The sequence below is a fragment of the Micrasema longulum genome, unplaced genomic scaffold (genome assembly GCF_059751315.1).
Source record: "Micrasema longulum isolate JH-2025_06_02 unplaced genomic scaffold, ASM5975131v1 h1tg000309l, whole genome shotgun sequence".
Taxonomy (NCBI): Eukaryota; Metazoa; Arthropoda; class Insecta; order Trichoptera; family Brachycentridae; genus Micrasema; species Micrasema longulum.
Genome location: NW_028277513.1, coordinates 209,969 through 318,306, shown reverse-complemented (window position 1 = coordinate 318,306; position 108,338 = coordinate 209,969). Strand labels below are relative to the sequence as shown.

General features: G+C 34.1%; 4 protein-coding genes across 4 annotated transcripts; 1 reads left to right on the top strand and 3 right to left on the bottom strand.

The window, feature by feature from the left end:
* Positions 1-14,493: 14,493 nt before the first annotated feature.
* On the bottom strand, positions 14,494-25,429 carry LOC148282622 (CLIP domain-containing serine protease B4-like). The gene is made up of 6 exons (XM_088224796.1): positions 25,260-25,429; positions 23,982-24,155; positions 20,949-21,048; positions 20,159-20,340; positions 18,947-19,212; positions 14,494-14,846 (listed from the first exon to the last, which is right to left on the bottom strand). Exons 1-6 carry the CDS (start codon positions 25,327-25,329, stop codon positions 14,703-14,705), a joined length of 936 nt encoding a protein of 311 aa, XP_088080922.1. The 5' UTR covers positions 25,330-25,429; the 3' UTR covers positions 14,494-14,702.
* Positions 25,430-31,602: 6,173 nt separating this feature from the next.
* LOC148282621 (CLIP domain-containing serine protease HP8-like) lies at positions 31,603-45,480 on the bottom strand. Its single transcript, XM_088224795.1, has 7 exons — positions 45,361-45,480; positions 43,612-43,757; positions 40,512-40,653; positions 38,348-38,453; positions 37,516-37,703; positions 34,457-34,561; positions 31,603-32,001 (listed from the first exon to the last, which is right to left on the bottom strand). The coding sequence occupies exons 1-7, from the start codon at positions 45,467-45,469 to the stop codon at positions 31,685-31,687; spliced, it is 1,113 nt and encodes a 370-aa protein (XP_088080921.1). The 5' UTR covers positions 45,470-45,480; the 3' UTR covers positions 31,603-31,684.
* Positions 45,481-68,864: 23,384 nt separating this feature from the next.
* On the top strand, positions 68,865-79,663 carry LOC148282620 (CLIP domain-containing serine protease HP8-like). Its single transcript, XM_088224794.1, has 7 exons — positions 68,865-69,021; positions 71,948-72,111; positions 73,432-73,609; positions 75,503-75,608; positions 76,319-76,506; positions 77,659-77,763; positions 79,065-79,663. Exons 1-7 carry the CDS (start codon positions 68,952-68,954, stop codon positions 79,367-79,369), a joined length of 1,116 nt encoding a protein of 371 aa, XP_088080920.1. The 5' UTR covers positions 68,865-68,951; the 3' UTR covers positions 79,370-79,663.
* A 9,409-nt stretch (positions 79,664-89,072) lies between these two features.
* Positions 89,073-104,892, bottom strand: LOC148282619 (melanization protease 1-like). The gene is made up of 6 exons (XM_088224793.1): positions 104,680-104,892; positions 98,330-98,487; positions 96,149-96,323; positions 93,812-94,120; positions 92,699-92,918; positions 89,073-91,053 (listed from the first exon to the last, which is right to left on the bottom strand). The coding sequence occupies exons 1-6, from the start codon at positions 104,744-104,746 to the stop codon at positions 90,810-90,812; spliced, it is 1,173 nt and encodes a 390-aa protein (XP_088080919.1). The 5' UTR covers positions 104,747-104,892; the 3' UTR covers positions 89,073-90,809.
* Between the last annotated feature and the right edge of the window lie 3,446 nt (positions 104,893-108,338).

The following is a 108,338-nucleotide window of genomic DNA, read 5'->3' as shown; positions in this document are numbered from 1 at the left end:
TATAACTTCAATAAGTTTTTTACTAAACCATTGAGGAAAATGACTTGGTATGAATTTAGTTTTAGGCACAGATGACTCAATGGCAGTATCAAGGATATGATAAAATTGTGCAATTATATCGTCTACATTTAAATTTTGATTTAAAAAGTTCCAATCACTGCTAAGGATAAATGAGTTAATGGCAGGAAAATCTGCTTTAAAAAAATTTAATCTAACATCAGAGGTTTTGTACTTTGCTAAAAAAAGGGTTCCAAAATTAATGCATAAAGGTGGATGGTATCTATCAATTGGTAAAATATTTTCATTTGCAAGTTGCATCTGAATTAGAAAAAACAAGATCCAAGAGACGAGTAAAGACAATTATAAACAAAATTTGCTTGACGGAGATTTAAAAACATTGACATTTCAATTATCTCACTTGACCCATGGTCTATGCCATCACTAGATTTAGTGTTGATACCATCTGGATCCCACTGTATATTGGGTAAGTTGTAGTCACCCGTCAAAACCATAGTGGCCTCAGGATACCGCCTTCGTAGACATTCCACTTCCAAATAATGATCTTTGTAGGTTTGCGTATCAGACGAAGGGGGAATATACCAGTAGCGAGCGGTGAGTTTTAAATTGGTAAGCTATGAAAATTCTGATAAAATGTCCATAGCGGTAGTATGGCATATAAAAAACAAGTCTATTTTATATTTAATCAATAATTCCTAACAAATGGCTCCAGCGGCTTATAGTTTCAGTAAAAATATTTTTAATGTAGCACAAACATTTGATTTAAAAAATACAATTTTAAAAAACATAATTGCAAAAAAAAAAATGGAACCCTCGAATCGAGGACTCGAATCCCCGCCTTCATCGTTAGAAAGCAACGACCCAACCGCGCGGCCATTTCGCGTTTTGGGCTAAGTGTCGAAAAAGTAATTAATAAACTAAATAATTCATTAGCGCACCAGCGCATCTTCGGTTAAATCAGACTATTATAACTTGTCTTGAAATAAAACACTATTTCTTAATAAATGATAATAATTAAATAATTTTAAAGTATTCCTTACCGAGTACGATAGTTCACCAAACAAAACATAAATTACGTTTTAAGAATCATTGTTTCATCGACTTTTAAATCACATTATTATTCACAAAACGACATAAGTTATATATTTTATAATTCTTCATATATATTTATTTTTAACACTTTACACTAGTAACGTTTTTATCATAACTCTAACTAAATTTTAAAAGTTTGAATGGATACTGAAGAATAACCTACAATATTCAACTGTCATCGTATGTACAAAAACGTATTACAATCAAAAAACAATTAGCGAATCTTTGTTTTTTTTTAAACCCACTAAAGGATTTATACTATATTATGGATTAAAATATCAATTCGTTTCGATTAAAATATCAATATATTCATTTATTTTAAAGCAAATTTACTTTCAAACCAACGAAACATAAGTATGATCAATTACTGTCAATTACTTACTTATTATTGTAACTTTCGTGTTAAGACGAACAAAATATATTCGTTATCTCTTTCTCACGTTATGTAACGAGTGCGTATATTGTCACCTCCCTTAGACTGTCGTAAGTCAAATTGATGTATTTTAAAGAATACTAGCCCTTATGAAAAAGTATTGAAAGACTAAATTGCATTAATGAAAGCTGCAAGATTTTACTGTAATCGCAAGTGTATTTTTTCGAACGAGATTCTAAAGTTTTAGGTTAAAGACGTATTTGAATTAATGATTTTAAAGTGAGCAGAGTAATCTCGTGTAATCCAGTAGTAATAATTTTGGCCAATAGAGGCGCAACTGGTCGCTGTGTGGAATAAAGGAATATATAAATTTACTTACCCAAGAAAAGTAATATATTTTTTTGGTGATGTGTTTTTTCCTAATAATACTTCAGTATTATAAAACATTACTTACGATGTCAAAAAAATATGGTAAGCTGCATGTAATCGATTATAAGGAGCATTCGGCCCTGGAATATACACACAGCCTATTATTATTTTTTCTCGTTTTGATGAAATCATTACAAAAATTTGTTCGAAATTTTGTTTTTTACATTTAAGCATTCGTGATGAGAACTTAGTCGATACTGCAATCAAAACTCCTCCTCCACGAGATCTGTTAGAAGCAAGTTTATCCCGATCATTTCTATATATCAGGTGGTTGCTAAAACCAAGTTCGGTATTGTCGATGTTGTTGTTCAACCATGTTTCTGTGAATGAGTAAATGTCAAAATCCGTAGTTGGTAATGCAGTTTTAAGTGTCTGTAGTTTTGTTCTCACCCCCCTTACATTTTGATAGTAGAGTTTGATGGATTGTCGTTTTTTGTAAACATCTTTACTATTTTAGGATTGTTATTTATGTATTTTATTGTGATATCAGTCTCGCCGTTTGCTTTCCTACTATCAAGTTCATTACGAAGTTGGATAAGCTGTTTCCTTTGCAATGAAGACTGATCCTGGTACATGCGAATATTATTTTTTATAAGGTGCTTCCTACTCAGTAGTAGTCGTGACCATTTGGCCTCCAAAAATTTAACTTTAATTGCTCGAGGCCTCTCTCCAGTATTTCTTCCAAGTCGGTATATTTTTATTTCTTGACTTTGAACAGAGGAATCAAGCTCAGACAGTATTTTCTTGACAGCAGAATAATCCTCCTTAATAGCTGTGGCTCGGGTCGGTAGATTGACTCTCAGGTAAGTTACATAAAACATAAATGTATATGTATAGATGTGTGCGCATAGAGTTAATGAGGTAACCAGTTATCATATCAGTCCAAGATCCACATTTCAAATGCTTCAAGGTGGTTCTATTATACAATAGAACCGCCTTATATGCATGTTTCATATCAAATAGTTATCAGATCAGTGGAAGATATTCTTAACGAATGTTAAGAATATCTTCTACGTAGAATTACGGTGGATCTACATTTCAAATGCTTCAAGGCGGTTCTATTAGTTCTTCAAGGCGCCTTATATACATGTTCCATATCAAATAGAACTTAATATTCTGTTCATATTGTATTTTATAACATTATATACCTAGCTGCTTCAAACCTTTAACTGCATTTCTTTGGTTTTTTTTTTTTTTTTTAAACCAACTTAACTTCTAAACACAGTTTTATATTTTATCACTTTATATTGTATTTTTTTAAATTTAATGTTGTTTAGATACTCATATTTAACTTTCATGTATGTAAAATCCTTATAGGCGTGAAAAATTAATAAAATAAAATAAATAAAATAATATTCACTTTAAGAGTCCACGCTTCTACACCGCATAGTAAAAATATAAAAAAAACACTTCCTCATTCAAACCCATGGCTTCGCGCTCAGCCACCGTACGGGCTGGGCGTGAAATATAGTTCCTCCCCAACCGTAGCTTATAATCTTATAATAAATCTGAAAATAAGTTGTTATATGTTAGAAAACAATGAGTTAATGTTTATAAATCATTAGTGTGTTCTAAATTTATATGTCAATTTTTAAAATGTGTAAATGGGGGCTAAATTTCTAACTGTCTATGCGCTCTGTAGCTGCAAGACGTCCTGTAATCTAGCTCCTATCTATTATAATTTTTGATTGATCTTAATTGAAAACGAGGAACTAGAATCCCAACCGTCCATGCGCTCTGTAGCTGCAAGACGTACTGGGATATTTATTAATTGTACAGCGCCCTTGAGGTGATTTTCACAAAAATGGCGCTTTATAAATTATCCAACTATATATATATATATATGGACTTTCAGGGTAAACCCTGAGGGGTGGCAGCCCTGCACGCAGTCCCGTGTTCCCTTACAATGCGTTCGTATTGTTGATTTAAAAAACATTCAAATGTAATAAAGCTCTCGCCTTTCTTGCTTCTGTAAATTAAATTCGTATAGTTGAAAAAAGAAAATGTTCTTACAGACGTGTAAGATCGTTCTTTATTTAATATGTTTAATTCCCCTAAATGGTAAGATTTTAAATATTTACCAAATTTTAAATTAGAAAAATGTAAACACGTTTACTATTTAATATTTTATCGGTGTCCGTGTGATGAAGAATACAGTTCTGTATGTGAATTTAGCCAGAAACCTGGACGCATTAATTCAACACTCGGGTAAAAGTGGATTACATCCGCTTCGTAATGTTGTTTTTGGCGCATTTGCGTACTGATTGAATTTAAACAACTTTAAGAACTAAATCATTTGAATAAATCCTTAGCATGTGATGACCAAAGTGCATTGTTTTTCTTAAATTACAAATTTAAAAAGTTATAAACAATCACTTTGTAAAGCGTCCTTGAGGTATTATATTACAAAAATAGCACCATATAAGTTATCCATAATAATAATAAAAACAATGTTTTGAGTATGTCCAAATGCTTTCAGACTGGCTGGATTTCTTCCCTAGAGAGTTATTCATATTTAAATTTGTAGCAACCGAGAGGAAAAACTTTTTCGAGAAGGGAATATGGAAGTTTAGGCATTTACAGGGCTTATGACCTGTCATTGGATGGTTTAAGTTGCCGCTTTATACACTGTGTAATATTCACCATGTTGCCAATGTTTAAACATTCACCTCAATCCTTTAATCTATCTCAAAAATGTTTTTTTCCTATCTGTTACAGCAAATTTAAAATAAACAACTCCCGTAGGATGTTCTAGGGAATACATTAAATATAACTTAAATATAATATGTTCCCTAGAACATAGGCAGAGTGGAGAATGTTAAACAATGTGTAAATCGGGTTTTGGTGACGTGGAGTGTCGTAGACTCATGGATCAAAAGTCCGAGGTTCGCATACCACCACCACAACTTGATTTCCATTTTCTGAAAGTGAGTTATTTACAACTCGTTGAAAATTGCCACCAAAATTGAAATACTTGGGAAAATCATAACAACGCAAGATTTCTTTTTACTAAAAAAAAGGGATGCCACTTAAACTAGCCAATGACGGGTCAGAAGCCCTATAAATGCCTAGACATCTGCATCCTTCTCTAAAAATTTTCAATTACTTTTGAATTAATATGCAATTTATTTTATCGTCTTCGGAATTATTTTCTTACGATGATTTGTTTTTAGAAGTTTTATGGCTACACATGTTTCGCAATATTTTATATCGTATAATGCCATTAAAAAGTAATATTTCATCAAATAAATCCACAATAATATTAAAACACGGTTTCATAATTCTAATCCATACGGTTTACACATACACACATATATAAGAAGGGGAATTAAGAGTCGCAAAATTGTTTGATGTATAAGGGTTTAAAAATGTATGATGAGATGCCTGAATGTATGAAGAATGAAAAGTGTCTGAAAAAATAAAAAAGTAAATGTATAAGTTACTGTAAGGAAATGTAAATATATATAGATGATGTAAATGTACATAATAGTTTATATTAGTTTTAATATAAGCTAACTTAAGAAATAAATAAAAAAATATTGCCTTAAGGAAATTTCTTCCAATCTTCACAAACTGTTTGATTTGAGAAAATAATTAGTATGTGAGAATTTTAAAAGTATTTTTAAATATTTTCATTGAAACATGGTTTTTTTCTTTTTAAAAAAAAATCAAAATTGACGAAATAACTACACTATACTATGAAGATAGAAGGGGGAAAGAGGGTAGGAAAAAGGGACGATAGTGACATTTCAATCTGAATCATAGCTATGGTTATTAGTTACCTAGTTTCATAACATATAGTTTACCAGTGGTGCAATCACAAATGATTATCGACGTGCCTTAAAACATGCTAAGCATTTGAGCGATCATAATGAACAATAATGAATATGCTTAAGTTATCGCGGTCATAAGTCAACGCGCGTGTAATCTCTAAGTCAACTTTCGTGTCGGTTTGTTTTTTATTTTCCAAGTATACGTGTTAAAGAAAAAAATTCAAAGCGCGATAAATCGCGTAAATCGCTCGGGTAAACCCGAGCATTCTAAAATTATGACACTGAACTCATGCTCAACGCGAATTTAGTCATTATCAACCACCAGCCGTGTTTTAACGTGAGCTTGACATTTAATTCGAAACCAAAATAAATTAAAAGAAAAATGCCTGATTGTGTCGTGAAAGCGTGCTAAAACTGTTCGGATAAAAGCAAAAAGACTTTTCATCGATAAATAGGTACCGATGTACTTGTTTATGATTGAATTCCAAAAGTTAAAGTTATTGATTTTCCCGAACGTTCGCTTGCCTGCTATAAGCTGGTTCAGCAAACGTAAATACAGTTTATTGTCGAAAAATCGGTGTTTATTTTTTTTTAAATACAATATATTACATTTTTGCCAAGTAGTAAGGAGTATCTATACTATGGCAACTGCTTTTTTTGACAAATTGTAAACGAACGAGTAAACCTTTTTAAAGTAAATTATTTTACTTTACTTACAATTTTGAAATATTTTCCATATTCACCCCGGTGAAATTCAAATATGTGATTGATTATGCGTCGCGAAGCGTATATATTTTGACATTTAATATTAGGTGTTGCTAAGCACCATTTTGAAGTGTGACAATATTAAAAGATAGTAATCCCGATCGATAACTTTTACGAATGTTCCATTGTGATCACGAATACGACAAACAACCATGGTGAGAAATTGTTATCACGTCGCTTATTAGCACGTCGATAGTCATTTGTGATTGAGTTACAGGAGTATAAAAAAATGAAAATGGAAAATAGAGAAGGAGAAAAGATGGGGAAAATCAAAAAGAGGAAGCAAATAAAAAACATACAAAAAACTAATAATATAATGAGTGAGAAAACTAATAATCATAAATTTCGCTCTTCTTACTTCTTTGTCGCAATTTTCACTTGTTAAAGATACTCGTATATTTAGTTTCACTGAAAAGGTATTTCAAACCGAGATTCCTTGAATGAAAACGGTGTTATCAACACCATTTAACACCGTTTTTCTAGGAAACCACTCTCTAATCACTTTTACGATGGCTGTCCACTGCATCACCGTTCACTACGGCCGTTAAAATACGGGCACCGCTGTCCTAGGAAACCCTAGCTTTACGGGTTGCGGGCCAAAACGGTGTTCGGCCCTGTCAACTTTGATGATGATGACCTCGACAGTACTAAGAAGCTTCGGGATTTATTAGTTAAGGTATCCCGATACTTAAGTATTTGCCTCATCCGCGGTTTTATCCCTTCAAACAGATAGCTTGTAGAAGAGTACATAAAAAAAATAACCAAGGTGACCAAAAGAGTGACGCGCGCTGGTGAGTAATGCGAAGATTATTTAAAATATTCTGAAGGTTCACAGACAAATAAAGGTATTTATGCAGAAAACACCCAGTCCACAATTTTGGAAAAATGAGATATCGGTGTTATCGGGCGCAGTAAGGTCAATTCTACGTTCTGCTGAAATCAGCCAGTAACTCAATCACAAATAACTATCGATGTGCTTAAAAACATGCTAAGCATTTGAGCGATTACAATAAACAATAGTGTTATCGCAGTCATAAGTTAAACGCGTGTGTAATCTCTAAGTCAACGCTCGTGTCGGTTTGTTTTTTTGTTTTCCTCGTAAATAAATACAGTTCATTGGAAAAAAAATCGGTGTTTGCTCTAAAAAATAATACAATATATTGCATTTGCAAAATAGTTTGGTATTGTACTTTTATGTAGGCACCTAGTTGGTGGCCTAATTTTGTGATGTACAAAGTTATGTGGGTGCACAGAATGAGAGCAAGTAAAACAGGGTACTTACGTTTTACACAAAGATTTATTCACGAAACTAAACTACTGAAGCTAACACATTGAAAGAAGGATTCTAATAACTATATTAGGCAAAATAAAATGAAGTTGGTAAATCTAAATTGGCGGTAATTTTGTGCCTCGAAGACGCGTGCGGTGAGGTCGGAATCCGGTAGTATTCTCGAAGCCGGTTTGGCCCGTTCGTACGCTCTACGTCGGCGTTCGGCAATGTTCGGCTCGTGCCGTCGTTGTCGACCCGCCACACAGCCCCCTTCCAAGTTTTGAAATCTGTTTTTCAAAACTGACGCTGTATCACCCTCCTGCCGCTACGCGTTGTGTATGCCGGTTGTTCTGTTGGTGTTTCCGTTTCTGCTGGACTGGCTCGTTCTTCCGCTGTCTGGAACGCCGGCTTGCACCTGTCCAGCGAAACCTTTTTATGTTCGCCATCCACGTCCAGTGTTACCGTCTTTTCCGCCCTGGTGATGACCTTGTAGGGCCCCTTGTAGTTCGGCATCAGGGGTTTGTACACTCTGTCGTCCCTCAGAAACAAGTGTGTGGCTCTCTTTAGTTCCGGGTGGATGAAAACGTTACCTTTATTGTGGTGCTCGACTGGCCTTGGTTTGACGTTTTGCATGAAATTTACCAGTTGCCTAGTGTAGGAGTCCGGGTCAATGTAGTCGTTCGTCTGCTCCAGGATGTCTGCTGGTAACTTTAGTTTGCACCCATACAGCATCTCTGCTACTGAGTGCTCTGCATTCGTGCGCAGTGTGGCCCTCAGTCCGAGTAGTATGGTGCTGATCGATTTTGTCCACGGAACAGGGTGGTGAGCTTTAATGGCCGTCTTCAGCGTTCTATGAAATCGCTCGATCATGCCATTACTTTGTGGATGGTAAGGCGTCGTGTTGGAGTGTGCTATGCCTGATCTGGAACAAAACAAGTTAAAGTCCGTAGACATGAATTGCCTACCCTGATCAGTTATAATTTTCTCCGGTACGCCGTATCTCGCAATCCAGTTGTCCCAGATGGCTCTGATGATTGTGTGGGTCTGGATATCTGCGATAGGGATTACTTCCGCCCATCGAGTGTATCGGTCGATACATGTGAGGCAGTACCTCAGTCCCTCTGATGGTGGAAAAGGTCCGATGAGGTCGACATGGACCACGCAGAATTTCTGTCTCGGCATGTCGATCTTGATGATCGGTGTCCTCGTGTGTTTGTTGACTTTGCTCTTCTGACAGGGTATGCAGGCCTTCGTCCAAGCTGCGCAGTCTGCTTTCATATTTTTCCAGACGCCTCTTTGACTGATGGTCTTGGTCGTGGCGTCGGCTCCTGCATGGTTGAGGTTATGCACTTGGTTGAAGAACGATCTCTGTAGCGTTTTTGGGATGTACGGTCGCATGTTGCCTTTGTTGAGATCGAAGACGATTTCTTGTCCCTGCATGTTGGTTTTGATCAGGTTCAGAGCAGTGTTCTTGTCGTCCAAGAGTGCGAGTAGTTCGTTGTCCTGCCTTTGTTCTTTATGGATCTTTTCGAACGATATGTTTGCCTCTTGTTCGATCATGTCGATTCTTGATAAGGTATCGGCGACGACGTTGTCTTCTCCTTTTATGTATTTGATGTCCGTGCTGAACTGTGAGATGTAGTCTAGATATCTGAGTTGTCTGGGGCTTTCTTTGTCGTGACTTTTCCTTCTAAACACGAATTGTAGTGGTTTATGGTCCGTGTATATACAGAATTCTCTGCCCTCCAGATAATGTTGAAAGTACCTTACAGTCTCAAAAATGGCTAGTAGTTCCCTGTCGTACGTACTATATGAACACTGAGCCTTGTTCAACTTTTTTGAGAAGAAACTTATCGGTTTGTAGTTGATGCCGTCTGTGGTTTGTTGTAGCACGCCTCCGATTGCGTAATCTGAGGCGTCTGTCCACACTGACATCTTGCTGCTTTCCTCTGGGTAGCTAAGCTTAGTGGCGTTGATCAGCGAGTTCTTGACCTCTTCGAAATCGTGTGTAGTGACTTCGTTCCACTCTACTTTTCTGTTGTCATTCTTTTTTGCTCCCTTGAGGTAATCGTGTAGTCGTATCAATTTGTGTGCTGCTCGTGGTATGAATCTTCGGTAGAAGTTTCCCATGGCCAAGAATCTTCTCAACTGCTTAATGGTTTCTGGCTTGTTGAGGTTCGTGATGGCTTCCACTTTTGTTGGCGAGGGTCCGATGCCTTCAGCCGAAATTTCATAACCAAGAAATAACAGTGTTTTCTTGGCAAACTCGCATTTAGATGGGTTTACCACCATTCCATGATCTTGAAGTCGCTGGAACAAAGCTTTTAAGTGTTCCACATGTGTTTCTTCGTTTGGTGAAGCGATCAATATATCGTCGATATATGCGTGTACTCCTTCTAGACCTCTTGTGACTTCGTTGATGTGCCGTTGGAATGTTTGTGCAGCGCATGATAGTCCGAATGGCATTCTTACAAATTCAAATAACCCGAATGGTGTGGTTATAGCTGTCTTTTTAATGTCAGTTTCATTAATTGGAATTTGGTGATATGCTCGTTGTAAGTCAATTTTGGAAAAAATTTTACAGTTAAATAAGTCATTGCATATATCGTGGATATGTGGCAAGGAATAACGATCAGGTACCGTCTGTGCGTTTAAGCTACGGTAATCGCCACAAGGGCGATAAGTACCATCGCTCTTCTTCACCATATGCAATGGAGAGGCCCACTCACTCTTGGAGGGTCTACAAATACCTTGAGCCACCATGTGATCGAACTCTTGCTTCGCCTGCCTCAGTAGTTCTGGGGACAGCCGACGAGTCTTACACATAACGGGTTTGCCACGGGTATCTATATGGTGGGTTGTGTTGTGTTTATCCAGCCCTGCGTATGGTTTATTGATATCTACTAGTTGTGGATACTTCAATATGAGTGAGTGGTAAATGTTGGTTTTGTCTGTTAATGATATGGAACATGTTATGTTGTTGTTTGTGGAGATGTCAAATGCTCTGACTATCTTGCCGTTTGTATTGTCTACTAACCGTTTGTTCCTAACATCTACTAACAGGTGGAAGTTGTGGAGAAAATCTGCTCCTATAATAGGGCGTGTCGTATCCGCTATTATAAACTTCCATGTAAACATTTGTTTACATCCCAGATTCAGTGTTACCGTGGTAACTCCGAAATTCTGGATCGTAGTCCCGTTCGCTGCATAGAGAATTAGCTTAGACTTTTCTCCATGGCGTTTGTGTAAAGATCTAGGAATTAATGATATTTCCGATCCGGAGTCAACGAGGTATGACACACCGGTATCACGATCTTTAACAAAGAGACGTGTTGTGTTGGTTGAATCAGCCGCCTCCGCTATGATTCGACCATCTAGTTTTTTGAAGCTAGATGCGGTTTAAATTCACATGGTGTGACGCATTTCTTAGCTTGATCGCCAAATTTTGTGTGGAAGTAACAAAGAATAGTTTTCTTGTTATTTCCGTTGGCCCTATAGCTTGTTTTGTTGAAATTGTTGTTGTATTTGTTGTTATTGAAATTGTTACTGCTGTTACTTGTTGTGTGTTTGAATCTATTGTTATTGTTGTTGTGACTATGCTGTTTGTTGATTGTGTGAAATAAACTCTCTACCTTATGGGTTAGAGCTTGTACGGACTGTTCTAAACTACAAATGTTATTTTTATTGTTGGTACCTACTACCGCTACATTATCCTGTGTGTACACCTGTATTAGGCGATCTGCTATCGTCGCTTGCCTATCCCAGTCATCTTCGCTTATGGCTAAATGCGCTTGGATCGTCTTGGGCAGTTGTTGTATCCACAAGTATTGCAACGTCGTTTCGTCTATTTGTAAACCTATTGCTAGCGTCCGCATCTCTCTAAGTAGGCTGGATGGGTTTCGATCCCCAAGCTGTAAGGAAGAAAACAGTTTTTCTCTCCTTCTGTCCTGTGGACAGCCCATGCGTTGGATTATAGCTTCCTTCAGCCTCGTATATTTTGCTCGGTTCGGTTCCATGAGTAAAATATCTGAAACTTGTTCTATGTGCGTTTGTTCAAGTTTTGACACTAAGTGACTATAACGTGCGTCTTCTGAAACTATGTTTGCCAACTCGAATTGTGCTTCTATCTGTTTAAACCAAAGTTCGATGTTGTTCACCCATAGCTGTGGTAGTTTAACGCTAATCCTATCCGTGTGGAACATGTTGTTTGCTGTGTTGATATTTGTCAAGTCAGTGTTGTCCTTGTTAGCCATTGTTTACAGTTTAAAAATATTCGTTTTTAAAAAAAAAAATTCAGAAAAATGTATGTAATAATGATTACAGTATAAGTTAAAATATTGAAATAAAAGTATTCAATAATGAGTGTAGTTGTATTAAAAAGTTAAGTTTAAATTATTAGATTTAAATTTAAATTTAAATTTAAATTTCAAACAAAAATATTTATTTTTTAAATGTCAGAGTCACTATTTGTTATGTATGTACTGTGCAAGTTATAGAAAAGAAAATTAAAAACAGAAAATTTAAATAATTATTTTACCATACGGCGGAACACATTTTCCAACTATTAGGTATTTGTATTCTCCAAGCCTGAGTGGTCCCCTCAATATTAATATTCCTTTTGATTGTCCGTTGTACAATATATCAAGTTTAAAAATGTTTATGGTAAAACTTCAAATCTGTAACACATAATAACATGCATAGCCTAGGTTAAAAATATAAACATATATAGTACAGTCACACGATATAATGTATATAGAAAAAAAGTATGGATACTAATGTCCACGTACTAAGTTAAACATTCGTCGGCTTAGCCGCCCGAATATCTGTTTGTTTGATAGTTTCAAGTTGTTTACAAAAATAAAATTTTACAAATTGCAAGTATTGTGAACGACTGCGCCAGCTGAAAAATATTTCCGATAGATTTCGCTGGTAAAAAAAAACTTACTCCCGCAGTGCGTTCACAAGGAGAAAACATTCGGATGCCTACGTCACGCTTGTCTCGCCATATAATATTTGTCAAAAATAATTATGTACCGGATTTTTGAAAAAAAAAAAAAAAAAAAAAAAAAAAAAAACAAAATTTAAGAACTATAAATAACAATTATTTTCCGGTACCCTGTAAGTACCTCTACTCAATCTGGCACCCTATGTAAATGTTCGTGTGAATTGTTTGTGTGTTCGACTCAAGAAAAATAAAAAAAATAAAATTTATATGTGTTGTAGGAATGTATTACTCGGCGTGCGATTTTTGGTGAGCGAGTCGCTCGAACGTATTATATTATGTTTGTTTATAATAATTTTAGTTAAATTATGAATCACCTGTTTGAATTAATCCCGGCCGAGTAATATTGTTAAGAAATTAATCACAGTTTAATCAATTCACTAGTTACATTAATTACATTTACATTAGTTACATTTACATTGAAGATTGTTACCGACAGAAAAATTCACTCGATTCGCTCGGTCTTTGAAAAATCTAATTCTATTATATATTATAATTATTATAATATAATTCTATTATACTAAATTAATTAACCTTACAATAAGTTAACCTTGAAATAGATTAACCTTGATTAATTACAAATAAATTAAAAGTGCAATCAAATTAAAAATGAAATTTTAAATTTTTCATGTACCGACCGAAAAAAGTAATTGTTGTACAATTTTGTCAAGCGAAGATATTTCTGTCTGAAATTTTGCGCAATTTTTATGGAATTTGAATGGGGTCACCGTGATTGATTGTTTAATGTTGTGTTTTCGTGTTCAAACGTCGGGGTCACCACTTTGGTATTGTACTTTTATGTAGGCACCTAGTTGGTGGCCTAATTTTGTGATGTACAAAGTTATGTGGGTGCACAGAATGAGAGCAAGTAAAACAGGGTACTTACGTTTTACACAAAGATTTATTCACGAAACTAAACTACTGAAGCTAACACATTGAAAGAAGGATTCTAATAACTATATTAGGCAAAATAAAATGAAGTTGGTAAATCTAAATTGGCGGTAATTTTGTGCCTCGAAGACGCGTGCGGTGAGGTCGGAATCCGGTAGTATTCTCGAAGCCGGTTTGGCCCGTTCGTACGCTCTACGTCGGCGTTCGGCAATGTTCGGCTCGTGCCGTCGTTGTCGACCCGCCACAATAGTAAGGAGTATCTAATACAAAAGAGTGAAAATTAAATTACAATTACTATGGAGACTGCTTTTCTTGACATTTGGCTTGCCAACCACTGGCTAAATGCAATGAATAGCATGATAAATAATAAATGAATAAAATAAAATAGCACTTTTGGAATATTTTTCATAAATACATACATCGGTGAAATTCAAATACGTGATTGCGCAGTAGGATTACACGTCACGGCACGTCGCTTATTAGCACGTCGATAGTTATTGAGTGAATACATGAGTGAATCAACCTATGATCTGAGAGCTATGGAAGATTTCCGGTCTGTTTGTCGATTCTGGACCAATAGGAAGAACTGAATGAAAATAAGCGTAAATGAACCTCTGACGTTACACGTGGAGTTATTTGAGAAATACAAAACTTTAAAAAAACGTAGCGCTGATAATACGATATATAAAAATTTTTAAAAAAAATTGACTTAGTTTAATAATCTATTGACAAATAATAAAAGACCACTGAACTTCCTCATTGTAACGTAGTGTAAAATAAAAATCTGTAATATAAAATTCTTCAAAAACATCAGGGTGGACTCGACGGCGTATTTTATTATGATGGAAAATATTTTTGGCTGGCTATTTAGATTCTTCATGAGCAAAAAGTAACGTATACTGTTTTTTTTAAAACTTTAATAAAAACATTAATAAATACTACTGGCGTTAATTATAAACAAAAAAATATGTTGTACATACAAATTTAGACAGGGAAAAATACGGCTTGACTCAAAAGGAAGATTATTGTAGCTGTTACATAATATAAGGTAATATAATTTAGTGGACATTTTCCGTGTATCTTGTACCATCAAGGTTTGATATTGTCCAATATCCATTTAAGATGATGTGTCGTATTAGCGAATACTCCCGGGGGCTTTCCTCCACACACAGAGGGCCCCAGGGACACTACTCCGATGAGAAAGTACTGAGGAAACTCGTAGCCCACGTCCACCTGCAATAATACAAATAACGCTGTATTAGCGAATACCGTTAGTTGAAAGATAAATAGTATGAATAAATGTAAATAAATATAAGAATATGATACAATAATGCGGCAAATTGTAAAAAAAATATGAAGATGAATACTTTGTGCCTATAAATAAAATCGAGAAACGAAAAACATGTTAACACTTTGTATCCCGGAGCCGTGTAAACACGTGATTATATAACCATGCGTTGTGTCCCGGTCCCGTGTTTTCGCGTGGTTTACCAGCTGTCTAAAAAAGTGCATTTTATTGACATCTAGTGACTTTTATTAGTACTTTTTCTCTGCTGGTAAACAAAGTGAAAACACGGGATCGAGACACGACGCGTGGTTATTATAATCACGTGTTTACACGACTCCGGGATACAAAAAGCACAAAAAAAGGAGTGAGACCCTTCACCCTGTATATGTGCGAACATTGCAATGTGGCTCTCCATAAAGGCCAATGTTGGCGAAACTAGTATACAAAAAAGACTTCGTAAATTTGAAAAGTTTCAATTGATTTAACCCAGTATTTTTGTAATCATGACACTTTTAAGAAACCCTTCGCAAAGCATGAAATTTTACAAAAATGGGCCGGGCACACGGTAAATTCTATGTGTATTCGGCCGGTCCTCAAAGTGTTAATAAAACAATTTGGAACAGTATTGAATGATATAAAAATACTGCTATTAACTACAATTATTACTCACCAGTGGCGAGCAGTGGTTTATTTTATAGGTAATCTACAAAAAAATCATTAATTTGTACCTTCATACATATAAGTATGTAATATAAAAGTCATATAATATAAATGGCTATTTTTTCTGTGATTCTGTGAAAACTAACTCAAACAACAATTATGATTGACTTCGCGATATAAGTAGCTTTATTCTACAGTGTTTTAAGTATGTCCAAATGCTTGCAGACTCGCTGGATTTCCTCCCTAGGAAGATATTCATATTTAAATGTGTGACAACAGAAAGGGAAAACATTATTGAAAAGGGAATATGGAAGTCTAAGATCATAAGCCCAATAAATGCCTAGACTTCCATATTCCCTTCTCAAAAATATTTTTTCTCTCTGTTGTCACAAATTTACTACACCATTTAAATGTAACGATTGTACAAAACTTATGAATAAAATACCAAAATAACAAATGGCAGATATTTCATAATAACATTTCATGTCAACACTGAGCACTAGCCGATTCCCACTTCGAACGCCACATGTCCTATTTGATACATAATATGTCTATAAAATTCTGTTAAAGAAAAATAATCCTTCGGAATTAGTCTTCAAAATACTACTTTAATAATAACCTGCAAGCTTGTTTTAGTACTAAAAAACCTGACTGGGTTAAAAATGTAAAATATGGTGTACTTTTTTGTATGGAGTAATAAGCTGAGGTAATCGGCTAGTTTCATCGTTAACGGGCTGGACGCTGAGTGCATTTTATAGATATTTTTTTGTGGAATATATAAACGGTAGTGGTTATTATGAGGAAGATGGGATTACTTAAATTTGCTCGTTATAAGCGTTTCTCGTTATACCAGAGAAAGGTTTTATTTTTTACAACCGCTATTGCACATTGTCACTAAATAAACAAGTAAATACATACGTGTACATATTATTCAATCTGAAAATTTTTACAGGGGTTAGGTTTTAACTGATCTGGCCTAGAACTCATTTGATATCACCCATTTGTAATGTTTATTGTGTATTGAAATAAGCCTAGAATATTAAAAAATATTTTTAAAAAACTCCGCAAAATCCCCGAAATAAGCATGTCATTCATAAACTACAAAAGCAGCTGTAAATTGTAACAATGTGCCGAACCGGCACTTACTAAGTTCACAAAGCTTGGATTTTTTAAAAATCATGTGTGTTCATTTTTCAATATTGTCGGCGAAAAATCCAATAAGGTACTTAGACACTTACATAGCTATCATAAACATAATCCGATCCCAACGCCCGGCGGTATTTATCCTTTACCTTATAGATTTTATTACTTAGATTCTAATTTCGAGAATTATGTTTTTAACAGTTGAAGATTTTTTGTATAATTTTTGACAATATTTTTGTTCGGTTTGTCCGAGAAGTAGCTCGCTATTACAGTGAATAATTGTGTGGAGAAAACCATGAACTAAAATGTCAACTAATGTTTCCTCGTTACATCCGAGATCTCGCTATTTCCGTGATCGTTATAACCGAATTCGACAGTATTTTATTCATTTTCCCATAAACGTAGTTACCACTAAACATTAATATCGAATGTCAAATAGGGCAGCCTCCGTGGTGTAGAGGTCAAGACGCTTGACTTACAAACGGAAGGTTCCGGGTTCGATTCCCAGTGAGAACACAAAAAAAAATTCATGTGATTTTTCTCAAGCCTGGGTGTTCTGTGCTGTAATTCACCACTGTAATTGGGCTTTCTGGCCTGTTGTGGTGCAAAAAAATAAACAAAAATAACGACATGCTGTGCACAATACAAACAATTTCATTTTGAAATCCCGAATTGATTTTAACTCAAGGAAGTCTATCCCGCATTGTTTTTCTTTGTATATTTTTACACGGTACTGTGTGGAACCTGTCCCCTGTGTAAAAGTAGGTTCCGGTGTACTTTAATATATATACATCAGTAAATAAAATATGAATATAAAGAACTGGGACTACGGTTAGGAGTAGCAGGCGCCACATTCAACTGTGTGAACGCCTTCACGCTTTTCTCAATCCAATGAAGTACATATTATGTTCTTCTGGATTACTTTCTTTCAGCACAAATATGCTAAGGCTACCAGATTTCAGAGAGCTTCTTCGGGCAGCTTTTCTAGTTTGACAACAAGCAAATTTACAAAACAAACGAGCCAAGGAGACTTTTGTCCTCAGATGCGGTGTGCGGTATGTGGTGGGCAAGCTTTTTTTTTTGGGCAGCGTTCATACACGCTGTTTGGAGATCGGATATTTACTCAGTGAAAACCAAATGCCGACTATAAAACGCCTACATAACACATAATCTCCTATACGGGTGCGAATCGTGGCACCTTACTAGGGCCCAAAACCGCAAAATACTGAGTTTTGAGAATAGGTGTCTCAGAAGAATCTTCGGTATGCGGTGATTTAACTTTGTCCTGAATGAAGTAATAAGAGAACGGACGCAGCAAACTCCGGTGACAAACAAATAGCACAAAAAACTTTAATAAAAATTATCTTAAGAGGCCCAATCAGAACTAGCTCCCTCGGTATATTCATAAATCTTTATGTAACATCTATAAAACGACTTTATGTAAAAGCTCTGTTACTATACGCACACAAACATTATTCTCTACCTTCCTTAATTTCTTTCACAAATACAAGAGTTACTAGATGCTCCCACCCTAATGATGCTAAAACAATTAAAAATGGATACAACCTTCGGTCAAAGAGGATTGGCCTACTACTCGGTTAAAGTGTACAATCTACTTCCATTATCCATAAGGACAATTTTAGTAAGTACTCACAATATAAAATAGCTATTAAGAAATGGATAGTGGAGGTGGGTTGCGCACGGATCGATGAGTGGATCAAGCCAAATAGGTAATATTTGTGTATTGTATATGAAATTTGGTCTACTGGTCTATATAAATTGGTTTATTATTATTTTAGTTTGTATTGCTTATTATGTTAATGATAATTGGGTTTAATAGATTAATTACGTTTTTTTTATTATTGTGTTAACTTTGTTAAATAACTAATTTAAGGCATGTTTCACTTTTTGAAAAATGTTTCCCTCGGCACTGGACACCCCAGTGAGGGAACATTATTCTGTATAAAAAAAAGAATACAAACATAGTAAAAGTATTAATAAATAAACACTCATCAAGCGGATGCCCCCTGAGTGCCTTATCAACGCTTGCCTATTTTACAAGTCATCAGGTTCTCGACGTCCTGGACGCCCACTGCTGACTGTTCGTCGGCAGTTTATGTCAGAACTTTGGGACGAGAACATGACTTGAAAGGACGCAAAGGAGTTGGCAGCCGATAGAGAAGCATGGAGGCTTTTTGTGAATACCATGATGATGAATGTGAATGTGAAATGAATGATTGACCTGCATGAGGGGTCCGCCGGAGTCGCCTCCGCAGGCGTCGTGGTTGACGTTCCCCCCCGCGCACAGCTGCTCCACCGTCAGCTTCACGACGCGGCGGTAGAAGGGCGCGCAGGTGGCCAGCGGGACCAAGGGGACCTTCAGGGTCTGCAGCACGGCAGCCGTCTCCATGGTGTCCATGTCCACGATCCCCCAGCCGGCCGTCTCGGCGGTCCCGGCCGCCATCAGCCCCGCGTCGGGGCTGGGCAGACATATGTGGCCGACCCACCCTGGGGAGACATTTAATTTTTTTTTTTTTTATGTTTGGCTAATATTTTTTTTATTATTTATTTCTAAAGTCAGCTTATATTACAAGTAGCATTTTAACTAACATTTACACCTACTTTAATAACATATCTATTTATATCATCTTGCAGTAATCATTACAAAAAAACTTAAAAAACCACACCACAAATTGTAGTAAACACGGACACAATACGAGAACAATATCAGAACAATATCACATACAACATTTCAAAACGAGACAAGGATAGCCGAGACTAAATAAATCATGGACTGAAATCATACAATAAACAACCAGACAAAACTAAACAATAGACTCAGACAACCTTTACAAAAGAAGTTAAAAATATTATTAATAAATTACAACAGGGATGGAGAATACCTTAAAGAAGGGAATATGGAAGTATAGGCATTTACAGGGCTTATGACCTGTCATTGGCATGTTTATGTGGCCACTTTACACACTGTGTAACATTTACCATTTTGCCTAAGTTCAAACATCCATATTTCTTCAATTCTTCTATTTGTTGGTTTTAGTGAAGTTAAAAAGAGCTGAAACCTTAATTGTTGTGAAGAGATTCATCTGACTGATTTATTTGACATATTAGGTTCCACAGTGTGTAAAGTGGCTACTTAAACCAGCCAATGACAAGTCATAAGTTCTGTAAATGCCTAGACTTCCATATTCCCTTCTTTAAGGTATTCTACATCTCTGTTGTAATTTGTTAATCTTAATGACTCCTGAGGAGGTGAAATCAAGTCTTTTGTCTACAAACATTTTGACAAACTCAATTATTGTTATAAATATACTATCATTAATAATAGAATATGAAGAAAAAAATGTTTTTGTAGAATAATTTGTTTAAAAAATATCTTAAATAAATAATTTTAAAAAAAGACTGGAAGGTTTTGTAACAATTTTAATATAATTACCATTATAAATCGCTGGACGGTCAAGCCTGATAAGACCAATGTCATGAGAAAATTTAGGTTTGTTATATTGGTCGTGGATAAGTAACTGTTTGGAAGTAAAATCTTGGGGGAGTTCAGCGCAAACACTGTTGGAACAGTCGATTGTGGTTCTCGAATTGTATTCTCCTAATCTTATCCTTGCCCTGGAAAAAGAAACATTTTACCATTTAGGCTAGAGCAATTGGAGCAAAAATGGGGGGGGATCGAAGTTATTCTGGTGGTTCCAATGTGAATACAGTAGAACTCCAACTATCCAACTCCGGCTATCCGAATCGCTTTCGGAATTTCAGAGGAAAAAAATGGAGACAGAAACGAACCGCGATTTGCAAAATATTGACTTGGCTGCCAAACACCCTACCAAAGTAAAGTCGGTCAAAACCGAGATGTTCAGCAAACGATGACTTTCATTTACAGTACGGTACGTACATACTGTACTTATAATGTACAGTAGAGTGGGCAGATGATGTATGAAGTTTTTGTTTTTTTAAGCCACCAAAGTTCAAGGGGTCTAAAAAGTTGCATTTTGGATCACTATGAACGTGGATATATATTTTTTTTAATCCATACTACTTTTGGCCTTAAACCGAGAGTTGAAGTTTATAACTGTCTGAACTTGTTAATTATCTACATTGATGATGACATGATAATACTATGTCAAAAAGTCAATAATCTCAATTTCGTCATTTTTTCAAATGGTCACTTTTACTTGTATAACCACGAAATAGATTTAATTTACAAATTTACTACTTACGGAACTAGAGGTTTTAGGCAATGAGCTGCAGTGAGGACATACAATGTGTTGATTAAAGACCCCCCACACCTGTAATCAACTTTCCTTTCACTTTCTTCTGCTGTAAAAAATGAAAATAATTTGAAATCTAAATAAACCAAAAAGGAAAAAAAAGCATTTTTTCCCGCAATTTATTTTACCTACATCAAAGAAGCGAAATATTATATTTTTTGTGTTGTACCCGAGGGCATGGTAAATACATATTCGTAGCAAACAAAACAACACTAACATATTGGGCTCTAAAAATGGTAATATCGAAATAAAATGTTAGGCTCTTACAATTATAGATAACCTCGTCTTCTGAAAGTACTGTCCAAAAACAGCATCTTAGTCTCATATCTTTATCAGCAAATGACAATTGTGTCGATTTTTTTTTATTAAATTTTTTTATTGATAAACCCTTACGGGCTACATACATTTAACAAAATATTTTTACTTTTAAAATTCACATTCTACTGTTAATAATAATATTTTTAACACATTTTGTAAAGGTTGTCTGAGTTTTTTGTTTAGTTTTGTCTCGTAGTTTATTGTATAATTTCAGTCCATGGTTTATTAGTCTCGATTGTCCTTTTCTCGTTTTAGAAGCTTGGATTTGATATTTTTTCTGGTACACAAGTTCAATTCAATTCTTCGTCTACAATTACATCACTGGCTAATTTATGAATAAATATTATGGATTGTAGTTTAAAGAGTTCAGTTACATTTAATTGTTTAGTTTCTTTAAAAAGTTATTTCGTTGCTGTTAGATAGGGTAGGTCATATACTAACTTTAATATTTTATTTTGCTTTCTTTGTAGTCTGTTTATGTCATTTTGATTTCCTGTTCCCCAAAGTAGTTGCATATAATGTTTTTGCACTTACATTCATAGCTAGTTTTGTATCCTGGCTATTCACGGGTCTATGGATACAACCAAGAACAGCTTCTTGGCCCCCTATACCAATGTTTTTATTTATTGATTCATACAACGATACAAATTGAATAAAAATAATAACGGATCCCCAACTCTACGAGTCCAAGAGCCCTACGTTGAGTTGGGATACAACATAATGGAAAACGGAAGCATGCACGTTATTGAAGAATACAAAAATCTATCTATATGGCAACCGTCCGTCTTCGAAAGACGATGGTGATGTGTAATTAATTTGAAGACTGGAAAAAACAGTTTTTCCGGTGACTGTATAGTCCTATACGGGACCAGCACAGTCGGCCACATTTCTCACACTTCCAGGTTGTGGGGCGGGCTCCAGAAGGTAGCTGCCTTACTCGCAGTCTTTTAAGCCTCAGACTTTCCAGCCAGAGGTCGTCGTGTGCCGCTTTTCCCTTCTTTACGGCTCCTCTCCACACATCTCTGTTCCTGGCGAGATTTTCTCAATGAACAGCGTCAATGCAAAAAGTCTTCATGTCACGTTTACAGACATCTTTAAATCGCAATCGCTGACCACCGTGGGATCGTTTAGCATCACAAAGCTCTCCATACAAAATATCTTTCGGTATTTGGCCATCCTCCATTCGACTAACGTGACCGAGCCATCGCAGGCGTCTTTCTTTTAAGATCACCATCGCCGAAGACATCTAAGTAGGGGTTAGTATATCTGCATTTGTCACTTTTTTCTGCCACGTCACGCCAAGAATACGCCGCAAACATCGCAAATGAAAAGTAATGATAGTAATAAAATATTATTACATAAACATCTGGGGAACCGATTATTGGCATGTAAATCTATGCTCTGGGCTCTTCCCTTAGATAAAATCTAAACTTGTATACTTCTCTCGAAAATGACATCTGTTTTGGAGAACTTAATATATTCTTCCAGCATGATAAACACTCTTGGGGCCACAAAATATCAATTTCTCTATGCGAAAGTCGTACGCGTTTTGGGTATTAAATAATTAAAATTACGGGAAAACCTCGTACGAGCATTCTGCTAGGATCTCCTCTTGTAACCGCATGACCAGAAATGTGTCAATGACTCTTTTAAAATAATTGTCTAATGCCCAGTACCTTTATTAATTGAAACAATGCCTCAGATAGGAAAGTCGGGGGACATCGAAGCATCACTATAATTATCAATAATCATCGAAGATAACAAATCATCTAGAAATGAAACCTTCGGCACTAACATTAGTAACCCACCCTCGCATCTATGGATACTGCCCAACAGCCAGTATTTTACATATGTACATTAGGGTGGGCAGATAATTTTTTTCTATCCGAATTTTAAAATGAAAGTAGTCTAAAAAGTTGCCTTTTAGATTACTCGGAATGCAAAAAATATCAAAAAATATATTTGATACTACTTTTGGTCCTCAACTAGAGCTTGAAGATTTCGAAAAAGCCAATTTTCGCCCTAAACCGGCTGTCATTTTGAATTCAAGTAAGAAAATCAGTCCAAGTAAATGTTAAAATGTGCATTAAACCTTATTAAATAAGCATCTAAAGGCGTGGGATGCACTTTGTTTTGTAATAAATGGGTAGCATTGTTTTCGTCAATATTAGCCAGGCGCTCAGCGGAATCTGTTCCGCGGAGTGTAAACTTTTAGCATTTCGTTAGTTTTAAAACGTGTTTGAATTTTTAATTATATCTTTACTAACAAAAAATTATTTTATCAATGTAGATAATTAACAAAATATTCAGACTGTTATAAACTTCAAACCTCGGTTGAGGGATAAAAGTAGTATGAAATATTTTTAAAAAATTGTTTACGTTCAAGATGATCCAAAGTGCAACATTTTAGACCCCTTTTACTTGTTACTGATGTCTAAAAAATAAAAAAAACTTCATAAATCATCGGCCCATTCTAATGTACATACATCTTCAGCCTTACAACTCTTGGTGGGTCTTATCTTTCTCCAAGAAACATCTCCACCCAGTCCAAGTGTCCAGCCCCCTACAATTCGCCAACAAAGGGAACAGAACAAAAACAGCATCTTGTTCTCCCAAATCGCAATCAGCGAAGAAGAAAATTAGTAATTAATTTTAAGCACTTACATTTATAGCCTATCCTCGCCATCCAAGGGTACTGCCCGAGAGCAGCGTCTTGGCCCCCGATAACTCTATCTGCAAAGCTCTCTCCGCATTGTACCTCGTCGTGCTGAAGGAGGTCCCAGGATTGATGAAATTCCACAGCGTTCTTTTCAGCCGCAGTTGCTTCGTGAGCTGCAGCTGTGGGCATAAAACTGAGTAATTATAACATCAAAAAGTCATGGAACTCTGCACCTCTTTTTACAACTGTTGTTTTGAAATAAAAATAAAATAAATATGTAAAAAAAACATTTTAAACTACAAATGTTGACCAACTTTTCTTTTGAGCAGTCTGTTTTTTGGTTGGCTGGAAGATATTGCTTTTAACCCGCCAAAGTGTACACATTTTTGTACTTGAAGATTAAAATAAACAAATACGATAAAATTTTACTTTTTTAAATTAATAATATATAAAAGTAATATTTTAGTAATATTTTCAAACTTTAATAACAAATGCCTTCAACACCTTCTGATAAGAAGCCAAGGTACGTTGATTTTTAATAGGCTACGGTTGTTTCGATTAAGACGAGAAAAACGTCGATAAACTTAGTCCACCTTTACATACGGAAAAATGATTTGATTTCAAGTATAAGCTGTTTACATTAACATATGATAACAGATGAAAAAAATAAAGGAATATAGATGTTCAAATATAGGCAGAATAGTTAATGTTATACAGTGCTTAAAGTGGCCACTTAAACCAGCCAATGACAGGTCATAGACCCTGTAGATGCCTAGACTTCTATATCACCTTCTCTAAAGTGTTCTTCATCTCTGTTGTAATATGTTAATGTTGACAGCTCCCCAGGGAGTTGAATCCAGTCCCCGTCTACAAAAATTTGGATTTTACACAATCAATGAAAACTTTTTTAGTTTTTTTACGTATGAAAATTTTTGTTTTTAATACTTATTTTGTATGACTGAAAGTTTTTTAATAAAATAAAATTTAAAAAAAAATTATAAATGAATAATATATTTTTTATTTTTTTGCACCACAACAGGCCAGGAGGCCCAATAACAGTAGTGAATTACATCACAGAACACCCAGGTTTAAGAAAAATCACATATAATTTTTGTGTTCTCACCGGGAATCGAACCCGGAACCTTCCAAGTGTGAGTCAAGCGTCTTGACCACTACCCCAGTTCTCCCAGTTTTGAGCACGGGGCGAGTATGATCGAAGCAAACGAAAAATCCTCTGTCAAGCTCCCTGCAGTGAGAGGCAATAAATGTAGCATTTGACTTACCTCTTGATGTAAAAGTTGAGGCGATCGTGAAGAGGAATAAAAACTTGCGAAGGAATAGTCCACCCATCATGGATTAATCCAGAAAAAACGTTAGCACTATTGAATATGAACTTGTGACGTATAATGCATTATTCACACAGTGCTCTGGAGCAGAACGGCAGATGTGAATATTGCGCATATACAAATTGTACTAATTTCTAAATCGTCGAAATCTTGATGTGTGTTTTGATTTATTCTGTACACAGCGTGCTTTTATTATCACCTGCAAAAACTTTTGTGTCCCTAGGCCCGATGAGAAGCAAACATTTATTTTTGACAATATTTTGAGTTAGTCCAAATTTTTGTAGACAAGGACTGGATTCAACTCCCCGGGGAGCTGTTTATATTAACATATTACAACAGAGATGTAGAATATTTCAGAGAAGGCAATATTTATTTATTTATTAACGGACATTGTCCATGTAAACAATTTATAAGGTTTAAATATTACAATAAAATAATAGTTCAAAACATTTAAAAAAAAGAAAGAAGCATTGACAAACATAAGGGACATCGAGACAAGATCTGGACTATTTATTTAGTGCTCGTTTAAATCGTTGTAAACTTAAACCAAAAAAGTCCAGATCTTGTCTTGAGTTAACAATACGACAAAGACGGGTCATTGGAGAATTTAGGCCATAGTTTGTTCTATGCTGATCGATCAACAGTACTTCATTGTTTCTCAATCTACGAGTCGGAATATTGAATTTTACTTGTCCCAGTAATGATGGAACATCGATTATACCATATTGTTGGAAGTAATATAATATTGAAGGTAATATTATCGGGTTGTGGTCCTGTACCTAGTCTCGGACTCACGGATCAAAGGTCCATGGTTCGAATCCTACTCTACCCCAACTCGATTACCATTTTCTAATAGTGAGTTATTTACAACTCGTTGAAAATGGCCCTTAAAATTAAATATTTGGGTAAATCATAAGAACGCAAATATTTATTTTATGCACAATTTTTTTATAGAAGTCTAGGCATCTACAAGGCTTATGATCTATCATTGGCTGGTATAACAGGTGTAACATTCACCATGCTGCCCATATTTGGACATCTATATTCCTTAAATTCTTTCATCTTTTGATGTTTGCGAAGTTAAAGAGCTGAAAGAGAGAAAATTTGCTAATTAAATTGTCGATACGAATAGTCCATGTCAATTGTCTGTCCATTGTTAGTCCTAAGCACTGATTAGATAATACACGTCCTAAGTATTTAACATGTTCAATTTCAGTTAGTCGTTAGGTGAGGTTTCGCTATCGCAAAACAATATATTATTTTCTCAAGCAACCTGTATTGATAGAAGCATACAAAACTAAACGTAATTCAGCATAAATAATTTAGATATGCAACTGCTTATCAGAAAGTATTGGAGTATTTTTATTTTGAATGATTTCATTGCTCAATACAAACGTTAACGCTCAAATAATATCCACTCGTATGTAGGTACCGATCAGCGATCTGTTCGACTAACACGTAGATAAATAGGAGGTATTCTGAAAATCTTAATTTTTTTTTTACTAATATCACAACAAAAAGTAAATAAATGTTTGATGAGGAAGTACGGCAATTGAAAAAAAAATATTGTTACTTATCGTGTTATCAGCGCTACGTTGTATCAATGTTTTGTAATTTTAAAATTACTCCGCCTGTGACGTCACAAGTTCTAGTCGGAGAGTTCTGCAGATTGGAAAGTTGGCTTTCTGAAAATCGGAAATCTATCAGAACAGTATATCATTGGTTGGTATATATCTTAAGGACTTGTGACTTAGTTTAAAGTAGCTCATTTTTATTAAAATATTTTTTATTAAATTTTTCCCAAGTTTTCAAAAAAGTTTCATTTTTTTAACATATTATATTTGAACATCTATGTTCCTTAAATTCTTTCATTTTTCACGTTCGCGAAGTGAAAGGGCCGAATCCTTTATTGTTGCGGGTGAGATTCTTTCACACGATTTCTTTTTTCTTTGTTGCACCACAACAGGCCAGGAGGCCCAATTACAGTGGTGAATACCCAGGCTTGAGAAAAATCACATTTAATTTTTATGTTCCCACCGGGAATCGAACCCGGAACCTTCGTGGTGTGAGTCAAGCGTCTTGACAACTACACCACGGAGGCTGCCACATTTCACTCAATCTAACCCGCAACAATAAAGGTTTTAGCCCTTAAACTTCACAAACATCAACAGATGGAAGAATTGAAGGAATATAGATGTTCAAATATAGGCTGAATAGTAAATGTTACACAGTGTGTTAAGTGACCACTTAAACCAGGCAATGACAGCTCATAAGCCCTGTAGATGCCTAGACTTCTATATAACCTTCTCTAAAATGTTCTTCATCTCTGTTGTAATATGTATTAGCTTGGGTATCAATCCAATATATATACATATTTTGGTTAGTAAATAACTAACCCCTTTCCAACAATAGATGACGCTAGTTTTTTCGACACTTTTATTCTCTTTAGTGGGCCAACACGCATGCGAATGTAATATTCTAACCAAGCATATGTAGAGAATAGAAAAATTACATACGTGAACATGAAAGTCTGCTTACCTATAGGCAGAACGGTAAAGTGATCATGGGCTCCTCGAATAATATTTTTAACAGCTTCAATTCTGTTGCAGTGAAATCACTCCCTCCACATACACGAAAACGGTTTTAAAGCAGAGGATCTTCCTATTCGACTCGTTCATACTAAAGAACTTTTTTTTTACAATATGCTAGATATTAAGTGTTAACGTGAATTGAGTCTGTTTTTTACCATATTTAAAAAAAAATGAACACCAAAATTATAAAAAAATAGTAAAGGTTAATACGTTATTCGAATCAAAATTTTTTGCTCTACAAGATACATATGTTTGTTTTTACATTACATATATTATTTTTTGTCGGCCTCGTGGTGTAATGGTCAGTGCATTTGCCTACCATGCAAGAGGTCTCGGGTTCGATTCCCGACATGGTTGATATGATATATTATTTAAAAAGGTGTTTTTACACTAGAATATTTCATATTCTCAGGACTGGCACCTGAAGCGTAAGTCTGATAATCTTACCTTCATTTCACAAAAATGATTAAGATACACTGCGATTGGTGTACCAATGCAGTGCCCTATGCACCATCAGGTGCGGAAAGGGGATGATGATGATGATAATATTATTTTATTCGATTACAAGCCTTCGAATTGCAATGTCAAGTAGAGACGATAGTAAGCATTTTCAAATAAAGCTGCCAAAGTTGCTCGTGATATTTGCGCAGTGTACGGTGAAGACGTTATGAACTATTGACTAATTATTTTCCATCTTTTTATTTCATTCGTAAAAAATGGACGCCACTTGTGTTAACAGGAGGAACTCCAGCCTGCCTAAACACATTTGGGCATTGTTAAAACATTGTCGATATTGATTTTAATTTATTTATTTTCATACGGCATTTCTGCCATTTACATATATGTGGTATAAAGAGTGCGATAAAAATATGTTGGTCACTTTATTTTTTAAGTTAGGCAGAGATAAACTAAATATATCAAAGTGTGATGCATATTCATTCCCGGTATTCTGTAATCTAACAATAGGTGAGTTATATTGAGCTACCGAGCTAATTTTGACAATAAAATATTGTAGATGTTCTGCTTAATCTAGGTGGTTCATAGAATGAAATCAATTTCAGTAGATCAGGGGTATCAAACATTGGTTTTATTATTTATATAAAGTCGTAAGATCGGTCGATGTTCTTCGTTCTTGCAATTTAGTTAATTTAAGAGAGTCTAAAATTTGTCCTTTCTATGTTTATTTTGATGATTATTTTAATATGTCGGCTTTTTGCTTACCATGCAAGAGGTCACGGGTTTGATTCCCAACATGGTTGCATGAAATATTAATTTAAAAAGGTGTTTTACATTATAACTTTTCATAGTCTCTAAACTGTTACCTAAAGCGTAAGACTGATCATCTTACCTTTATTTAACAAGAATTATAAAGATATACTGTGATTGGTATCCAATGCAATGCCCTATGCACCATTAGGTGCGGAAACGGAATGATGATGATTTTAAATACATAAGTGTATTTTAAACACCAAAATTCTTAGTTTTGAGAGTAGTTGCTTGAGAAGAATATTAGGTATAAGGTGGTTCGATTTTATAACTAACATTGAAATCTGAGAACGAACACACCAGCCTCCTATAACGAGCGTCTCGAAGATGCGGTGGTGGATCTTGCTTGGATACGTGCTGCGCATGCCTCAAGAGAACCTAAACCCAAGTTACCTCTTCTTTAAATCTGCGGTCTCACGTCGTCCTGGAAGGCCGTCGATGACGATCTTTTGACTTTTTTCGGCGGAACTAAGGGGCGCTGGATTGAAGTGGGAGGAGGCGAAAACGCTGGCTGGCGATAGGGTTTCCTGGAGGCAACTGGTCATGTCAACAAAAGAAGAAGGCATACTGTGTTTTTGACTAATGAAGGAATATAATTTGATTGTCTTAGAGCGAGGCTATTTACCCTAATTAGACAGTCAAAGCAACTACCTACATATTAATGTTATGATGTTTTCAACAATGTTTGATTATGTCCAAATGCTTGCAGACTGGCTGGATTTCCTCCCTAGGGAGTTGTTCAAATTTAAATTTATTTCAACAGAGAAGGAAAAAATTTTTGAGAAGGGAATATGGAAGTCTAGGCATTTACAGGGCTTATGACCTGTCATTGGCTGGTTTAAGTGGCCACTTTACACACTGTGTAACATTCACCATTCTGCCTATGTTTGAACATCCACATTTCCTCAACTCTTCCATCTGTTGACTTTTGTGAAGTAAAAGAGCTGAAACCTTTATCACGTGGGTGAGATTCATCCGGCTGAACCAAATCACCTTTTTTGAAAAAAAAAATCCCTCTCTGTTGAAATAAATTTAAATTTGAACAACTCCCTAAGGAGGAAATCCAGCCAGTCTGCAAGCATTTGGACATAATCAAACATTGTTGAATTACTACCTGGTAAAAGAAGAAGTATAAAAATGGAAAAAATGTTTTCAGGCGTTGCCTAGTAGGTGATTTGGGTAAGCCAGATGAATCTCACCCACGTGATGAAGGTTTCAGCTCTTTTACTTCACAAAAGTCAACAGATGGAAGAGCTGAGGAAATGTGGAAGTTCAAACATGGGCAGAATGGTGAATGTTACACAGTGTGTAAAGTGGCCACTTAAACCAGCCAATGACAGGTCATAAGCCCTGTAAATGCCTAGACTTCCATATTCCCTTCTCAAAAATTTTTCCCTCTCTGTTGAAATAAATTTAAATTATGATGTTTTTTTTTTTTTTTTAGTATACGGCACAAGTGCATTTTACAATATAAAATATAACAATATAATGAGTTAGTTAGATATACAAAAAATTCAAAACAATAACAAAACATGGGTATAAAAAGAAAAGAAAAATAACAAGAAATATATATATGTATGTATGTCGGCATACAAAAGATATAAAAAATAAATAAACACAAGATTATTAGCATAAGTAGCCATTGCAAATAATTCGTTAATCGTTACTATAGAACATCATAAAATATTTATAAAGAGATGATTTGAATTTACAGTCTCGAGTTAAAAATGCCGATATGAGAAGTACATTCGTTTTTTTTAATTTAGCTTGATTAAAATGACAGCTGCTAAACTAGTGTCAATAGTGATAGAAATTACTGATCACTGATCATGTACCGATCAAATCGATTTTATCAGATTTTTCATGCAAACATGAAACTCTGTTTCCGAAAATTGATATAAAGACGCAAAAACAAGCCTGTTATAGTGTGTTTAACACAATTATTCACCAAAAAATAAGACATTTATACTTTTTTTCATGAACAACATCACATGAATCATTTTTTTATTCGATCAATTTACATTGATCGATTTGTCCCATCTCTAACGTTTTTGCAGTAACTTTGTAGGAACGACGTTAATAATTAGGTTTATTTGATTTTTTTTAGTTTTAAAGCTGATTTTATATATTTATGTTCATTTATATGTCAAGCATTGTACAAAAAAAATACCATGCCAGAAACGAATGATTTTTCGTGTGTCAATATAAATGACTCCTTAGACGTCACTACAACGTTATGTCGTCACTTTTGCTAACAACTGTTATTCCAAGCTATAGTTTTAAGGACTATAGTCTGTGTATACGCGGTATTGCTGAGTGACAAAGATAGGTGGTTTGATTATAATCATAATATATCACTGATTATAATATATATTATGATAAATAAATAATAAAAAATAAGCGGGAAACAAAACTTGATCATATGTATATAATATAAACTGTTTATTGTTGAGTCATATTACAAGATAAAAGATATCATCAAGTCGTTGGAACAAAGTTCTGTTTTCAGGGTTTCACATTTTCGTTGATCCATGCGCTGTAGGAGGCGATCCTCGTGTATATGCCGGGCCAGTTGGCGGATCCGCACGGGGTCGGGCCGAAGCTGGACACGCCGTCCAGGAACCAGTTCTGGTTATCCCCTTCCTCGTGCAGGGACATCAGCGGGCCCCCCGAGTCGCCCCGACAGGAGTCGCGGCCCTTCTGGCCGCCCGCGCAGAGCTGCGTCCTGGCCAGCGTCACCCCGAACGTGCTGTAGGTTTCGCTGCACCGCGCGAAGTCCACGCCGGGGACGACCACCTTCAGCTTCACTTTGGAATCTGATGCTGTGAAAGAAGCGTAACAAGAGTACCAACATGAAATAACATATCTGGGAATACCAAAATAACATCGAAAAACTATGCAAACTATCATATTGTAATTTAGCTTGGGGAGGTTGCTCTCGTTCAATCCTTGAACCAGTAAAAATAGCACAAAAATGGATCATGAAGATCATTCTCAAAAAACCCTTGAGGTATTCAACGGAAGGTCTATTCGCTGAGTTAAAGATATTGGATGTAAGACAATTGTTTGTGAGGTTCTTACTACTTAAATTTTATGATAAATTAAGTGAGGTCAAAAGAACCCAACAAAATATAAACACTCGTTCAGCAACACAAATGATCTGTATTGTCCCATTTGTATCAACCGACTTTGGCAAAAAGCAATACAATGTAATTGCTCCAAAAATATTTAATGATTTATTGCCAAATATAAAAGACTCAAAATGTAAAACAAATTTTAAAATAAAAATAACTGCACGTATGAATAGTGTAGCGACAGATTTTTTTGAAAAATATTTGTAAATCAAAAAATGTAGTACTTTATACAATTGGTACACATATTATTTATATTTTTATGTATTTCATTACTTTATATTTGTTTTATTATATACTATACTATATTATTTATGTTTAAGTAACATGTATTCTTGGCACATATATATGTATACTTTATATTTGTATTATAACGATTTTTAATTTCTTACATTTGATTAGCTAGGCATTTATAATTAAGTGGTTTTAGTTTTTCATTTTTATGTTATTGTTTTATTAGTATAGGACTTCTTATGCTCTAAAGATAGAAAATCTCCATCTTAGAACAGGCTGTGCCATGTTAGATGGAGACTATCATAAACAGAGAACACTCCGTTTTCATTTTACACTAATTGGTTTTATATAGATTCCCTGTTATTAAGTATGTATATATATTTTTTTGCAATAAATTTATAAATACATAATAAATAATAATAAAAGGAATCTTTGAGCGATGGCTCGATATTATGAAGGTACAATTCACTCCCATACCGATAGTATTTGCCTCTTAAACATCGTTACACTGATCTGTAAGATATTGATCTTCAAAGTGATCTTGTTCAGCTGCCTAACTGCTTTTTCAATTGGCATAAGCAGAGGCACGCTGGTTCTGGAAGCTGTCAGATAAAACAGTATGTGCTGATGATGTCAGAGATATCCATCGATGACATAAAGGATTATTCTCTCCAAAATGGCGGAGATCTCGATATAACATCCTATCAGCCTAAAAAAGTTGCAAACTGTTCCCCAGCATGCCCGAGAGGAATGCTGTGGTGCTATGTGCCATGTAGAGGTACCTCAGAATTTTATTCTGATCCTTCTCCAGCATGAGATAATATCTCGCCTCGTGTGAGCTGAATATCACGGAAGCACTCTCATTTTCCAAATTTTACATATGAGTGGTCATTGTTTGGATAATTTTGAAAGATTCAAAATCATTGAAGCTACCCATAATAAATAAATCAAATTTCACCTTCTAAAAATATTTATCTAATCTGATTCATGTCCCGTCTGATTCATATTATATTCTTTCTTTTACTTATTTTCATTTTTCTGTTAATTTCTTTAAAAAAATATATAATATAAGTCCGCGGTTTCGAATCTTCATGCTCGATCCTTCGACCACCCTGAAATTTTGTTTTCTGCGCCATTCTGAAAAAATAAAAATTCCCCGCCTCACAACTGTTTATTTTTAAAAATATAAACAATAATATAGACTAGAGATGGGCATTTCAGTTATTCAAAATAAGTAGCAGTAACAGTAACCGATCACAAATAAAATTGTTTCTAAATGACAGTTGAGATGTAGGCAAAAAATCTGGTACAAGTAACTGTTATTTTAGTAGAGGAGAGGGGAGGGGATATGGCTACGATTTTGCCCAAGCACATTTAAACTGCTTTTTTCTAACAGGTCATTTAATATCCTGACATTATTCAATACGTAACAGTTTCTTTTTTTATAAAGCTGTTACAGCTGTTTTCGAAAAATAAATGTTGCTGTTTAACTGTTTTTTTTAGTAACAATTATTTTTTTTGTAAAACGGTTTCAGCTTAAAATTCTTTTATCACTCCTAATGCAGATACGTTTTAAATAATGAAAAAATTGTATTTTTCAGTAGGAAAAACCAAAAAATAAACGTTCAATCGCCGAATTTTCACTATTACGTTACGATATAAAATAAAAATATATGTTGATAGTATGGTATGTTTTTTAAAATTTTTTAAACTGGTGCCTTAGTCTACGCCTGCCAGGTTGGAAACTGCTAATATACGCAGTAACGCGAGTGATTCTAAGTTAGTATGAGTCGTAATGGTGAGTTAGTAGCCTCCCAACCGGTTTGCGAATAATAATTGGGGTGGTTAATACGAATTGGAGATATTAATAACGCAAAAGGAAATGTTTTAATTATAAAATAAATAGTCTCACCGGTTTCTGTCTGGCCCCATCCGGCCACAGTCAAGTTCTGTCCAACTTGAGGTCTCAAAGCAGCATTTAGGCTAATCAGAGGAAGACATACTGGACTTATGTAGTCTGAAAGAAAATGGGCAATGGATGGCTTTTTTTTTTGGTGTTTCAAAACCTAAAAGGACCAAACAAACAAATATTCATGTAGACCTTGGCATGGCAGGCAAACGCACGAACCAGTACCTAAATACACTTTGAAGTGGACCAATCTTCAGGTTTTTTTTTTATCAAAGTCAAGTCATCAGGTTGAAAATACTCGTTGAGGGTTTCTGTTCTGTTTGACATACATACTGTTTAATTTTACCACGGCTTGACAAGGGAAAAATAATTAATATTTTACCAAATGTTTTTATCTCTTATATAAAGTCATCTTGGCTGATAAGATAGCTGACCTTTATTAAGATAAATGATGAAGGAGAGGAATTGGGCTTAAGCATAAACATTAAAAAGTCAAAGTGGATGGAATTTGGCAGAGCAGACTACTGAAGCATTACTTTACGGTTAGGAAATTAACTGTTGGAGATGGTGGACCAATTCAAATACCTCGGCAGTACTATTACAAAGTTAGTAGACAAAGATGTGCAGGCAAAATGCAGGATCAAAATAGCCCGTAGCACATTCAACAACATGAGAACAATGTTCTGCCATGATAAGTTAATTTAAAAACTCAGACAGAGAATGGTGAAGGGATATCTTTGGTATGTTCTGTTGTATGGCTCAGAAACCTGGACTTTGAAAGCACACACTATAAACCAGTCAAGGTCATTCGAGATGTGGTTTTACAGAAGAATGCTTCGTATACCGTGGACAGATTTGGTCAGCAATGTAGAGGTCCTGAGGAGAGCTCATTACAACAGACAATTGTTTAAATGTATATAAGTCCGCAAGCTCTCCTATCTGGGTCACATCCTGCGTTGAGGCAAGTATAAAATCCTTCATCTCGTACTAATGGCCAAGATTGAGGAACAACGTGAACCTGGCAGAAGGCAAACGTCTTGGCTGCGCAGCATAAGAGACTGGACCGGAATGAGATGCGTGGAAGAGTTATTCCGGGCAGCGCAAGACAGAGAGGCCCTTTAAGAAGTGATTGTCACAACGGGGTCACCTGATATGACACAAGACAAAAAAGATACCAAAGTCTCTTCATTATTACAATAATTTCCAAATAAACAAACCAGCCGCATGATACCCGACGGAGAATAGCTTATTTCACACATATCATCTTGATTTTAACCGGCACGATAAAATTATAGTGTACTGACATTTAGTAGATTCGTTTGTACCTATTTAAATTTGATAAATATTTATATCAAATTTAAATAGATACAAACGAATCTATTTTGTGTTTTTTTTTAAATATAAAACTCCATAGTTAGTGACTTTGATAAAAATATCAATAAAAACGCCTCGATTAATATATTATTTAAAAAAAAAAAAAAAAAATAGGTTTTAGCGTTTTTATAATTTACCCAAATATTTTAATTTTCGTGACTATTTTTAACGAGTTCTGAATAAATCACTATTAGAACACGGAAATCAAGTTGGGGTAGAGTGGGGTTCGAACCTTGGACCTCTGATCCGTGAGTCCACAACAATAGCCATGGGACCACAACCCGATTCAAATAATATAGTAAAACTTAACAAAGGAGATTTTAATGATAATTTTATCAAAATCATTTTTTAAATTGAGCGAGTACTCTCAGGTAAAAATCCTGGAAAAGGAAATTGACTGGAGATTAGTCGGTCTCATAGTGTACTGGTTATTGCGTTTGCCGGGCTTAACTAAATAAATAATTGTAAAATAATAAATATCGATCCCCGCATTGTATTTTATTATGCCGGGTAGATTTTTGCCGTGGTGTGCAATGGGCCAATCATGCGATATCACGCAGTGGGCTCGTGGTTTGCACGTGCACAGCGCCGGCGGTCCAGTCTCCGTGAACGTTCGGTAAAGCTAGGGTTTCCTAGGACAGCGGTGCCCGTATCTTAACGGCCGTAGTGAACGGTGATGCGGTGGACAGCCGTCGTAGTGGTGACTAGAGAGTGATTTTATTTTTTAACGGTGTTATCAACACCATTTTTATAGGAAACCACTCTCTAGTCACCGTTACGACGGCTGTCAATCGCATTAATGTTCACTACGGCCGTTAAAATACGGGCACCGCTGTCCTAGGAAACTCGAGCTTAAGTGAGGCTATACTGAAAGAGACGCATTGTTTGAAAACAAAGTAATCATGATTTTAAAATTTAAAAAAATAATCCCAATTCAGAATACATGCATAAGGTACATTTTTGGTCTTAGGAAATATGACCACATTTCTGATTATCGTAGGCAACTGAAAGGGCTAAAAAAATTAGGCAGTGGAGAGACTATCACTCCCTCTCACTTCTGTTCAATGTACTTCATAGTTCTAACGCTCCTATATACCTGCTTTAATATTTTCAACGCTTATCGGTTCATGGTTAACCTCTTCGTTCTAATTCTCAAGGCACTCTCTTAATACCCATCCACAATTTCTCTTTCTTCTCTAACTCATATAGTGTCCATGCGGCTCGACTGGGGAATCATCTCCCATCCACCATCAAAGATGTTACTACATTATCTCTGTTTAAATCACGTCTGAAGAAACATTTCCTTTCTCTTCCTTAATCTCTCCTCTTTTCCTCTTTCCTCTTTTTTCCTTTTCCCCATTGAGTAATAGTTTTGATTTAAGGTTTATAAACAAATACGTTTATTTCTATTTTTATATATCTTTGGCTTTTTAATATTTTTTTCTATTGAATATGTTCTGTAACTTGAATTATAAAAATAAAACTTTTATTTTATTGGTTGGTTGGAAGAAATTGCCATTTGGCAATAAGCCCGCCAATGTACAAATAACATTATGTACAAAAAGTTAAATAAATAATTAAACTTATATTTGGCAGATAACTGAACTCCATTTTTTCATTTACTTTTTTCCTAATATTGACTGTATTTTATATTCCGCCGGGAAACGAGAAACATTTGCTTCATTTACCTGTCATTGTCACAGGCTGGGACAACCTCACGAGAGCGATGTCATTGGGCTGCGAAGGGTTGCTGCTGTCGTATCCTTCGTGTACCGTGGCGGACTCTACGGGAACATTCACCGGGGGGTTGGAGCATATGCCCTCGTTGCAGTCGTTTTCAGAATCTATATCCCACTCCCCTAATCGCACACTAGTCCTGAAATTTTAATATGTTACTTGGGGTGCGTCGATTTCTCAGACACTAGAGGTGGGTATGACCCTACTATATTTACTATATTTTTAACATCTTAAACCCAGTGGCGAGATTTTTCACCAAGAGTAAACTTGCAAATTACACAAATTCCTTGAAGACTCTCGATTTGAAAAACAGTATTTCAAACATGGACTATTTTTCTTTGAGATGATACTTTTGACATATGACTCGCAACTCATGTGGCGCTCGACGCGGCCATTTTTGGCATTATTCATTGCTAGAACAAATCGGACAGTTGACATTTCAATCCTTATGAGAATATCTGCTTAAAACTGACTGAATTCATTGTGCTATTTTTTACAAACGTTTATATAAGTTATGTGTTAAATTAATGGATAACAAAGATACACAATATAATATATCACAAAATTACGTCATTTGAGTTGATTTCATATATAATAGTATTTGTATCACACAAAATTACAGAATAAATCGCAATTTATAGTATATAATATATACCTCATATTATGTACCTACTATGTAGGTTACAAATAAATCTTTTTTTTATAGCTTACCTGTAAATAAAATCACCGTTCGCCACTGGTACTGATTATGGAAATGATTATGATAATATAAAGGATTCTTACAGTGTGATGCCAGGGGTGATAGAAGCTCCTTGGATGCAGTGGGCGGCTGTAATGACGTATCGAGCTGATATCAGGGACCCTCCACAGTGGAAGCCCTTTCCGTTTGCTAAACAAAACCAAAAAAACATTTTAAACTTTTTCGTTTCACAGCTTTACTTTTTTTAACTACCAGGAGCTCAATCATAAATAACTGCGCAATCACATATTTCAATTTCACCGGTGTAATAATGTTAAATATTCCAAAATTGCTATTTTTAATTATTTATTAATTATTTATTATGCTATTCATTACATTTAGCCGGCGGCGGCGGTTGTCAAGCCAAATGTTAAGAAAAAAAGTCTCCATGTTAATTATAATTTAATTTTCACTTTTATGCATTAGATTTTTTTTTTTAAAGAAATATTAGCGTTCTTATCATTTCCCCAAATATTTCAATTTTGGCGGCCATTTTCGACGAGTTTTAAATAACTCACTATTAGAAAATGGAAACCAAGTTGGGGTAGAGTGGGGTTCGAACCTCGGTCCTCTGATACGTGAGTCCGCAACACTAGCCACGGGACCACAACCCGATTCAAATAACTAATCAATTACCGATCAGATACTCCTTACTATTTTGCAAATGCTATATATTGTATTATTTTTTTTAGTAAACGCCGATTTTTCGCCAGTGAACTGTATTTATTTACGAGGAAAACAAAAAACAAACCGACACGGGCGTTGACTTAGAGATTACACACGCGTTGACTTATGACTGCGATAACTTAAGCATGTTCTTACATTATTGTTCATTGTGATCGCTCAAATGCTTAGCATGATTTTTACCACCAGGGCGATAGTCAGAGAGATGGAAAGAAAATTGGATGTCGGAATCACAGGTCCAAGATTGATATCCTGTATAAACAGATTGCATGATCATGAGCATGATGAGGAAGAGGAAGAAGAAGGAACATTATATTTCTGAGAGTACCACAACAAGGTATCGTTACTTTTAAGGTGGGAATTTGAACTTAGTATTATAGGGCAACACATGGACCGCCAAGACTTTTTTCTCATTTTCTCTAATTCGTATAATTTTGTAACACCTCCATTTGTAGAGGTTTTAATTGAATAATATTCTTTTTTTTTTTTGAAGAATAACAAAGTTGTCGGCCTCGTGCTGTAGTGGTCAGCGCGTTTGCCTACCATGCAAGAGGTCCTGGGTTCAGGACATATTTGATATAAAATATATGGTTGATATGAAATATTTACTATAAAGGTCCCCGGACTGGTCCCTGAAGCGTAAGACTGAGCATCTTACCTTCATGTAACAAAAATGATCTAGATACTTTATTTTATTTTATTTATTTTTGCACCACAACAGGCCAGGAGGCCCATTTACAGAGGTGAATTACATCACAGAACACCCAGGCTTGAGAAAAATCACATTTTTTAATTTTTGTGTTCTCACCGGGAAACGAACCCGGAACCTTCCGTGTGTGAGTCAAGCGTCTTAACCACTACACCACGGAGGCTACGATTGGCGTACCAATGCAGTGCCCTATGCACCATTAGGTGCGGAAAGGGAATGATGATGAATAACAAAAAATCCAGATTTCGTCCAAATCGAAATATTACATTTAAATTTGTTGCAACGTAGAGGGAAAACATTTTTGAGAAGGGAATATGGAAGTCTAGGCATTTACAGGCATATGACCTGTCATTGGCTGGTTTAAGTGGCCACTTTACAAACTGTGTAACATTCACCATTCTGTCTATGTTTGAACATCCACATTTCCTCAACTCTTCTGCCTGTCGACTTTTGTGAAGTAAACCAGCCAACGACAGGTCGTAAGCCCTGTAAATGCCTGGACTCCAATATTCTCTTCTCAAAAATGATTTTCCTCTCCGTTGCAACAAATTTAAATATGAACAACTCCCTAGGGAGAAAATCCAGCCAGTCTGGAAAATTACATGTTTGAACAATCAGACTTCTTTGACTCTTACATCTGACGATTTTTCCGGAGTATTTTATGATCTCTACGTATTTAAAAAAAATGTTTTTTACTAACAAAAAGTTTAATACGTTAGTACTGGTGTAGTTTTTCCATTATAAGGAATCGGTTCACACGCTGATGCATCTAAATATTGCACATACATTAAAAATAATTGCCATTAATCTCTTACGCTTGGTGTACTCGAGGAGAGCGGTCCAGGGGAAATCGGTAATATCTGTCGCCAACCCACCGACAATTTTATCCTCCACATTCTGTCCGCATTCTGCTCTGGTCGGCAATAGCGGGTTGGTTATTGTCTTCACACAGCAAACCTGGCCGTCACAAAATAATGAAAACGTTTTGTAGAATACATTCTTGAAAATAGCTAGTTGAAATTGGGATTCACTTTTTACTATCAGGGCCTCGATTATGATAGGAAGAAAAAGACGTCATACCTTCACCTTGATGGTATAGTTGAAGATAAATTCCCTCTAGCAATTATAAAGATATACTACCTTCCCTTTAACTTTAAGTTTTGGGTAGGTACATCGATATGAATCAAGGGGAAACGTACGTCACGGTACACATATCTACGCTCTAAAATGACATAGCTTCAGTATGACGTCATAGTTAAAGATAAAAGTGACCATCAAGTTTTGATGTAAGTACATCATTTTATACCGACGGGTCTAGAACTCCTCGATACGTTTATCTACGCATTAAAAGTGTCAACAATTTTGTTCCATCGAGCAATTTTTCTTTTAATCATGATTTATTAAAATTTTTAATCGTTTTCAGGTTGATATATTTTTTCTTAATAGCCTATTAAAAATATGAGAGAGAAATAAGTAAGTTTTGAAGTCGAATTTAATTCCTACATAACTGTCACTTTAATAAAACAAACGCCTAGATGTGAAAATAATGTCGCTAGATTCTCTCCTATTAACAAATAAGAGTATCTAGGCGTCAAACACAGATTATATGCGTCAGAAAGTTACCTCTCTAAAAAAATAATTTAGTTATTATATTTTTACTATATTTCCAAGTGTATATATCGAGATGTTAAAGGAGCCGGCATTGTAGTCGATCGGTAGATACATACAGACAATCGTTAAGTGTACCGTCTTGGTGATTTCCAAAAGTCATGCAAAATTCGTGTTCAAGCGAGCATTTTTGCTTGAATTAGGATTCATTGGAGTTTATAATCGCTTTGAAGTGAGCGCGTTTTATTATGGAAGCCTATTTAAAATTTAAATAAGAACTATTTTAAATGTTAATGACGGTCATCCATTGGCTTGTTTCAAGCATATGATGTCGATATGACAAGTAGGTAGAACATACCGAGGTAAGATACAGATAGTACAGAAGTTAAGTATACCGTCTCGATATATACTGATGAAGATAACGTTCATAATCGAGGCACTGAGATGGACAAAGCATGTCATCGAGTGAAAAGATCGAGAATTACAAAGCCTCAAGGTCGGGACCTGCCAGCGGATGACGGGATGAGGATGATGTCTTTCAGTGGATGATGGTGGTGATACAAACAAACAAACAAAAAAAACGTGTAAAAGGGTTTTCTTCACGGAAAACTCCCCATATCTCTAAGCCTTCACAGCTGTGGATGGGTTTTGATTGTAAATCATGATTGTCTTAATGATGTTCTAAACAAAAAATTGACGTCTCGTCAGTAAGAACAGTGATCTTTGTCAATGAATCTGTTTGTAGGTACCGTGACAAGAAAATCGGCTCACCAATTCGATAGATTAAGTAATGTATTTTCATGGCAAAATCAAATCTTGTGTGGCTGTGATGTCACACTAGTCGACATAACAACACGAGACTCTTTATGTCTCTCTTATTTTTTGAAGTGATGAAATCGTATTTTTGTAATCTTCAAATGGACAATTTACACCGGATTTGGAAAGTAAAAATTTTATGACTGTACAAAAAATATTTATCCTTGGTACGCCAAGAATGGATGTCCGCTAATTCAGCAACACATCTGCATAAGAGAGAGCATGAAGATAGAACTCAAAACAAAAAAGACAAAGATGCTGTTTTTTGGCGGATGTTGTGTAAAACCTATTAAGTCTTCAGTCGGTTGATGACAGTGATAGGGGACGCACGTGCGTAATATGAGCGGCGTATTTATGATTTAAAATTTATTTTGGGATTTTAAATTTATTTATTAATTTATTAATAACAGGGCTACATTATATGTTTATTTAAGTCTGAACTTTAAATATTCCATATTTTACTAGTGGTAACACGATGTTACATCACCACGAGCGAAGGGATTATTTACCACAGCCTTTTAAGAGTTAAACAAGGAATCACGATTAAATCTATTGCTAGCATTTAACGCAAACCTTTTTTAGTTTTTGTGCTGTCATTTTTTGCATTATCATCTCTTCTGCTCTCTTTGAGGCATTCTGGATATTGTGATTCTTAGTTTCTTTTTTTTAATGAAATATAAATAATGAAATATATATATCGGGTAAACCCGATAAGCTTTTTTAGGTTATTATGCCGTGGGTCGTTCGTTTTCTTTACCGATATTTCGGATCGTATTACAGCGTCCATCAGTGTCAATGTTGGAAGAAATATTAAGGTTCTTATGATTTAACCAAATATATCAATTTTGGGGGCCACTTTTAACGAGTCGTAAATAATTCTCTATTAGAACATGAGAATAAATTTGTGGTAGAGTGGGGTTCGAACCTCGAGCCTTTGTTCTGTGCGTCCGCGATACTAGCCACGAGACCACGACCCGGTTCAACTTACTGCGTACTTTGGTCTGTTTCAATCCAATGCAACCTATAAAATAGTTGGCTGGGTAGTTCTGGGGCATCTATTTTAAAACCTCTCTCTTAAATTATTTTTTAACCGCTAAACTTCCTTATTTCTTAATACGTAAAACCAGCAGGAATTTTGCTCAGAGGCGTTTCTTTTTCAATGCACAGCCTCCAATATTTTGGAGAAGCGTGTTAAGCTCTTCATAATGAACAAATCAATTTTGGATTCTGGACTCGATTTTCCTTAGACGGGAGGATTTTAATTGGAAACTCTATGGTGATTTTTCAATTATTTAACATATTAAATCAATTTTTTTTTGGTCATTGTTTGATCTTTTTATATTACTGTGCTGTAGAGATGGTTCGTTTGAATAAAAATAATCGAATGCATTCGATTACTAAAATCATTCATCCGAATGAATTAGTAATCGGATGAGAATAAAGAATGATAGAAGGAGCAATTATTAGCAACCAATAAATGGTTTAACTTACTTTCGGGTCCTTCCCTTCAAACCCACAGTGTGTTTGTCGTAGGAAGCTTGCAATATTTGGAGGAATGGGCCTCGTTTTAATAAGGGGTTGAAATATTCCACAGTTTGCCAAAAGTATACATTTCTTTGGGTCACACTTGGCGTTCTCTGAAAAAGCAACAAAGTATTAGCAATAGATCACAATTATGGGGTCAAAACCTGGTGATCGATGACAAATACACATGCCAAACGATTTTATCAGAAATCAGAACAACGACCTAAGAAGCAACTCAGTATTTGGTATTGAATACAATGCATCGTATTATATATATTCAAAGCATTAACTTTGTGGTCAAAGAATAATCTTTGACCACAAAGTTAGTTAATAACATTAAGTTTAAACTAAATGTTATTTACTATTTGTATACAACCACTTACCAACTTTTTCTTGTCTACCGGTTTCGAGACATACTAGTCTCCTCGTCAGGACACCAGTTAAACCAACAGTTTTACTTTAATATAGATACAGGAGTTAAAATCTTACATATAAATAATAACGGGTTAAAAGCAAATAATTCGTAAATATTTCACATTAGGAAAGCTTTAAAAAATTGTGTTACATTGATCAATAATCAAATAACATTTTAATACAGCTCATTATACGATGTTCCATTGTAATGGATACCCTATACCTATTAAACTCATGCCCCTCCCTTTATCAACTCCCTCTTTTTTAAACTATTTCTCCCACAACATAAAATATTTTCTTAACCTAATCAGTGCATGTTTGTCCTAATCAGTGCACGTGCTTATAAAAATGCATGTCATGTTGGTTTTATATTTTTGTGCAACAACTATGGTGAAGGTGTATAGTGGGTTTTGCATGTTGATTTAATTGGTGTTCTGACGAAGAGACGGGTATGTCTTGAAACCGGTAGACATAGAAAAGTCGTTAAGTGGTTTAATAAAAATGCTTAATAACATTTAGTACAATACATCGTATTCTGAAAGAGCAACGGTATTACACATAAAACCAACGTCCTGGAGGACACAAATTCCATTCCCACCATGGAGACATGGAGAATAAAGGAATGGGGTTAATAAAGGTACTACAAGGCATGGTAACGTCAGTCAGCCCAATCTGGTCAGTTCAATTCATCATCGCAGTTACGCTCATTACGCGGATAACATCCGCCCTCCCTCGTGTAGAGAAAACGAAGAAATTTCTTCTGAACCCTCTCCACCATAAGAAAGTACTTCAACTCATACGGTCCCCAAATCGTCGAGCCACTCTCAAGTCTACTTCGCAATAATCTAATGTATGTAAATAGTTGAATAAAATTAAGTAAATAAATAGCGCTAGTCGATAGAGCAAGCTATTTTTAATCCCGATTAAATAGATACTTCCATCCCAAAAATTTTTTTTGATAAACAAAACATCTTATTGATAAACGACACGACTAATTAATTACTTAAATGATTTCTCCCTAATACAACGTGAGCGAACTGGCGCCGGCGGGCGCCGACGAGTAAAAGCAAGGATCTATAACAATACATTAAAAATGGATTTTAATATATATGTAAACGTAATTGAAATGTTTCGTTTTGTAAACCATCGCGTTCTACCACCTTGTGTACAAGATAATACAATCGTAAACAAGATGGTGGCATTATTTGTTTATTTCACCGATGATCCTTTTCGCCAGCGGGCATCGTCGGACTCGTGGAGACTACGGCGGAGAAGTATATTAGGTAAGTTTTTAGTACTCACGGGCAGATATTTCTGCAACCAGCAGGAGTATGAGGGAAACGGAAATTGGCCATGTTTTGTTACATTCAGTCGGAACGCGCCGTCTCTTCACCTCGCTCAATATAAACATGGTTGGGTACTGAATATCGCCTACTCGGAGAATGAAGACATTGCGACGCTCAATAATGATACCATGTGCATGAAAAACATTTACGTTTTCCCTATTTTTCTTAACATAAATATTTTCAAACTTTATATAAATTTTGAAAATCGCTGCCTTAGTTCTTTTATGTTCAATCGACCATTTTGCAGATTGTACAAAAGACATTTTATTTATTTTTAAATTCAAATAAGTCAAATCAGTGAGGAGATTAGCAATAAAATAATTCTGAACACACTATTTAATAACGGAAAAAATAACAATTCTTTGGCTACATGAACGCGTAATAAGATAATGAACATGTTGGCATTCATAACTCAATTTTTTTAAATGGTCTATTGAACATACAAGAACTAGGGCAGCGAAATGATTATGTTAGGATAATATAATTATGTCGAAAGTAATGTTGATATTGATGTCATAAACGATACTTCTAATAATTATAGGAGGACTTTTACTTAATTCATAAAATGAAATAGTTCCACACCAAAGTTATTTATGTAGGCAAATTTTTTATAACTTGTAGGGTCATGGTGCTGACCGTGGTTCAGATGGGTACAGTTGATCAAGTGCCCTGCACGTAAAAGTAAAGGCACTAGAATTGCGTCCAGCTAACACGAAGAAGGTCTCATAAGGCAAACATGTCTGGTGGCGGTGACAGAGCTTACACGCGGTGCATCCATTTTATTTTCAGTGGATTTTTCTGCAATTGTTTTACTTTAAATTTAGCTAAACTGTTGGTATCAGGAAGGATATACTAAAGTGGGTCAATCAGGAACTTCTCAACATTTGCTCATGTGGAAAGGAAACCACTCAAAACTTTTCAGAAGAAGCCGGCTTGTTGACAGAAGTCAAAAAGTCTTCCGTTCCACTAGAAGAGTGTTCGGCATTTCGTTCCCTACTTTGGTTTATCCTGCCGATTGCCTGCACTATTTTGACCATGTATGAAATAACCTCTCGTGTGAGTTCTTTATAACCTATCACCGATGGGATGTCGCATAATTCTTCACCAAGGCTTCTGCATCTCGCCTTCGGTGGCTGTCTCTGAGAGTTAAAAGGAGGAATGCATCAACAGGTGAGGGACATCTTGAGGAGTCTCACCGTCGCATGGGCAGCTGTTGATCTCGGAGATCTTGAAGCGATTCAGGTAGCTCATGAACCCACCATGACCCGTGAGAATCTGGGTGAGTTCGTAGCTAGCTTTCTGCATTTTCCTGAAATCATAGGCATGGAAGATGGTAGGGAAAAACATTTAAGTTATGCGTTCGGTTCTTTCACTCAACGTGTATTCTGTTTAAATTTAATAGTATCACTATCATGAACGAACTAAGCTTTTTGTGTTTGTTTGATTAGAAAATCGAAATGGCCGCATAGAGCCAGTGGATCAAACATCCGTAGTATACGGGGAATTTAGTCCACAGTATATCTAAGATATTAGAAGTATGTCTTATGCTATCCACATATTCACCAACGTCGTATTAACTTAAACATATTTATTTTAATTGCACCAAACAGCAACTCAATGAAAGAAGTGCTCAAATGTTTTAATTAAAGCCGAAAAGATCAGGAAAGTAGCTCGTAAAATGAGCAGAATAATAGAAAAGAGACAAATTTAAAAAAATATATTTTAACAAATATTGCAAAGCGATACAGAGGATGAAATCGAAGAAATAGAACTTACACTTATATTCGTGATCTACGGTATCTAACAAAGAGTACACAGTAGATAGTTTATCATAAATCTTAAAAAAATGCAATGAAGTCCAAAAATCTAATAACTAAACTATGGAGACCCCAAATTTTAGCTTTCGTGTATAAACCATTACATAATTATAGCCCTTTGTTAAATTTTTTTTAAACACTTTTAATTACGTACGTACCGACCTTTATGAAGTATTTAATTTTTATTTATGTTTATCCATAAAATGTAATTAAATACTTAACTAATATCGGTTTATTAGATAAATTTGACATATTGACTTGCTATACCATGAAACGCTTGAATTAAATTTTTTTGCCTGTCATGTAAAAGCCCTTAGGACGTATACAATATATTAGATACAATTTTAAAAATATGCACAAAAAGAAGAGGTGAAACGCATTTTCTAAAAAGTTCCCTATGTTAATCGCAATTTTTAACTATTGCCACACTGAAATTGACACTAGCTGGTTCTTGTTTTATATTCAATTTATGTAGGTACTGGTTGTCCTCAGATCTGAGATGAAGATTTTCATGTCTTGAAGATAGTTGGCAAACACAAATATTACCTATTTCAATAAATATTCATTTGATCGAAAGTAAATATTGTGTTTTACTGGTAAATCTAAATCTATTGAACCACGAAAAAAGATATGACTGAGTCACTTTAGACTAAAATTTGTTTAAAAATATTGTAAAAAAAACAGGACTTGGTATAAACACCTGGCATTCTACTGGCAAATAGTCATACTTCTAGCGATGGTGATAGTTCTAAAAATGTATTTTTTAATGTTTAAATCAAATAATAAGCGCAATATTTAGAAATAACGGTATATTTACCTCTATGATATTTTTGGAAAAGTAAAAATTCGATGGCAACATTCAGTTATTTAATAAAAAGATTTTTTTTTTAATTACTACATTTCATAAATGGTACATGTTTTTTGAATGTTTACAAATCTACATTTATACATCTAGTAAATGTTATAACTGTAACTCTCCAAAAAAAGATACTCTCTTGTGCTTTGTGAGTGACTTACACTGTTAGACATGGTTGATATAAAATATTTCATAGTCCCTGATCATCTTCACCTTCATGTAACAAAATTATCGAGATATGCTGCGATTGGTGTACCAATGCAGTGCCCTATGCGCCATAAGTTGCGGAAAGGGAATGATGATGATGATTTATTCACCATGTAACAAATATTGATTAAATAGAAACTTCGTGTCTTCTGTTCATCTCTAACTAAGGTTGGAGCTCCAACCCTCAACAATCAAATCCTACAGTTCTTACGAATTTTATTCATTCAATTTCCTTACATGAGGGCAAGGTGATAAGTCTCACGCTTCAGGTAACACGAACAACGAAATATTGCAGTTTAAAAAACATTTCAAATCAACAATCTCCATCTTAGAACAGGCTGAGCCATGTTAGATGGATATTCCGTGGCAATAAATGTGTATTTATCGCAGCCGGATCGTCATTTTAGGCGGATTACATATTGGTTAGCCAAATTACAAAACGGCTGACCTACGACGTTTAGCCGCTTTATAAATTGGCCAAGATCTTAGACATTTTAGAGAGAGCGTTAGGGTGACCAATATAATAATATAATTCACTTATTCACTAATAATTAACGGCTATGTTATGTAATGTAGGTTTGTTGTATTTCCTACTAATTTTAATAAGACAATAATGCCTTATTTTTGTTTCTGCCTATAATACATTCTCCTCCCCCTGGTGTTTGTATTACCTGGATTTTTTTGGCTAATTTTCCCCTACGCACAGCTGATAGAGTCCTCCAGCAGCTCAACCACAATAGCCGCATTTTTTGTAATTACCGACCCGATAAAATTTTGAAAAACACCGTGATAAACTTGGACTCTATTAGCTTAATCACAAATAACTATCGACGTTCTTAAAAACATGCTAAGCATTTGAGCGATCACAATTAATAATAATAAACATGCTTAAGTTATCGCAGTCATAATTCAACGCGTGTGTAATCTCTAAGTCAACGCTCGTGTCGGTTTGTATTTTTTTTTCTCGTAAATAAATACAGTTCATTGGCGAAAAATCGGCGTTTACTATAAAAAATAATACAATATATTGCGTTTGCAAAATAATGAGTATCTAATACAAAAAAGTGAAAATTGAATTACAATTACTATGGAGACTGCTTTTCTTGATATTTGGCTTGCCAACCACTGGCCAAATGCAATGAATAGCATGTAATAAATAAATAAATAAAAATAGCAGTTATGGAATATTTTCCATATTTACGGTGAAATTTTAATTTGTGATTGCGCAGCAGGATCATACGTCGCAAAACGTATATATTTTGACATTTAATATTACGTGTTTACGGATGTTGCATTGTGATCGCGATTATCATAAACAACCATGGTGAGAAATTTTTATCATTTTTATCATCAATTTTTATCACGTTGCTTAACACGTCGATAGTTATTTGTAATTGTGCTAATAACAGCGGGTGGACGGTGATATGTATGAAATATTTTATTGTTTCACGGACTTCTCGGGAGACACAATAACTTGTCAAGAGGGGTAACATTACACATGATGGATTCACTTGTACCTAGTTAACCCTTATCTCGGCACAACGAAAAAACATTTTTGTACAGATTACGAAAATGGCTTTCGAATTTGGATCAAAAATATCAAAAGGGACGCCAGCATCGCGCAGCCAGGACGATTGCTTTTATAAGCAATCGTCCTGGCTGCGCGATGTAAAATTAGCGCAGGACAACGCAGGACATATGCAACGCAGGACATAACGCAGGACATATGCTTTCGCTGTAGTGATCGTCTACGTCGGGCGGACCCGGCAAGGCACTAAAAGAAGAAGAAGAATCAGTAAAGCAGTTTTAACTGAATGCTGTTTTACTTTTATTTTTTAGTTCAGGAGAAATAATGAGGTCATATGTATCCCATAGAATATATTACCAAGAAAGGGATAAAGTGTCAAAATTATCTCTCACTTCCCGGTGATGTGTACCTTGAACACATTGCATCTAATAACATTTATATCTCCATAAATATTAGAAATTATGAGTTGAGATTTTCGGCACTCATGCGTCATGCATTTATGCATCGGTGAAAATATTTGTTTATCAAATAATTAATGCGTGTCGGGAACAGAAAAAGCATTTTATCGAAAATCGGAGATAAATCACTAATACAGTAAAAAGTGCACCAATGTATCGTATTTTTCAATTTATTTATTTTATATACGTTTATGTACATTACAAGGCATGCATAACACGAAAAAATTTATCCTAAAATTTAAATATGCAAAGAAGGTAAAAAAAAATACCCAGCAATTAAAGAAAAAGGATGCTATCTCTGTGATTTTTTTTCACTAATATGAAAGATGTCGATATCCGAAGAAATACGGTTTAAAGATTAAAAAAAGATCGCATGTTGCGGAGTACGCAGTAAAAAAGTAATATACTCGTAATTGCCTCATACACTATTTACGTCTCATGCTCGATGGTACTGGTATATTCGGGAGATAGACAATTTTACGCGTCACTGGCATGAATAGACGAACAGAGTTTCTAGTACTTCTCCCAGGCGCCAGTTAGTAGCTACCCGTCTTTCATCGGGGGCTATTCTTTCGCCTGCGCAACGATCATGAGCTAATGGTTTTTCATGTTTTGAGGAATTAGATTAAAAATATTGTCACCAACATAATATATTTCATCAGATATGAAGAACATTTTAGAGAAGGTAATATAGAAGTCTAGGCATCTAGAGGGCTTATGACCGGTCATTGGCTGGTTTAAGTGGCCACTTTACACACTGTGTAACATATTTGAACATCTATATTCTCTCAATTCGTTCATCTGTTGATGTTTGCAAAGTTAAAGAGCTGAAACCTTTATTTACATTAAAAGATGAACGAATTGAGGGAATATAGATGTTCAAATATGGGCAGAATGGTGAATGTTACACAGTGTGTAAAGTGGCCACTTGAACCAGCCAATGGTAAGTCATAAGCCCTATAGATGCCTAGACTTCTATATTACCTTCTCTAAAATGTTATTCATCTCTAGTGTAATATGTTAATGTTAACAGCTCCCCATGGAGTTGAATCCAGTCCTTGTCTACAAAAATTTGAACAAACTCAAAATATTGTTAAATATTATCACTTTTGACTTCAACAATAAATAATTGAAGCAATGGTCTACGAATGTTCTACATTTTTTACATGTGTAGTGACTACACAGCACCCAAACATGCTAATGTTTTGGGCAGTAAGAGAAAGGTTAACCATAATATTTTTCAACAATGTTTTGAGTATGTCCAAATGCTTGCAGACTGGCATGATTTTCTCCCTATGGAATTGTTCATATTTAAATATGTTGCAACAGATAGTGAAAGAATTTGGGTCATAAGCCCTATAAATGCCTAGACTACCATATTCCTTTCTCAAAAATGTTTTTCCTCTCTTTTGCAAAAAAATTAAATAACTGTTTCATAATTATAATATTTTAAGATAATATTAAAATAATTATTGAAGATATTTTTTAATTTACAATTGTTATTATTGAATAATTATTATTACATTGTTTTTTTATTGTTTTATGTAATGTATTTATTTTAGAAAGTTGAGGAAATAAAATTTGAACACCTAGTTATACCTAAAGTAATAAAAAATATTTACAGAGGAATATTATTATGTAATAAAATGAACAAAGATTATAAAAGGCACCGTCAGGAATACAATATATTTAAGAAAGAAGTGAAAAATTACATCTATAATTCTTTTTTATGTAACACTGATTAAAAACATCGTTTATATATTTTTTGTAATGTATTTATGTTCTCCTAAAAATATTATTAATTAAAATAAAATAAACTATTGTAAGACGTCACTCCCCGTTATGTACACGAGAATTGTTTTTTCTTTTACGTAATGGGAAACGTTAATGTAAATATATGTATTTGATTAATGTAAATAAAATATATTTAGTTGTAATATTGTATTTTTATTTGTTTTTAATAAAAAAATAAATAAAAACGTACAAATTTTTTTTTTTAAAAAACGTACATATATTATATTGATCTGTGGTCAAAAATTGCGAACGTCAAAATTTTCGATGTAATTTTTCTCAGTTTGACTGCAATAATAAGTCTATGTCTCTAAAACGGTCTGTAGATAGCCTGTATTATTCGAAGAGTGCCGTTATTCGTGTATGTAATTAGTTAGAAAGTTGAAGAGTACAAAATGGCGAGTTTTACAGATAGGAGCTTCTATACATGGACAACTGTATGAAAGAGAAAGAATGTATGGGTATTGGAGAAAAAATTGATAATTTTTCTGCAAGCTACTTGTTGTATGCTGATGATGCAGTTCTGTTCCCAAGCAGCAGGGGTTATTGGCAACAAATAGTCTCTAGAATGTATAATACATGCCTGGAGAGCGAATTGGTGATGAACGAAAGAAAGTCAAAAGTGATTATATTTGAAAGGGGAGGTGATTTTACATTTTACGTGTTCTTTCAACCTAATATTAAAGCTGCTCTTAGTTTTTCCAACGTAGATTAAATAGCAACCATTACAATTTAATTAGTCTATGATTCGAGGGCAGCCATCGAGTCAAAAACTTAGTCCATGGTCCGGGTTTTTTTAGAACCATACAGAACTGTATTCATGTGGATGACATCTGGAGATGAATAAAAATTGTACAACATACCGCCAGTAGATTATGGAATATAAAATTGACATTAGTGTATGCCGTTTGTAAATATAGCAGGTTATAAAAGGTCAAGAATTGTGATAACCTTTGGTGACATCTGATTTCCCAACTACGTGTGTACTACATTTTAATCTAAATATTACAAAACTTTAAGACACAACAAACGAACGAAATTGAAGTTTACAAATAATAAAAATCAACCCAAATGGTATATAAAATAACATTAAATAAAAATAACATAAAAAGAAAAGTTTTTATTTTTTTATTAAATTAATACACTGTATTTCAGGGCCAGACCGGGAACTTCAGGGACACATTCCCCCAAAAAAGTTTTTTAAACTCCATATATATATTTCTAATTAAAAAATGCGATTTTCCGAAGAATCATTAGGATATTTTTAAAAGTCCATCACAAAAAAACTCCTTTCTGTAGTTAGTGGAATCTTTAAAATATTATTGTTTGAACTGAACTGAGCTTAACAATGTATTTTTATGTTTTGATGCCTATGATTTCAGGAGAATGTAGAAAGCTGGCTCACCCAAATTCTCACGGGTCACGGTGGGTTCATTAGCTTTTTTTTTTTTTTTTTTTTAAGTTTTATTCATTTTAGCAAATAAGTAACATACATAATTGTATTTTTTGTTCCCGCAAAGCCGAAGCTTGTCTGCGGGTTTCATTACATTTTTTTTTTAAATTTATAAGTAAGTACATAGTTTGATAATAATTGAAGAATAAAATATATTTATACACTTAAGTTTCACTTGCTGTTTAATAATTTTTTGACTTTTTTAAAAATGAAATTAGGTTTTTTTTTTCACGATTTTTGGCTGCTGTTAAATTGTACAGTTTTGGTAATACACTACCCATTGTTCTGTCACCATAGTAGATTTTCTGTCGTGGTACCATCAACTGCTGTGCCGATACTTGTCGGGTCATGATCTGGTGGTTTATTTTGGATTTGAAATTGCAATCGAGGAAATGATCTGTCATTATCTTATACTGACACTGTTTGTTTATTGGAAAAACTGCATAGCTTCAAGCTCTCCGAGATCGACAGCTGCCCATGCGACGTTGAAACTCTTTAAGATTCCCCTCACCTGTTGATGCATTGCCCCTTTTTCAGCTTTCAAAGACAACAGCTGGAGGCGCGATGCAGAAGCCTCGGTAAAGATCTTTGCGACATCCCATCGGTGATAGGTAATAAAGAACTCACACGAGAGGTAGTATCATACATGGTCAATATAGTGCGGGCAATTGGTCAAATAAACCAAAGTAGGGAACAAAATGCCGAACACTCTTCTAGTGGAACGGAAGGCCTGCTGACTACTGTCAACAGGTTGATCATTTTCGTTACATGAAGGTAGGATGATCAGTTTTACGCTTTAGGTACCAGTCCAGGGACTATGAAATATTATAGTGTTAAAACACTATTTATAAATAAATATTTCATGTCTGGAATCGAACCCGAGACCTTTTGCATGGTAGGCAAACACCATTACACCACGAGGCCGACGAGAATTCGAAATTACAAATAAAAAAATGAAAAATTGTCACTAATAAGTAGCAATTTTTTTTTTAACTGAACATTATTTATTAAACCTTTGTTACTCTAAAAATGTAAAAAAAACAAACGTGATATTGAGCCATAATCGGCAGAACAACATAAACGACATTTTCGGGGAATTGCCTTTTTTTAAGGAAAAGTATCCCTTATTGCCCCTTGCACAAGTGTTAAAAACATAATGGCTCTATAAAATTCATCTGCAACATTTAAGGATATTTATTTATATTTATTTTATTTATAAAAGAAAACAACAGCCATTATAACAAAATAAAATACAATACTTACAAATAAACCAAAATTTTTTAATCAAAAGTTTTCTATGTATTACTCCGCGTCATTCCATTCTTTAAAAAAATATATACGTTGAAATATTATTTTGAAGTTAAAGCTAGGGTTTCCTAGGACAGCGGTGCCCGTATTTTAACGGCCTTAGTGAACGGTGATGCGGTAGGCAGCCGTCGTAACGATGACTAGAGTGTGGTTTCCTAGGAAAACGGTGTTATCAACACCATTTAACACCGTTTCCCTAGGAAACCACTCTCTAGACGACGTTACGACGGCTTCCCACCGCATCACCGTTCACCACGGCCTTTAAGATACGGGCACCGCTGCCCTAGGAAACCCTAGCTTAAGCAAAACAACGTAACCGACGACAATGTAGGCGGCTACGCTAGCTCGCACCACCGTCAGAGTTATAGGCAAAACAGCGTTACCGCCACTATCTTAAAAGCGGAAGGTATTTAAACTATCTGTCTGTCATTGAAAGTAGGTTAAATGCTGTCGAAATGCAACCCCTCAGGCGAATGGGCGGTAAAACAATGTATGATAGGTGCACAAATGTCGAGATCCGTGAACTGTGTAGGGCTGAGACATGCATTACCGACAGAATCAAGAAAGGGGTGCTGCGTTGGTTTGGGCATGTAGACCAAATGGATATCGCAAGAACGGCTCAAAGAATCTACGATGCCAATTTTGATGGATGCAGAAGACGAAGAAGACTGAGAAAGACATGGCACGATCAAGTCCATCAAATACTTGAAGATGGACATGTCAAGAGTAGGAATAATCGGCGTGCGTGCATGAGAAGATGTATGAATGTAGAGGAAGCGAGGTCTGATGCAAAGATATAGTGATATGGCGTTCTATCCTCTCTGCAAGACGGCATGATGGTTTGTTGTTGTTGTTGTTGGCTGTCATTTCAGTATTGGCAGTAACCAACCATTATAAATCCCATTTACAGAATAATTAAAAAATATATAGGGTCAAAACACCGATGAATAACCGTTTAAGGTTCAGCTTGTAGTGAAATCCACATTAAAGGTATAAATTTCATTATTTAAGCGTACAAAATAAAAGAAAACAATAAAAAACACATTCATTTTTCTAAGTACTTTTACTTTTTTATTGAAATACGAGTATTACAATTATAATTAATATTACTCTAAAAAATTACAGAATCCCCAGTGAATGACCACTACTACCCTAGAAAAAATAATACTCAGACTTAGTTACATCATAACATTATAAAACACAACATTGTTTTTGGTACGTGTATTTTGTACATACACAAATCTGGATTTCTCCCAAGGGGGAGTAGGTATATATTTTTATTAATATCCCTACAGAGATGAGGTAGATTTTTTTTCAAATTCAGGATTATGGATATTCGAGCGTTTACACTTAACTTAACTTCAATATCAATACACAGATGGCGCTCCAACTCGCTTGTGAATGGTTTCTCATTTAATAACATATATACAAAAATCAAAAATGTTACCTGTGTCGATATTCGCTAATAAGCGGAATGGGGAATGTTGTAGTACGTAAAGTGGCCACTTAACCCAGCCAATGACAGGTCATAAGCCCTGTAAACGCTCGAATATCCATAATTCTGAATTTGAAAAAAATTCTACCTCATCTCTGTAGGGATATTAATAAAAAAAATATATATATATATATATATAAAACACCCTAACACATTAGAATATGGACATATTCAAAGAATTGCATAAGAAATAGCGTCAAAAAAATTTTTACCACACCTTTCCTTATAAACACTATCAATCTCAGAGCAATAACGAGAAGACGCACTATTACCTTTTGACAACTCGCAGTTCAAAATTGATAGATTTGTTTCTTACCAAAAGATGTGTCCGCCTACTGCTTTTGTTATAGTTTCGAGTGTTAAAAGTTTTTTGACTGGACACATGTAGCAATTCTTATTACATTATTTTTTATTAACCAATGGTCATTTACTGGGGGGTGGTCATTTACTGGTGCTTTGACCCTATATGGAACAAAAATAAAATAAAACATTCTCCTACACAATTCACTATTTGTCGCTTGCGTTGTTCTGCCTATTATGGCTCGATATTTCCCCATTTAATGTAAATACGAGTACGTATTGATCTTGAAACGAGTTTATCTCCTTCGGACGCAGGATCCAAACAAAATAAAAACAATATTTTAAGCGCATGATAGATTTACACTAGACAAACAGATAGGAATAATTATAGTCTGTAGAATTGCAACTGGTTTTTCTGTTATTTATGTGAATCTATTATCCACACTTTAACATTACAAATAATGCGAACGTGTGTTTGTCCGTTTGCTTTTGTTTTATTTCGACGCAATGGAGCGACCGATCGACGTATTTTTTGCATAGGGATAGCCGGATAGTTAACAAGTGCCATAGGCTATTATCTAACTTTGATCGGGAAAATAATACTAAACTCACTCGGAAAACAAAGACAGTGACAAATCAAATATTTCAACGAAAGATAAAAAAAAAAAACTTGTTTCTTCTTGTTTATTCAAATTGTTGTAATAGTTTTGACATATTACAATAGAGATGAAGAACATTTTAGAGAAGGTAATGTATAAGTCTAGGCATCTACAGGGCTTATGACGTGTCATTGGCTGTGTAACACACTGTGTAACATTCACCATTCTGCCCATATTTAAATATCTTTATTCCTTCAATTCTTTCACCTGTTGATGTTTGTGAAGTTAAAGAGCTGAAACTTTATTTATGCGGGTGAGATTTATCTAATTGAATTACTTCACCTACATACTAGGCAATGCCTGAAAATTTTAATTTTTCAATTTCTATACTTCTTCATGTACCAGGTGGATTTATCAACAATATTTTGAGTTTGTCCAAATTTTGGTGAATGTTACACAGTGTGTAAAGTGGCCACTTTAACCAGCCAATGACGGATCATAAACCCTGTAGACGCCTAGACTTCTATATTACCTTCTCTAAGATGTTCTTCATATCTGTTGTTATATGTTAACTCTTAAAGCTTTGTTTTGTAAAATAATAAGTTTTTTTTTTTTGGTTTGACAAAAATAATATGCTGCTGCGGCAGTTAATAATATTTTTTTTAAGTCAATCAACAGGCTAATGTAAGCTCTAACAGGTTGGCATTAATAAGTATACATAAAACTTAATCTAAGCAGTCTTAAAATCTATTTAAATTTACAAAATGTATAAATACGCATAATCTAGGCGGACATGTCAAGTGTGTCTAGCGAGTCAGGAGTGACAGTACCGCTTGCTTCTTGAATGCTTGCCCTTGCTGTAGAAACACATCGACAGTACCATTTATTCGAAGGGATTAGATGTTCTCAATTTGGACATCTATATCCGTTCAATTCTTTCATCTGTTGATGTTTGTGAAGTTAAAGTGCTGAAACCTTTATTTATGCGGGTGAGATTCGTGTAATTGAATTATTTCACCCACATATTAGGAAACGCCTGAAATGATGGTTTTTTTTTCAATTTCTATACTTTTTCATCTACCAGGTGGATTTACCAACAATATTTTAAGTTTGTCAAAATTTTTGTAGACAAGAACGGGATTCAACTCCCTGGGAAGCTGTTAATATTAACATATTACAACAGAGATGAAGAACGCTTTAGGGAAGGTAGAATAGAAATCTAGGCATCTAGGCTAAAACAGTTTTTTTTAAACGTACGTATCTATCTACCTAGTTTTTTGTATATTATTGATTCATACAATGGAGAAGTTCAGTGCCTTTTTTTCATTGAATATTAAATTAAGCCAAAAATTTTTTAAATTTATTTTTACATATCGTATTATCAGCGCTATGATTTTTTAAAGTTTTGTATTTCTGAAATAACTCCACGTGTGACGTCAGAGATTGTTCTTTGACAGTTCTTCCGATTGATTCGTTTACGGTGACCAAACCGGATATTCTTCAAAGCTCTCATATCATTGGATGGTTCATATTAACCAGTGACGTCATTTAAAGTAGTGCGATTTAATTTTTTTTTTTAATTTTTCGTACATTTTCAAGAAATTTTGCGGTACAATTTAACTCTCTCATTTTTACCGCACGCAAGAAAATATTTTTGGTAGCCAATTTTCCGTAGGGCTAAAGTTCCTCATTGTAAGAATATTTTGAATTTGTCGTACAACATAACGAGTCATAATAAGTTTGTTCATCAAATACAATAAAATACGCCAGTAGTTTACGAATTAACAGCTCCTCAGATAGCAAAAGGTTTGATTTAATCATATTATTAATGATCTTAGAAGTTCACTACATTGTCAATAAAAACATTATGAATCCGCAAAACCTTGTTTAATTACAAAACCGGTTCAAAGACAAGATATTTATGCTGGGTGGTCTAGAGTACTTAGTCATCAAAATGCAAATATTCCTTTATGAGTTAAATTAAAATGAATTAATAATATTAATCTAATAATTATTAATAAAAAGATTTAAAGATGTTTGAAATATATAAAGGCTGTTGACTTAATGCATTATGTCAGTATAGCCTCTAAATTAACCACTCTCTAGGGGATAGGGACGATTCGGAATAACACCCCTGCTATGACGCATCTTTAAGACCATCCCAATTCGGATATTTGACCCAAGCAAACATACATACGTACATACGTCTTCCACCCACTGAGCAAGGGTAGTTCCATATTATTTATTTTAATTGAAAATATATTTTTTAATAACAATTCAGATTTAAGACGGAAAATGTGACAAATAAGCAACTTTTTAAAATTATACCTACTGCTTTAACTGAGAAACTGTTTTCAAAAAGAAAAATGAATATCTAGACATTTAGAAAGCTAATATAACCTACCATTGGCTAGTCATAAATCATGACATGAGATTTTTTTTATTTTATGTTTATTTAAGAAACCCACAGTACAGTTAAAAAGTTTAATATTTTACACAGTTAGACTTAACTCGAATGGGCCAGTGAAGTTTCCATATTATAAAGCAATTATATGTAAGGTTATTAATGAAAGTATAAAAAAGAGAAGGAAAAAAAACATAAATGGAAGTTATTTAAAAATTAAAATTTAAGTAAAAAAAAGTTATTTTAAAGTTTGTAGTTTGTAGTGAGTATTTACAAATGTAAATAATATTAAAAATGAAGAAAATTTGTAAAAGTAATTAAAAGTTAAGAATTAAAATAAAGAATGAAAAATATGCTCAGATGTAAAAATTAACATACATATTTTAAGGGATTCAAAAAAAAGATGAGAAGAGTCTTTAAGTGAAATATAAGACAATAAATTTTAATCAATTTAAAAAACATCTTCAAAATTAATGACGCATTTTAGTAAGAGCAGCAATATATTGATTTTATATACATATGTAATATAGGTAATTAAAAGTAGTTTAAAAGTATAAAAACATGTCAATGCAGCAGAGAAAAAAGAAAAAAGAACGATTAACCGACGATGGATTGAAGTTCAAGAAAAAGAAGAATACGGAGATCCCAGATCGGATGGTCCAACGACATCAGAAAGGTTGCAGGTCCAAGGTGGCAAAGGGAGACGGTTGATGGGGAATAGGGAAACATTAAAAACAAAAATGCATTTTTAAAGTACTTGTTAGTAGCATAAAAAATATTTTTAAATTTGTAATTTTGAATTCCGCGAAATCGGCCATTGCATTGGCCACGCCCATAATATTGAATTTTAATTATTATTCTATTCATGTTCATTTTGAACTTTGTTCCTAACCATTAAAAATGTTATAGTACATCGTCGCGAATCTTGACGTCACAATTATCAATGCTAAACGTCAATATCGCGTTTTTTTAGTGACATATTTTTTTCACATTTTATTTTTTTAAGTTATGTAAGAAAACATTTCTTCAAAATATCCATATTCATTTTGAAAACACGATTAATTATTCTAAATATATTTTTATCGGTATTAGTAGTTTGTGATAATTCCCTAATGTGGAGGTCCAAACGGGAGGGCTTCGTTCAACGCTGGACGTAAGAAGAAGTTTGAGTAAGCAGTAAGCACGACTAAGTAAGTCATGACATCACCCACTATGTAACTTTTACCGATATCAATGTAGATGAGATTCTATCGATAGCAGTAGTGAAATTCGGTAGAATCTCATCTAAAAAAATATTTCCACCACAAAGAAATGCCAGAAAATACGAGCACTTTAATAATCGGCTACATGTCAACCTCAACAGTCCTTATAAGAGATATCCATCAGGTCGAAGACAGTTGGCAGGCAGAGCAAAGGCGATGCATGAGACAGCGGAGAGCTCATAGGGCAAAGGAGACAAAAATGTATATAGGGTCAGAGCACCAATGAATGACCGCTTAAGGTTCAGCTTGTAGTGAAATCATATAGTATAAATTTCATTATTTTAGCGTACAAAATAAAAGAAAACAGTAAAAAACACATGAATTTTCTAAGTACTTTTTTATTGAAATACGAGTATTACAAGTATAATTAATATTACTCTAATAAATTGCAGAATCCCCAGTGAATAAACACTACTACCCCAGTAAAAATAATATTCAGACATAGTTACATCATAACATAATAAAATACCCTAACAATAACGGGAAGACGCACTATTACCTTTTGACAACTCACTGTTTAAAACTGATAGTTTGTTTCTTACCAAAAGATGTGTCCGCCTACTGCTTTTGTCATAGTTTCTAGTGTTAAAAGTTTTTTGACTGGACACATGTAGCAATTTTTATTATATTGTGTTTTATTAACCAATGGTCATTTACTGGGGGGTGATCATTTACTGCTGCTTTGTCCCCAGTAAAATTTAAAAAAATAAAAATATTTGAAGTCTTTCCATTTCACTTATTTCTTTAGGTAACTCATTGTACAAATTTTAGCCCTCGCCTAATTTTGAAGATGTTTTTACTGCAAATTTATTTTATTTATTTATTCATTCAAAATTACACTCGTTTAAATAAAAGCGAACTTATTAGGCGGCGCCCGTGTCAAGCCATAATAATTAACAAGAAAAAATAAATAGTAAAATTAATTACCTTCAAATATGATGACATGTGATGCAATATAATAACAATCCAGAAAAACAAGGTATAGGTAAAAAATAATAAAATTCCAAAGAACACAAATTAAAAAAGATAATCAGATTTAAATATGAAAATATAAATTATATAAATTTAGATTCATACATGATCAAATATACAAAATAACAGTATAATTGAAACCAACAAAATAATAGTATAATATAGTAGTATTGATAAAAAAACTAAAAAATAGTATAATTGAAATCAATAGAAAAATAATATATATATGAAAACATGATTAAAATGATAATTGAGATATGGTTTCTAGAAACTTACTTTATACTGTAGTAAGAAATAGGAGTAATAAATAGTAGTAGCTGTAGTAAGAAATAGGCGGCCTCCGTGGTGTAGTGGTCAAGACGCTTGACTCACACACGGGAGGTTCCGGGTTCGATTCCCGGTGAGAACACAAAAATTAAAATTTGATTATTCTCAAGCCTGGTTGTTCTGTAATGTAATTCACCACTGTCATTGGGCCTCCTGGCCTGTTGTGGTGCAAAAAAAAAATGAAATGAAATGAAATGAAAATAAATAATGGGCCAAATAAGATTGAGTACTAAATTAAATAATACAAAAATACACAATAAAAAAACATTGGATATTTTATCTTAAGTTTCATATGTATGTATGGTATTTGAGGTGGCGATTTATAATTTGAGAGGGAATGTTTAATTGAGTCGTTGATTATGCGGGGTAAGAAAAATGGGGTGCGCGGAGATGGAAAATGCGGATAAAAACAATCTGCGGTCAAACGAACTACCGCAAACAAAAACCCTACCTTTGGGAAGTCGAGAAAGGGGATCAGGGATAGGAATCCGGATGCTAAAATCTCCAAGTCCTTTCTTCCGGGTAGTGCTTCGTTATTGTCAGCGAACTTTCACTAAATTAATCATTAATAAATCCAAGAAAGATTTTTTTCTCAATTGGTCTGGGTGTTGTGGTGTATTTTTCATTACCTTCTTCCATATTCCCTCTATCCCACCTGCTGACAAACCTAATAGAGGCTTAGCAGGTTATTCCTTAAAAAAAAATTTTTTTTACAGTGCGGGGATGAATATATCTCTATGAATGCGGCGGCGGTCAGAAGATGAAAAGGTGTGCGGATGCGGGCAGACGATTTAAAAGGCCAGCAGAAGAATTATGAAGTGGCATGCGGATGCGGGCAGGCAAATTATGAAAAGGGAAAAAACGAGATTGTTATTGTTGGTTGCTATGAATATGAATAATTGTTCTGATACCACCGTTGCTACCCATGGCCATAGCGACGAGGAGAATAAAAAAATATTTGGGGACAGGAAGTTGGAAAATCACAGGGTGCGATCTACGATAGTAGCATCTTCATCGACCGACGGTCCATTCAGCCACAAACCATTAAATCCCATCAACTTATATCGCAACCAGCATTGTTGGCGAAATTTTATGATATTTAACCCCTAAATTTGTTTGACATGAATTTACATTTTATTTTTTGCTTTGCTGTAAGAAAGTCAATTCCTTTCTGCATTCGAATATATGTTTTGAGAAGTATCTTCATTCTGTAGAATCTGACTGTTTACGAATACCCCTTCATTGCATAAAAAATATCTATGGACCCACAGTGGATAAGAATGTTAGTATTTACGTTGATCATATTTCATAATATCCTTAGATAAGTGAGATTTTTTTGACAGTTTATGATAACCTTTTTGTTTTTGTTCGCCCAGTGCAGCATTTTATTACCTTCATATTGTTTTATTATTTTCCATAAATAAGTTTTGTTTATCTTTTATGTTTTTTCATGTGGACAAGGATAAAATGGGAGAAATATCTTCTTCAAACCTGTTCTCGAGCCGGACAACCGGTATCTTCGGCTATTTGCTTGTTATTATTATAATATATTATTGTAATAACGTCTCATATATTTATCGTTTCCTACTAAAAACGGCGAATAAATACATAATGTGGAATAAGCCTTAGCTTTGGCAGAAAGGTAATTTAAAAATGGCCCATTCAAAACGACCGTTAAAATCCATTTTTAAATGATATGTCGAATATTCAATTCGTATAAATAATGTCAGTACTTGTACTATTATACTCGAAAGTAATTTTGAATCCAAACTGAGCATGTTTCAAAATAAGTATTATTTCTTGGTAGATTGAGGAATAATTTGAACTGAAATACTGCAGAATTCATTATTTTATTTTATTTTGTTTTATTTTATTTCATTGGAAAGCCAACAGACATTTATAAGAATCAGTTATACCATAAATACATATCATAAAGTCCAATTAGAGGCTTCCACATAATATTGTTATTGTAAATGTTGTCACATAAAAATTATACATAACATAAAATAACTAATCATACAAAACTTATAATATTACTAGAAATGTAAATGAATATTGGTCACACAGTTGCACATTACAATAAATAATACAACTATAGTTGACCATACAGTGTTAATTTATTATGTGCCTACATACAGAACTGCACATAACCTGCGGATTCAAGGCGCAACACCATAACTTGAATTATTTTTGGAAATTTCACTTTTAAAGGAAGTTAAAGATATGTTATTAATATCTATACAATATTATTTCTGATTACACATATGGCAGGTTCTATTTACAAATGAATTTTGAAAAGATTTAGTTGAACATTTAGACATTTTAAAAAGAGATTGGTTTCTGGTCTGCGTTACTGGGACTCTAAAATTAATAAGTGACAGAATCTTAGGGCAATCTATCATGTTATTCAAAGTTTTATACATAAAAATGGCATCAGCCATGTTCCTTCAAGTTTGGAGAGTTTGGAGTTTAGGTAAGTTTATAGATTCATCTGGACCTGTATTCTGAGTCAACCGTCTAAAATTGCAATACGATAAAAAATTTGATTGTATGGATTCAATTCGGTATTTTTTTATTGAGGGCTCCAAGCGGGAGATGCGAATTCTAATTGACTTCGAACAAATGTAAAGTAAAGAGTTCTAAGAGTGCGCGCATGATTGAATTCTCTCCACGGAAGAGGAAACCTAACATTTGGTATGATTTTTTCACAATTGAGTTGACATGTGCCTCAAACGTTAACTTATTGTCAAGTAGAACCCCGAGATATTATGTATAACTATATGAATTATTCCGCATATAAATTACCGCTCTATAGTATTATTTTTAGCCAATGACAGAAAAATACATACGAGTACATTAGAAGTTCGAACCGTTAGTAGGGTCGTAGAGAGTCACATCGTTCAATGTCCTCGATGAAAATATTAAGTTCTCCAAAACGAAAGCCATTTTCAGGAGGAGTGTACAAGTCTGGATTTTGTCCAAGGGAAGAGACCATTGCAGGAGACTGCTGAGAGATATTGCATATATTAATATACTATTAAACGTGTTGTCCAGGTGGCCTTTGAAATATATGTATGTTAATGTTTTTTATATATTTGTATTTTTTTTTAAATTCATTTTTTTTGTTTTTGTACAGTATAAACATAAATGATAAAACATAGTATTAAAAAATAAAGCATAATTACATAACAATGAAATACATATTAATAGTAAAAATAGTAAACAAAAAATCCCACAAAGGCATGGCCTGTTCGTGGGTATACAAGAAAATGTTAATTAATTTTTGCTCCTATAATAAATAATGGACAGTTATAATATTTTTGTGTAACATAAGAAAGAAAAAATAAGGTATTCTGTAAAAGATAATATGTTTTTTTTTAGTAATTAAAAAAGGAAATAAAAAAAAATATATAAATATATTCCTTATTATTAAAGGGCAACAAAATAAATCATAGACAAAAAGAGTTCGTATCTTTAGTTTGAATCCAGGATAGTGCATGTTTTTTAAAATAAGGAAAATTTTGAAAGTTTGTAATCAATAAAATATTATCAGTAAAAAAGAATTAAAAATTTTTGGGCCTATAAAATATGCGTGTCTCTGTGCGAGCCTCGATTTACAATGTGGTATTTCTAACACATAATATATAAAATAAAATTTTTATTTTTGCTATTATTTAATTATGTACGTGCTTCCACTTTCCATTATGTTGTATCCCAACTCGGCACAGGATCCTTGGCCTCTTAGAGTTTGGGATACGTTATTATTGTATTTTTTTGTAGTATATATGTATTTGTATGAATAAATAAATAAAAAATATATATGGTGCAAATGGCGACTGCTGCTTAATTTCAGTAAAAATTGAGTTATACATGTGTAAAAAAAAACACTTTGTTAAAAATTTTAAGGAGCATCGTTTCAGCATTAAAATCAAGATTGAAATTTATCTATGTAAACATTTGAGTTTTTCCCCTCTCCCTTTTCTTTCCACCCATCCCCTCTCCGCTCTTCATATTAAAGTGTAGCCTTTAAGTTAATTTTCGTTTCCATGTACTTCCAATACCTAGAATATGTCCATGTACATCTTATTTTTTTAAACTGAACGGTTTAAGTAGATAGGAAAAAATAGCTTTAAGGCAATATGCTCGCACTTATATACAGTGATAAATAAATAAATACAACCTGACTCTTATAGAAATTGGACGTTCATTTTGGCGTTTACATAAATAACCGTTGGTCAAAATAATGAAAAAGTAAAACTAAACCAAGAACATTGATAACTTTATTTATAATTTTATCAAAATTATAAATAACTCTCTTTGTACGGCGTTCATAAAATACGTACTTGACGTTCAATCAACTGATTATACTGCACAAATTGGACTTATTTTCACAAATGAAGAAGTTCAGCGCTACCAGATATAGGTTTTTTTTCAAATATATTCTTACACTCGATAAATTTAGAGCATTCTATTGTACGGTGAAGTTTCTCGAAAATGTACGAAAAAAACACTTTGGACTACGTCACAAGTTTCGAACGAATCAACCAATAATAGTGTTGCGACAGGTTTCCGGTTTACGGGAAGCTAATTCACCAATCAACAGAGCTCTGATGAGAACTTGTGACATCACAGCCGGATCAATTTCTTAATTACAAAACTTAATATAATCGTAGCGCTTGTCGGCGTGTATGTGTATCGTGTGACAACACGATACACATTTTTAAAAAAAAATTGGCTCAGCTTGATAGTCAATTTTATATTTTTTTAAACCCATTTTTTTTAAACGTCGGCGCTTCGTGGTGTCATAGTCAGCAAGAGGTCTCGGGTTCGATTCCCGTCATGGTTGATTTAAAATATTTATTTAACAGGGTGTTTTCACACCAGAATATTTCATGGTCCCTGGATTTGTACCTGAAGCGTAAGACTGTTTATCTTATCTTTATGTAACGAATGAGGTTGTGGTCCCGTGGCTATTGTTGCGGACCTACAGATCAGAGGTCTGAGGTTCGAATCCTACTCTATTCTAACTTGATATTCATTTTCTAATTGTGAGTTATTTACAACACGTTGAAAATGGCCAGAAAAATTGAAATATTTGGGTGAGTAATTATAAAAACGCTAATATTTATTTATTTATTTTTTAATGATCTAGATACGCTGCGATTGGTATACCTATGCAGCAGGGGCGAACCGTGTATAGAAGCGATTATGCGCAGCTTACTATTTTATTTGACGAACCTTAATAATGTTTAACAGTAACTTTATAAACAGATAAACAAATAAATAATGACTATTTATTTTAAATCATTTCTACCGTTTGTATTTTTATCCTAATATAAATAATAATATTAATAAAGCAAGCCTTGCGTCTGCGGTGAGCCAAGAAACTAGCCGATTATTCCGGCTTATTTTTTCATGCAAATAAGTATACTATATTTTGAATGTCTTAACCCCAGTGCGGGTTTTTTCTCCTAGATTAAACTTGCAGATTACACAAATAATTTGAAGATTCTTGATTTGGAAAACAGTATTTCAGTATTTTTTCTTAAAAGATTTTTTTCTTTGAGATGGTACTTATGACATAAGACCATGATTACTTTCATGCGTCATATTGCAGGACATATGGCGCTCGACGCGGCCGTTTTTAGCACTATTAATTTCTAAAACAATTTTGCCAGTTGACATTTCAATTGAATAACTAATATCCACTGAATTCATAGTGTTGTTAGTAGTAGCTGTGAAATAATCTTCCCCACTAATGTTAGACACACCTCCTTATTTATTTACATTCAAATCAATATTGAAATGTCACTACCTAAATGTTTAAGTTATTCCATTCTCCTTCTTATTTCCTTCCCATCCCCTCTCCTCTCTTCATAGTATAGTATAAATGTTTAGTTAAGTTTGGTTCTTAATTTTTACATTTACTTGTAATTTTCTAAAATTGAACAGTTTTGGTAGGTAAGAAGAAATTGCCTCGAGGCAATATGCCCGCCCTGGTATGTATATAAATTATATATTACAAAGTGTTAAAATTAAAAATAAAACAATCATTACAAATGAAAAAATATTTTTTTTTTCCTGAAAGAATTTTATTTACTGGACATATTATGTATCCTTCATAAATGGCCAAAAATGAGACTGAAAGTTGATATAATATGATGCATAGTATAGATCAAGAAATAAAAGGAATTAAAAAAAATAATCATTTTTATTTATCATATTTCATTAATAATGCCTTTTAGGTAACCCTTTACACAATATGTGGCATTATTTTTTTTTTAATGTTTGAAAATCAGTATTTCTGAAATTCTTCCACGTGTTGATTTCATTAAAGCTAATTTTCCCGGCGGTAAATCCGGTGCCGATTTTAATCAAAGACGTATGAGGATTTTGAAATCAAAATAAAATTAATATTATTTGAATGTGTGTGTTGAATATGCACATGTATATAACATATACATATAAATGTAATATGTACATTACGAAGTTCGCTAAAGTAATTATTCAAGTTTAGCTGTCAACTACATCTTCCATCTCGTTCTTCGTAGCCCGGTTCCCAGCGAGTCTGAGAGAGACTATTATAATTTTAATTGTAATTTGATTCGGAGACGAGACGATACTCTTGTAGAACTTGATATGATCGTGGCTAATGGCGGCTGGCTGCCAGCCACCAGTTTACCAGTTGTGAGTGAAGATTCGGTCTGTGGACAGTCCAGTCTCAGGCCCTGACCAATCGTTGTCATATTGTTTCGTGTTGTGCCGGTGAAATGCCTAAAAATGCATTATTTTTTGTTTTGGCTCTGATTTGTGCGTTCTCAATTAGTGCATCATTTGCACGTAAGTGAAATCTTCTTAAATTGCTAAAATAATGTGCTTAAAATATTATACAAACCATTTTAACTGTGGCTAACGAAAAGGCATTTGAAAAAAAATATTTTCAACTATTAAACCGTATATAACACAATTTTTTTGGTAGGTGCATATGTGTCTCCATGCCACTGCACCCCTTTAGAGCATGCTCGAAACCAACTTAATAGGAATTAGGAATGCGTTCGCACTGACCCATTTTTCCAGACTGATAAGAGGCTTTATTGTAAACTCAGCCATTTTACAGGGTATTTTTGTGTTCCTGATGGTTATAAAAATATCAACGTGACTACCACAATTTGAACCGGGTCGTTGTTCCGTGGCTAGTGTTGCGAACTCACGGATCAAACATCCGAGGTTCAAACCCCGCTCTACCACAACTTGATCCCCATTTGTGAGTTATTTGAGTGTAACTTGTTGAAAATGGCCCCAAAATTGTAACGTTTTTGTTGATGATGGTGATTATTATTTACCTTGCGAAATTTTAAAAAGGTGTCATTATTTGCAATCATTGATTGATTTCACACAAAGAACATGTTTTGGTAACACTTGCAGATAGCAACAGGGCGACAGGTTTATCATTGTACCAAGGTTATCTGAACTCTACATGAAATGTTGTTGTTATTGTTATGAAATTGTTGTAAAATCTACAATATGTACATTAAAGTGGGCCGATGATGTATAAAGTTTTATATTTTTTTATACATCAATGTGAAAGGGGTCTAAAAGGTTGCATTTTGGATAACATTGAACAAAAAAATATTCCATTCTACTTTTGGCCATCAACCGAGGTTTGAATTTTATAACTGTCTGAACATTTTGTTAATTATATATATTGATAAATTTTTTTTTGTTAGTATTATATAATTTAATCACATTACAAATTCAAACACTTTTTAAAACTACCGAAACGCAAAAAGTTTACACTCCGCGGAACTGATTCCGTTGAGCGCCTGGTTAATATTAACGAAAACAATGGCTCATTAAAACAATGCTACCCATTTATTACAAAACAGAGTGCAACTCACACCCTTAGATGCTTATTTAATATGGTTAGTTAAATGCACATTATAATATTTGATTGGATTGATTTTCTTACTCAAATGCAAAATGACAGCCGGTTAGCAAAACAAATTTCCTTTTTCGAAAATTTCAAGCTCTGGTAGAGGGCCAAAAGTAGTATCAAATATATTTTTTTGTATTTTTTGCACTCCTAGTAATCTAAAAGGCAACTTTTTAGACCCCTTTTATTTAAAAATTCAAGGTCGTAAACCCTGTAAATGCCAATACTTCTATATTCCTGCTCAAAATGTTTTCCTTCTCTGTTGCAACAAATTAAGATCTAAAATTTTATATATTTACAACATGTTGTATCTATCCTTAATCCTAACTCAAGACAGGGCTCTTGGCCTCAAAGAGTTTATCGTCATTCCCTTTCCGCACCTACTGGTGCATAGGTTACTGTATTGGTACACCAATCGCAGCGTTTTTTGATCATTTTTGTAACATGAAGGTAAGATGATCAGTCTTACGATTCAGGTACCAGTCCAAGGACTATGAAATATTCAAGTATGAAAACACCCTTTTGAATAAATATTTCATATCAACCATGTCGAGAATCGAACCCGAGACCTCTCGCTTGGTAGGCAAACGCGCTGACCATTACACCATGAGGCCGACAAATAGTTAGGGATACGTTATTATTTTTTTGTAATAAGTATGTAAAACGTATTCTCCTTCAGTATATTGCAACAAATTAGTCATAATGTTTTCTCCTAAAGTTTTTTTTCCTTTATTTCCTAGAATGAACGCGAACAGAAATAGATGTCGAAAATGCTTACTTTTGTCTTCCTGTTATTTCATTCTGAAGGCTTGTAATCAAATAAAATAATGCATGAAACCTAAAACATGCAAACTAACATGCAAAACCCACGATACACCTTCACCATAGTTGTTGCACAAAAATATAAAAGCAACACGACACGCATTTTAATAAGCACATGCACTGATTAGGACAAACATGCACTGATTAAATTATGAAAATATTCTATGTTGTTTGTGGAATAGTTAAAAAAAGTAGAGGAGATGGAGGAAGGGGGTGAGCCTAATAGGTTAAGGGTGACCATTACAGTGGAACATCGTATAAAAGACCATATTAAAAGGTTATTTGATTATTGATCTAAGGAACATTATTTTTTAAAGCTTTCCTAATGTGAAATATTTCCGTATTAGTTACTTTTAACAAGTACGTCTCGAAACCGGTGAACATAGAAAAATCGGTAAGTGGTTATTTACAGATATTTAATAACATTTGGTATAATGTTTGACCACAAAGTTAATGCTTTGAATATTAATAATACTTTGTTCTTTTATTTACTTTTTGTGCTCATTTTTATATTTTTTATTTTAACACCTTATGTTAAAAATATTATTCCATAAAGTAAATACTGAAATAACAAACTTAATACGCAATTTATGCTATCGATAATAAAAGCATTATTGATGGCCAAAACATTTCAATAAATCTTTGTAAATATTTAAATATGACCACTTCCCGACTTTTTAAAATAAACTTTACAGACAAATTTCGTTTGTTAGTACAAACATTAGAAAGATTTATATGAAAACTTGTTGTTACGCACACATAAATGTATCAAATATTTTGATGAACTGTACCTACCTATAGGCAGAATGGTGTAGATCGATCAATTAATCAAGCCGATGACAGATCATAAGGTCTAAAAATGCTTAACCTTCCTTATTTTTAACAGTTTCAACAGAAAACATTCGCCGAAGAAAATGGTTTTAATTTACACACAGAACTGTCTTACTAAAAAAATGTGGAATGAATGGTGATTACTTTTTAAAAAAAGATAATTGTTTTTTTTTGTCTTAGAAAGCGGTCAGTCTTGCCAGAATCCTGCAGGGCTACAAGGGACTTGCATCTCGCTGACGTCATGTCCAGCCCTGGTGACCTTGATCCAGCAGAAGCCCCTTCCCAGGAGAGATGCGGACTTCCTAAGGATGTCTCAGTGCGGACGCGAGGGACAGAAGCCAAAGGTTATTTTGGAGTCGCGTCATATTGGGACATTGAAATCTTGATCATTCTCAGATTGACTACTCTGAGTAATAGCAGATTCCAACGCATTTATTTATTCATTCAAAATTACACTCGTTTAAATATTAATGAACTTATTAAGGCTTTTTAGGCTGTGCCCGTGTGAGCCATAATAATTAACAATAAAAAATAAATGGTAAAATTAGTTGAAAAAAATTAAAATCAATAATTAAATTAGCAAAATAGCAACATTATCGAGTCTTCATAAATTATATAAAAATTCATAAATTTTGTTCCGAAAACGGAAAAAAATATTACGTATGAAGCCTATGTCAAATCTTAAATATGTTTAATGCAACAACTATGGGAAACAGGAAACCAAATGACATAAACAGACTACAACGACAGCAAAATAAATATTGAAGTTAGTACATGACCTCCCATATATTACACCAACTAAAGAACTATTTAAAAATAACTAAGCAATTAAATGTGAATGAACTTTCTCAACTGCAATCTTTAAAATTATTAATTGTAGGTATCATTGTAGACTAACTAACTAAACTTACTAAAACTTAAACTTGAAAAAAATTGTAATAAACATGGACATAATACAAGAATCTCAGAACAATATCACATACAACATTCTAGAACGAGACAAAGACAATCAGCGACTGAAATTATACAATAAACTACCAGACAAAACTAAACAAAGGCCTCACTTGTTCGTCCTCTTTTAGAATATTCATCTGTGATCTGGTCTCCCTTCTATGTAGGCCGGATAAATCATATCGAATCGGTGCAACATCGTTTACTAAGAAAAGTAGCATGGATGATTGGCCTCGAGAGGGGAGACTACACTTACGGAGAAATGGAGTCAATGTTAAAAATCTCATCGTAGAAATAACATTGACATTTAATTTGCTGAATGGCTTGATTGATGTACCATCGTTACTGGAACAAGTGGCATTCAATGTTCCGATCCGCCGGTTGCGAAATAATAATGTGCTGTTCCTCGATCAACACAGCACAAACTATGGCTTGCATGCACCAATGTCCCGATTGTGTCGTGTTGTAAACTCGAGACAAGATCTGGACTTTTTTGGTGTAAGTCTTTATAGATTTAAAAATTCAGTAAGATAGACCGGATCTTGTCTTGAGGTAGTAATTTATTTTTTTTGTCCTATCTTTAATTTTATTGGGTTGTACTTTATTTTATTAGTGGCTGTATTTATTATAAGAAATTGTATTTACCATTGTTAGAATAGACTGCATAAGTCCGTCAAATAAATAAATAAATATGAATTTGCTGTTGTTATCAGGTATGCTGCGCTTCTAATATAGCGACTCGGTTTGAGAATGATGGTGCGCCACCTCCTCCAAACCCAAATATACCAATGCAGAATGTTTGCGGAGAGTACCTGGAAGAGAAGATCACAGGTGGAGAGGCTACAGACCTGAATGAGTTCCCCTGGATGGCGCTTCTGGAGTACACTAAACGTAAGAATTTTTGAAAACACCCTTTCGTTTATTTTTTTCTTTATCTTAAAGCAAATTTTAAACGAAAACAATACAACATACATTGAAAGTATGGGAGTGTGCTCTCTTAAGCGAACTGCCACTGTCAAAGTCCCGGGAGTAATGTTTGATGCTAGACTGAAATTTCATACTCACATAGGCACTGTCTGTGACAGAGCGCGCAAAATGTTGGGATTTGTTCTCCGAACAGCTAAGCTGTTATTATGCTTCTTTATAACTCACTGGTGCGAAGCAGACTTGAGTGTGAATCTCTGCATTATGAATTGAAGTACTCTGTATAACAGCATAGCTGGAGATGGTTCAGAAGAAATTTCTGAGGTATCTTTACTTGAGTGTATCCGTGGTTGTACCCGTCTGACTTCATACTGGGAATGCTTGGCTACAATAGTTTGGAGAAAAGAAGAAATGCATTCATGCTTATGTATTGTTTCAGATTAATCCGTGGTATTACGATTAACATAGGTGTAATGGAGAGTATTTTTCTTTATGTTCCTTATGACTACCTTAGACATAGGCAGCTTAAGCTATTTTATCTTCCTGATTGAAGAACCAACCTGCCGATGGTAATGGCAGTAGGAAGAGCAATGTCTTTACTCAACCGTATCTCTAGTTCAGAGAGAATAGCATCCTTCTCATATAATTTCTGGATATTTTTATTTTCCCATCTTTGTATATTTAAATTTAAGTATAATTTTTTTCGTGCCTTGAAACATTTACGTATCTTTATTCTATACGTTTATGTATATACATAAAATCCCCCCTACTTAGCCGGATCCTTTAAAAGGTCTGATGGCCTCTTTTCAAAATCATTTTTTTTAACGGTAATAAACAGTAAATAATTTATTTTTTTCATTACTTCATCTATTATATAAAATGAGTGGATTTATCATACGGCTGTGTTCATCTTTTAAAAACTAAGGTACATTTATAACGCTATACATAACATACGTACGCCCCCATCTTGAATATTGCACTGCTATCTGGTCCCCTGTTTATAAATGAAATATTAATAGAATCGAAAGTGTTCGAAAAAATTCCCGAAATAAGCAGAATACAAATTTCAGAGGCATTTTACAAATTATATAGCTTTTTTAAAATTTCATAAACTTGATTCATTAGCACACAGAAGAGATGTTTTCGATCAGATCCTGCATTACAAAATTGTAAATAAAAAATTAGATTCTCCAGAACTAACTTATTTACTTGTTTACCGTGTCCCCTCCAGGCCAACTAGACTCTCTGATATTTTTTATATTAGTAATATTAAAACTAATCATCGGAAACATTCTACCATCCCTCGTATGTGTGAAGCATTTAACCAGAATTTTAATAGTCTTGATATATTTAACACTTCATATAATAGGTACAAAAGAGAACCAAAAGGCTTGATTCAGAATAACAAAGAATATACGTTTTGTCTCTTTTCTTGCCCTTAATCATTAAATGAAATGCAATTTTCCACTCCTAATATCTTTCATTCATCCTTCACCACTCCTCATCAATTTCCTTCTATTTCTTCCCACTATCTCCTTGTTTGGTCTATACTTCTTTAATTTTAATGTATAGTATTTTTATTATTCATACAGTTTAAACTTTAAACCGCCGCGTCGTCGCTTTATTGCAGTATAATTTAGTGAATACATATAATTGGATGGCAGGCCCTACTATGTATACATTTTTTATAGTTTTTATTTATATTAATTTAACATGTACATCTGTTTGTATTCGAAATGAATAAAATAAAATATAAAGTTTATGTAAAAATATTGTGTTGAGGATTCCAGATGCAAGAGGCGTCTTTAAGGTGACTTCAGACTAATGAGATATGACAGAATGAAAATTTTAATTTTATAGCAACTGGAAAAGGGTTCCACTGCGGGGGAGTTTTAGTGTCTCCTCGTTATGTCCTGACGGCAGCCCATTGTATCAAGGGACAAGGCATCACTCCAAGTATCAGACTGTAAGTTTTTGATTATTTATGGTAATATTTATAAAATTCTATTGGATTTCAATGAAATAATCCCGTGCATTTGCGTACTGGTAGATTTTTGAAAGCTGGCACGTGCGCTATACTTACACATACGCATTGTGTAGTATCCGTGAATAAGCCCATGGTATGACATCGTACGGCATACGCATTATGAAAATAACATCTGTCTCTCTCCCTCAGGAAACAGCAAAACAAAGAATCTTTGAAAGCTTTCATTGTACCCCTCACTGCAGTATTGGCAATTTGTGATCAATCAAATACACATGGTCGGTACAATCACTTTTTTCTCATTTCCCAGTATGACAGCGAAGGAATACAGTGTTACAAATTGAGACCGCGGCCTCACGCTCCAGATCCCGCTTCAGGAAGGACGAAGAACGTAGTAATACAAACAAATCAAACAACGACACAAAACCCAAATACATATAGGGAACATTAGAAGACCCCGATTTTGTCGATTTTTAGTAGTCATAATCAGTCCGACGCTACGCGACGTGCAGTTGTCTTTTTCGATGAGTATTCGGGAGGCCTCCGCGAGAGAGTGACAGAGAAACTATATTGAAATGCATATTCATCAAATCGCTCTTCTGCTGTCAATGTCAATAAATCAATTCTTGTCCGTTGGATCTGAGTAAGCATTAGTCTAGTCCTCTTGTTATCACAGTGCTGTTGTATTTTAGGACATCTGTACGCTTGGGAGAATGGAATACAAAAACCGACCCCGACTGTCTGGAGGGAGAATGCTCCGGTCCTCCGCAAGATATTGCAATCGAAAATACCATCGTCCATGATGGATATGTTCCCAGCAGTAGGGACCAACTGCACGACATTGCCCTGATCAGACTCGCGCAACCGGTAACATACACAGGTATAAATACTTTCCATTTTAGCTTCTTAAATCTGTAGGATTTTGCTGGTTGAGGATTGTGGAGCTCCTATCGTATTTTTTTGGTTGGGACTGCCAATGACAATGCTATTATGGACTCTCGGATAGCCTGAGTAGTGCCGGACTCACACCGGCTAAAACATCCCCTTTTCTTCCCCGCTCACCGATTCCCGCCTCGCGGCCTCACCTCTGCCTGCAGTTTGTCTATACTTCCGCTTGTGATAGCTCTTTTTTTTCCTTTTTCTCCATTATATCTTACATCAAAAGTTTTATAAGAGCCCAATTTTGCGCTTTTGTAATCATAGTTTCCACAAGATTATCTAGAGTCAGTCTTTCAGGTATGCCCGGGGCCGTTTTAAGTTTTTTCTTTTTTTTTTTCATTTTTTGCAATTAAACACCGTGTGTTCTGCATAATCCTGTGGTTCATTGCAATACAGGCATCCTTCTGATTCGGCCTTAAGAATTTATCAAAGGGTGTCGCCGTTGACGTTGCAAGTATAATTTGTCCTGAAAAGAAAATAGACTTCGAAAGAATATGTTTGTCGAGACATACTATTGTCCGACGTGTAGAAATGATGGCTGATGATATCAAAAACAGTTTAAAGGGGAGGATTACTGGATTCGAAGCAATTTCAATTGCTTTGGATGACAGCTCAGATGCCTCTGATACGGCATAATTAGCAATATTTATTAGAGAAGTTGACGTGAACTTCATTATCACAGAAGGAATATTAGCTCTTCGGCTGTTAAAAGGAACAACTACCGGTGAAGATATATTTGAAGCTGTCAACATAGCTTTATTTAATTTAATATTACTTTATTATGTTTAATAATTCGGTCCGGCCCTTGACTCGGAGATAGAATGATAATTTGGCTCCAGACCTGGAAATGGTTACCCATGCTTGGCTTAAATAATACCAAGCATTTGTATTGTTTGCTCAATTTATTTTTAAAAATGTAATGTTTTCGCAAAATTGATGGCACATAATTTTACATATCTAAGCCAATTAAAAAAAAAGTACAGTCAAATCAGTAATTTAAAATTGTTTCGTAAATTACAGGATGCAACAGCATCGATAAATCAACAACGAGTATCACAATTCATTTTTTTTGTTTCTTTCTATATGATTTCAGATTGGATTCACCCAATCTGCTTGCCGTTTATTAATGAAGAACTTGCCAAAAAATCTTTAGTAGGGCGCTCGCTCACGGCGGCTGGATGGGGAAAGACTGAAGTTGGTAAGTTTCAAAACATACTATTTATTATACTTGACACTAAACTTTTCTTTTACATTTCATATTGAACACGTTATCAATAAATCCTTAAAACTCCTTGGATTTATTAACAGAAGCACAACTGACTTCAAAAATAGCAATACCCTTAAAACTCTCTTCTGTTCCCTAGTTCGCCCACACCTAGAGTATTCCTCTGTTAACTGGTATCCATATTATGAAGTTCACATCAAAAGTATTGAATCAGTTCAACGTCGATTTTTAAGAAAGATAGGCTGAAGGTTGGGCTCATCCAGAGACCAATATACGTATAATGAGTTCAAAACTATCTTAAATATATCTTCTTTTCAAGACCGTCGAAATAAAGCCGACCTTCTAGTCCTATTTAAAATTCTCAACTCACTCTTTGATGCGCCTGAACTACTGAGCTCAGTGAAATTAAATATCCCAACTAGAAACCTCAGACAAAACTTACTCTTTCATACCGATAACCATAGAAATAACTATGGTTTTCATTCCCCTATGCCCAGAATTCTAAGGTCTGCCAACAAACATACCAGTCTTGATTTCTTTGATAACAAATTGTGAACTCGAGATAAAGTCGGTTGGTTTTCAATCGACTGCATTCGTATTGGTGGTTCAAGAATGCTGTCACTTGTCAAAGTACGGAAGTCATTAAAGACGAATGAGTCCAGCGTAAGGTCCCTGGGCGTTTAATGTATAAAAAATGTATTACCTTATTCATATTATTATGTCCTTATGTGTGATCTAATACTCGTAATAACAATGTAGGTACATGTACATGTTTTTTCAGGGCCAGACCGCTAAATTTCAGAGGAACATTCCTTATGGTAATCTTTTAAAAAAATCTTAACAAAAATGTTCCAAACAGTGATTTAAAAAAAATAATATGATCTCAAAATGTAGTAAATCTGTAATTTCTCGGACAAGCAGTTCCTCCACAAATCCCTACCCCTCTCCTACCCAGCCGCTTCACTGGTCCGCGTCTGGTGCGTATTGCTTCGTTGGTCAAATACGTTTTTATGACAATTTTTTTTGTTGGGGAGGGGATGCTAGTCCGAGAAATTAAAGATTTACTCCATTTTTAGATTATAACAAAAATAATTAAAAATTAAAATGACTTTTTGGAAAAAAATTCCTAGGATTTTTTTAAAGCTTACTGTGAGGATTATTACTTTGAAGTTTCGCGGTCTGGCCCTAATAAAACCACGTATTTAATTTATAAATTATTTAGCACATATTTCTTAGCTTTCTGCACTGAGTAATCTCGCTTTTGCAACTTTCAGCTTCTGATTCCGACGTAAAGCTCAGAGTGGATCTGCCTGTGGTGTCGAGCTCCGAATGCGCCACCACCTACAGAAGAAGCGGAGTGACCCTTTCGTCCAGCCAGTTGTGCGCTGGAGGACGAGAGGGAAAGGACTCCTGCAGAGGGGATTCCGGTGGGCCGCTCATGGTCCTGGAAAACAACAACTGGTACGTGTCGGGCATCGTCAGCTTCGGCCCGACTCCGTGCGGAATGAAGAAATGGCCCGGCATATACACCGACGTTTTAAAATACAGCTCGTGGATTTCGAGAAATATTTTGGAGTAACGATCCCTGCCAGACAATATGTCAAACGATAATCAACTGTTTGGCAATCCTCATTACAAATTTATGATGGGAAATAAAACAGGAGTTCAAGTTGTAATTAATTGTATCTGCTCAAAATACTTCTCTTTTGTTGCCTTATTTTCAGATCTTTTGTACTTACACTTTTTATGATGCTTTTAAACATATTAAATCCGTTATTTGAACCACCAAAATATATGTTTTTGTAGCTCAATCTACTGCGGTTAAATTATCTTCCTGATAAATATGAATAAATAACATTTGTTTAGTATAAAACTGCATTTATCGATATTATTCCAGGCCGATTACCTTTCTTTCCCATTCTTCCCTTGACCCATACTAATGGGGCCTACCCTAACATCGAGATAGAACATTTGAAATTGTAACATTATTTATTTATAAATTAATTTATACGCCCTACGGGCTTTTACATTGATTAGAAATACATTCAAGGGCAGCAGTGAAACATAAGTATCTACATTTAGTTAAAATTAAAGATAACATAAGAAAAACTAAAAGATACCATTATAAGTAAAAATAAGCAAATTTACCAACATACATCTATGGGTATATAGAGAGATATTTAATATATTTACATATAAAAACATACACACATACATACACATGCATATCCACACACACACACACACACATATACATCTCTTCAATCGTGTCTCATGTCTGAGGATGGTGATTACGCCTGACTCCAGGCAGGGCTCGTCTGTGGACTGTTTCCCTCCATCTGGAACGGTCTTGTGCTCTTCTATAGGCATTCGTCAGTGATGATTCTGATAATTCAGTGACTGTGCCACTTCATCTTGTCGGTTGACGTCTACATGACCTTGTCCCTTTGGCACTTCCCAGGAGAATAGTTCTCTCCAAACTATCAGAGTTCCCCCTGGAAATATGCCCAAAATACTGCAGAATTATTTTCTCGCACATGGATGTTAGTCTTTCTTTATTCACATGCATATACATACACATAAGTATTTACATCATTATAGAGAAACATTTAAAAAAAAACAATATTGAGAAATTTTATACAGATTAATTTATAACCTTATGATAAACAAAATTGTATGTTTTTTGAACAATGTTTTGACATTACTTCACATGGCATAAGATTTCTTGGAATCGTTGGGCTTCGTTACGTAAGTTCACTATGATTATTATATGACACGGGCATACAAAATGACTGGATTTATCATGCGGCTGTGTAAATCTTTTAAAAATTTAGGTTCATTTATATTGCTTTACATAACATACGTACGCCCCCATCTTGAATATTGCACTGCTATCTGGTCTCCTGTTTATAAATTAAATATTAATAGAATCGAGAATGTTCAAAAAAAATTCCTGAAAAAACTAGAATACAAATTTCATTTGCATTTTCCAAATTATTTAGCTTCATTAAAATTTTATAACCTTGTTTCATTAGCACACAGAAGAGAAATGTTTGATCAGATCCTGCTTTATAAAATTGTCAATAATAAATTCGATTCCCCGGAACTCATTAATCTACTTGCTTACCGTGTCCCCTCTAGGCCAACTAGACTCTCTGATATTTTCTATATTCGTAAATTTAAAACTAATCATCGGAAACATTCTACAATCCCTCGTATATGTGAAACATTTAACAAAAAATTTAATAGTCTTGATATATTTAACACTCCATACAATATGTACAGAAGAGAATTAATAGGCTTGATTCATGCTCTTCATTCATAATTCGTTTAATCATTAAATCAAATGCAATTTTCCACTCTCACTTTCCTTCAATCATCCTTTACCACTCCTTATCAATTTCCTTCTTTTCCTTTCCACGATCTCCTTGTTTTGTCCATATTTATCTTATTTTAATATATAGTATATTTATTATTTATATAGTTTAAACTTCAAGGCGTCGTCGCTTAATTACAGTATTATTTAGTGAATACATATAATTGGATGGCAGGCCCTACTATGTATACATTTTATATATATATATTTTTTTTAATATTCATTTAACCTGTACATCTGTTTGTATTCGAAATAAATAAAATAAAATAAAATAAAAATGATAATCATCATGAACTTTCATCATTCAGTGCGCCAATATTGAAAACATCATCAAAGCATTAAAGGTAGGTCCATTCCCGTGCTCCTTTTCATTATTCAAATACTCCAACCATAGAATTAAGAATAGTCCAGAATCCGCACACGCGCATTAAACAGAAGGCGAATAAACTACTCTTAAAGAAGTAGTTTTACATTTTGACCTATTAGTTTCTTTGTAGACGTCGCTCAGTACGCAACTCCCGATTTGAATTCAACTATGCCGTGTTGTGTCGTTTTAAAGTGTACAAATGCTGCTGGGATCAACAAGAAACAGGATGGGACCACATTTCATGTGTAAGTACTAAATGCCTGTGTAAGTAGCAAATGCATTCCTCAAAAATTGTATTATTTTTCCACCTGTCAGATTGTCAAAGAAAACAAAATGGACATTTTGTTAGTGTTGCCAGGATAGTAAAAAATTTAATGCTACTTTGCCTCATCTAATGAGAGAATCCACGAAAATTGGACCTCTTGGATTAAACAACGCTGTGATAGACATTTGGCCGATATTATCTTTAAAACGTCAAATATTATTTACAATGATATAAAAATATCTGTTTTATGTAAAATAAAATTTGTTTTGTATTTTTAGTTCAAAGTTCATTAACTCAATTACTCATATTAAATGATCCTTAACTTATCTACCCTGCTGTGTCAATCAATGTTTCCGGGTTTACAATAACATTTTGAAGAAATTCAATATGGCTTTTTTTTAAAAATATAATTAAGTTGCATTTGTGTTATGATTATACTTTTCGCGATCTGGCAACATTACGCGGTGACTTCACGCATGCGCGCGGCGTAAGTTGGGCAAAGTGGGGTTTTTTTTTAACACAGTCCGATGTATTCAAATATGATTCTACGATCCTTCTGGACTTTTCTTAATTCTATGACTCCAACTTTGCACAAACAATAAATATTTTTTGTTTGTACATTTACAGTCCGCTTTTCGTTAACAAAATTATCTTATTTTTAATGATTATTAGTATTGTCATATTATAAGAACACAAAATGTTATTTTTAACACAAACACTATATTTATATTTGGATGGTGTTATTAAAAAATGTGTTAAGCCACATACTCAAACTGAGATAATTGATGTTTAACATTAGGCGCATTTAAAAAAAATACTATTATGCCCTCAGAGTAATAAAGCGCCAAGCTATAGAGGAGCTCAAACGTAGGAAAACCATTATATGACTATTGGGTATTAAGTTAGCTACAGTTCGCAGCAAAATAATGGGCCGTACTCAGGTCGAGAATTGCCAAAAGGATATCAATTTGCATTGTAAATACTTTTAAATATTTATTTTTATTTTATTTATTCATATTTTTCGCTTACAAACTATAAATTAATAATAAAAATAATGTGACCTCACTGGGGTTTCCCGTGCCGAGGACACTTAACAATTTAGTTTTTTTTATTACATTTGAGAATAAACAAAGAAGACTCACTTAAAAAACATTTCATGCACCTATGTGGAACATTTCGAATTATTCCTTATAACGAAGTGATTACAACCTTATTATTTTTTTTTATTCTCATATTTGGTATAATATTACTATTCCTAACTGAAAAGGTCATCTTGATTTCTTCTCAATTTTTTGTTCTACACTATTATTTTGTATCTCAAAGGGCACGACTCTAAAATTATATTACCAAAATGTTCGTGGACTACGAACTAAAACTAATCTTCTTTTCAACTCAATTTTAAATAATGAATATGATGTGATAGTACTGACAGAAACATGGCTATGCAGTAGCATCAGCAACCGAGAAATATTTGATGATAGGTATACCGTTTTTAGGAGAGATAGAAATTATGCAGAAACAGGTCAAAAATTTGGTGGCGGCGTGATTATAGCTGTCCGAAAGATTCTTTTACCAGACAGTCATTTAAATTGGTCAACTATAAATGAAGATTTATGGGTTTCAATTCCAACTTATTCCAAACATAATATATTCATATGTTCTACATACTTACCCCACTGTCGTTATCATCTTGAAGATATAAAACGCCACTTTGAGAATGTTTCTAGTATTATGTACAAATATCCCGATGATTTATTCATTCTACTAGGAGACTATAATGTACCTAATATAAATTGGAAATCTAATTCTGAGGTTAATTACCTTTCTCCGTGTGAATTTAACGATTCACTTAGCACTAATTTAATTGATAAAATAAACTTTTTGAATCTCAAGCAATTTAATTCCCAAAATAATAGTAATAATCGCATACTTGATCTCATTTTAAGTAACAGTGACCTGTGCAATGTAATAACCTGCGACGATCCTCTCGTTACAGAAGATGTTCATCACAAATCACTTTGTATTGATATCACTGCAAGAATAGAATCAAATGACGCAAAAAGTGGTTCTAGACTTAAATTTTCATATCATTCGGCAAATTATATAGCAATAAATGAACTACTCTCGGAAGTAAATTGGAACGATAAATTTGAGGGACTAGATATAGAAAAAGCGACATCAGTATTTTACTCCATACTTAATGATGCAGTGACTTTATTTGTACCAACTAAGACGGTGAAATCTTGTGAAAAATTTCCAAATTGGTATTCCGCATCACTAATAAAAATAATAAATGAAAAACTTAAATACCATAAAAAATGGAAAACTTATAAAAACCTTGCAGACTATAAAACATTTTCTCTTCTCCGTTCACGCCAGAAACAAGAAGCCAAAAATTGTTTTGACCAATACATTGATCAAACTGAATTAGCTATTCAGAAAAATCCTAAACAATTTTGGTCATTCGTTAAATCGAAAAAATCTCTAAGTTATTATCCAACTGAAATGTTTCTTCATGATACAAAGAGTGATAACGTGCAAAGCAGTTGCGAGTTATTTTCTACCTTCTTTCAGTCTGTTTTTATTAATAACGACATTGATTTACCTATTGTGGACTCTAAAAATGTCATTGACATTCAAACTGTAACATTTAATTCTAAATTAGTTCTTAAATATTTAAATGATCTAGATCCTTCAAAAGGAGCAGGACCTGACGGATTTCCTACGTTTTTCATAAAAAGATGTGCAACGAAATTGGCATGTCCGTTGTCATATCTTTATAACCTATCATTAAAAGAAGGTAAATTTCCAATGTGCTGGAAGAAATCTCACGTGACTCCTGTCCATAAAACTGGTGATCTACACAATATTGAAAATTATAGACCCATATCTAAAATTTCAATTTTTAGCAAATTAATGGAAAAAATCATCACTGAACAAATTTCTCCAGCGGTGAAGCACTTCATTGATCTAAACCAACACGGTTTCTTTAAAATGCGAAATGTTTCTACTAATCTTGCTGAATTTACAGACAGGGTTCTAAACGTAATGGGCAGCCGACATCAGGTCGACGCTCAGTATACAGATTTTAGCAAGGCTTTTGATAAAATCAGTCACAAAATCCTTCTTCACAAATTAAAATGTTATGGCTTTCACGGTAATCTACTACGTTGGATTGAATCTTATTTAAAGTATCGCCTCCAATCAGTTGCACTATTAAACTATCAGTCTTCATTTAAACAATGCTATTCCGGTGTACCCCAGGGATCCCACTTGGGTCCATTATTGTTTATTCTTTATATTAATGATATGGGTAACGTCTTTAAATTTTCCGAATACAAAATATTTGCCGATGACACAAAAATATACAAGAAAGTTACTTCCCTACAAGATTGTCTTGATATGCAAGAAGATCTTGAAAACTTCTCTACTTACTGTGTAAATAATCAGCTCATATTAAATTTCAAAAACAACTTTCATTTATGTTTTCTTTTTCCTTCTCTTTTTTATACTTTCATAATTAACATTAGATTCAATTGCTTTTTAATATGGAAACTTCACTGGTCCATTAGAATTAAGTCCAATTGTGTAAAATATTAAACTTTGTAACTGTACTGTATGTTTCCTGAATAAAAGAAAATAAAAGAAAATAAAAAAATAAAAAAATTAACAAATATTCCGACAGTTTTAAAAACAAGGTATTTATATACATCTATATTATTTATATTACAAAACACACAATGAAAACCTGTGTATTTATTCTTGCAGGGTTATTCCAATTTATTTTCTATAATTCACTTATATTTATTTTATAAAACTGAAAATACATGTGTGTGTTCATTTTTTTATTCATTTTATTTACAATATACTTATGCTACATTTATTGAGACATAAAGCCCAACTCCATGGAATCAAAGTTCTGTGTTGAGTTTGTTTGTTTGTCCGTCACATCTCCGAAACGGCGAGTCGTAGCGGCCTGAAATTTGGACACGTCATTTTAGATGCGATTTTAAGGTTAACATTGCTATTTTCGAGTAGAATCGACCTCTACTCGATAAAAACTCAAACTTTATATGGATGCCTAGTGCGGCCCAGACATATTTCCAGTAATAAACTGTCATTATTAACAGTAAACATACTTTAATTCACAAATGTATACCCTAAATTGAGAAAAAATAGTATCTGAAGTAAATATGTTGATAGAAGGAAAGTTTCTAAGCAGCATAATACACGTGTCGGGACAATAAACGCCAAAAGTCAATGTAAATCATGGGAAAATATTTGGAATTTACTTGTGAAAACTGACTCCTTTAACACCTTTGACGCTCCTACTGCTCCAACCAAACATACTGCAATCCACCATAGTCGATTTTCAATTATTATTTATTTATTTTAAAGAAGCAATCAGTCGACAATGATATAATAACATTTTTTTAACAAAGATAGACCACCGAAGTTGCTAGATAAAAATCATACATGTTATAAAATTGTGTTACAACAAAAGGATGTGTTTATGTGTATTTGTATGAGAGTAAGTGTAGATGTGTGTTTATGTGTATAAGTGTGGGAGTAAGTGTTCAGGTGTGTGTAAGTATAAACATTTTTAAATAGTAAGTGGGATATTATAACGAAAATATCCAAGTTTTTACAAACAAAGCCAACCACAGCGACAAAAGTATCTGATTAACCACTATGCGTATGTTGTCAAACAAAACAAAATGGCCGCCAATTTGTTGCTAGCCAACATCGCTTGCGTTCTATGAAACATAGTGATATGGCTTCTCTATAGGTGAACGCATTATTACTCTGAGATTATACCACTCCTGCTGACGAGTGGTATGCTTACAATTTAACAGGACTTTAATTTTAAGATTATTGTGTATATATTTATAAAAAATATTTTTGTTTTCAAAAAAAGCTAGCTGATATTAACGTCCTTTGGGCGTCAATTAACAAATAAAAATAGTAATAATAAACATGTCGTAATATTGTATATTACGTTGCAACTCGGTAAATATTCCGAAAGCATTATTATTTTACCACAACTTCCGCATTGAAATATAAATTATTACTGTGAAATTATTTTTAAATTATTTTATTTATTTATTTAATGCACACAATACACAATTACATTATATTCTAATTGATTGGATGAAGAGATGGGTACATCAAGGCTACGACAATAACACAACACACGGTTGCATCCAGGATATATTATGTAGTATTGTTATTGTTAATGTTTTCACGAGAATTTCTGTATTTTTGTACGCAGCTGCTGAATTTTATTATTTACAGAACAATCTAATTATATAACATTCTGAAGCATTAAATTATTGTTCTGTTTCATAAAAAAACTTTCTTGAATAATGTCTTTAAAATATAGCTCGATTAAATGACAGCTGCCAAACTAATGTCAGTAGTGATGGGAAATTACTGATCACTGATCATGTACTGATCAAATCGATTTTATCAGTTTTTTCATGCAAACAAGAAACTGTTTCTGAAAATTCATATTAAAACGCTAAAACAAGCCTATTATTATTAGTGTGTTTAAGACAATTATTCACAAAAAAATAAGACATTTATATTAACAAATTACAACAGGGGTGGAGAATACCTTAAATAAGGGAATATGGATGTTCAAACATAGGAAAAATGGTGAATGTTACACAGTGTGTAAAGTGGCCACTTAAACCAGCCAACGACAGGTCATAAGCCCTGTAAATGTCTAGACTTCCATATTCCCTTATTTAAAATATTCTCCATCCCTGTTGTAATTTGTTAATCTTAATGACTACCGAGGGGGTGAAATCCAGTCTTTTGTCTACGAACATTTGGACAAACTCAAATATTGTTATAAGACATTTATACTTTTTTTCATGAACAACATCGAATAAATTGTTTTTTTATTCGATCAATTTACATCGATCTATTTGCCACATCTCTAACATTTTTGCAAAATGATGTAACCTTGTAAGAACGTCGTTAATAATTTAGATTTATTTTAGTTTTAAAGCTAATTTTATTTATTTATGTTTATTTATACGTCAAGCGTTGTATATAATAAAAAAAATAACATGCCAGATACGAATGATTTTACGTGTGTCGATATAAATCACTCCTTAGACGTCACTGCAAAGTTATGGCGTCACTTTTGCTATGCTACATGAAGGTAAGATGATCAGTCTTAGACTTCAGTCCCCGGACTGAATCACCCCCATCAAGTGTGATCTGTACCAGAATTCTAATAGCATCAATCTACTTGCAAAAATTAGACACAGCAACTGGTGAGTGTAACACGTCATTATTGGATCGATTGATGACACAAATAACTAAAATCAGGCTTCATTTGCAACACAAAAAAAATATCTTCCATCACACATTCGTCAAGGAAAGTCTAAAAAATAGCTAAATTGAACATATCGCACTTTAAATTGCTTGTTCTACAGATTAGGCCCCGTGCGACTTCTTTTTGTTCTCAAATTTTAGATGATGGCTTGGTGGAAAACGATTTACGTTTAGTTTTTTTTCTAAATGTAAAATTATTTTTAAAAACTGTTTTCATTGTTTATTTGTCGATAACAATGCAATTCGCTTTTAAGTAAATATTGTAAATAATAAATAAAATGGGACCAAAACTTAAAGCCTGTTTAACGCCTTTACTGACGATCGGTGTTGAAGGCTTCTCACCATACATCTCTTCCTGTCAAATTACAACTAAGATTTCAATATGAAAACTTTCAATAAATGATATGGTTACGTCAATTATTGCAATTTCTTCTGACACCAATTTGACTGCTTTTGTACGCCGTCAACGATGGACATCGGTATCAACAAGTCCCCCAAAATAAAGAATCCAAAAAAAATATAGGGTTAAGACCCTTCAGAGCTTAAGAAGCTTAAGAGCTTTCGTGGATTTTCAAATTCAAATTCAAACTGCTTAAATTGCTTTCTCTATCTACATAAAAATTCAAAATGTTCTAAAATTTGTGGGATCAGTTTTTTCTATAAATGTTTCGATTGGATAATCAAGGTTCGCAAGTAAATGGGCCATTTGAAAATAAATAAAGTCCTAGTTAAGGTAATTACTTCAATAGATTTTCAACAACCAACGTTAACTAAAAAAGTTCCATAATTTTTAGTTTGCAATAAAAATAATAATTTTGTAAATGCAAGTCAAAATAAAATAGGAGTGTGCATATACAAGTGTTCCTATTAGGAAGAAAAATGAGATCGAGGATGGAAATAAGGGATTAAACGATCAATAAACATAATAAGGCTGTTTTCACATTCGTTTATTTCAAAACGTATTTGTGACACAAAGTTTTTTAATGAAGCACTCACATATTTAAAATGAGAAGCCCTCTCAGATTTATCCATTTTTGCCAATGAGTTCCAAATAATAAATATAAAAAGTACAAAAAACATAAATTAAAAATGACTCCTAAATTCTGAGATAAGTATTCCATATAAAATTATTATTACAAATGAATCCACCAAAAATTAGCCTTCAACATTTAAAAAATGTAAAATATCAACTCTTAATTAGTTATCTAATTAACAGTAAATGATTATTATTATTTACGTTAACTTATATACCGCCATTTTCGTAATACTCAAGGGCGCTTTACAAGTTTGAGTATTTGAAGGTTTTTGTATTTCGCTTTATATTTTCATTTATCCAAGTGTTAGTAAACACATATAAATTTATGCATCTGGCTGACTAAAGAAACTTTTATCAGATTACATCAGGTTTCAAATTATCTAGCCTACATAGGCTAGATAATTTTAAACAACCCACAAAATATCATACGGTACGTGTTTATAAAAAAAAAACAAAAATCTTAAATCTGTAAACACCGCTAATGGGCATTCTTGCACATAAACGTGTATTACTGTGGTACTGCTAACATTTTTCATCTCTTTAACATTGATCACGGACTAACCTGTTTAAATATAAAAAATATTCTGTGCCATATCACATTTTTTATTTTAAAGTATTTACATGAACATGTCTACAAAGATGGTCAGCTGGAGTGTCCCTACGTGACAAAATAAAAACTCACGCATTAGCTTAAAATATCAACAGTAAAATGAAGGACTTGCAATTGAAATGAAAACTGAGAACCGGGAGATCTCCATGGATTTTCCTCGAACAACCAAAGGAAGACAAAATAATTCGTAGTTAGTGCAAAGTGGCAACCAAATGCTGAGGCTCGCCCTGGGGGACGTCGTCCAAGACAGTAGAACCCGCAGCCCGAGGACGAGGAGAGCTAACTCCAACAATCTATGAAGATGATGAGTTTGGATGGAGCCAGAGTGAAGAAGAAGTATGTATTTACACAAGAACGATAATGATTTACTGAAGACTTCGTGTCACTTTCTTCAAACCACAAAAGAATTAGCTTGAATTTTAGAGCAAAGAACACCGAAATACACCCAAGATAGCTTAGACCAGTGGTGGCCAGCATTTTGTATACCATGCGCCAATTTTTTCACATATAAGGTCAGATGCGCCATACAACTCGACTTTTTTTACCTTCTTACGTTCACGTTTGGGGTTGTAAAATAGACATAGGCATAGGTACTGCTTCGCTTATGAGAGGAAAATGAATACCTCAATCACGGAATTCAATTAATTAATTTACGTCATGGCGCCTATTTTAAAATATTGGCCACATGAATGCAATGCGCCACCTGTGATCGTTCAATGCGCCACGTTTGGCGCATGCGCCACGGTTTGGCCACCACTGATTTAGACGTATTGAGTATTAAATAAACAAAAACAAAAACAAAAGGAATACATATAATTATAAAACAAGAAAAAAGCTTGTGAGCATTTTTGAAATTTAATCATGCAGTGCTCGAAGCAGTTTTTTTTTTTACAAATTGAACCATCCATATCAAAATCATCAAATGTGTGCAATTTCGCAACGGTAGAAATGATAAAAAATATACAACGGCAATAAAGCTTCTTTGGTATCATTAAGACGGGTATTTCATCCCATTATCTATGGCTGTAGCTGGTCGAGTATCCAGTCCATGTAGTACGGCACCCTGGTGTAGATGCTCGGCCGGCCCTCGTACCCGCAAGTCGCGGTGCCGAAGCTCACGATACCAAACTGGACGTTCTTCAGAATGTCGTCTCTGGTAACAGTCTCTGTCAGAGGACCCCCCGAGTCTCCATTGCAGGTGCTGATCCCTTCTTGCCCCCCGGCGCACATTTGACGAAAGCCAATGCCATCATCCACGGTACTAGAAAAATGCAATTAAAAATCAGTTTTGGTTTTAAATTATCTGCATTTCTCCGTTTAAAGTTTGCTCATGTTAATCGCGCAAGCAGAAAAATATATTCTAAGTGATGAACCTAAGCCAATCTAAGCTTTTTTAATCAACGCCTTCAGAGAAAGATACCAATGCGATTGGTTGTGAAATAGATTGCCAAAAAAGTTTCCGCTAAAGTTTTTGGCTATCAGAGAAGCACGATAAAATTTCATCAAATGGATGCTAAAATCTAAAAATAAAAAAATGCATTCACATTAACATATTACAACAGAGTTTAAGAACATTTTAAAGAAGGTAATATAGGCATCTACAGAGCTTATGACCTGTCATTGGCTGGTTTACGTTAATTTAATCGGGTTGTGGTCCCTTGGCTAGTGTTGCGGACTCACGGGCCAGAGATGCGAGGTTCAAACCCCACTCTACCACAACTTGATTTCCATTTTCTAATAATGAGTTATTTACAACTCGTTGAAATTTTTTTTTTTTTTTAAAAAAGAAATATTTGCGTTCTTATGATTTACCCAAATATTTAATTTTGAGGGCCATTTTCAACGAGTTGTAAATAACTCACTATTAGAAAATGGAATCAATTTGGGGTAAAGTGGGATTCGAACCACAGACCTTTGGTCCGTGAGTCCGAGACACTAGCCACAGGACCACAACCCAATCATGAATGGCCACCAAAATTGAAATATTTGGGTAAATTGTAAGAACGGTAGTATTTTTTTTATGATATATTTTTTTTAAGTGACACTTTGCACACTGTGTAACATTCACCGTTCTGCCCATATTTGAAAATTGCTTCAATTCTTTTATCTGTTTATGTTTGTGAAGTTGAAGAGCTAAAACCTTTATTTATGCGGATGAGATTCGTGTAATTGAATTATTTCATCTACATACCAGGCAAGGACTAAAAAAAAATTTTTTTTTTTTTTTAATTTCTATACTTCTTCATAGACCAGGTGGATTTATCAACAACCTTCTCTAAAATGTTCTCAATCTCTGTTGTAAGATGTTAATATGAACAGCTTCCCAGGGAGTTGAATCCAGTCCTTGTCTTAAAAAATTTGGACAAACTCAAAGTATTGTTAAACATTCACATTTTTTACAAACGAAAAAATATCAAAAATTAAAAATGACGAATTTCGCAAATTAATAATTGAACATGTTAAATTAGACCTTGTCCAGTAAAGGCGAATTCGCCGCGATCCTCTCGTGCGAAAAACGTAATCGCGAATCAAGCGCAGGCAGAGACTTACGCGCGTATTTTGAATTCGAGCGATGCTTGTGGACGCGATGTAATGGCGCCCAGTACCTCGCTAACGCGCGAATGAATTCGCGCGAAACGTTTCGCGGTGAATTCGCCCCTTCTGGAAAAGCTCTTAAAAAAATTGTATCTAATTGTAAAACACACCTATTTTGAAATCAGAACTAATGGTGCATTCAATATTATAATATACGCGTACTGAATTTGCACAATTAAGGCCCAATTGCATCAGTAAAAGAATAACGTTAAATATTTGTTGCATTTTCTTAAAAACAATTTGTTTTTTAAATACCCTCTGTGGTGCAACTGGCCCTTAAATGCATCGTAAGGTGTTAAATCACTACAAACCTGTTCATTACAAGGCCACACATGAAGTTTGATATTACAGGTGTATCAATCTTCAACAGTTTAGTGCTGAACGTTCCCCTGTTTCCAGATATGGACTGGTCAATATTTCCTTCTCTGTCCACATTAGTGCGGCCCCATCCAGCTATGGTGACATATTTCCCGGTCAGATCATATTCCTGTTGGTCCTTCGTGGTCGGCAGACATATCGGCATTACATTGTCTGGAATTGAATACAATCAAGTTTTGATATAAGTACATCGGTTTAAACCGACGGGTCTAGAACCCCTCGACAAGTTTATCTACGCATTAAAAGTGTCATAAATTTTGTTCCACGGAGCAATTTTTCCTTTAATTATGATTTATTAAAAAAATTTAATCATTTTGAGGTTGGCACTTTTTTATTAAAAGCATATTCAAAATATAAGAGATAAATATGTCAATTTTGAAGTCGAGTTTAATTTCGACATAACTGTCACTTTAATAAAACGAACGCCTAGATGTCAAAATAATGTTGCTAGGTTCTGTCCAATTAACATGCATATAATCTAGGCGTAAGGGAGTTACCAGTGTAAAAAATATATTTAGTTATTATATTTTTTCCATCTGTTTTACTATCTTTCCGAGTGTATGTATCGAGATGTTAAAGGAGCCGGCTTTATAGTCGATCGGTAGATACATACAGACGATCGTTAAGCGTAACGTCTAGGTGATTTCCAAAAGTCATACAAAATTCATGTTCAAGCGAGCATTTTTTGCTTGAATTGGGATTTATTGCAGTTTATAATCGATTTGAAGTGAGCATTTTTTTATTACAGATGCCTATTTAAAATATAAATGAGAACTATTTTAAATGTTAATGACGTAAGGAACGCGGACTAATTGTTTGCGGTCATTCCATTCGCTTGTTTCAATCATATGAGGTCGATATGACAAGTAGGTAGAACATACCGAGGTGAGATACAGATAGTACAGAAGTTAGGTATACCGTCTCGATATATACAGATGAAGATAGCGTTTATAATCGAAGCACTGGCCTAGCACCTAAAGCGTGAGTCTGACTTTGTTATCTTCATGTGTAATGATGATGTGATAAAATAGGTAGTATGATCAAACCTTTAGAAACATCTATGACCCCCTTCACCCTTATGAGTCCAATATCATTGCTAAGTTGTCCAGACTTGCCAGGTTTGTTGCCCACATACTTGGGGTGAGGAATAGCCCTTTCTATGTAGAAGTCTTGTACCGGAGGGTTGCACCGCTTCCCCGTGAAGGTGTCCTCGCAGTCGAGCTGCGTGACCAAGTCGTGTTCTCCCACCCTGACTCCGAGCAGAACCCTTCCGTTCAGGTCGGTGATGCAGTGAGCTGCGGTGAGGATGTAGCGTTCGCTGATTACACTGCCCCCGCAGTGGAAGTTACGTCTCCCTGTAAAATAATCACAACTGTAGCAGGCGCGTGCCGTGAATATTATCAGACAAAAATAATCATGTTCTTACTTTTATTAGATATGATAGAAAACATTGGTATACTCATACCATAAAATTTACACTTTTAATCAGTTACGTATTTGTAAATTTATAGCGGTTTTTGTTGAAATTAGGCGAGATTGTCTTAAATATTGGCCAAATTTTAATAATACGCTATTCAAAACTTTTCGCTTTACGCTATAGCGTAGTTTTTTCTTTGCATTACACAAGTTGGATGCTCTTATCTCTCCGAGTCTCGTAGAACAACACGACGTTACGTTACGAACCTTAATGCACATGCGCGGAGTTCCGAAATTTGCAAAAGGACTGGACTCAACAATAAGAGTAGCATCCGGATTTCAGCGTATCTAACGAATACTACCAAGGCCAAGGTATCTTGATACTCGATAATAGTTCAAATTTGTAAATTGCGAGCGCTCGATTATATGAACATTTGTAGATAATTTTATGTAATACAATTTGTAATTTTTTATAGTAATATTCATGTCATTTTTTAATTTACAAGGGATGCACCGCATCCGCAGTATGTACGGACAGAACGCGCCTGAACTGTTTAAACATGGTGAATGTTACACAGTTGTAAAGCCTCCACTTTAACCAGCTAATAATAGGTGATAGACCATGTTTCCTTTTCAAAAATGTTTTCCCCCTCTGTTGCTACAAATTTAGATCCTAACAACTCCACCAGGAGGAAATCCAGCCTGTCCACAAACATTTGGACACACTCAAAACATGATGAATGTATTCTTCTTCTTCTGCAGCCATGTTCTCTCCACTGTTGGATAAAGGGCTCTTCCAAACGTCTCCATTTCTTCCTATTACCCGATTTTATCGTCCGTGTTTTACCGGCTATCGAGGCGATGACATCGATCCATCTTTTTTTGTATTATTATATGCGTAAAAAATATTTTTTATGACAAAACTATGAAAGTATCAATAGGCTAAGGAGCTCTTTTTTAAAGCGAGATAAATTATTTATTTAACATTGCAGGGGTGGTATTCCGAACGCGTTTACAGCGCGCTATAATCCGTATTTAGTATGTAGAAACGCGCTATACCGCGCTATAATTTCGTTTGGAATACCAGCCCAGGAATCAATTTAATCTGATACACCACTTTCACTACAGTTATTGTAGATTATATAAAATTTGCTCAACTAGTTGCGCCTTTTCTTACATTGCATTGATTTTTAATTTTATTTACAGATGAGCTATAAAAAATATCATAAATTCGTACCTATATGGTTTATAATATAATACACGCAATACATAATTCGAATAATCGAAATTGCTATTTTATCTATGGTTCTGTGTGACACAACAACTTTCGTCTATGAAATCAACTCAAATGACGTAACTTCACGATATATTATATTATGTAGCTATATTATCCACTACTTTAATACATAACTTCTATAAAAATTTATAAAACATAGCACAATGAATTCAATTGGTATAAGGTATTCCCATTACGATTGAAATGTCAACCGGCCAATTTGTTCTAGAAATGAATAATGCCAAAAACAGCCGCGTCGAGCGCCACATGTCCCGCGATATGACTGCATGAAAGTAATGGTGGTCAAAGAATAATAGCCTTTAAGGAATAATGTTTGACGTACGGTTTTCCAAATCGAGAATCTTGAAATAATTTGTGTAATCTGCAAGCTTTTTCTAGGAGAAAAAAACCGCCACTGGATTTACAATGTTCAAAACATTGTTTACTTATTTGTATCAAGAAATAAGCAGGAATAGTCGGCTAGTTTCTTGGCTCACTACTGGCGCTGGGCGCGTTTTATTAATATTTTGAGAAAAATACAATCGGTGGCAATATCTATAAGAAATTTGTTTTTTTTGTTTTTTTGTAAATAAAGTTACCGTAAAACATTGTAAAACAGTTATGGATAGTCAAATTTACTGGTAAGCTGCGCATAATCGCTTATATACACGATTTGCCCGTGCTATATTACCTTTGAATGCACTGGATATGAGAGCCATCCACGGAAACTCTTGAATGGAAGTTGAATTTCCACTGAATAATTTGTCATCCCCGGATTCTCCGCACGCCTTGGGCAGTAACCTCAGGTTCTTGTGTCCGGAGACAGGAGAAGGAGGAGGTGCCTTGAAGTCTTCTGGACAGCAGACCTAAATAAAACAAACTATCAGCTTCGTGTATCATTTATACCATAACACATTCTTATATTCGAATTGGTGAAAACTCAACGAATAAAAACGTTCTTGATTATTGCAACGAAGAAGGAAAACATTTTTGAGAAGGAAATGTGGATGTCTAGGCATTTACAGGGCTTACGATCTGCTATTGGCTGGTTTAAATGACCACTTTACATTCTGTGTAACATTCACCATTCTGCCTTTGTTTAAAAACTTACATTTTGTCAACTCTTCCATTTTGATTTGCTTTAATGCTCATTTTTCAATTTGAAAAAAAGCGACAAAACTTATGTTAAAACATCATAAATATCATTATTCTTTCAGTCAAAGACCTATAAGGCTCATCTGTCACCCAATAATAATGCAAACAGTCCAGTTTATTGTATGATTTCTCCAGTACACATTTAATCTGCTTATTCGGGGCGAATTGCTATCTCAGTAATTTAATCTCCATAAGCTTAAACTGTAAGAGCAGAGAGTCAAATATACTTTCAAATAAAAAGGTCTAGTACTTGAATCCAATATTTTAAATGACGTATTGGTCCTTTTGACTTATTACTCTATGTTGCACGTTTACGATCTGCAACTGGCATGACGCGGCGTTCAGTATAATAATGATCTTTAAAATTTGAGGGGAACATTAATTTAATGTTACCCCAAAGTTCATTTTTAAGATTAAAAAAATATATATTTTATGAATATTACATTATCGAATATTATGATATTTAATATTTGCTAGCAAAATTTGAATGACTTGGAGCGATATTAATTTATATATAACCTAAAATTTAATTATCTTTTCATCTTTTCCGCATCTAACGGTGCATAGGACACTGAATTGGTACATCAATCGCAGAGTATACTGATTATTTTTTTGTTGCATGAAGGTAAGATGATCAGTTTAACGCTTCACGCGCTAGTCTCCCTGTACTGGTCCCTACTACGAAATATTGCAGTGTAATTATTTTTGTCAATCATGTCGGTAATCGAACCCGAGACCTCTTGCATGGTAGGCAAATGCGCTGAACCTTACACTATGAGGCGGATAAACATTTTTACATTCCTAAAATAATGCAGTTGTCCTAAATAACAAAATATGTATTTTATTATTAGGCGTATCTTAAAAAGCGCCAAGATTCATGAATATTGATTTTAATTCGTATTATGAAAAACATATTGAGCCGTAATCGGCAGAACGACGTAAGCGACATTTTTGGCGAATTGCGTTTTTTTAAGGAAAAGTGGTCCTTATTGCCCCCTGAAAAGTGTTAAAAACATCATACCTCTATAAAATTCACCTGCCACATTTAAGGATATTTATTAAAAGAAAAAAACAGCCATTAACAACAACAAAAAATACGATATTTACCAATAAACAGAAATTATTGGCCATTTATAGTTTTCTATGTATTACTCCGCATCATTCCATTCTTAAAAAATATATATATATGTTAACATATTATGTTTAAGCTAAGCAAAACAACGTTACCGACGACAATGTGGGCGGCTACGCTAGCTCGCACCACCGTCAGAGTTATAGGCAAAACAGCGTTACCGCGACTATCTTAAAAGGGGGAGGTATTTAAACTATTGGGCTGTCATTTCAGTATTGGTAGTAACCAACCATTATAAATCCTATTGACCAAATTATTTTTTTAAATATGTAAGGAACCAAAATTAAAAAAAGCTTCTCCTGCACAATTCACTATTTGTCGCTTACGTTGTTCTGCCGATAGTGGCTCGATATATGGCGCATTGAGATCCGAGATCCTAATTAACGAAGGCCCTTAGAGTCGTTAAACTTTCGAGTCGAGGCCTTTAATGAGGCCATTAGGACGGATTCATTAAGGCCCGCAAGGCTGATTAAATGAGGCCCGAGGGGCCGAATTTACTAGCATGTAACAGTCGGCGATTAGTATTTAATGTTTAACGCTTACTAATCGAACTTTTTGCTACTGCATATTTTTGCCAATACTTACTTTTGGTGCCCGGGTGTCACACTTCCATTGATATCTAAGCTCTATTTTCTCTTCCTGCGACTTCCCCTGAAGCACGTCGTTGAGGGGTTTGCATTCTCCAAACTTCTTGCACTTGCCTTGAATTCCATTTGTAGTGGTACATTTCTGGTTCAAGTCGGCTGAAAACGACAAATATCAATCAATTTCAATTAAATTTGATTAAAACTGTGGAGAGCATCACCAACAAGCCGTGAAATTGGCAGAGCCGAACACCGCTTTGGCCCGCAACGCGTAATCCGATGCAACGTAAGCTCGGACAAGTTATTAAACGTCGTGCATCGGAAGAACATACACATTTCATGTCGCCCATTCACCAGCTCCTCGCCAGTGCTCGCTATTGTAAATCCCTTCTGTACAAAATTGTAAGGATATAACTCGTGTGTATCTACTCAATAAATAACTTCAATTGTAATCCATCTTTTTCATTTAACCTCAAATCAATTTACGCGCATCTATCCATTCAAACCCATCAACAGTATTTTGAGTATGTCCAAAGTTTGTAGACAAGGCTGGATTTCACTCCCTCGGTAGTAGGTTTCCGAAGCATCAGATCATCCTACTTTCATGTAACAAAAATGATTAAGATACGCTGCGATTATTATTATTATTATAGATAACTTATATAGCGCTATTTTCGTAATGGGGCTCTAATCTCAAGGGCGCTTTACATAGTAATTTCATAGATATATAAATTTAATTGAAGCTTTTAAATTACTAATTTACCTAATTAAAACAATTAATTTTGCTATCACATGCTACGGATTTATTCAAATGATTTAGAAAACAAGTGGGTTTTAAACTTTTTTCCAAAACATCACTTTTACAGCCTCGCACCTGCTGGGATAGCATTCTATGCCATAGGGCCTGCGACCGCAAATGCGCGTTCACTGAATTTAGTGCGCTGTTCGCTTATAGGTATAATAACTTTTCTCTCGCCGTAGACGTAGCTGATCTAAGCGTAAGACGCCTGTCAGCTAGTTCATCTGGAATGCATGGTTCCCTTAGATATTCTGGAACAGAGTTGTGCAGTGATTTATACATAATCCAAATGAGTTTTTATTCCACCCTCTGTGGAAAACGTAGCCAGTGTAATTCCCGAAGTAGTGGAGTGATATGACTGAACTTAGAGATGCCGAAAAGAAGTCTCGCTGCACCATTTAATTTCATTTTTTTTTAATTTATTTTTTTTGCACCACAACAGGCCAGGAAGCCCAATTACAGTGGTGAATTACATTACAGAACAACCAGGCTTGAGAAAAATCACATTTTTAATTTTTGTATTCTCACCGGGAATCGAACCCGGAACCTTCCGTGCGTGAGTCCAGCGTCTTGACCACTACACCACGGGGGCCGCCGTAATACTATACTTAATACAGACTGTAGGCGAGTCTTTTGTTCATTGGTAGACCAGGGGTCTTATGCTGGACTCGTTCGTCTTTTGAATCGTGTGCGACTTCCGTAATTCGACGAATGACAGCATTGTTGAACCACCCATACGAATGCAGTCGATTGAAAACCAATCGTCTTTATCTCGAGTGCCCCAAAGCACTCGACATTGACGATCGAATGCGACATCGTCACTTCAGCTGTCGAACTTCCTTCTTGTAAAACGCTCGGCATTCATGTTTGAATGACGAGTGGGTACTTTTGTTGTATTTAAATTTAAAATTTACAACACTGATCAATGTAATGATGATGGCGTATCAACAAATGTGCAACAAATATAACTGTACTTATTTTTAATTCATTATCCAAGGATGTTTCACTAGAAACATGATTTAAACATTATTTTATCGTTCGTCGTATTTGAAATATACGCGTTTATTATACAATATGTTTTTAAAATCCATTGAACGAATATTTTTTTTTAATTTTATTTAATTTTACAATACGCCCAAGGGGCATTTACAAAAAATATACAGGTAAGTACAAACATAATGCGTAAAAATTAAAAAGATAAACAAGGTTTTTTTGTATACATTTAGAAACAATAAGAAGCATACTGCCATGCAAAATAAAAAGTGAAAATTTACATGGTAAAAAAGAAAAAAAAAATTAAATGGATATAATAAAAGTAATTGAATTTAAAAGCAAATTGTCAATAACTTGTAAAGAATTCAAACAAAAAATAAATACATTTTCCAGATAGTGTTTTTCTGGGTTATTATGCCGTGTTTGTGGGCTTTGTATTGCCGACGACAAGCATCCTAATAACATAAACAGGGATGATGGGTTACGACTACGAACCTCATGGTACCCGGTGCTTCCAAAGCCCACGGTACAAACTCCACACACTTAACCACATACATTGCCCGACTGCGACACGGTACAAATTCCTCACAATTAAACACACTAAAAACTACACTCATACATTCAGCCCTGAAGATGGACACTGCAATGTGCTCCGAAACGTCGGCAATACAAAGCCCACAAACACGGCATAATAACCCAGAAAAACACTATCTGTATTCTGAAGGCCGTGAAAACCTACGAACCTTAAATACATTTTCATATACTAAGTATAAAAAAATGGTATCAACAAAATATTGTTAAAAACAAATAATGAAAATTAGTTAACAGTAAGTATATATATAATAAACGGTACACAAAAATATTTGATAAATTAATATAAGAAAGAGATAAGATAATAATAATACACATCAAAAACAGAGAAAGAATTGTATGAAAAAGAAAGTTTTATTACGACATTAATAATTTGTTTCAAACAGTTCATTTAAGAACGTTTTAAAATTGATAATTGTCGTATTAAAAATGTCTATTTCACAAGTAGATTTGTTGGCTAATATAAAATAGTTCTAATAACATGTAGATGTGTGTTACCTATGTCAAAGGCAAAAAATAATGATCAATGTTGCAGTATTTCAGTAAAACATTTTCTTTTATTCTTTTCATAATATTCCATACACAAAATATTCACCGGAAGAAGTCCGACAAGAAACAATAAAGGTTAGAGCGCCATAGATAAATACGGATTTGTTAGTGTTGCTACTTTCTCATTCGTATTTGTAATTAAATTGTCGGCGGGTTTTCAAGAATAGCATCATAATTCTTTGTCATAACAAAGCAATCGAGATTTCCAATCGACTTTTGTCGAGTGGGTGATAAAATGTCACACTTTTCCAGCATAAAGCTCCTACATAGATACCATTACAATAATCGATTCAAGACACTACAAACGCATTTATCGATTGACGGGCGGCATCAACCGGCAAATGTTTGCGTTTACATTTAATATGTCTCAGCTAGTAGAAGCATGAACTTATCGTTCTACTAATTTGAGCGTCAAGAGAAAGGTCAGAATTAAGTAAGACTCCCAGTAGTTTAACGGTAGGTAAAGCGGTACTCCCTACATCGGGTAAGCTAGGGTTTCCTAGGACAGCGGTGCCCGTATTTTAACGGCCGTAGTGAACGGTGATGCAGTGGACAGCCGTCGTAACGTCGACTAGAGAGTGGTTTCCTAGGTAAACGGTGTTAAATGGTGTTGATAACACCGTTTTCTTAGGAAACCACACTCTAGTCACCGTTACGACGGCTGTCCACTGCATCACCGTTCACTACGGTCGTTAAAATACGGGCACCGCTGTCCTAGGAAACCCTAGCTATCAAATTCTGCCGTCTGGCTGAAGTCACCCATAGTTGTGCGATCAGTGTACCAATGCAGTGCCCTATGCACAATGAGGTGCGGAAAGGGAATACTGACTGAATTTAACTGTCGTAGTTGGTACAAAATACCTTTTATAAATTTGAAATACGATCACTGACTGGCCTATGAAAAACATATACGTTTTCCTATTTTATTTAATTTAGGATTTTTTTACAGCTATTACATAAAAAATAAGCAAAAAAATATTTACAATACTAGAGCCAATTAAAAAAATCCACTTCACAAATCTAATACATAAGAAAAGAGTTTACATAATTGTATGTGTGCGGCGTTTGCATTCATGTGTGTGTATGTGAATGTATGTGTATGTCCGTATTCGAATGAATGACGGTGGGTGCGTGTGTGGGTGGGTGCGTAAATATAAAAAATATATATATAATTTAAAACGTGTATTTATATTGAAAAGGGTATAGGAAAGAGTTCGGTAAGAGTTTTGATTATTAATAAATAAAAAAAAATATTACTTTTAAAACAAATATTTTACCAGTTGAAAAAATACAAAAATTAATTATAAAAGTTATTTTGAAAAAACCGTCTACTTTTCCCACTGTTCGATTATTTAAAAAAAAAAAGGTTTCAGTTATAAAATTGCTATATAAAAAGAATTGTTTGCTTCAAATACATAAAGATAAAATAAATAGTAGTATTTCTAGGTCTCAAAACGTAAGTACGCGACCTAGAACAGGTGGTAATATCTTAATTCCTAAATTAAAAACAAATACTGCACAACATCATTATACTTACAGAGGAATATTTTTTTTAATGAAATGAACAAAGATAATAAAAAGTATAGTCAGGAATACAATATATTTAAGAAAAAAGTAAAAAATTACATCTATAATTCTTCTTTATGTAATACTGATTGAAAATATCGTTAATATATTTTTTGTAATTTATTTATGTTATTCTAAAAATATTATTGATTAAAATAAAATAATCTATTGTAAGACGTCACTCCCCATTATGTACACAAGAATTGTTGTAATATACCTATTGTAATTAATAAAAAAAAAATTGAAAAATTAAACTCTACAAGCTAAATTAAATAGAGCAAATATTTCGCTGCCGTAAACAACTTTTTTTAATTGTTAAAGTTAAGGCAAATGCATATTTTTTGGTCATCTGTGTGTTTGTACCCGAGAGAATAAATTCTCGAGAAATTTTTAATTTATTTTTAAAAAATTGCGATTGTTTTAATTACTGTTCTCATAATACTCTAAGGGTGTAAAAACCGTTTCGCATTTTAATTGATCAACTAAAAAAAACATATTTAATTATTTCTTACGAAAACCTTTTAAAAATGTGTCAAACTTTTTTGTACAACATATTTTCGAACTTATTATCGAACATCAGTAAATTCAGATTTATTTCTCCTAATTATCTTCATGAGAAAAACTAAAAACAATTTTGGAATTCGAACTACCAATAAATAAATAATACAAATAATTATTTACACTTTTATTTGTAAATAATATGGAGTCCATAAAGTATCCACCCAGTATTAATAGACTGCAGTATTATAAAAAACCAAAATATATAAGTGTTAAATTTTCCCCAAGAATCCAGCAAGGTCCTTGAAGGCGTTTGACGTGTGCCGATAACCACATTAATATGCATGATTTCGGTAAACACCATCATCAAAAAAACTAAAATTAGCAATAAAAACGAGCAACATTTAATTCTTTGATATTAAAAAAAAATTACGATGTAATTGTTTTTTATGAAGGATAGTATGATAAAAAGCAAGGAAATTAAAAGATTTTGACGTTTCTAAACTGCGTTTTTTAATTGAGTCATTAAAAAAAAAATAGTTAAATAAATGAATACAATTATTTTGTAAGGTAGACGTTTTTGAGAAGGGAATATGGAAGTCTAGGCATTTACAGGGCTTATGATCTGTCATTGGCTGGTTTATGTGGCCACTTTAAATTCACCATTCTGCCCATGTTTGAACACCCACATCTCCTCATCTCTTCCATCTGTTCACTTTTGTGAAGGTTTCAGCTCTTTTACTTCACAAAAGTCAACAGGTGGAAGAGTTGAGGAAATGTGGGTATTCAAACATGGGCAGAATGGTGAATGTTACGCAGTGTGTAAAGTGGCCACATAAACCAGCCAATGACAGGCCATAAGCCCTGTAAATGCCAAGACTTCCATATTCCCTTCTTTAAAATGTTTTCCCTCTATGTTGAAATAAATTTAAATATGAATAACTCCCCAGAGAGGAAATCCAGCCAGTCTGTAAGCATTTAGACATACTCAAACATTGTTGACTTTATTTTAATATAAAATTAAATGTATACCCACACACGGGCAATGCCTTTGTGGGATTTTTTAAAAATATTTGTAACTTATGTATAATACCTATTGTAAAATGCAAAGATAAAAATATAGTTTAAAAATTTATTTTTTTTAAATGGCGCAATTGCCATGATCGTATGATTTCCTTACTTTTACACAGCCTAAAAAACTGCTATAAGCGAAAGAAACTAAAAAAATAATTTAATCCATGTTTTTTGAAAAACAAAATTGCGATGAAATTGTTTTCAAAAAGGCGCAATAGAGCAATTAAGATATTATCTGCATACTGTGTAGGTACTTAATAATTTTATTTTATTTTAATTACCTTTTCGGCCGTCGATAAGTCCCAACAGAGCCAGGAACAAAACAACACGCGAGATTTTTGTGACCATCGCAAAATGACTAAAAGCGAAGTGATTTTGAACAAAGCTGGTCTCTCGGACACCGTCAAGTAGCCAGCCAAGTCTAACTAGTTATGTTAATAACATGGCCGAGCTGCACTTATATATATGTAGTATTTGTTTACTCTCTGTGTTATAATTATTAAGGAAAAACTTCCCACTGACCAGACTAGATCACTCGACTCATAGGACCATTAGTCAGAAAATATTTCTGGGACGTTTTATTGCTGATAAACTATGTACATACTCCGAATAGCCAAAAAACTATTACAAATTATTTAAATAATATATTAACAAATGCTGGCGCATTCATAAATCGCACTCAAACACATTTAATTATTATTTAATATTGGCTATTTCAATGTACGCTTTTTTTCGTATTTTTTTGACATTGTATTTAGTAATGTATAGAAAACTATAATTGGCCTATAATTTTATAAAAAATATTTCTTAAATCTTTTTGATAGTGATAATTATTAATGTGATTTATATAGATGGTGTTTTGTGTTTCTTATACAATAATGTTTTCTTTCTATTTCGGATGTATAAATTTGTATCATATTATGTATTGTCAAAAAAATGTTTTTTTTTTATGTACGGCCCAAATGAGTTTCTTTAATAACTCCTGGGAGTATAATATGTACCTTTTGTATTAAATGTTTTATTAATAATATTTTTTTTTAATTTTTAATGTTCTGAATTATGAGAAATCACTGAATTATGAAAAAGTAAATTCTTTAGGCCATTGTGGAACATTTTAACGTAGTTATGCAGAAAGCCGCCAGCCATAGAAAAGTGAAACTGAGATAATAGCACTTAATAAACTTAAACTTAATAAACCTAAACTTAAAGTACTTAATTTAACTCGGAAGAGTCTTAAATACATAAAATAAAGTAATATGCTAATTAAAAATACTTAACTTCAATATCAATACATAGATGGTGCTCCAACACGCTAGTGAATGGTTTCTCATTTTAATAAGATATATACAAGAATCAAAATGGTACCTGTGTCGATATTCGCTAATAAGCGGAATGGGGAATGTTGTAAAAACGTAAAGTGGCCACTCAACCCAGCCAATGACAGGTCATAAGCCCTGTAAACGCTCGAATATCGATAATCCTGAATTTGAAAAAATTCTTCCTCATCTCTGTAGGAATATTGATAAAAAATAATAGCATTTTTGTAAAAAGATTGAATATACAAATCTACGCAGCAGTTAGAATGTTTTTGACTCTAACAAATGATAAACAATGAAAACATTGTTTTTTTTATATGACAAATATAAAAATATATTTTTTATGTGAAAGCGGTCTTGCTGTATTTAGCAGAACACAGAATTGACCTTACTGTACCCGATAACATGAAAATTTAATTTTTTCAAAATTGTGGACTGGCTGCTTTCTGCGTAACTACGTTCATTTGACGTTTGGATTTGCATCCATCTGCCTCTGAGGTACACATATTAATCCTTAAGATGTTATGAACTAACTTGATAAAGCATAAATAAATACATTGTAAAGCTGCAATGGCGGTTACAGTACAAATGTGGTCGCATGAGTTGAGGTTTTGAGTAAAATTAAATTGTGGTATTTCAATGATTAGAACAACTATTTGCAGGCGTCGCGTCAACTCTCGGATATAAAAATAATGTTTACATGTGTACATTTATTTGTTTTATTTTCCGATTCTTACCAACTAACGATTCATACCACTATTCCTACCAAGGAGCGTCACACATTTCACACCTTAGTAAGATTAAAGGTACACTTGACAAAATTTTGTGATTTTTAATATTTTTTACTATTTATTTAATTATTTTTGATTTTTAATTTATTTTTTTCTCCAACCTTTATTTATAAATTTAGTATTAAAACAATACATTAAGAAGTAAAACAACAATAAAATAAATAAAACACTTCAGGTTGAACTTGCCAGAAAAAGCGTTTTTGTTTGGCAAGTATGCAAAATAATATAAAATAGGAACAAAAATGTATACAGGCACATATTATTATATTTTTTTATTATTTATTTATTTACACATACATTTCTTATTTTCCAAAATGGAAATTTTACGTTATATACATATTTTTATTTTATTTATTTTTATATAGGCCCAATGGGCATTTTTATGGACACATTTATACATAGAAAATCATTATTAAAAAAATTAGAAAGACTTAATGGTTTATAGTAGACTTTGTGGGAGTGGAAGCGGGAAAGAGGTGTTTATAATTGAATTTGATTCAGTGATCGTTTGAAAGAAGACAACTTGTTATCAAAGAAATCAAGACTGGTATGTTTGTTGGCAGACCTGAAAATTCTGGGCATAAGGGGAATGAAAACCATAGTTAGTTCTATGGATATCGGTATTAAAGAGTAAGTTTTGTCTGAGGTTTCTAGTTGGGATATTTAATTTTATTGAGCTCAGTAGTTCAGGCGCATCAAAGAGTGAGTTGAGAATTTTAAATAGGACTATAAGGTCGGATTTATTTCGACGGTCTTGAAGAGAAGAAATATTTAAGGTAGTTTCTAACTCATTATACGTATATACGTCTCCGGATAAGCCCAACCTCCAGCCTATCTTTCTTTAAAATCGATGTTGAACTGATTCAATATTCTTGATGTGAACATCATAATATGGGGACCAGATAACAGGGGAATACTCTGGGTGCGGGCGAGCTAGGGAACAGAAGAGAGTTTTGAGGGTTTTGATATTTTTGAAGTCAGCTGTGCTCCTGTTAATAAATCCAAGAAGTTTTACTGATTTTTTGATAACATGTTCAATATGAATTGTAAAAGAAAGTTTAGTGTCGAGTATAATACCTAAATCTCGTATACTAGACACAGATGATAATATTTCATCGTTCAGTAGTAGTCGTGTATGATTGGATTTTCCAGACGAAAAAATCTCATAACCTTGCACTTACTTAAGTTGAGATGTAGATTATTGGATGAGCACCAGGTGCTAAAAGACACTAAGTCAGATTGTAATAGTGAACAATCGGAAGGGCTGTCAATCTGTCAATATATACCTACTTATACAGTAAATTAAGTTTTGCATTTGATATTATGATTTAATTATGTTTAAATAAGGCATGTTTCAAAATTATATAAAATGTCTCGATCGGAGGGAACAATTTCTTTCATGTAAAAAAGTCAGATGTACTTACATAAATTATAAAAGAACAAATTAAATCAGATAAATATTGACTTACTTAGATATTTCATAACTGGACGAAAATAATGGCACAATATGAAAAATATAGTTTTTGAATTAAGTATGCAGAAATTATCCTGAATATATATCATATCCGCATGCACTATGAGGTAGTTCAGTGGTTTTTTATTTATTGTTTTTTTGTTAACAAACTAGCAAATCGTTTTATCAGCGCTATGGTTTTTTTTATTTATTTGTAATGTTGAAATTACTATAATTACGGTGAGTTCTGCTGATTAGTGAATTGGCTTCTCGTAAACCGGAAATCTATCAAAACACTTTGAATAACATGATAGATGGCCCTAAGATTCTATCACTTATTAATTTTAGAGTCCCAGTAACGCAGACTAGAAACCAATCTC

Excerpts from the sequence above, each read along its gene's own strand:
- LOC148282622 (XM_088224796.1), bottom strand. The coding sequence starts at position 25,329 with ATGATGGGTGGACTATTCCTTCGCAAGTTTTTATTCCTCTTCACGATC. Across the intron at positions 21,049-23,981 it reads GGCGAGGATAGGCTATAAAT|CAGAAGAAAGTGAAAGGAAA; the intron begins GTAAGTGCTTAA and ends CATTTTTTACAG. Across the intron at positions 14,847-18,946 it reads CCGGCGGACCCCTCATGCAG|GTGGACGTGGGCTACGAGTT; the intron begins GTCAATCATTCA and ends GTATTATTGCAG.
- LOC148282621 (XM_088224795.1), bottom strand. The coding sequence starts at position 45,469 with ATGTTTATATTGAGCGAGGTGAAGAGACGGCGCGTTCCGACTGAATGT. Across the intron at positions 37,704-38,347 it reads ATCACCCCTGGCATCACACT|GACTAGTGTGCGATTAGGGG; the intron begins GTAAGAATCCTT and ends TTAAAATTTCAG. Across the intron at positions 32,002-34,456 it reads ATGGGGCCAGACAGAAACCG|CATCAGATTCCAAAGTGAAG; the intron begins GTGAGACTATTT and ends CTTCTTTCACAG.
- LOC148282620 (XM_088224794.1), top strand. The coding sequence starts at position 68,952 with ATGCCTAAAAATGCATTATTTTTTGTTTTGGCTCTGATTTGTGCGTTC. Across the intron at positions 72,112-73,431 it reads GCGAGGGACAGAAGCCAAAG|GTATGCTGCGCTTCTAATAT; the intron begins GTTATTTTGGAG and ends TGTTGTTATCAG. Across the intron at positions 75,609-76,318 it reads ATCACTCCAAGTATCAGACT|GACATCTGTACGCTTGGGAG; the intron begins GTAAGTTTTTGA and ends GTTGTATTTTAG.
- LOC148282619 (XM_088224793.1), bottom strand. The coding sequence starts at position 104,746 with ATGGTCACAAAAATCTCGCGTGTTGTTTTGTTCCTGGCTCTGTTGGGA. Across the intron at positions 96,324-98,329 it reads GTGACACCCGGGCACCAAAA|GTCTGCTGTCCAGAAGACTT; the intron begins GTAAGTATTGGC and ends TGTTTTATTTAG. Across the intron at positions 94,121-96,148 it reads CATATCCAGTGCATTCAAAG|GGAGACGTAACTTCCACTGC; the intron begins GTAATATAGCAC and ends ATTATTTTACAG.